Source organism: Thalassophryne amazonica, chromosome 19 (assembly GCF_902500255.1).
Source record: "Thalassophryne amazonica chromosome 19, fThaAma1.1, whole genome shotgun sequence".
Taxonomy (NCBI): domain Eukaryota; kingdom Metazoa; phylum Chordata; class Actinopteri; order Batrachoidiformes; family Batrachoididae; genus Thalassophryne; species Thalassophryne amazonica.
Window position 1 is genome coordinate 27253749 of NC_047121.1, and position 144179 is coordinate 27397927.

General features: G+C 42.0%; 1 protein-coding gene and 1 non-coding gene across 2 annotated transcripts; both read left to right on the forward strand.

Annotated features, from left to right (window-relative positions):
• The first annotated feature begins 3679 nt into the window (after window positions 1-3679).
• hhipl1 (HHIP-like 1) lies at window positions 3680-54490 on the forward strand. Its single transcript, XM_034159436.1, has 9 exons — window positions 3680-4314; window positions 13678-14324; window positions 14457-14600; window positions 23162-23490; window positions 28291-28417; window positions 44423-44568; window positions 47876-47957; window positions 51894-51976; window positions 53762-54490. Exons 1-9 carry the CDS (start codon window positions 3916-3918, stop codon window positions 54328-54330), a joined length of 2526 nt encoding a protein of 841 aa, XP_034015327.1. The 5' UTR covers window positions 3680-3915; the 3' UTR covers window positions 54331-54490.
• Window positions 54491-65927: 11437 nt separating this feature from the next.
• trnat-ugu lies at window positions 65928-66000 on the forward strand. Its single transcript has one exon. It is a non-coding gene; the product is annotated as a tRNA-Thr (tRNA).
• The last annotated feature ends 78179 nt before the right edge of the window (window positions 66001-144179 follow it).

Consider the following 144179-nt stretch of genomic DNA (forward strand, 5'->3'; position numbering starts at 1 on the left):
ACAGAACGATCCATTAAATCACTGTTACACTCACGGAAAAATATCAAAAATAAATATACAAAAAACACAGAAAGTCCATTAAATCACTGTGACACTTGACGGAAAAAAAAAATATCAAAAATAAATATGCAAAAAAAACACAGAAAGTCCATTAAATCACTGTGACACTGACGGAAAAATATCAAAAATAAATACACAAAAAAACACAGAAAGTCCATTAATCACTGTGACACTGACGGAAAATATCAAAAAATAAATACACAAAAAACACAGAAAGTACATTAAATCACTGTGACACTGATGGAAAAATATCAAAAAATAAATACACAAAAAAACACAGAAAGTCCATTAAATCACTGTAACACTGACAGAAAAATATCAAAAATAAATATACAAAAAACACAGAAAGTCCATTAAATCACCGTGACACTGACGGAAAAAAACAACAACAACAAAAAAAAAAAATCAAAAATAAATATACAAAAAAACACAGAAAGTCCATTAAATCACTGTGACACTGACGGAAAAATATCAAAAATAAATACACAAAAAACCCCACAGAAAGTCCATTAAATCGCTGTGACACTGACGGAAAAATATCAAAAAATAAATACACAAAAAACACAGAAAGTCCATTAAATCACTGTGACTCTGACAGAAAAATATCAAAAATAAATATACAAAAAACACAGAAAGTCCATTAAATCGCTGTGACACTGACGGAAAAATATCAACAAACAAATACACAAAAAACACAGAAAGTCCATTAAATCACTGTGACTCTGACAGAAAAATATCAAAAATAAATATACAAAAACGCAGAAAGTCCATTAAATCACTGTGACACTGACAGAAAAAAATATCAAAACAAATATACAAAAAAACACAGAAAGTCCATTAAATGACTGTGACACTGATGGAAAAATATCAAAAATAAATATACAAAAAAAAAAAAAAAAAAACAACAACACAGAAAGTCCATTAAATCACTGTCACACTGACAGAAAAATATCAAAAAATAAATATACAAAAAACACAGAAAGTCCATTAAATCGCTGTGACACTGACGGAAAAATATCAAAAAATAAATACACAAAAAACACAGAAAGTCCATTAAATCACTGTGACTCTGACAGAAAAATATCAAAAATAAATATACAAAAACGCAGAAAGTCCATTAAATCACTGTGACACTGACAGAAAAAATATCAAAACTAATATACAAAAAAACACAGAAAGTCCATTAAATCACTGTGACACTGATGGAAAAATATCAAAAATAAATATACAAAAAAAACAAAAAAACACAGAAAGTCCATTAAATCACTGTTACACTCACGGAAAAATATCAAAAATAAATATACAAAAACACAGAAAGTCCATTAAATCACTGTGACACTGACGGAAAAAAAAAATATCAAAAATAAATATGCAAAAAAAACACAGAAAGTCCATTAAATCACTGTGACACTGACGGAAAAATATCAAAAATAAATACACAAAAAAACACAGAAAGTCCATTAAATCACTGTGACACTGATGGAAAAATATCAAAAAATAAATACACAAAAAACACAGAAAGTCCATTAAATCACTGTCACACTGACAGAAAAATATCAAAAATAAATATGCAAAAAAACACAGAAAGTCCATTAAATCACTGTGACACTGACGGAAAAATATCAAAAAATAAATACACAAAAAACACAGAAAGTACATTAAATCACTGTGACACTGATGGAAAAATATCAAAAAATAAATACACAAAAAACACAGAAAGTCCATTAAATCACTGTCACACTGACAGAAAAATATCAAAAAATAAATATACAAAAAACACAGAAAGTCCATTAAATCGCTGTGACACTGATGGAAAAATATCAAAAATAAATACACAAAAAACACAGAAAGTCCATTAAATCACTGTGACTCTGACAGAAAAATATCAAAAATAAATATACAAAAACGCAGAAAGTCCATTAAATCACTGTGACACTGACAGAAAAAATATCAAAACTAATATACAAAAAACACAGAAAGTCCATTAAATCACTGTGACACTGATGGAAAAATATCAAAAATAAATATACAAAAAAAACAAAAAAAACACAGAAAGTCCATTAAATCACTGTTACACTCACGGAAAAATATCAAAAATAAATATACAAAAAACACAGAAAGTCCATTAAATCACTGTGACACTGACGGAAAAAAAAAAATATCAAAAATAAATATGCAAAAAAACACAGAAAGTCCATTAAATCACTGTGACACTGACGGAAAAATATCAAAAATAAATACACAAAAAACACAGAAAGTCCATTAAATCACTGTGACACTGACGGAAAAATATCAAAAAATAAATACACAAAAACACAGAAAGTACATTAAATCACTGTGACACTGATGGAAAAATATCAAAAAATAAATACACAAAAAACACAGAAAGTCCATTAAATCACTGTAACACTGACAGAAAAATATTAAAAAATAAAAATATACAAAAACTCAAGTGCATCCTGTTTCCATGGATCATCCTTGAGATGTTTCTACATGGGGTAAATTCAGTTGATTGGACATTATTTGGAAAGACACGCACCTGTCTACATACAAGGTCCCACAGTTGACAGTCAGAGCACAAACCAAGCATGAAGTCAAAGGAATTGTATGTAGACCTCAGAGACAGGTTTGTCTCGAGGCACAAATCTGGGGAAGGCTACAGAATCATTTCTGCTGCTTTAAAGTTCCCAATGAGCACAGTGGTCTCCATCATCCAAAAATGGAAGACTTTGGGATCCACCAGGACTCTTGCTAGAGCTGGCCGCCCATCTAAACTGAGCAATCAGATGAGAATGGCCTTAGTCAGGGAGGTGATCAAGAACCCGGTGGTCACTCTGTTAGAGCTCCAGCATTCCTCTGTGGAAAGAGGAGAACATTTCAGAAGGACACCCATCTCTGCAGAAATCCACCAATCAGGCCTGTATGATAGAGTGGCCAGATGGAAGCCACTCCTTAGTAAAAGGCACATGGCAGCCTGCCTGAAGTTTGCCAAAAGGCACCTGAAGGACTCTCAGACCATGAGAAACAAAATTCTCTGGTCTGATGATACAAAGATTGAACTCTTTGGTGTGAATGCTAGGCATCATGTTTGGAGGAAACCAGGCACCATCCCTAGAATGAAGCATGGTGGTGGCAGCATCATGCTGTGGGGATGTTTTTCAGCAACAGGAACTGGGAGCTTGGGTATAACAAATGTGTGGATTTTGCTACCTTCTGGACATATTTGGGATTGTTGCAGGAAATGATGAGATAGATTATGATGGAAATTAAGAGCAGGAGTGATTGACGTTACCTATAGCGTGTCATGATTTTTTATTTATTTTGTATTTTTTTGCAGGGTTTCTTCATTTCCAAAAACTTTTGAGATGAACAACCATAAGGTCTCAGGCCATCTTTGTTTTATCAAATATTTTAGTTTTCATCCATATATGTCTCGAAACACTTAATTATTGAACATTTAAAAAAATAAATAAATAGATAACCATCAAAATGTGTGTAGTTATTTTCCTTGTTCTCTGTGGGCTGTTTTGATTGAGGCAGGGATCAACTGATTCAATGTAAGGGCGCCATCTGCTGGCGAGACGGACAACTCCATTCATGATTATTCAATAACAGAGAGAGAGGGAGAGAGAGAGACTAATATCATACAAGAAACCACAATATGAGAACAACCCACAATGCATTGCGTGCTGTACTTTAAATACAAAAGTCCACAATGGAAATAAACAGCACAAACAGCTGTAACCGAGGCGCTGTGGCTGGAATCACGTAATAATAATAAAAATAATAATGCAGATATTGGAGTTGGATTAATCTGTTCTTTCCACTGTGCGCGCACATGCACGGGTGCAGCAGATGTCTTCAGGCTGCAGAGGACCACGTCAGAGGCGCAAACGGTGCAAAGTGCACACAGGAAGCGCAGTCTGCGCCTTCTGTCCCCCAGCAGCGCCCGCACAAGGCACGATGCGGCCCGGTTCCGGCGCTAAAGTTGTGGTCCAGCCGCGGTTCTGGCCAGTCTTGTGTGTTGTGTCTCTGTGGGTATCACCTGCTCTCTTCCACCCGCAGTGTTTGGACTTTAAGCCACCCTTCAGACCGCGCAGGGAGCTGGAGTTTTGCGTCATGTACAAGGAGTTTGGCTGCTGTGATTTCCACAAAGACCAGGAGCTGATGTCAAAGTTCTACAGGATCACGGACCATTTCGACTATTATGACTACGCAACGTGTGCCGGCTCCGTGCACGAGCTGCTGTGCCAGGTAAGCACGGCTAAAGGTCGATTTGAAACACGTCTCCATCGTGCGTCAACAGTTTGGCCAGTGTGCGCAAACAACAGCTGTCACGCGCAAACAAGTGGCACCGTTAAAAAACAACAGCAACGCAGTGTTAATCATGCACAAACATGATCTAACACAAAGTACAAGTGACAAAAAACAATTTGATACTGATTATCACTGCAACTTCAGTCATGTTTTAAAAATTGCGCATAATTTTGCGCATAGTTTTTTTTCACGCAGGACCCTCTGTTGTAAAACAATGTTAACACATTATTATTATTTTGTTGATAATATATTTTTAACAAAGGATTTGGTGCAGTTATCTTCAGCTAAACGTCTGAAAACATCAGACTTCATGACTATAGTCATGTTGAACTTAAAGGGTTCACATTATGGAGCTTTTCCACAACAGGTTACACAAAAACACAAATTAAATTTTGGATGCAAAAGTATACCATAAAATGCACTGCACTCAGAAAATGGAAACATTGACTTTAATTTTGTAACAAGTTCCATAAAATTGTATTAGGTTAGTTAAAAGCAAAAATATTAAGTTCATTTAACTCAATAAACTGGTGTTTACAGAACAATTTATTTCGACAAAAATGTATTTTAAGTAAATTGAAAACAAAAGCTAATATAAATTGTACAGCCTACCTTATTCATGTTTTTGAGTTTTTAAAATCTGGCGTTATTTCTCGTGGAGCAGATAACTGTAACAGTAGTTCATTTCTGGAAACAAGCACCAAAATTGACACACATACTCCTTAAACATTACTCTTTGGAAAAAAAACAAAAAAAAAAACTGAGTCTCCACTTGAATTTTCAGTAGGCAGCCAGGTAGGGGTCCATTGAAGAATTACGCAGGGCTCAAAATTTAAAAATCTTCCAGTCATATTGAACACTACACCACATTATTTGTCGGAACATAAATATTCCAAAAAGGTATAGTTTTGACTATCTATAATTGAATGTTATGGAGTTATTAGGTAAAAACAGCAAGAATGGTGACAAAGGTCAGTTTTAGTTTGTACAGGAGTCAGAAGTTAAATTTGCTCCAATTTTGGTAAACAGTGGTGCAAATTATTGGTTTAACTAATAGGATTAATAAATTGAATACTTTTGACTGTGCTGAATGTTTGGTCTGCAAGGTAAAGGTAAAAAAAATGTCGACGTCCATTGGATTCTTTGGCAAGAATTAGGTCGGATACTGGGCGCCATTTAGGAGTGGGAATTCCCACTCGTAAACGACCAGCGCTATCGCCACACCAAATTAAGGCTGACGTCAGCTCCTCGGCTGCCAACCAATCACAGGCTAGGAGAGAGCAGCCAGTATGCTGCCTAATTCAGGCCGGTTGTCGGGCTACAAATTGCTCCTATTCCCTAAAATTGAACAGGGTTAGTGTTGTTTAAAAAAATCTGGCTGTAAAATCAGTTGATCAAAACTGAAAAAAGCACAACGATTTCATGTGGAAACGAGCAATCAGAGATTTCTGACATCTGCCAATCCGGATCTGGATCACCTCCAAAATTCAGTGGAGTCTTCCATGTCCTAATATCTATCTGTGGTGCAAATTTGGTGAGAACCTGTGAAGTGGTTTTGAAGTAATCCTTCAAAGCCTATACAAAGGGAAATCATCCAGAATTCGGATCCGGATCCCAAACACCTCCAAAATTCAGTGGAGCCTTCCATGACCCAATTTCTATGTGTGGTGCAAATTTGGTGAGAATCCGTGAAGTAGTTTTGAAGTAATCCTTCAAAGCCTATATAAAGTGAAATCTTGATCCAGAATCCAGATTCGGATATGGATCACCTCCAGAATTCAGTGGAGTCTTCCATGCCCTAATATCTATTGGTGGTGCAAATTTGGTGAGAATCTGTGAAGTAGTTTTGAAGTAATCCTTCAAAGCCTATACAAAGGGAAATATTCATCCAGAATCCGGATCCGGATCCCAAACACCTCCAAAATTCAGTGGAGCCTTCCACGACCCAATATCTATGTGTGGTGCAAATTTGGTGAGAATCCGTAAAGTAGTTTTGAAGTAATCCTTCAAAGCCTATATAAAGTGAAATCTTGATCCAGAATCCAGATTCGCATCTGGATCACCTCCAGAATTTAGTGGAGTCTTCCGTGCCCTAATATCTATTGGTGGTGCAAATTTGGTGAGAATCCGTGAAGTAGTTTTGAACTAGTCCTTCCATATCTATATAAAAGCCAATCCTGATCCAGAATCCAGACCTGGATCACCTCCAAAATAAATGGAGTCTTCCATGGCCTAATATGTATCCGTGGTGAAAATTTGGTGACAATCCGTGAAGTAGTTTTGATGTAATCCTTCAAAGCCTATATAAAGTGAAACTCGATTCACAATTCGGATCCGGATCCTGATCACCTCCAAAATTTGTTGGAGTCTTCCCTGGCTTAATACGTATCTGTGTTGAAAATTTTGTCAAAAGCCATGCAGTAGTTTTGACGTAATCCTGCTCAAAGTAATCCTTCAAACCCTATATAAAGTGAAACTTGATCCAGAACCTGGATCCGGATTCGGATCACCTCCAAAATTTAATGGATTCTTCCATGACCTAATACGAGGTCTATTAGAAAAGTATCCGACCTTATTATTTTTTTCAAAAACCATATGGATTTGAATCACGTGTGATTGCGTCAGACAAGCTTGAACCCTCGTGCGCATGCGTGAGTTTTTCCACGCCTGTCGGTTGCATCATTCGCCTGTGAGCAGGCTTTGAGTGAGGAGTGGTCCAGCCCCCTCGTCGGATTTTCGTTGTCAGGAAATGGCGGAATGATTTGGGCTTTTTTCCATCAGAATTTTTTCAGAAATTGTTAGAGACTGGCAGCTGGAAACCATTAGAAAAATTTATCTGGCTTTCGGTGAAAATGTTACGGGCTTGGTAGAGAATAAGGAGTGTTACTGTCGCTTTAAGGATGGCCCCCAGAGGCTGTGGGGCGCGCCACGCTCCGAAGCCGCCATCGACAGGCTGAACGATCATTTCATTTCTAAACGGATGGCTGTCTGGATCAGTGACCATCGTGTGCCATTTCTCTGGTTATCACAAGAGCTGGACATCAACTATTTTCCGGCAGATTTCACTTTTAACAAGAGATTTTGTCATGGAAAGCCGAGCGTAGGCTTCGCGCATCATGATGGATTCGCTACTGGAGCGAGACAAAACCACCTCTGTTTTGGTCTCACAGGACTGCTTTGAGATGGCGTTCAGACAGCTGTCGGTGGTTTTTCCATCGAGTGATTATCCGAGAAATTGTGGATGTGCCTGGACATGTCAGAACATGTCCCGTGAGGCTTCATCACGGCGTTGCTGTGCGCCATGTGGCACCGCCGCGACGCGCGAAGCCTCCGCTCCTCTTTCCATGACAAAAACTCCTGTAACAGTGGAATGTGCCGTTCATTTCCAAACTGGACGCTGTGTTTTATCCGGGACGTCGTCTGACTAGCACAGGAATTGTGAAAAGACGTGGACATCAGCACTTTTTCTGCACATTGAGACAGACATGTGGAGGAATTCCGCACGTCACGGTGGTGCCGCATGGCGCACAGCAACACCGTGATGAAGCCTCACGGGACATGTTCTGGCATGTCCAGGCACATCCACAATTTCTCGGATAATCACTCGATGGAAAAACCACCGACAGCTGGATCCATCGTGATGCGCGAAGCCTCCACTCGGCTTTCCATGACAAAATCTCTTGTTAAAAGTGAAATCTGCCGGAAAATGGTTTATGTCCAGTTCTTGTGATAACCAGAGAAATGGCACACGATGGTCACGGATCCAGACAGCCATCCGTTTAGAAATGAAATGGTCGTTCAGCCTGTCGATGGCGGCTTTGGAGCGCGGCGCGCCCCACAGCCGCTGGGGGCCGTCCTTAAAGCGACAGTAACACTCCTTATTCTCTACCAAGCCCGTAACATTTTCACCGAAAGCCAGATAATTTTTCTAATTTCCTGACAATGAAAATCCGACGAGGGGGCTGGACCACTCCTCACTCAAAGCCTGCTCACAGGCGAATGACGCAACCGACAGGCGTGGAACAACTCAGGCATGCGCACGAGGGTTCAAGCTTGTCTGACGCAATCACACGTGATTCAAATCCATATGGTTTTTGAAGAAAATAATAAGGTCGGATACTTTTCTAATAGACCTCATATGTATCTGTGCTGAAAATTCTGTCAAAATCCATGCAGTGGTTTTGACGTATTCCTGCTAACAGTCAGACAGACAAATAAATAAATAATTATTTTATTATGTCCATGGTGGAGGTAATTATACATTTGTGTCTTTGTATTATTATTAAATTGAATTAAATATTTCAGGTGATCTGTAGGAATACCGTTGGGATATGCTCCAGCCTTCATGACCCAAAGTGGAATTAGCAGTTGTAGAAAATGAATAGATGGAGTTGCAGGAATGCTTGGACTTCAGGCTGCACGTTTTGATGATGTCACATTGCCATTTGGGATTGCGATATAGTAAAAGTAATGTCTTGTAATGATACATTCAGGTTCATACGTATTTGGACAGTGAACCGTTTTGTAATTTTGTGCCTGTACAACACAAAAATGGCAGTGAAATGAAACAGTCAAGATGCTCTTGTGCCGATTTTCTGCTTTAATTTAGGGTTTGTCTGGTTTTGTTTTTTGTTATTTTTTAAAGTAAGAAACTAACCAGGTAAAAGTAACTGAGAACCAGTTCACATGTTCAGTGACAGCTTGGCCAAGAAAAAAACACAGCCCATCGTTTTCAGTCTCCATAAATATATTATGACAAACTTATTATTCTTTACTTAAAAAAAAAAATCCTGTTGCAGCCAGTTTTCTTTAAACCAGTCAGGGGATGGATCCATGACATTTCCAAGTCAACGAATATGTCTTGGACTCTGTTTACATAAATCTTTAAGAAATACAACCCGTATGATACCCTACGGTAAATGTGTCTGGATTAGGGTGTTCTCAAAAACTGAATGACTGTGCAAGAAGCAAATTAATGAGGAAAGCCACCAAGACACTCACATCCAAAGGGTGAGGACCCAGAGAAATGAATGTCATTGCCAGACTGTCTCTACAAGTTCAAGACAAAGACTGGGATCCAGGCTTTTCATGACTGCCTGAATCCCAGTCTTGATCCAGGACAATCTCAAACGAAGACACTCAGATTCCTCAGTCAGCTTATCAAGTGCTGCAAAAATTAAAACCATCATCCATAAAGTCAATGTCAGTAAACTTTTTCTTGCCAACAAATGCACCAAGGTCACTGGCTTCCACAACCCTACCCCACACCCAGTCCATGCAAGTACTGAACAGTATCAGAGCCACAGGGGTCGAATTAGTACGTGCATGTGCTACTTTGTGCACATATTATTCGAGCGGTACACGTAATTTTATCCAAGTTTTATCAACTATAAGCACCAGTAGAATGAACCAATAAAGGAATAAATAAGGAAAAAAACAATTTCCAGTGTGTTGTCTTCGTCTTCCCTGCGTTTTATTTTTCTGTTTGTTGTGGAAAGCTGACAAACGTCACCAACGGCGCCGTCCCTGGGTTCACAACATCCTCATGAGACGTTCCCAATTCGGGAAGTGATTTGGACGTTCAAATTTTGAATAAGACGGACAATTAAAACAGTGGCCATCTTGTTCAAAGCCGTGTGTGTGTGTGTGTGTGTGTGTGTGTGTGTGTGTGTGTGTGTGTGTGTGTGTGTGTGTGTGTGTGTGTGTGTGTGTGTGTGTGTGTGTGTGTGTGTGTGTGTGCACGCGCACACGCGGAGTCAGCTGGCTGCAGACTGCGAGCGAGGGAGGGAGGGAGATTCCGGAGGCACGAGACGTACATTCTGCTGAGAACCATCACCGCACGTGAGACAGCGAGCGCGGAGCAGAGAGGATTTTAATCTGACATGTTAAAAAAAAAAACTAACTGTGGAGCTGCCTTTACTTCTCTTTCCACTTTCCTCTACCAGTGTGGTTCTGACACTGTCGTCCTGTTTCTCACCATGTGCTTGTCCTATACTGAATTATGAGATAATGAGATGAAATAAATGGTCAAATATCCTTAAAAAATCCTTAAAAAATGAGAATATATAAATGAACTGAGCAAAAATTACGCATACATGGGTTAAAAATAAAAAACCTGATGTGGAGAGGCTGTGCAGTGATGTTCAGAGGCACAGATCACAAAAAGCAGAACTTTAGGTGTTATTTTCCAAAGTTATGTATTTGTTCAGTCTTGAGCTTAATGTAGTGTTCAAGCACAAAACGTGACTGATGAGAAAAAAAGGATGACTTCATCACACTAAAATGAACTGGAGCCACAATAAAATACAAGCTGCTGATTTCTGTTATTTTTCAAAGTTATTAAACTGCCACTATATGTTTTATTCATTTCAAAGTGAGTTGCCTCTTATTGTATTCTGATTTACTTATACAAAAAATATGGGGAGTCAAATGATCATAATAAAGTGCATTTTATTCATCAGAACATATTTCATATACGAGGTCTATTAGAAAAGTATCCGACCTTATTATTTTTTTCAAAAACCATATGGATTTGAATCACGTGTGATTACATCAGACATGCGAGAGTTTTTTTCATGCCTGTCGGTTACGTCATTCGCCTGTGGACAGTCTTTGAGTGAGGAGTGGCCCCACCCTCTCGTCGATTTTTTCATTGTTTAGGAATGGCTCAGAGACTGCTGCTTTGTTTGATCAAAATTTTTTCAAAACTGTAAGGCACAACTGAGTGGACACCATTCGATAAATTCAGCTGGTTTTCAGTAAAAATTTTAATGGCTGATGAGAGATTTTGGTCTGTAGTGTCGCCGTAAGGACAGCCCACGGTGCCTGACGGCGATCTGCGCTTCGAGGTGGCAGCGTCTCGCCGTTTCAAGTTGAAAACTTCAACATTTCAGGCTCTGTTGACCCAGGAAGTCATCAGAGGAACAGAGAACTTTCAGAAGAAGTCGCAGAGGAGTTTATTCGGACATTTCATTGTTAACGGACATTTTGTAGTGAAAGAACTGTGCGGGCAGAGTCGCATGTCGGGGCGACCCAACCACGGGGGGTCGCGACAGGAAAAACACCTCCGTTGGAAACCTTAACGGGCAAGTTGGAACATGCCCAAGCTGTTAAACAATTTCTCAGTTACTCACTTGTTGAAGCCACCAAAAGCCGCCTGAATTTACAAATGGTTTCACATGGAGGTGTTTTTCTGTTGCGGCGCACACAGATTCGCCGAGTCGTCACGTAAACGGACTCAGCGAATTTGCCTGCGCACGTCTTTCATTACAAAATGTCCTTAAAACAGTGGAATGTCCGCATAAAGTCCTCATGCCGGCCTCTTTCTGAATCTTCTCTGTTCTCTCACGACGTCCTGGGTGAATTAAGCCTTAAATTAGGATGTTTTCAGGTCGAAACAGGCCGACGGCGCCTGGAAGTGCTGCGCGACGTCCCGCTCCGTGGGAAGTCCTTACACCGACAGAAACACCCCATAATCTCTCATCAGCCGTTAAACTTTTCACCGAAAACCATCTTAATTTCTTGAATAGTGTCCACTCGGATATTCCTCACAGGTCCAGAAAAAATTTTGATAAAGCAACGCGTGCCGTCTCGAGCAGCGTGTGAAACAAAGGAATTCAGCCGAGAGGGCGGGACCACATCTCACTCAAGGCCTGCCCACAGGGAAATGACGTCACCGACACGCGTGAAAAAACTCACGCATGCGCACGAGGGTTCAAGCATGATTGTTGTAATCGCACGTCATTCAAATCCATTATAGTTTTTTAAAAAAAATAAAAAGGTAGGATACTTTTCTGATAGACCTCGTATACTGTATCGAAAGAAACTTAGACAATACTCTTTTGAAAAAAACAACTGTTCACTTGAATTTTCAATAGGCAGCCAGGTAGGGGTCAACTGAAGATTTACACAGGAGTCCAAATATAAATGAGCCAATTATACTGAAAACTATTCCACATTATTTGCTAGATCACAAAGATTCCAAAAAGGTATGTTTTGGACTATCTCTGACTGAATGTTATGAAGTATGGGGTACAAACAGCAAGAATGGTGACAAATGTCAATTCCAGTTTATACAGGGGTTTAAAGTTAAAGTACTCCACTTTGCTTAAAAAAAAGTGGTGCAAATTTATGACTATGTGATCTCAGAAATACCAGCTTTTCTGCTCATAATTTACAATTTGTTTCATAACCTTATATAATATTTTTTTTAGTTATAGATTTATGAGTGGGAAGTTCTTTTACCCCTTTAATGATTCTGATTCTTTGAATATTTGAATGAACAAAAATTGCAGGTAGACAAAATTTCTCTGCTCTTCAATAATATTTAACTGACTTGTGCATTATTTGACAGGACACAGCTAGGCAAAACAGGACTGGATACAAGAACTAGGACGTGTACAAACGTCGAGAAACTGGCGGAGAAGTGCTGGCTGGGAGGTGGTTAAATAGGACAGGAGTTAACACGTGAGGAACAATCTAGCAAAGGGGGCGTGGCCAGTGAACAAAGATAATGCATGGTGCAAGAAGGTGAGGAGGGACAGCACAAGGTGGAGTGGGGTAAGACACAGAGATGTGTGAACAGGTGCCAAGAGTGTGAGTGAATGGAAATACTAAACAGACTGAATCAAAGTGAAGGACAAAGACATAATGACAGGTGCAGGACGTGGAGTGAACATAATAAGATGGACGTGAGGGCAAACTGAGAACAGAGCTAACACAGAATATAAAACTACTATAACAGGAACTGAAATCAAACATGAGCATGAAAACAAAAAGAAACTATATGAGAACTGATCAGAAAATAGGAAATCAACACTTGAGCAAAACTAAACAGGAACAGACTAAAAAACAGAAAGCAAAACCCGATATAAAAGTACAATGGAAAACAACTGAAATGAGAATGGAACTGGACAATGGCTAACATATAAAAAGTAACAAAGAAAAGTGACAATGTAAAACATAACAGAGAACAAACCATGATGAAAAATAAACAACTAATTTTGAACTGGTTGGTGGATTTCATAGAAACGTCACACAGTGGTAACACACTATGAATACGTGTATGAGGGCAAATAATTCTGGCTTGATGTCTTCAAAGGAGAGATAATTGGACTATTTTTTTTAATACACCATAATTGTCAATTACATGTTCAAATAAAACCTGTTAGGCTCTTCAATACACCACTTTGTTATTTTCAGTATTTTATCACTAAAGGTTTACTACTACCGACGGCAACTACCATAGCCCACTGGAGGTATCATTTTAAGAACTTCCAGTTTTCTTCTTCATTTTCCCAGGAATGTTCTCCCTATGCGGCCCATCTCTTTGATGCAGAGGACCCCAGTACGCCAGTCCGGACCATTCCTGGGCTTTGCCCGGACTATTGTTCCCAATTTTGGAAGAAGTGTGCCTCCACAATCCCTTTCCTCTCTGATGACCCGCACATCGCTCAGGTCAAAGGAGATGAAAAACGCCTCTGTGGATGCCTGGCGCTAAATGATGAAGACTACTGCTACCCACACCTCCTGAGCAACCAGCGGCTCACTCAAAACCTGGGCCGGGTTCAGTCAGACTCAGATGGATGCCTGCAGCTCTGCGTGGAAGAAGTTGCCAATGGGTTGCGGAACCCGCTAGCCATGGTGCATGCCAATGATGGCACACATCGCTTTTTTGTGGCGGAACAGGTGGGCTTGGTGTGGACCTACCTTCCTGACAGGTCTAAACTGGACAGACCATTTTTAAACATTACTAAGGCGGTGTTAACATCATCATGGGAGGGAGATGAGCGAGGCTTTCTGGGACTGACCTTTCATCCCAATTACAAGCACAATGGCAAGTTGTATGTGTATTACTCAGTGGAGGTGGGTTTTGATGAGAGGATCAGGATCAGTGAGTTCCATGTGTCAGTCCATGACATGAATACTGTGGATCACAGCTCTGAACGGTAGGTGTGGCCCATAGAACCAGGTTCCTGCTACCAAACACAAAATGCATTGATTAGCTCATGCTGTCATTTCAAATTTCACTGCTGATTTTGTTGTTATTATTTATTTTATAGTCACATTTGTTGTTACAGGATAATTCTGGAAATTGATGAACCGGCATCAAACCATAATGGAGGGCAGCTGCTGTTTGCAGATGATGGCTATTTATACATTTTCACTGGAGACGGTGGAATGGCCGGAGACCCATTTGGCAAATATGGTAACGCACAGAACAAGTAAGAAGGCTCCAAAAGATACTTTAAACACACTCCTTTAACCCTTTAGTGAAAACATTATTGTAAAACCATTATATAACGTTCTGAGTGGATCCTTGTCATTTTATTGGTGCTTTGTATGTCACATGACATGGATTATTCGTTCTATTTACTGTACAGTTTGGTTCCTTATGTTTTGTAGGATTAAACACTGTAAATCCCACCCACGGACACACTTGTGGAACTGGCATTTAGCTAAACATGGCAGGGTTTGTTTTACTGATGGACGACAATGTGAACAAGCTAACTGACTGTGCTAATTCTTCTAAACACACACACACAAGAAATCCACTACACCGTAAGCCGTCTGGAGGCATGAAGAGCTGTTAAGAGGATGAAGTTAGAATGAAAAGCTGGACAAATTTCTGACATGATTTTTCGCTGGAGTGAGAAAGTACACAAAGTCTTTTTTTTTTTTTTTGGAAGTACACAAAGTCAGTGCACAGCATCACGGACTACATCATCAGAATTATTTTTGGACTCCTATTTAAAGTTTGTGTTGGATTGTTGATGTCAAAGCAGCAGTGAAACACCAAAATGTAGGTCCCTTTTCTGTTGTTTATAAATTAATATTATAGCAAATGACAAGAATCTATTTTAGGCGTTATATAAAACAAATAATGAATGTCTTTACATTCTTTCAATGGAATGAATATTTAATTTGGTGAAAGCTGGAACATACCAGTCTTGTTTAAATACCTCAAAGTGATACTTGAGTGAAAGTACGAGTATCTTACCATAAAATTACTTTGGTAAAAGTTGAAGTCTCCTTTAAAAATATTACTTGAGTAAAAGTCTTTAAGTATCTGAAATTTAGCATCAAAAGTAAATTTCTCATATAAAATGTACTTTAAGTATTGAGTAAAAGTAAAATCCAAAACGAGTGGAGAGTGAAACGACATGAAAAGAAAGCCAGTGTGGTGTCTGGATAAACCATTAGGGGGCCTCAGCCCCTATAAAAGTCTGGATCCGCCTCTGCCGTTCTTTTTCCTGGAAGACCCACACACACTCTTCTGTTAAACACAACAGCCAGGCTCTTCTGAAACAGAACAGTCATTTATAGCTACACAGTTGTGCCAAATTTAAGGAAAAAAAATGCAAATGTCATCACCACCAACCACTGCAAAGCAACCAAACACGGTGCTCTTTGCGCTCTCAAATCCAAAATAATGTGGCACCACTTTTACGCACCGCATCTCCGTGGTAATTTCAAATAAATTAAGCGAAACAGCCACGTACGCCAACAGCCAGTTTTGTCGGCATTTAAGTGTGTGTTAATTCCAGCGGGATTCGATCCGTATATGTGTGTGCACATCAGCGTGTATGCATTTGGAGTCCAAAGCGCAGATGGCCCCCTTTTCACCCTCCAGTATCCTCTTCATCAGTGGGGGCGCAGATTCAACTTATTATTATTATTTTTTATTTTTTATTTTTTTTGTCTTTTAAACTTGTTTTATGTCTAACACGGCACTGATACTGCAGGGTGCGGACCCCTGCACTGCGGCTGAAGAGGACGTCTCTTCCCAGTACGGTGCACCGCTGTTTTCACTGATGCAAACAGGCATTGCCCAATCAAATTTCTTCTACTTTTATATTGTAGTAACGAGTAACAAAGTTGGTTCAGGGAAATGTATCAGAGTAAAAGTATACATTTTATTGAGGAAATGCAGTGAAGTAAAAGTGAAAGTCGCCAGAAATTTAAATAACAAAGTACAGATACATCAAAATTCAACTTAAGTACAGTAATGAAGTATTTCTACTTCATTACATTACAACATTAGAACATGAAAACTGTAACATTCGCCATAGAAGTAAAAACCTGGATTTCCAGAAAATTCCAGAAAAATTCTGTCACTGGGTCTTTCAAAAGTAAAGCCCCTTTCACACCGGGTCAGTGTAGAGTTGCACATTGCGGCATACTGACCACACCAAGTTAAGCAGCTCTACACAGAGTTTAAGCAACTCTACACTGGGTTTTTGCACCCTACGCAGCAGTATGCTGAGTGCTACGCGACATGGACGGAAGAAATTAAATGTTTTATTTTTTCGGCATAGAGCACTGGACGCAGAAAGTATGCAGTTTTTAAGCAAGTTTACACTACACACCGCAACTGTATGTAAATCTACACAACACTGCGCTACTGTACACCAAGCCTTTTACATGCCAGGGCGAAAAATCCTTATATCAGTACATACCTGGATTGATAGAGTTTATTCGTCCTGCTGGACTTTGCTGGCAGTGAAGCTTCAAAACCACAAAGAAGAAGAGGTGAGCCAAGCTTCCACATTCAGAGGTCATGTCCTCGCCCATTCCTTACAGACTGATGGCCAGCAAGAGGACATGTCCACTGTCCACTGTTCACTTTTCACAGCGGATCGCACTCGTGACCACCAGAAGCAGCTCCGCTTTGCTTCGCTTTGCTTTCACCTCCTGCAGTGTCTCACGATGTGGCACGTTAATAAAGTTCATTAACTCCTGCTCACGGACCAATCGCCAGCAAGAGGACATGTCCACCATCCACTTCTCACGGCGGATCGCATGCGTGACTGACTGCCAGAAGAGGCTCCTCTTTGCTTTGCTTTCTTTCACCTCCTCCAGTTCTCTCACGATTGTGGCACATTAATAAAGTCCATTAACTCCTGGAAATAATGTCTCCTGACTTTTTCCAATGTATCAAATCCATGTGCGTGTCAGTCTGTAGCATCTGAAGCTAACTTCTCTCCTCCATGTGCAAGGTTTCTCTCTGTCTCTCTGTCTCTCTCTCTCTCTCTCTCGCTCTCTGCGTGAAATGTGAATGCCGCTCTTGTACCGCTTTGAGAACGGAGCACATTTCCACACTATCAAAAAAGTAGGCAGGGGTGGACAGAAAAATAGCGACAAGGGCTACGTGGTAGTAAGCAACGGAAAGCAAGAATAGGAATGCAACCACACGCAATCACATAACAGCCTGCACAGAGACTACGCCAAAGTACGTTGTGATGCGCAATCCATATGCATCACAACACAACTGTATGCAAGCCCGATGTGAAAGGGGAATAAGGAACAAAGACACAATCCAAAAGGTAACAATGGTTGATACACAGAGAGACAAACCTGATAGTAAACGAATCCAGCAAGGTCACAGGCCACCCACGGGATTCGTACCTGCACTTTACTGATTGCCAGCTCAAAATGATACCGCTGAGCTACCATCACTGGCCTGTAAATGGTGCAGGGAAAATGCCTGAAATCAACAAATAGATGGATGTATTTAAAAAAAATAAAGCCATACACCATAAAAAACACAGCATTTTATATTGAATCCCTCTTATCAAGCGACCAGACGTATCATACAAATATGATGCATCTGTTCCTCTGTAGATGGCCCATGCTCACAGACATACAGTCATGAAATGACTTGAATGAGAAGCAGTTCGCTCTTCTCATGCCCATATCTGCTGGTGCGTGTCACAGATCCAGCCCGCGCCCATGTCCTGCATGATACGTGTGTCTTCTGGATGGCGCGCCAGAACTGACACCGCGTCATATGGAACAGAGCTCACGTGGGTGACATGAAAGTACAGGTCCCCGCTACGTGTTCTGATCTGATGGTCCGTTTCAGCCTGGGGGCAGCCTGTCAGTGGGCTGCATTGAGGGAGCGTGCACACGCTGCAGCCCACAACATATATCGCCACAATGATATATGTTTTTATTTATGTCCATGTGATGACAGCAAACAGACACACGTGCGTCACAGTGGGCAGTTGTTAGTTCATGTGTGTCCAAACACAGTATGTGTTGTTCAGCTTGGATGTCCAGAATAACAGATCTCCACAGCCGCTTCAGTGGGCCGACACACCTCCTATCAGTTCAGCGCACACACCAAAACCACACTCATGGGGAACGTCAACAAATTTCACTGCCAGCACGACAGTGATTATCTGCAGACTGTTGTTGTGCCAAGAGTGTGAATGGTCACATTTGGCTGACACCAGCCACGAGAGAGATCGATGGGTTCGCACAGCACACAGTTTGTCTTTCAGCCACTGGTGTTGCCAAATAGTTATAGCAACAGGTGTACGAGGCATTTGAGGCAGGGACGATTTTACACGTTTTGCACACGATTCCTGGTTCATGCGCACTTCAACCAAACTTCGCACTATGTCTGAAGAGGCCTTGAAGGATACCAGCAAATTAATGGTGGAAGCACATAGTTATGAGGAACACAACGGAATGGAAACAGGTGAACAGGGATTTAAGGATGGAGGAATACAGATGGTAAACACAGAGATCAAGAGAGGAACAAGTAATGTACCTGCAGGAGAATAGAAGACAGTTGAGGAAACATCCATCCATCATTTTCTATACTTGTTTACTCCAATTAAGGGTCACAGGGGGCTGGAACCTATCCCAGTGAGGCAAGGTAAACCCTGGACAGGACGCCAGTCTATCCCAGGGCCACAAATAGACAAGTACAATCACACCTGCTTTGAAATTAAAGATTTTAATTCATCTAACGTGCATGTCTTTGGATGTGGGAGGAAGCCGGAGCACCCGGAAAGAACCCACGCAAACACAGGTACAACATGCAAACTCCACACAGAAAGGCCCCAGGTGGGAATGAAACCCATGACCTTCTTGCTGTGAGGCAACAGTGCTAACCACTAAGCCACCATGCTGACCAATTGAGGAAACAATCACAGGCAAACCAATCAGGTAGGTAAGAGAACAGCAAGCACGTGATCATGCACATTAGATTTAAAAAATCTCACTGTTACAAAGTTATGTTGCACATTAACAAATTTTCTGGAGTACAAGGTCTATTAGAAAAGAAACCGACCGTTTTATTTTTTAAAAAAACTATATGGATTTGATTCATATGTTTTTACGTCAGCCAAGCTTGAACCTTCGTGCGCATGCGTGAGTTTTTCCACGCCTGTCGGTGATGTCATTTGCCTGTGAGCATGCCTTGTGGGAGGAGTGGTCCAGCCCCCTCGTCGGAATTCCTTTGTCTGAGAAGTTGCTGAGAGACTGGCGCTGTGCTTCATCAAAATTTTTTCCAAAACTGTGAAGCACATCCGAGTGGACACCATTCGACAAATTAAGCTGATTTTCGGTGAAAATTTTAACGGCTGATGAGAGATTTTGGATTGTTTCTATCTCTGTAAGGACTTCCCACTGAGCGGGACGTCGCGCAGCGCTCCGAGGCGACGTCGTCATCCTGTTTCAAGCTGAAAACCTCCAAATTTAAGCCTCTGTTGACCCAGGACGTCGTGAGAGAACACAGAACTTTCAGAAGAGGTCGGAATCAGCAGTTTATCTGGACATTCCACTGTTAAAGGAGATTTTTTTAATGAAAGACGTGCGGACTGATTGGCGCGTCGGCTCGCAGCCGGAAAAACACCTCCGTGTTGATAACCATTTGTAAAATCCAGGCGGCTTTTGGTGGCTTTCAGTTGAGTGAGTATCTGAGAAATTGTTTAACAGCAGGGCATGTTCCAACTTGTCCTTAAGGCTTCCAACAGAGGTGTTTTTCCTGTGGCGGGAGCGCAGCGCCGGCTGCGAGCCGATGCGCCAATCCGTCCGCACGTCTTTCATTAAAAAAATCTCCTTTAACAGTGGAATGTCCGGATAAACTGCTGATTCCGACCTCTTCTGAAAGTTCTCTGTTCTTTCACGATGTCCTGGGTCAACAGAGGCTTAAATTTGGAGGTTTTCAGCTTGAAACAGGATGACAACGTCGCCTCGGAGCGCTGCGCGACGTCCCGCTCTGTGGGAAGTCCTTATAGCGATAGAAACAATCCAAAATCTCTCATCAGCCATTAAAATTTTCACGGAAAACCAGCTTAATTTGTCGAATGGTGTCCACTCGGATGTGCCTCACAGTTTTGGAAAAAATTTTGATGAAGCACAGCGCCAGTCTCTCAGCAACTTCTCAGACAAAGGAATTCCAACAAGGGGGCTGGACCACTCCTCCCACAAGGCGTGCTCACAGGCGAATGATGTCACTGACAGGCGTGAAAAAACTCTCGCATGCCCACAAGGGTTCAAGCTTAGCTGACGTAATCACACTTGATTCAAATCCATATGGTTTTTAAAAAAAATAATAAGGTCGGATACTTTTCTAATAGACCTCGTATAAGTCACACTCGAGTATAAGTCTTTTTTTTTTTTTTTTGCTATATGGAACTCACTTTTTAGCACAGCATTTCCCTGGGTGTGAGTTTAACAACGAACAGGAAATCAGTAGCACACATGCACAAGAAGAACTTTTAAATTCCACAAATAGGCAAAATAAACAAATAATAAACAATAAACATTACACCCATTTTGGCATTTCTTCACTGGCTTACTGTCCCTGTGAGCATGAGAATTAAGGTTCTGTTACTAACCTATAAAATTGTTCATGGACTGGCACCTCCCTACCTAGTTGGCCTAATTAAACCCTACGTACCGCCCCGGCAGGACTACTTTGGTGAATAAAAAGTCTGCAGGTCACAGAGCTTTCTCTTATCATGCCCCTGTTCTGTGGAATGATCTCCCTGTGTCAATAACACAGTCAAATTCTGTAGAGACTCTCAAGTCCAGACTTAAGACACACTTTTTTCCCTTTCGTATGGCTAGCATACTGGCATAGTATGTTTCTATGCTTTTAACTCTTGTAAATTCATTTTATTAGGAAACGGAGCAGCCCGCAACCTCAACTTTATCTAAAGTCTGGGTCTTTTACTGAAGCTTCGGGCTAGTGGCCGGTGATCACCTTAGTGTTTCTTCTGTTTTTCTTGTTGCTTAATGCTGACAAATTATACTGTATTTGTCGTCTTTCCGATGCCTGATTCTGTTTTTTGTTCCCCCTCTGTTTGAGGTGCGGCTCCATCCAGAGATGGGTATGGTGACTGTTTCTGTAACCCTCCTGTCCTGCGCACTGGCAACATTTCCTGTATATTCATTTTGTGAATTGTTTTATAATTTGTATTGATAGCATGGCCCAAGCAGAGGGCCACCCCTTTGAGTCTGGTCTGCTTGAGGTTTCTTCCTCAAATCATCCGAGGGAGTTTTCTTACCACTGTCACCTGTGTGCTTGCTCTGGGGGTGTTATGTGTCGACGCGGGTTGAGGAGCGGACCTGCGTCTGACGGAACCCAGCGCTAAAATAACCAGAAAGCGGTTCCAATAACAAAACAATTTATTTCTTCCACCCTTTGGTGCATAACAACGTGTACAAACTAAAACAGCGTCAGTCTGGTGGAGTGAAGGCTGGCACGCTCTCCAGTGCCTAAAAGGATCGAAGCCCGGTGCTTCTGGACTCACTTTTACCGCCAAACACCCCCCAGGTGGACACGACAAACTGACTCTCTGCGAAGGATAGAAAAGGTGAGGTAAGTCAGCAGCTACAACCAATATCCTTCAAAAGGCACACACTATCAGCAACACATTCAGGTCTGTATTTAAGCTTTATGTAAATGAGCAGCTTCTCACAACAGGTGGAGGATCACCAGTCCGCACGCCACGGCAGTGAGAAGCGAGCTGCACAATTCTCATCACAATTCAAATATACTGCGTAACAAAATACCAAGTTACTATCAACAATTAGTCAAACAATTAATCACCTCTGATGTGTGCTGACAGCATGTGTCCCTCACCCTTCTTCCTTCACAGGCACGATGTGTCAAACCCAGGCGCGGTCCTCAGCGTCTCACAAACGAACATCACAAGGTCGAGTTCCCGGCAATTCTGCTTGAATCACACATGACTTAAATGCAGAACGCCATCTCATTATCTGCTTCAGCTGAAAGTCTTTAAGGCTGCACGTGAGCACCATCCACAGGTGCTGCACATAACGTTGATGAGGGTGAAGGACTCTTCTGCCAGCACCTTCTCCACAGACAATAAATCAGTTTGCATGCCACCTGGAGAGCAAAGAAAATAAAAGAACACCAACATATCCAGCCGCACCCCCCAACACACAACAGGGGGTTGGTAAGTTTAGACCTTACTTGTGTGAAGCACCTTGAGGCAACTTTGTTGTGATTTGGCGCTATATCTAAATGAAAATAAATTGAAATTGAAACAAATAAACCTGTGATGAATTTGGACACATTAGATATCGTTTGATGCAATTTTAGTGGGAAACATCACATGGACACAGATGGAAAAGGAAATAATGGATTTTTGCAGGAATCCCTCAGCCTGTGGAGTGTGGCATCAGGACTTGTAAATAAAAAAAAAAATCCAAATGGACACCACAGAATTGTAATGGTGTGTGGGTGTGTACATTGACAATTCTGTGATATCTTGGCTGGATGTCCAGGGTGCCTTCTTAAATCAGCAGGATCCTGTAGGACTGCAGCAGAAGCCTGTAACGCAGTGTGCCACAGACCTGATAACCTTAGTCAACATGCTGTGATCTTGAGATTCAGTTTGAGGGGATGATCACATAACATTTGGTTGGTAATGTGTTGCTGCCAGCTGATATTGAAGGCAAAAACAGATTAAAACAGTTACTAACAAACATACATATTATATTGTCACATGTACTACAGATCAGCTCTCCTGGGCAAAGTTCTCCGCATCGACGTTAACCACAACAAGAGAGGCCCACTGTACAGAATTCCTCCAGACAACCCCTTCGTCCATGAACACGGGGCGCGACCTGAGATTTATGCCTACGGTGTGCGCAACATGTGGAGGTGCTCAGTGGACCGCGGCGACCGCCACACTAAAGAGGGCAAAGGGCGTATCTTCTGCGGAGACGTGGGCCAAAATAAGTATGAAGAAATTGACATCATCGAGAAAGGTCGAAATTACGGCTGGAGAGCCAAAGAGGGTTTTTCCTGCTACGACAAGAAGTTGTGTGCCAACACTTCACTAGGTAGGAAACACATTGTAGCCACATGGCTATATTTGGGAAAAAATCCATGGTAACCCTTCTTCAAGTGCACTGATCTCTAGTCAAGTGGTCTGAGTGCCAGGACACTCAAGCAGCAGCTGTGATTCACTGCAGCTCAGGCTGTCTGAAAGTTGTCCCAGAGCCAGACAAAGATTTGCAGAGGAGTCTTGCAGTGCTCTGAGGGGGGCACTTTTTTAGGCCAGAAGTGTAAAGTCCTATTTAATCTGGGTTTCTCCCTGGGATATTAAACAAATTTTAACTGTTGAATATGCAATTCTAACATAGTTTGAGAAGGAAAGAGCAATCTTGTCTCAACTCATGTGAACAAAGCGCAGGGCTGTCGAGCATCGCAGGCTAAACGCATGTAAGCACAATTTAAATGCACCTCTTAATATTGGGCTGCTGAATAAGTATTTAAAAACTTCATGCACCAAATGTAAGTATAGGTTGAACATTCTCTAGAGACTGTTTATTATTGTTACCAGCAGGACACACAACTCATACCCAACGTGAGTTATCCGTAACGGTAAAATTTGGGGGAGGTGTGTGTGGATCGGGAGGTCTGGGCAGCTTTGCTTGAGCTGCTGCCCCCGCAACCTGACTGGATAAAGCAGAAGAAAATGGATGGATGGATGGATAATTATACACCTTATCTCATAATTATGAGAAAAGATCTCATAATAATGAGATCAGGAAAGGTGCCAGAGTGAACACTGCATCGCTCAGAACCACATACTGCACATCCACGAAGAAAAAGGCTGGGATGAAGCCATCTTTGTCCCTGATTATGATTATGATGGAGGGCCTCATGGCTGGGCACCTGGCTGGGTGCATGGATGGATGGATAATTATACATCTTATCTCATAATTATGAGAAAAGATCTCATAATAATGAGATCAGGAAAAGTGCCAGAGTGAACACTGCATCACTCAGAACCACATACTGCACATCCACGAAGAAAAAGGCTGGGATGAAGCCATCTTTGTCCCTGATTATGATTATGATGGAGGGCCTCATGGCTGGGCACCTGGCTGGGTGCATGGCTGGGCGCATGTCAGTCTGGGGGCCCCGTGCACCTCCCTCCCTGGAGGAATTTCATTCATCCAGGAACACCTTACAACACTTTGTGTCCAATCACAATGCACTTACAAATCGCCTGATTTTCGATTATGACTTGGGAATTGTTACGCTTGTCTTTACTGAGAGATTGGAAGCAGTGGAATTGCATGAAGACGTTTTCTTTGCGGATGTGCAGTATGCGGTTCTGAGTGAAGCAGTAGTCAATGTGGCACCTTTCCTGAGCTCATAGTTATTGAAATCTTTTGTAATAGGTGACTAATTTTTATTTTTATTTTTTTATCCAGTGAATGCAATGCTCTTCCGTAACTAGTCAACACCCTACACATATCATTTCTGTTTTACATTTCTGTTTAACCCAGATCATTTCATGAACCAGTTACATGATTCACAATTGTTTTAGTAAAAATCAGATAAAGCACAGTGTATTTATCAGTATTTTTATGAATCAACTATACTGGAGAGTTGTACAAATTGTAATCAAGGTAACCTGCACTTGTGTGTTTGTATGGTTGGCGGGTGACTGACAGACTCCTCCCTCCAGGGTGGGCCCATGACACCAGGACAGTCTGAAAGTACAACAGCAATTCCAATGAAGTTGGGACGTTGTGTAAAATGTAAATAAAAACAGAATACAATGATTTGCAAATACTCTTCAACCTATATTCAATTGAATACACCACAGAGACAAGATTTAATGTTTAAACTGAAAAACTTTATTGTTTTTGTGCAAATATTTGCTCAATCTGGATGATCTTTTTCCTCTTTTGTCCAGAGGACAGAATGTCCATGATTTCCAAAAACAATTTGATATGTGGACTCATTAGACCACAGCACACTTTTCCACTTTGCGTCTGTCCATTTCAAATGACCTCAGGCCCAGAGAAGGTGACGGCATTTCTGAATGTTGTTGATGTATGGCTTTTGCTTTGCATGGTAGAGTTTTAACTTGCACTTGTAGATGTAGCGACGAACTGTGTTAACTGACAATGGTTTTCTGAAGTGTTCCTGAGGCCACGCGGTAAGATCCTTTACACAATGATGTCGGTTTTTAATGCAGTGCCGCCTGAGGGATCGAAGGTTGCGGGCATTCAATGTTGGTTTTCGGCCTTGCCACTTACATGTAGAAAGTTCTCCAGCTTCTCTGAATCTTCTGATTATATTATGGACTGTAGAGGATGTAATCCCTAAATTCCTTGCAATTGAACGTTGAGAAACATTGTTCTTAAAGTGTTTTTTTTTTTTTCACGCAGTTCACAAAGTGGTGATCCTTGCCCCATCTGTGCTTGTGAACGGCTGAGACTTTTGGGTATGCTCCTTTTATACCCAATCATGACACTCACCTGTTTCCAATTAACCTGTTTACCTGTGGAATGTTCAAAACAAGTGTTCGTTGAGCATTCAATGCCCCTGTCCCACCTTTTTTGGAATGTGTTGCAGGCATCCATTTCAAAATGAGCAAATATTTGCACAAAACAAAAACGTCTATCAGTTTGAACATTAAATATCTTTGTGGTGTACTCAATTGAATATAGGTTGAAGAGGATTTGCAAATCATTGTATTCTGTTTTATTTACATTTCACACAACATCCCAACTTCATTGGAATTGGGGTTTTGTGTGTGTGTGTGTGTGTGTATATATATATATATATATATATATATATATATATATATACCTACATACATACACCAATTTAAAGTGGAACATTTTATTTTACAATAAATTCGAAAACATTTTTTTCTAAAAATGCTCAACAACTAGGTGAACTACGAGGTCTGTCAATAAAGCAACGGTCCTTTTTATTTTTTTCAAAAACTATATGGATTTCATTCATATGTTTTTACGTCAGACATGCTTGAACCCTCGTGCGCATGCGTGAGTTTTTCCACGCCTGTCGGTGATGTCATTCGCCTGTGAGAACTCCTTGTGGGAGGAGTCGTCCAGCCCCTCGTCGGAATTCCTTTGTCTGAGAAGTCGCTGAGAGACTGGCGCGTTGTTTGATCAAAATTTTTTCTAAACCTGTGAGACACATCGAAGTGGACACGGTTCGAAAAATTAAGCTGGTTTTCAGTGAAAATTTTAATGGCTGATGAGAGATTTTGAGGTGATTCTGTCGCTTTAAGGACTTCCCACGGTGCAAGACGTCACGCAGCGCTCTCAGCCGCCGTCGTCAGCCTGTTCAAGCTGAAAACCTCCACATTTCAGGCTCTATTGATCCAGGACGTCGTGAGAGAACAGAGAAGTTTCAGAAGAAGTCGGTTTCAGCATTTTATCCGGATATTCCACTGTTAAAGGAGATTTTTTTAATGAAAGACGTGCGGACGGGTCCGCGCGTCGGGACGCAGCCGACGCGGTGCGGCGGCACAGGAAAAACACCTCCGTGTTGATAACCATTTGTAAAATCCAGGCGGCTTTTGATGGCTTTCAGTGGAGTGAGTATATGAGAAATTGTTTAACAGCAGGACATGTTCCAACTTGTCCTTAAGGCTTTCAACAGAGGTGTTTTTCCTGTGGCGGAGCGTCGCGTGACGCGCGGACCCGTCCGCACGTCTTTCATTAAAAAAAAATCTCCTTTAACAGTGGAATATCCGGATAAAATGCTGAAACCGACTTCTTCTGAAACTTGTCTGTTCTCTCACGACGTCCTGGATCAATAGAGCCTGAAATGTGGAGGTTTTCAGCTTGAACAGGCTGACGACGGCGCCTGAGAGCGCTGCACGACGTCTCGCACCGTGGGAAGTCCTTAAAGCGACAGAATCACCTCAAAATCTCTCATCAGCCGTTAAAATTTTCACTGAAAACCAGCTTAATTTTTAGAACCGTGTCCACTTCGATGTGTCTTACAGGTTTAGAAAAAATTTTGATCAAACAACGCGCCAGTCTCTCAGCAACTTCTCAGACAAAGGAATTCCGACGAGGGGCTGGACGACTCCTCCCACAAGGAGTGCTCACAGGTGAATGACGTCACCGACAGGCGTGGAAAAACTCACGCATGCGCACGAGGGTTCAAGCATGTCTGACGTAAAAACATATGAATGAAATCCATATAGTTTTTGAAAAAAATAAAAAGGACCGTTACTTTATTGACAGCCCTCGTATATCAGAGATGAGGGTGAACCATATGTGCATTGTATCAGGCTGGATGGTCAGGAATTGCAGGACACAAATGCACAGCTCAAACAAACAGCTCTGATTTTTAAAAGGATTTACTGTTGTGAATAGCAGAGGTCGGTACACGAGTAAGCAGTCCAGAAAAAGCAGCAGTACAAAAATCATCTGGTAATCGGAGTGGTCAAGGCAACAGGCTGGAGGTCAGGAACACACAATGAGGCAGGCAGGACTATGAATGCAAGAACAGAGCTGGAATGAAGGCACAAGGCACGACAAACTGGCAAGGGACAAACACACCCAGTAAGCTTATATAACCCCAGGTGATAATCAGCAAATCAGAAACAGGTGTGCATGAAAAGCACCAGAACAAGGGTGTAGCCAGAGAGAGAGAGAGAAACACCCATTACCAAGAATCAAGAGAAAGACAAGAGAAGCAGAGACAGTCAGACCCAAGCAGGAAAACCCAGCAAGAGAATAAACAAACCAAAACCAATGAAATACAAAAATAACCAACAGATCGAAAGAACAAAATAAAACAGATAACCAAACAAAACTCAAACTCTGACACATTGTGATTTTGTTTTTTCACAGATGATGTCTTGCCTATTTATGCGTATCCTCATAAAATGGGTAAATCGGTTACTGGTGGCTATGTCTACAGAGGCTGCGAATACCCTAATCTCAATGGCATGTACATATTTGGAGACTTCATGAGTGGGTAAGCATTGGTGCGGGATGTACCATTTGTCATTTAAAGAATATCACTATGTGCTATGATAGGCCTTTACAGCTGAGATTTTTTTTCCCTTTCTTTTTTTACGTACACCTTTGAATGGATCTGAGATTTACTCTTTTTTTCACACAATGTTTCAAAGAGCAGCCAGCCATTCCCAATTACTAATAATGATGTGGGCCACATCTATTGCCCATCCAGAAATTTCTACTTTGACAAATTTAAAAATGTGTACTGTTTGATTTCAAGAGTCAGCACACTCACTGAAATGCATCATAACAACATCTTTGTAGAATGGTCAAAGCAGATGGCCACCCTACTGAGTTTGGTCTACCCAAAGTTTCTTCCTGTTAAAATAGTGTTTTCTTGCCATTTTCGCTAAGTGCTTATTCGTGGGCTGGAAAAAGTCTCAAGATTATTTTTTATGTGCATAGTGCTTCAAAATGATGGCTTTTATTAGCTCTCTCTAAAATTTTGCAGTGGATGGAGTCATGACCTACAGTGCATCCAGAAAGTTTTCACGGTGCTTCAGTGTACATTATGTTATGTTATGTGCCTTATTCCAAAGTAGAGTAAAATAATTTTCCCTCTCAAAATTCTGCTCACAACACCCCATAATGGCAACAAGAAACATGTTTATTTTTGTTTTTATTTTTGCAAATTAAAAAATCAACAACAAAAAACTAAGAAATCATATGTACATAAGTACTCAGACCATTTGTTCAATACTTTGTTGATGCACCTTTGGCAGCAATGACAGTCTTCTTGAATACAACCCCTGGCAATAATTATGGAATCACCGGCCTCGGAGGATGTTCATTCATTTGTTTAATTTTGTAGAAAAAAGCAGATCACAGACATTACACAAAACTAAAGTCATTTCAAATGGCAACTTTCTGGCTTTAAGAAACACTATAAGAAATCAGGAAAAATAATTGTGGCAGTCAGTAACGGTTACTGTTTTAGACCAAGCAGAGGGAAAAAAAATATGGACTCACTCAATTCTGAGGAATAAATTATGGAATCACCCTGTAAATTTTCATCCCCAAAACTAACACCTGCATCAAATCAGATCTGCTCATTAGTCTGCATCTAAAAAGGAGTGATCACACCTTGGAGAGCTGTTGCACCAAGTGGACTGACTTGAATCATGGCTCCAACACGAGAGATGTCAATTGAAACAAAGGAGAGGATTATCAAACTCTTAAAAGAGGGTAAATCATCACGCAGTGTTGCAAAAGATGTTGGTTGTTCACAGTCAGCTGTGTCTAAACTCTGGACCAAATGCAAACAACATGGGAAGGGTGTTAAAGGCAAACATACTGGTAGACCAAGGAAGACATCAAAGTGTCAAGACAGAAAGCTTAAAGCAATATGTCTCAAAAATCAAAAATGCACAACAAAACAAATGAGGAACGAATGGGAGGAAACTGGAGTCAACGTCTGTGACCGAACTGTAAGAAACCACCTAAAGGAAATGGGATTTACATACAGAAAAGCTAAAAGAAAGCCATCATTAACACCTAAACAGAAAAAAACAAGGGTACAATGGGCTAAGGAAAAGCAATCGTGGACTGTGGATGACTGGATGAAAGTCATATTCAGTGATGAATCTCGAATCTGCATTGGGCAAGGTGATGATGCTGGAACTTTTGTTTGGTGCCATTCCAATGAGATTTATAAAGATGAACATTTTGAGGCCGGTGATTCCATAATTTTTGCAAGGGGTTGTATGATGCTACAAGCTTGGTGCACTTATCTTTGGGCAGATTTGTCCATTCCTCCTTACAGCACCTCTCAAGCTCCATCAGTTTGGATGGGGAGCGTTGGTGCACAGCCATTTTCAGATCTCTCCAGAGATGTTCAATCAGATTCAGGTCTTGGCTCTGGCTGGGCCACTCAAGGACATTCACAGAGTTGTCCTGAAACCACTCTGATATCTTGGCTGTGTTTAGGGTTATCGTCCTGCTGAAAGATGAACTGTCGCCCCAGTCTGAGGCCAGGAGCGCTCTGGAGCAGGTTTTCATCCAGGATGTCTCTGTACATTGCTGCATTCATCTTTCCTTCAATCCTGACTAGCCTCCCAGTTCCTGCTGCTGAAAAACATCCCCACAGCATGATGCTGCCACCACCATGCTTCACTATAGGGATGGTGCCTGGTTTCCTCCAAACATGATGCCTGGTATTCACACCAAAGAGTTCAATCTTTGTCTCATCAGACCAGAGAATTTTGTTTCTCATGGTCCTTCAGGTGCTTTTTGGCAAACTGCAGTTGGCTGCCATGTACCCTTTACTAAGGAGTGGCTTCCGTCTGGCGATTCTACGGTACAGGCCTGTTTGGTGGATTGCTGCAGAGATGGTTGTCCTTCTGGATGGTCCTCCTCTCACCACAGAGGAATGCTGGAGCTGTGACAGAGTGACCATTGGGTTCTTGGTCACCTCCCTGACTAAGATCCTTCTTTTCCGATCGCTCAGTTTAGACGGACAGCCAGCTCGATGAAGAGTCCTGGTGGGTCTGAACTTCTTCCATTTACGAATGATGGAGGCCTTTGCATTCATCGGAACCTTCAAAGCAGCAGAAATGTTTCTGTACCCAATTATGTCCCCTTGAATATGCTGGACTGAAATTATTTTTCCCTCATGCACATCTTCACATGGTGTGAAGTTTCATAGAACGCGATTGCAGAGAAGGATATATCATATGATACATGACTTAAACACAAATTTCCTTTTATCTTCTCTTGATGATGTTGGTCTGGAATTATTTTCCTTCCTTCATGTCTTGACATGGTGTGCTGCCACTGTGTGAAGTTTAACTGAACTACACCTGCCGCCACCACCACCAGATTTTTGCTTAGAGGGAATAGGAGTAATAATCAGTGGCAGAATGGATGAATCAATAAAGAGCTGAAATAAAAATGTATAAGAGATGCATTCAAAAAGTATCCAACCTTATTTTATTGCACAAAATTAATGAACTGTGAAAGTTGTCAATCTTCTTGCACATGTATGAATTTTTTCCCGCCCACAGAGCACATCAAACACAAGCAGTCAGCCTTAGAGTGAACACAAGTACTGAGCACCTGTTGGATTCTTATTTGCTATAACATGATGGAACGCCTTGAGCAAAGCTGTTGCATGAATTTTTGCCAAAAGCTTGATGATACCCAATGGGAAACCATTTACAAGATTCAGCAGGTTTTTAGCAATGATGCCATGAGTATAATGCAAATAAAAGAGTGGTATAACCCCTTCAAAAATGGGCTCACATCAATGGAGAGTGGAGCATGTTCCATTTGGTCATCCACAAGCCAAAATGACCAAGTGATGAACACAATATGGACTTTGGTCATGTCACTATCCAAGAACTTGCAGATGAGGTGGGAATGAGCACTGTTATGTGTAGGATGCAGGTGGAGGAGCGGTCCAGCGTCTGACTGAACCCAGCGCTAAATAACCAGAAGCAGTTCCAAAAAGAAACAAATTTATTTTTCTTCCCACTGTGCTATACACAAATACAAAGTAAATGAGTCTGGTGGGGTGAAGAGGCGGCGGGCTCTCCCCGCGCCTCAACGGATCGGAGCCCGAACATTCTGGACTCAGGAGTTCCGCCGACACCCCCCAGGTGGCTTTTCCTGAGACTGTACTCTGCGAAGGAGGAACAGAGGTAAGGTTATTCAGTACTTTTATCAAGAAAAACTATTTAGAGGCACACTTATCAGCAACATGTTCAGGACTGATTTCAGGCTTAATTCAAAAGAACAGCTGCTCACAGCTTGTGGAGGATTATCAATCCGCACGCCACAGCCGCGAGGAGCAAACGAGACGATTCTCTTCAATACTTAATTTTAGCTGCGCAACAATGCCACGTTATATTCACAGATAAGCTTATAAGGATAATCACCTCTGACGTGTGCTGACAGCGCTTGCCTCTCACCCTCGTCCTCCTTCACAGACGCAATGTCAGATTCTGGAGCGGCCCTCAGCGTCCTCAAACGGTCGTCACACGGTCGTATTCTCCGGCAGTTAAGCCCAGATCACTGCTGGCTTAAATGCAGTTCTTCATCTCTTCATTGGTACCAGCTGAGAGTCCTCAGAACTGCACGTGAATGTCACAGGTGTCACAGATCGTCCTGATTAGAGAATCGCATGTGAGTGCAACAGGTGCAGCAGATCACCGTGACAGAGGTGAGAGACTCTTCTGCAGCACATTCTCCCCAGAGATCAGCCCCAAACCACCTGGGAAGGAAAACAAACACAAAACCACAAAACAGTGTCCAGCCAAGCCCCCCAACACACAACAGAGCACAGCTTAGGTCCATTCCATTTTGAAGGAGGAGTTGGGCATGTGGAGAGGGTCAGCAATGCACAAACAATGACCCTGACTTCTTGAACACCATTGTCACTGGTGATGAGACATGGATTTAAACCAAATTTTAGTCACCACAATGGAATCACCCAACATCACAGAGTCCAAAGAAAGCATGGCAGGTGTGCAGCAATGTCAAAGTCATGTTGACCATTTTCTTTGACACCTGCTGGGTGGTGTATCACGAATACACACCAGAAGGCCAAAATATTAATAGAGTGTTATCAAGAGGTCCTATGTTGCCTTCATGATGCTATGTGCTGCAAACGGACAGATCTGTGGGCGGCGAAAATTTGGCAGCTCCATCATGACAATGTATCTGTTTTGGAAACCGTCCTGTGCACCGGCAATATTTTCTGTATGTTCATTTTGTGAATTGTTTTGTAATTTGTGTGGCCCAAGCAGAGGGTCACCCCTTTGAGTCTGGTCTGCTTGAGGTTTCTTCCTCAGAGGGCGTTTTTCCTTATCACTGTTGCTCTGGGGGATGGTAAGGTTAGACCTTACTTGTGTGAAGCGCCTTGAGGCAACCTTGTTGTGATTTGGCGCAATATAAATGAAAATAATTTGAAATTGAATGACAATGCACCCGTCCATTCTGCTCAGCTGAATCAGACTTTCCTGGCCAAACCCAACACTCCTGTAATTTGTCAGGCTCTCTACTCTCCTGATATGGCTCCCTTTGATTTTTGGCTGTTCCCCAAGATCAAAATGGCACTAAAAGGGACTCAATTTGAGTCAGAAGAAGACATCATGAGGAGCGTGATGGCCCAGCTGGACACCATTCCAAAAGAGGTTTCCCAGAAATGCTCCCAACAATGGCAGAATGGCTGGGACAAGTGTGTGCAGTTCCAAAGAGAGTACTTTGAAGGGGATTAGGACCTCCAGATGAGTAATTGTATTTTTCACAGCCAAAGGATGGATTCTTTTTGAATGCCCCTTGTATATGTCAGGCTGCAACTATTGATTATTTTCAGAATCAAATAAGCAAGAAAATAATTAACTGATTAATTGATAAGTTGTTATGTCCATAAAATATCAGCAAAGAGCAAAACATGTACATCAATTTTCCAGAGCCAAAGACAATGCCTTCAAATTCTTTATTTTGTTGGCAGCCATTCAGTTTATTAGTCCATCAGCCAGTCACCAATTGTGACTTAATTGGTACCACTTAAGGGGACTAAACAACACTTATAATCCAGCCTCAGTGTACTATGGTGTACCCAAGAGTGTATGATGCCATCCCAGGGTGGTAGCTGTAGCCAGGTAGGTCTCAATGAAGGGTTACACAGAGGTCCAAATTTGAAAATGCTCCAATTATTGGTTGAAATAAAATGATTAATAAATGGAATAGTTTTAATCGTGCTGAATGTTTGGTCTCCAAAGTAAAGGTCAAATAAGATCGATGTACATTGGATTCTATGACATATTGCATATGTTACCATGTAACGTGATAACAAATGGTGAAAACTATTTCTTTTTAAAAGCCTATTAGCCTAACTCAACCAATAATTTGTATTACTTCTTACCAAAATTAGGGCAACTTTAACCTTCTGGGGCCGACAACGTCATATACGATGGCAAAGACCAAGCTTTACTAAATTATAAATAACTTTTGAATGATATGAGATAGAAACTTACTTTTTTGCTGAAAAGTTAACTCAGCGGACTTTCGAGCCAGCCATTGGCCATCTTTGTACTCCTCATAGAAGCTGTGGGATGACGTGCAATGTGAGTGTCCAATCGGAATTAGTTTACCATCACATAGTTTTCCAAAATCCAGTTGTAGGGCAGATTTACCTCATGTGAAAAGCCAAAGATCGTTTTCAGGAGTGATGTGTTACTAGTTGGCCCGTTTGAATAGCCCCCTGGGTGCTCCAATGAGTACTTACTATTAGTACATACTCAGTGCGCCCTGCGCCATTACGCACAGCGACCTTTGAAAGCAGGAGCACACGGAGAGCCTCTGATGACAATCTCACGTGCTCAAACAAAGAGTGTGTAACTATCAGGATTGCTCCACTAGTTTGCATGTGAATGTTACTGGATAATTCTGTTGTTTCTCTGCGTAAAGCACTGTTTACCATATCAATGGACAACAAAATACATAGACCATTTTGTATATATTGTTCAAAATGTGCATTTGTGTTTATTGTTTGAACCTTTTTGTTGTTCAGTCTTTCACACAAGACCTCAAATTACCTTTATAAAGTGTTGAAACAGTTGTTTATTATAGTTTGCTGTGTGTTTTGAATAAATGTGTGTGGAAAATAATTTTTCGCTTTATTTTTTCCTTGCCTATTTTTGATTGTAAGCCTTTATTACACTTATAAAACACAACAAAAAACATATATATTCTGAAAACACAGGTTGTCCTGAAAAAAAGAGAGATATAAAACTTGATTGTGGAATGCAGGGAGAGCTGTTAACAGCTAATAATAAAACATTTATGCCAGGCGAGTGAACAGTCCAAAAAATGCCCTCGGACCCCAGAGGGTTAACATTTGACCCCTGTACAAATTGAAACTGACGTTTGTCACCATTTTTGCTGTTTTTACCCCATAACTCTATAGAATTCATAGTTGGTCGAAACTATACCTTTTTGGAATTGTTATGATCAGACAAATACTGCTGTATATTATTATATGAATAATTTTTTCTCTAATAGTTAAAATTTTATTTGCAAAGAAAGTCATGAAGTCATTACTAGTTAAAGTTAAAGGAATACTTGGCTCAGTAGAGCTCTGACTTTTTGTCAGCCTGGGTACAGTGCTGAAAAGAAACCTGGGGTTGTTATTATTTTGACAAAGTGACAAAGTGACAAAGTTTTTTATTCGGCACACAAAATATTCAAATAGAAAAAAATGAACAATTCCACAAACAAACACAGACAAAACTAGTGAGTCCGAAAGGGTGTGGGCTGAAGCAAAGCTTATTAGCGCCCACCCCTGCTAGTACAAGTCCAACAATTCTAATCAGTCATATTTACATAAATATAAATTCACTACTACATGTCGACACACAGACATACACATCAATATACTATTCACTTATAATTATATTTATATAGTACCAGATTACAAGAAAGTCGAATCAAGGCACTTTACGCCAGTAAGGACTAACCTTACCAACCCCCAGAGCAAGCACTAGGCAACTGTGGTGAGGAAAAACTCCCTATAAGGAAGAAACCTCAAGCAGACCAGGCTCTTGGGGGTGACCCTCTGCTTGGGCTGTGCCATATATACCTATATACATACGTATATACTTTACAAACATAAATATATACATACATATACACAGTCACTTATATACATATACACCTACCCATATCTATATATCTACATACGCATATACATACCCACACATTCAAATATACAATAAGTCCCACTTATAAATTGAACATTCCATATAAATCAAATTATATTTGCTTCTTTATGATACTTAGACATGATGTCCTTTTTGAGTAGTTTCTTAAATCTTACTAAGGTACTACTCATTCTAACCTCTGTTGAACATTTGTTCCATTTCCTCACCCCAACCACAGACACACAAAAACCCTTTACATTTGTTCTTACTGGTGGTTTCATAAAAATTGCACAACCTCTTAAACTATATCTGGATTCCCTCAATCGGAACAGACTCTGGACATGTCTCGGTAAGGCTTGGTTTTTCGCTCGAAATAAAGTTTGAATTGTAATGTAATCGATCAAATCAATGAATTTTAATAAATTTAAAGACACAAATAGAGAATGAGTTGGTTCACGATATTGTTTATTGCAGATGATTCGTATGGCTTGTTTTTGCAAAAGGAATATTGGATTGGTATTTGATTTGTAAGTGTTTCCCCATGACTCAACACAATATGTCATATATGGTACCAACAGAGAATGATATAAAGTAAGTAACCCTTCTTGCGGCAGTAGGTCTTTGGCTTTATACAAAATGGCTATAGTTTTTGACAATTTTGATTTCACATAATTTATATGTGGTTTCCAGCTAAGTTTATTATCAATTATAACACCTAAAAATTTATTCTCTGTTACTAACTCAATTTCCTTATTGTTTATAGTTAAATTTTTACATTTGGGTGCCTGTTTATTTCCAAATATAATACATTTAGTTTTCCCAAGGTTGAGTGACAACTTATTAGCGTCAAACCAAACCTTAAATTTTTCCAGTTCTTTCTCCACTATGTCCAGAAGCTGTTCAAGATTTTCACCGCTACAGAACACAGTTGTATCATCCGCAAAAAGGACACATCTCAGTGAACTCGACACCCAACTTATATCATTTATATAGATTATAAACAACAAAGGACCCAGCACTGAGCCCTGCGGCACCCCACATGTGACATCCCTGAGTTCAGAATTTGTATTATTGAATTGAACATACTGAAATCTGCCTTGTAAATAACTAGCTATCCATTCATATGCCAGACCTCTGATTCCATATTTCTGCAGTTTACTTAATAGTACTCCATGGTTAATTGTGTCAAACACTTTCTGTAAATCAAAAAAAAAAAACACCTATTGTGTATTGTTTATTGTCAATTGCAGTTGCTATACTTTCCACAAAGTCCATCAAAGCATGTGATGTAGTTCGAGACCTTCTGAATCCATATTGTTCTTCACAAATGATGTTATGCTTCAGTAAATAATCATTTAATCTTTTAGCAAATATTTTGTCCAAAATTTTGGAAAATTGTGGCAGGAGTGATATAGGTCTATAATTAGAAAATGTGTGTTTGTCACCAGTTTTAAACAAAGGAATTACTTTGGCTATTTTCATTTGAGAAGGAAATTTACCAGTACTTAGTGACATATTGCAAATATAATTGAACGGTTTTACTATACAATCAATAACTTTTTTTAATAAAGCCATATCCAAATTATTAAAATCAGTCGATTTCTTACTTTTTGAACCATGAACCAGATCAAGTATTTCCCTTTCATGAGTACCACCAATGAACATTGAAACAGATTTGTTAAACGTTGAATTATTTACCCAGACGTTATTAGTTGATGAGTCAATTTTACTGGCAAGATTTTTACCCACATTAACGAAGTATTCATTAAAGTGTTCAGCAATAGACTCGTCGTTATCAATCGTGATGTAGTTGTTACTCTGAAAAAATGAAGGATAATCTCTAGTTACTCTATTCTTTTTTACTATTTCATTTAATATGTTCCATGTGTTTTTGATGTTATTTCTATTTTTGACAAGTAACTCATTATAATGTTTTTTTTACTGAGTCTCATGATATTGATTAACTTATTCTTATATGTTTTATACTTACTTTCAGCTTCCGTAGTTCGTAGTTTTATGAATTGTTTATATAGTACGTTTTTCTTTTTACATGCCCTCTGAAGTCCCTTAGTTATCCATGGTTTGTTGCTATATTGATTTCTATATATTTTGTCAACAAATGGACAGTGTTTATTATACAAACTGGAAAAAAATGGAAATGAAAGCATCATATGACCTGTCAACATCATCAACAAAAACATCTGACCAATTCTGACTTGATAAATCCTCCCTTAAATTATCAATTGTTTCAGGTGTTACTTTTCTACTCATGAATTTGATATTGCTTCGATACTTACAACAACCCTCCAATTCAAAGACTGAGAAAACTGGCAAGTGATCACTGATATCACTGACCAGTAGTCCCCCACTAAGATTACCGGATATAACGTTAGTTAAAATATTGTCAATGAGAGTTGTTGAGTCCATAGTTATTCTGCTAGGATGAATGATGGTTGGAAACAGTCCTAAACAGTACAAGGTGTTTATAAATGAGGTAATTTGTGGATGATTGTGAGGGTTTAAAAAATCTATATTGAAATCTCCACAGACAAATAAATGCTTATTTCTGTTGATTTTGTTGTACATTCCTAAGATAATGTCTTCAAAGGTGTCAATATTTGTCCCAGGAGCTCTGTAAATGCAACTAACAACTATGTTTTTGGAGTTTATAGATGTAATTTCTATGGTAACACATTCCATGATGTTGTCCACTGTAAATGACATGTTGTTAATGAGTTTACAGTTATAATCTGACCTTACAAACAATGCAACGCCTCCGCCCCTTCTCGTCTGCCTATTAACCAGGAACAATTCATAACCATCAAGATATACCAGCTCTTTATTATCCTCATTTAACCATGTTTCTGAAATTGCAATAACTGAAAAACGTTTTTTGGATGTTTTCAAACAATCATTAATAGTGGACAGATTACGAGAAAGACTTCTGCTGTTGAAATGTATAATTGAAAAATCTTCATCATTGATTTTATAATTTTTGAATTGTTCTTCTGTAAAATATTTGCACTGTCTCACAATATTCTCACTGAAAAAGGTATCAGGATCATTTTCAGATTCGAAGGGGTGGTTAGCAGAGTTATTATAATTAAATGTATCTAGACAGAGCTCCTGGGCAGAAATAAACGGATCATTATCCTTAGTCATTATGTCTCTCTTGTCTCTGGGTGTAGATGATGTGGATGAGTGGGTTGCTCCAGTCTGCATCATGGTGCTGTGATGTGTTTGAGTCCTCATACCTATTGTTCATATTTGTCCAGCTCCTCGATGTTCCTTATTGCCATAACCTTTGCTTGTTCTGGTGATCCGTTCAGTTTGATGAATATTTTACAGTTTGAAGTCCATGTGTGCTGGATTTTTCCCTGTTTCTTTAAGAAGCGTGCTTTCCTGGCGATGTCGGCATTCTGTTTGGTGAGATGTTCATTGATGAATACGTTTGTCCCTTTCAGTTTTCTTCCTTGTTTTAACAGTGCTGTTTTGTGTTTTCTGTTGATGAATCTCATGATGACGGTTCGTTTATCACCGTCATTTCTCCGGGGCAGAGGGTGGCACGCTTCAATGTTATTTAAATCCATTTCTATACCTTTAGATAGGAGGAAATCAGCAACCTGTTTTTCCACAGAGCTGACCTCCTGTTCACTGGGCTCCCCTCCGCTCTCATCTGTTACCGCCCGTGCGTAGGACCGTGGTTTGATGTGAAGACCTGTGATGATGACGTCGTTAATTCTGGTGTACTGCTCCAATTCAGCCACTCTATTTTCCAGCTGCACCAGATGCCGGTCTTTCTCGGCGTTCTGGAGCCGTAATGCCTTCACCTCCTCCACCAGATCCATGATTGATTTCTGTTGCTGCTTCACAACAGAAATCTCCTCTGATAGAAAGTCCAGAGATTTTTTAATATCGTCACCTTCCTCCGCTGTCAGAACCTTCTTAGGCCCCATGGTCGGCTTATGAGCAGCTTGTCGATCGCCGATGTTAACAGCCTGTGTTGTTTGTCACCGGGATGGATCTGCAGTGCGCTGGTGCCGCGCGGCCTCGGTGTTTCCGCGCTGATGGATCCGCGGTGGCTGCATGAGGCCTCGGGGAAGTGGCACTCGTGACGCGCGGCTTTAATGACGCAGCGCGCGGCCTCAGTGAATTCACCACGTTGAGCCTCGGACGTTGTTGCCGTCCAGTCGCGGGGCTAAGTTGCCGGTTGAGGTGGTATTTCCACTGTCCGGGTTGGCAAACACCGGCGTGGCAGATGGCAACTACAAACACCACCTCAGAAAACTCAGGTACAAACTTTGCAGCTCGCTGTGATGACACGCAGCTGAATCATGTCAACTGAACCATAAAGAATCTATATGAGTCAAGAAATTTTGTAGCCACCTTAATTTTAGGGCCCCATTCATTGGGTCAAAACCAATCACATTAAGCCCACTTTCCTCAAGAGATTTCACGTTTACAGCTGCACTCTCAGGCCGCACACATTTTCTTCAATTAGTGATGAATAGTAAGATGTCCTAGCTTTACGGAGGGCTTTTTTATAGAGCAACAGACTCTTTTTCCAGGCTAAATGAAGATCTTCTAAATTAGTGAGATGCCATTTCCTCTCCAGCTTACAGGTTATCTGCTTTAAGCTGCGAGTTTGTGGGTTATACCACGGAGTCAGGCACTTCTGATTTAAGGCTCTCTTTTTCAGAGGAGCTACAGCATCCAAAGTTGTGCTCAATGAGGATGTAAAGCTATTGACGAGATATTCTATCTCACTCACAGAGTTTAGGTAGCTACTCTGCACTGTGTTGGTATATGGCATTGAAGAACATAACAAAGAAGGAATCATATCCTTAAACCTACACTCAACAAAAATATAAATGCAACACTTTTGGTTTTGCTCCCATTTGGTATGAGATGAATTCAAAGATCTAAAACTTTTTCCACATACACATCACCATTTCCCTCAAATACTGTTCACAAACCAGTCTAAATCTGTGATAGTGAGCACTTCTCCTTTGCTGAGATAATCCATCCCACCTCACAGGTGTGCCATATCAAGATGCTGATTAGACACCATGATTAGTGCACAGGTGTACCTTAGACTGTCCACAATAAAAGGCCACTCTGAAAGGTGTAGTTTTGTTTTATTGGGGGGGATACCAGTCAGTATCTGGTGTGACCACCATTTGCCTCATGCAGTGCAACACATCTCCTTCGCATAGAGTTGATCAGGTTGTCAATTGTGGCCTGTGGAATGTTGGTCCATTCCTCTTCAATGGCTGTGCGAAGTTGCTGGTTATTGGCAGGAACTGGTACATGCTGTCGTATACGCCGGTCCAGAGCATCCCAAACATGCTCAATAGGTGACATGTCCAGTGAGTATGCCGGCCATGCAAGAACTGGGACATTTTCAGCTTCCAAGAATTGTGTACAGATCCTTGCAACATGGGGCCGTGCATTATCCTGCTGCAACATGAGGTGATGTTCTTGGATGTATGGCACAACAATGGCCCTCAGGATCTCGTCACGGTATCTCTGTGCATTCAAAATGCCATCAATAAAATGCACCTGTGTTCTTCGTCCATAACAGACGCCTGCCCATACCATAACCCCACCGCCACCATGGGCCACTCGATCCACAACATTGAAATCAGAAAACCGCTCACCCACACGATGCCACACACGCTGTCTGCCATCTGCCCTGAACAGTATGAACCGGGATTCATCCGTGAAGAGAACACCTCTCCAACGTGCCAAACGCCAGCGAATGTGAGCATTTGCCCACTCAAGTCGGTTACGATGACGAACTGGAGTCAGGTCAAGACTCCGATGAGGACGACGAGCATGCAGATGAGCTTCCCTGAGACGGTTTCTGACAGTTTGTGCAGAAATTCTGTGGTTATGCAAACCGATTGTTTCAGCAGCTGTCCGAGTGGCTGGTCTCAGACGATCTTAGAGGTGAACATGCTGGACGTGGAGGTCCTGGGCTGGTGTGGTTACACGTGGTCTGCGGTTGTGAGGCTGGTTGGATGTACTGCCAAATTCTCTGAAACGCCTTTGGAGACGGCTTATGGTAGAGAAATGAACATTCAATACACGAGCAACAGCTCTGGTTGACATTCCTGCTGTCAGCATGCCAATTGCACGCTCCCTCAAATCTTGCAACATCTATGGCATTGTTCTGTGTGATAAAACTGCACCTTTCAGAGTGGCCTTTTATTGTGGACAGTCTAAGGCACGCCTGTGCACTAATCATGGTGTCTAATCAGCATCTTGATATGGCACACCTGTGAGGTGGGATGGATTATCTCAGCAAAGGAGAAGTGCTCACTATCACAGATTTAGACTGGTTTGTGAACAATATTTGAGGGAAATAGTGATATTGTGTATGTGGAAAAAGTTTTAGATCTTTGAGTTCATCTCATACAAAATGGGAGCAAAACCAAAAGTGTTGCATTTATATTTTTGTTGAGTGTAGTTACAGCGCTTTCAGAAAGACTTCTCCTATAATGAAACTTATTCCCCACTGCTGGGTAGTCCATTAAAGTATATGTAAATGTTATTAAGAAGTGATCAGACAAAAAGGGGTTTTCAGGGAATACTGTTAATTCTTCAATTTCTATGCCATATGTCAGAACAAGATCTAAAGTGTGCTTAAAATGGTGGGTGGGCTCATTTACATTTTGAGCGAAGCCAACTGAGTCTAATAGTAGATTAAATGCAGTGTTGAGGCTGTCATTCTCAGCATCTATGTGGATGTTAAAATCACCCACTATAATTATCTCAGCTAAGCACTAAGTCAGACAAAAGGTCTGAAAACTCACAAAGAAACTCACAGTAACGACCAGGTGGACGATAGATAACAACAAATAAAACTGGTTTTTGGGACTTCCAATTTGGATGGACAAGACTAAGAGTCAAGCTTTCAAATGAATTAAAGCTCTGTCTGGGTCTTTGATTAATTAATAAGCTGGAGTGGAAGATTGCTGCTAATCCTCCTCCTCGGCCCATGCTTCAAGCATTCTGACAGTTAGTGTGATTCGGGGGTGTTGACTCATTTAAACTAACATATTCATCCTGCTGTAACCAGGTTTCTGTAAGGCAGAATAAATCAATATCTTGATCAATTATTATATCATTTACTAACAGGGACTTAGAAGAGAGAGACCTAATATTTAATAAACCACATTTAACTGTTTTAGTCTGTGGTGCAGTTGAAGGTGCTACATTATTATTTCTTTTTGAATTTTTATGCTTAAATAGATTTTTACTGGTTATTGGTGGTCTGGGAGCAGGCACCGTCTCTACGGGGATGGGGTAATGAGGGGATGGCAGGGGGAGAGAAGCTGCAGAGAGGTGTGTAAGACTACAACTCTGCTTCCTGGTCCCAACCCTGGATAGTCACGGTTTGGAGGGTTTAATAAAATTGGCCAGATTTCTAGAGATGAGAGCTGCTCCATCCAAAGTGGGATGGATGCCGTCTCTCCTAACAAGACCAGGTTTTCCCCAGAAGCTTTGCCAGTTATTTATGAAATCAAAATCAAAGCATCTGGATATCTGAAGTAGAGAAGCTTAAATCTTTGACTGGACTGGGTTGCTTGACGCGAGGACGTTTCGCTTCAAATCGCAGAAGCTTCCTCAGCTAAAATTCTTGCTCTGGTAGTCTGACTTCTGTCTTGACTCTTGTAGAGAAGAATAACAGAAGCCACAAAAGCTGGAGTTTTAAACCTAACCAGACCCCTCCTACTGAGAGGCAGACTGCTATTGGCTAGTAACTAAACAATTGTTCTAATTAGCACCTGTTGTGTTCTAGTTAGCACCCTCCTAATGACAGGGCAGCTGTCCCTCATAACGATGGGACTGACACCTCTCCTGCCGGCTCTACTGACGGCTCTCCTGACGATATCTGAAGAAAAAAATATCACTCAAAATAATTAATTGATTATCAAAATAGATTAATTTGATAGTTATTTAAAATGGATTAAGAAATAAATCATTGCAACACGTTATGCATACAGTACACACTACTCTTATAAAAACCACTTAAAAGTTTTACATATTACATTCATAAAGACAAAGTAAACTGTAACAACTACTGATTTGCAGAAGGAGAAGCAGATGGTAATTAGATTATTCATGGTTTCTTTGTTCCATTTTGAAGCAGTGACTCAGCCTGCAAATAATTTATTTATGTTATTAGTTCCACGTGTGTTTTCCTGCCGGGACATGCCAAACTTTGGAGTTTGAAAAATCCCAGTGCTGCATAATGAAATAAAACATGATGAGAAAAACCTGATTCATTGTGTGTTGTGTTCCTGCTGCAGGCGCCTGATGAGTCTGCGTGAGGACAGAAGTACAGGCCAGTGGGGTTACAGTGAGATCTGCATGGGGATGGGCCTGACGTGTGCGTTCCCTGGACTCATCAACAACTATTACCAGTACCTCATCTCCTTTGCTGAGGACGAAGCTGGTAATGCACAAACATGACCACAGCTCCAAAACCAGCCTCACAGTATGTGGGAACCTTGTGCTATCAAAATGGAATAAATTAGAGTTAGGTCAAGTGAAAACACTGAATCTGGCTTTGAACAGATGTTATACAGTGTTTGTGATGAATTTAGTGAAGAGACAAAGCTGGAAAATGTTTTTAAAATGATCACATTCTTGGCTTTAGAAGAGCTATGCAGTCTAAAGCAGGGGTTGCTAACCCTGCTCCTGGAGGTCACCTGACCTGCATGCTCTCCATGTCTACCTGCTGCAGCCACGGCTCATTAGTCAAGTCTGGTGTTTCGTCATTCTTGATTGGCTGAGCACAGCCGACTCGGTTAATTATCAGAGGGTGGAGCAAGTTTCAAAGTGCGCAGAATGTAGGATCTGCGGGAGCAAGGCTGGTGACCCCGGTCTAAATGACGCCACTTTAGGCCATTTTTTTTAGCTGCATTTCTAAATAAATAAAAATCAAGCAGTGGTGGCCTTGTTAGTCACCAGACCCAAGCTTTAGAAATTAAAGAAACCACACCTGCTGCTAATTTATATCATGGACTAGCTGGGGTACCCGGCACTGCCCAGGTTAACCTGTTTTAGACATAAACCAAATGCCAATCATTTTAATCAAATCAATTGCCCACATTTCTTTTTGTAATGCTGATGTCTTATAAATATAATAGTTAATGGGCTAAAGTCTGTCCAGCAGAACTATAAGAGGTGGACTCCCCAAACTAAGTGGAAATACTTGGTGAAAAGACAAAAAACACATTTGAAGTCCTTCATGCAGACTTTGTTTTGCAATCACATTTATAACAAAATTACACACAAAAGGTAGGTAACAGTAAATGTAAATATCAATGAATCAGAATTGAGGTAGTGGTGTATTTCAAACATAAAATGAATGTATTCAGACAGGAAGGCAAACTGGATTGTATAGGACAGTCAGGTGCTTAACAGTTGAGAACATAAAATACCTGAAGAAAGGGATTAAATAAACAGAGATGGCCAACACATATACAGGGCTGGAAATTTTAATCTGTCTGATCATACCCACAGCCTCAGCGTAAGCAAGTTTGTTGTTTTGCTGAGTGTGCTGTGCTGAGTGTGCTGTAGAAAGGGATTAAATGAACAGAGATGGCCAACACATATACAGGGCTGGAAATATGAATCTGCCTGGTCATAACCACAGCCAGATATTTTGAGGGTACTTTTCAGTTCAACTTTTTTAAAAATGGTACCAGTTTGTTCCCCATGTCATGAGGATTCAGAATATATATAGTTTTTAGGGCTATCCCAGACAGACAGAAAGACAGACAGAAGTGGCATCATGAAAAGCACATGGTACAACACTGTATGGTCTTACATAAATGGCTATTTTGGGGCTAATTTTCAGTTCAACTTAAAAAAAAAAATGGTACGTTTTTTCCCCATGTCATGATTCAGAATATATATAGTTTTTAGGGCTGCATATTATAGTTTGGGAGTTTATCGCACATGGTACAACACTGTATGGTCTTACATAAATGGCTATTTTGGGGGTAATTTTCAGGTCAACTTTTAAAAAACTGTACCATTTTTTCCCCATGTCATGATTCAGAATATATATAGTTTTTAGGGCTACATATTATAGTTTGGGAGTTTATCCCGGACAGACAGACAGATAGACAGATAGACGTAGCCCTTTATGTATATAGATTTGATGTAATGCTGATGCTGTACAGAGCGGAGGCAGAGGTGTTCATCCGGGGGGGTGTTCTGGCTCCTACACGGTTCAGTGTTTGCATGGACTGGGTGTTAGAGTGGGTTGGGGAAACCAATGAATTAGGTGCTTTTGTTGGTGAGAAAAGGTTTATTGACCTTGACTTTACAGATGATGCTGTGATCTTTGCTGATCCAATGGGTGCCCTGACTGCAACACTTGAGAGGCTGAGACAGAAATCAGAGTTTCTGGGTTTGCAATTGTTCTTGATCAAGACTGAGATCCATGCTTTTAGTAACTTCCTTGACCTGGTCGTCACAAGTGTATCTACGCGTATATGCGACTGAAGTGTTGAACTTGGTCATGGGGTGGGCAGGGAGAAGGTGAAGGGCGGAGAGGTCCCAGAACAGAGGCTTATCTCCAAATTATATCTTAATGCAATGGAAAATATCAAATATCATATTCACATATTGGAGTGCCCAGGGTACCTCTTCTGCCTGAAGAGGGGGTGGGCCGGTGCACGAGCTCGACCAGTATTACGTTTGTCAGAACACCTGTTTCAATAAAATGTCTGATTTCATCAAAAACAAGAGCAATCAGAGATTTTTGATCACCTCCAAAATTCAGCGGAGTCTTCCATGTCCTAATATCTATCTGTGGTGCAAATTTGGTGAGAATCCACGAAGTAGTTTTGACGTAATCCTTCAACGTGTATATAAAGTGAAATCTTGATCCAGAATCCGGATCCAGACCACCTCCAAAATTTCATGGAGTCTTCCATGGCATAATATCTATCTGTGGTGAAAACTTCGTCAAAATCCGTGCAGTAGTTTTGATGTACTCTTGTTAACAGTCAGACAGACAAACAAATAAATAAATAAATGCCGATGATTTCATTATGTCCGTGGCGGACGTAACAACAAAATGCTCAGAAAGGACAGACATGGTCAATCCACTGCTAGCAGTCTCTGCTAGTGAGGCTCTGAAGATCAAGTCTGTAATTATTCATAAGTATGTCTTAAAATGTTAATCTGATGAGTTATTAAAAAAAAATCCCCCCACGTGTACACACACACACACACACACACACACACACACACACACACACACACACACACACACACACACACACACACACACACACACACACACACATGGATGTGATGGAGGAGGAAACTAAATCTAAAGAGACCAAAGCAATTTTGTACCAGGCTGTAAGCACGTTTGTTTCTCCTTTAAAGTTGAGCATTTTAGCATGTACTTCTATGGAAAGTAACTCACTTTTGGAGCCAGCCTCAAGCAGCCATTCAAAGAATTACAAGATTTTCCACTTCCAGAGCTTGTAGTCTGAGTTGGATGCACTTTAGACCATCAAGATGGGGCCCAAGGTGGTTTGGAAGTTGGTGGTAAAATGCACTCCAGTCAGTGTTATCCTGCTTTGTTTGTTGGTTAGTGGAATCACTCAAAAATAATTAAAATGTTAACTTCTTGGAGACTGGGAATTAGCATCAAAAATTGGAAGTAGTGCTTTAAAATGTTGTTTTATGTGAGGTTATGTCCTCTAACTGTGTTTCATTTTGCTGTCTATCAGGAGAACTATACTTCATGTCAACTGGAACGCCGAGTGCTATGTCACCTTCAGGAGTTGTTTATAAAGTGGTTGATCCTTCAAGGTGAGCGAGAGTATAATCGGTGCTTTGTAACGTGGTCACGTTCACGGCAAAGTCAGGAGCGGCATGACAAATAATCCAGCCTCACTGAGCAATGGTGCAGTATTGTGAGGCAAAATTAACTGTGACACGATGGTGTCAGTGTGGTTCTCTGAGCTGAAAGCTTTGTTTCTGCTGTAAAATCATGGATATATAATGGATTTTGTCTGTTTTATACAAATAACAGATTTGGTCCATTTTATACATATAATGGATTTTGTCCGTTTTATACATCTAACAGATTTGGTCCATTCATTTTATACATATAACAGATTTTGTCCATTTTACACATATACAGTGAGGAAAATAAGTATTTGAACACCCTGCAATTTTGCAAGTTCTCCCACTTAGAAATCATGGAGGGGTCTGAAATTTTCATCTTAGGTGCATGTCCACTGTGAGAGACAATCTAAAAAAAAAAAAAAAATCCGGAAATCACAATGTATGATTTTTTTAATAATTTATTTGTATGTTACTGCTGCAAATACGTATTTGAACACCTACCAACTAGCAAGAATTCTGGCTCACACAGACCTGTTATTTTTTCTTTAAGAAGCCCTCCTATTCTGCACTCTTTACCTGTATTAACTGCAACTGTTTGAACTCATTACCTGTATAAAAGACACCTGTTCACACACTCAATCAATCAATCACACTCCAACCTGTCCACCATAGCCAAGACCAAAGAGCTGTCTAAGGACACCAGGGACAAAACTGTAGACCTGCACAAGGCTGGGATGGACTACAGGACAACAGGTAAGCAGCTTGGTAGAAGACAACAACTGTTATGATTATTTATTAGAAAGTGGAAGAAACACAAGATGACTGTCAATCTCCCTCGGTCTGGGATAACATGCAAGATCTCACTTTGTGGGGTAAGGATGATTCTGAGAAAGCTCAGAACTACACAGGAGGACCTGGTCAGTGACCTGAAGAGAGCTGGGACCACAGTCAATCACAATCAATCAATCAATTTTTTTTATATAGCGCCAAATCACAACAAACAGTTGCCCCAAGGCGCTTTATATTGTAAGGCAAGGCCATACAATAATTATGTAAAACCCCAACGGTCAATACGACCCCCTGTGAGCAAGCACTTGGCTACAGTGGGAAGGAAAAACTCCCTTTTAACAGGAAGAAACCTCCAGCAGAACCAGGCTCAGGGAGGGGCAGTCTTCTGCTGGGACTGGTTGGGGCTGAGGGAGAGAACCAGGAAAAAGACATGCTGTGGAGGGGAGCAGAGATTGATCACTAATGATTAAATGCAGAGTGGTGCATACAGAGCAAAAAGAGAAAGAAACAGTGCATCATGGGAACCCCCCAGCAGTCTACGTCTATAGCAGCATAACTAAGGGATGGTTCAGGGTCACCTGATCCAGCCCTAACTATAAGCTTTAGCAAAAAGGAAAGTTTTAAGCCTAATCTTAAAAGTAGAGAGGGTGTCTGTCTCCCTGATCTGAATTGGGAGCTGGTTCCACAGGAGAGGAGCCTGAAAGCTGAAGGCTCTGCCTCCCATTCTACTCTTACAAACCATAGGAACTACAAGTAAGCCTGCAGTCTGAGAGCGAAGCGCTCTATTGGGGTGATATGGTACTACGAGGTCCCTAAGATAAGATGGGACCTGATTATTCAAAACCTTATAAGTAAGAAGAAGAATTTTAAATTCTATTCTAGAATTAACAGGAAGCCAATGAAGAGAGGCCAATATGGGTGAGATATGCTCTCTCCTTCTAGTCCCCGTCAGTACTCTAGCTGCAGCATTTTGAATTAACTGAAGGCTTTTTAGGGAACTTTTAGGACAACCTGATAATAATGAATTACAATAGTCCAGCCTAGAGGAAATAAATGCATGAATTAGTTTTTCAGCATCACTCTGAGACAAGACCTTTCTGATTTTAGAGATATTGCGTAAATGCAAAAAAGCAGTCCTACATATTTGTTTAATATGCGCTTTGAATATTAAGATACAAAGATTACATTAGTAACACATGATGCTGTCATGGTTTAAAATCCTGCAGGGCAGCAAGGGCCCCCTGCTCAAGCCAGCACATGTCCAGGCCCATTTGAAGTTCACCAGTGACCATCTGGATGATCCAGAGGAGGCATGGGAGAAGGTCATGTGGTCAGATGAGACCAGAATAGAGCTTTTTGGAATCAACTCCACTTACCATGTTTAGAGGATGAGAACAACCCCAAGAAAACCATCCCAACCGTGAAGCATGAGGGTGGAAACATCATACTCTGGGGGTGCTCTTCTGCAAAGGGGACAGGACGACTGCACCGTATTGAAGGGAGGATGGATGGGGTCATGTATTGCGAGATTTTGGCAAACAACCTCCTTCCATCAGTAAGAGCATTGAAGATGGGTCATGGCTGGGTCTTCCAGCATGACAATGACCCCAAACACACAGCCAGAGCAACTAAGGAGGGGCTTCGTAAGAAGCATTTCAAGGTCCTGGAGTGGCCTGCCCAGTCTCCAGACCTGAACTCAATAGAAAATCTTTGGAGGGAGCTGAAAGTCCAAACCTGAAAGATCTAGAGAAGATCTGTATGGAGGAGTGGACCAAAATCCCTGCTGCAGTGTGTGCAAACCTGGAAACGTTTGACCTCTGTAATTGCAAACAAAGGCTACTGTACCAAATATTAACACTGATTTTCACAGGTGTTCAAATACTTATTTGCAGCAGTCACATACAAATAAATTATTAAAAAATCAGACATTGTGATTTCCGGATTTTTTTTTTTTTTTTAGATTATGTTTCTCACAGTGGACATGCACCTAAGATGAAAATTTCAGACCCCTCCATGATTTCTAAGTGGGAGAACTTGCAAAATCGCAGGGTGTTCAAATACTTATTTTCCTCACTGTATAATGGATTTTGTCTGTTTTATACATATAATGGATTTTGATTATAACGGACAAAATTCGCTGGTTCACCTGAATCCATTATATGCAAGTTTTACTGTAGTCTGTTCTGCAAATGGCCATATGTGAACTGCATGAGGACAAGTTGGAGGAGATGGAGGGATTTTCCCAGAGTGTCACTGTAGCGCTTGACGTTATGCACGTGATTGGAAGCTGTGAATCACATGACCTCACAGCTGAAACATGAACAGATGTATGGTTTACTCCACGTTTGAGCAGATAATAAACATGAATGAAGATGTTTGTGCAGGACTGGAGCAGCTGATGGTCAGCCACTAAAGCGTGACCTCAGTGCTCTGCCTGAACTGATGCACGTTTAATACCAGCAGGTAAATCAAGAAGCTGGCAGCAAAAATCCCATGTGAAGTCATCATGTTGTAAACACTGCCAGCATGTTAAGGTTTTGGCACTTCCTGTCTGTTTCTCCAGAAGGTTGCAGAATTTCTAGGTACAGTACGTGCACAGTGTGTTGTTGGGGCACTGTACGTGTACATTTCTTTTTGGAAGTTAATATTTAAGAGCCACATCTGTTCTCGATTACTCACACAGGCGGCGCATTCTTCTCAGAGATCCCAGTGTGATTCGCATGTGTGTGCACGCATGTGTGCATGTGTGTGGTTTTGAGCTTGAACTCTGTGTTTTCTCAGCGTTTTTTTTCCTCTCTGAATGTCACACTGCTTTGTGTGCGGTTTGGAAGAAAATCAAATAGAACAGTGTTGCAGAACCGTGCATGACGTGCCGTCTTAAATACACTCTCATGGATATCGCTTCCGGCACATTCTGGTCGTCTCTCAGCGGTAAATGGTTGTGTTGTCTAATTTATTTCCCAGACATCACATGAATCCAAAGCATTTCTCACCACGATTGTCACTTCAGCTGAAATTCTGAATGTTTTCCACAGATGTTTTGTGACTTTCAGTGTCATATGTTCTGTATTAGCTTCAACAACACTGTGTCATTTTGCTGTTTTTCAGACGAGCTCCACCGAGACAGTGTCACTACGACCCTCTTCCAGTGCGAGTGAAAAGCAATCTCATCAAGTTTGTTCCTCAGGAATGTGAGTGTGCTTACAGAAGAGCGAGAGAACTAATCTGACGTTCACCTGTAGTTGTACGTCAGGTGAACAGCTCTTCACCTGTATGTTTGTATGTATGCCCAAAACGCGGGGCTGCATGGATGCCCTGTGATGTGCCACCAAAGCTAAATTAATCCACTGAACCCCAGATATTATTTTTTGCTCCTGTCACATTTTTACTCCCTGTGAATTCATTTTTCAGGCCACCTGCAAATCATGCACCTCCATGAAAATTACAGTCACTGATAGTACAAATAGCTAATAAATAAATAAATAAAAAAATCAGTACAATACAGTTGTCATAAATCATAAAAAAAGAAAAAGTGTAGGTTGAATTCCTTTGAGAATTTATTTTTAAAAAATTTAAAAATGTTTGGCGTAATATATACTCAACATTTTTTAATGTGCCCACAAATGTAACTTTGTTCTTCTCCTTCTTTCGGCGGCTCCCGTTAGGGAATTCCAAGGCAAATCATCCATCACCATCTCACACTGTCCTCTGCATCTTCTGTCACACATATCCTCCCTCAACACATCCATAAACCTCTTCTTATCCTCCAGCCTGGTGGCTCCATTCTCAGCATCCTTCTCTCTACATACCCTGTGTTTCTCCTCTGCACTAGAAGTTTAACAGATCACAAAACTCAGTTCGGGTCAGGTTTTCAGTCATAAATGGGATAATTTTTTGGATTAGCAATAAATAAATAAATAAATAAACATATTTAAATAAAATACTTAATTGTTTTTGTTAAATTTGCAATATGAGCAGTATGAATGAATAGAAATACCCTTTATCAAAATCATAAAGTAATAAAAACAGAAAGAAACGAGCAATCAGAGATTTCTGACGTCCACTGGTCATGCAAATTTGGTTGGTTGTGAAGTAGTTTTGAAGTAATCCTTCAAAGCCTATATAAAGTGAAATCTTAATCCAGAATCCAGATCCGGATCACTTCCAAAAATTAATGGAGTCTTCCATGCCCTAATATCCATCTGTGGTGCAAATTTGGTAAGAATCTGTGAAGTAGTTTTGACATAATTCTTCAAAGTGTATAGAAAGTGAAATCTTGATCCAGAATCTGGATTTGAATCCGGTGTTGCAGACCGAACAGTCCCCCCTGAAAATTGGTCTGCCTGCCTTCACTGTGCATGCATCATTTGGGACCACAGCAGCTCGTCTGAGACAGAGTCTCTTAACCCAAAGCGATCAAATGGATTAATGGGATACAATACCACAACTCTTCTCTTGGGACCCTGTCATAAGCTTTCTCCAAATCTACAAACACACAAAGGATCTCGTTCTGGCCTTCTCTATACTTCTTCTTTAGCATGCTCTGAGCAAAAATTGTATTCGTAGTGCTCTTTCTTGGCATGAAACCATATTGCTCCCTGAAGATTTTTACCTCTTTGTTAAGCCTAACTTCTACTACTTTTCCCACAAATTAATATTATGGCTGATCAGTTTTGTGCCACTTTAGTTGTTGCAGCTCTGTACATCACCATTCTTCATAAAAATTGGTACTGTTGCATTTCTTCTCCGTTCCTCCAACATCTTCTCACTTTCCAAGATTTTTAAAACAGAATGTCTGGTGTTTGTCAGAAATGTCTTTTTTCATCATTTATGTCCAGTGGACAGTCACTCATAATGTCTGAGTTGGATAGCAAGACATCCCAAATTAAAATGCTTCAAAGGTGTAGGTCATGCCTCAAGAAACTGCCCTTTTAGGTATATTTGTTTTTGTAATTCAGTTTCCTTTCTTCCATCAGCATTGATTGGTGTTGAACCACCAACCAAAAGTACACCTAAGCTACAGCCTACAGAAACATATGACTGGCTTCAAGAGCTACTTGACCAGCTAAACCAACTAGCACCAGACCAAACTACTTCTTTGCCGTCGACAACTACAACCAGGCTGCCCACTCATTCAAGGCGGAAAGGCCGGCGCAGGAAAGGCAAATCCAGAGTGGATAGTGCACCTGAGCTCCAGAACGGACACGTGAGACTAGTTGGGGACAATCAAGGCCGCAATGACCGTGGACGTGTGGAGATCTTTGTTAATGGCCAGTGGGGCACAGTGTGCGATGATCTGTGGACCACCAAGAACGCTGCAGTGGTTTGCAGGCAGCTGGGTTTTCGGTACGCATTGAAGGCAGCCAAGAGTTTAGAATTTGGTGAGGGGAGGGACCTCCAGATTCTTCTAGATGATGTTGTGTGTGACGGGACCGAGTCCAACTTGCTGAACTGTAAACACTCTGGTGTGGGGAGACATAACTGTGCCCACTATGAAGATGCTGGAGTGATCTGTGGCAACTCAGACTATGTTATAGAAGTCTAAATGTTTCACAGCCACACAGTCAGTGCTAATTTTCATTGACTAAAACCTTCTTAAATTCCATTCCAGATTTAACACTGTCAAAAGGAGATGTTTTGCTGTCTATAGTTGCTGGTATATTTACACATTTATGTAAATGAAAACAGCTACAGTGCTGTAGGGACAGTGGTGGGCACAGCTAACCACAAAGTTAGCTTCAATAACCATTAATCTGATAACTGAAAAGTTATCTTTTATGACGTTTAAACTGATAAACTGCTAAAAAATGTATATTTATTATAGATAACCTATAACTTTTAGTATTGATTTGGACGCGGTCACATCAGATTACACTGTCGGCTTCTGATAAACCAGTTTCACTTTAAGCGCAGCAGGGGCTGCTGGGTAAATTCAAAGATCACAAACACAAAAAGGACGCACAAAAAATGAATAAATAAAAAAATAAAACCCAAATACTGTCATCATCTTTCAAAAACAGTAAAACACAGTATTAGAAGTCGCAGACTACGTTTACATTCAGGCAGTAACCCTTTCATAACCCTTTCATAACCGGAATATTTGTTGTATGGTTGGGGGTGCCTGGCTGCTTTTTGTTTGTGTCTTCTGTTTCTGTCATTTGTTTTTCCTTCCAGGTGGCACGCGTTTAGGACTGAGTGGCTGTGTGGCTGAGTTATCAGGACCTCACCCTGATCACCTGAGGCTGATCATGTGCAGCTCGTCAGGACTCACAGCTGTGGTGCATCTACACGAATTGGAGCATGGTGGCATTTAAGTCTGGAGTACACAGTGTGTATTTGCCAGAGACTCGACCTTGTGACCAGACGGGTGAGATCGTCGTCTTGAGAGCCATCTCATCATTATGGATGCAGAGAACGTCCAGGTTTGATGCCATGGTCTGTGAAAGAGGAGGGGGTGAGGTCTCACGCTTGTCAGCACACTTCCTGAGGTACGTCAGGTTTTGTGACTAACATTTGTACAGTCAGTAAATGTGGTGTCCCTCACACCTTATTATATTGAGCTGTTATGTTAGTCGTTTAATCAGCTTCCACTGCAGTGAGTAATGTGAACGGGGTGTTCCATGCCTGCAGGGTGGGAAGCTGATTAGTGCTTAAGCCAGGAAGTGTTTGCTGTTTGTGTACACCTTTGAGCGGTCTCTCTGTGTGTGGAGTGTGGACTCACATGATGGTTTCTTCTTTCACTGACTCGGTTTGTCGCGGCCACCTGGGGGGTGTCGGCGGGGTCCTTGGGTCCGAACTGTTTCTGGCTCCGGACCATTTGTGCAGCTGGGAGCACACCGTATATCCACCTCGCCAGTCCGCGCACTCATTTGTTATACTTTTGCACCGCACTGTTATGTCATTAAATTTTGTTATCCTTTGTACCGTGCTCTGCTTATTTCATACTGGGTCCTTCAAACGCTGGTCGGTTCTCCGTCCTGCGTCCGACACATAACAGTAGTCTCTGGCCAAACGTCATGGACCCAGCGGTAGCAGAGACGGTAACGCGCCGGGAAGGCGGCAGCAGACGTTCAGAAGTTATCCGGATCAGTTACGGGTGCTCTCCGCCCGGATGGTGCGTGTTTGAGACCCATTACTGAATACTGATTTGAGCGCTCTTGCAGCCGTGTTCCTGTGTTGTGCCTTATCCGAGGGTCGTGGTGGAGTGTGACTAGCGACGGCTTCGCGTCACACTTCGACCGGATAAGAGGTTTAAACGGGAGCTGCATGAGTGGATCTGTAATGGGTGAACGCGCTGTGCTTCCTGTGTTACAGTTGTAGCCCCGTCTCCCCGGGTGAAGATAACTACTACTGCTTTCCATGACAAAATCTCTTGTTAAAAGTGAAATCTGCCGGAAAATGGCTGATGTCCAGCTCTTGTGATAACCAGAGAAATTGCACACAAGGGTCCCGGCTCCACACAGCCATCTGTTTAGAAATGATGTGGTGGTTTCTGCCTCTCGATGGTGGCTCGGAGCGCGGCGCCGTGCGCCATTGTGGGGAGTCCTTAAAGCTGTAGTAACACTCTTTATTCTCTGTGAAGCCCGTAAAATTTTCACCGAAAGCCAGATACATTTTTCGAATGGTTTCCAGCTGCCTGTCTCTAACAGTTTCTGAAAAAATTCTGATGGAAAAAAGCCCAAATCATTGCGCCATTTCCTGACAATGAAACAACGACGAGAGGGGTGGAGCAGTGCTCACTCAAAGCCTGCCCACAGGCGAATGATGCAACCGACAGGTGTGGAAAAACTCACGCATGCGCACGAAGGTTCAAGCTTGGCTGACGTAAAAACATATGAATCAAATCCATATAGTTTTTGAAAAAATAAAAAGGTACAATACTTTTCTAACAGACCTCGTATACAGGAGTAACTCTGTCTGCTTAAGCATGTAAACGGGTTATTCCTAATGATTCAGAAACCGGAATATTGACCTTAACCCGAATATTAACGGCATGTAAACGTAGTCAGTGTTTATCTCAGTATTATATACACCGTCATTTATGAAGTAAAAGCTGCTGTTTTTTCACACGCTTTGAACCCTGCAGCTTAAACAACCGAAATATGTCCATTAATGCATTGATTGGCAAAGTAAAAGACATGTAGTGAGCATAGATTCTTACCTGTTAGTTTCAGTGGGAATCCTGTAGAAAATAACCACCACATAAAGTGTCCTGATTATCCAACACGGTGTCTAAAACAGTGAAAAAAAGTCCCTCTGTAACACAGCTGCACCGTGAGATCTCCTTTCTCCCACCAAGTCTTGGTGATTAAATTATCCAGTCAGCCACAAAGAAATAAAATAAAATAATGTTAAAATTACTCCAGTTTATTTGTGTCGGTAACAGTGTAACGTCCAAAGTGAACCTGAACTACACTACCCACAATGCTCCCTGCGTCAACCGGCCAATCATCTTGCGCTAAATGATGACATCATCAGCAAGTGACAGCCAGTCTGCCACAAATCAATGCTCTACACCCGACAGGGACTAAAATGTTTGATCTTAGGGTTTACAAACATTTTTGTCTGTTAAACTTTGCTCACTTTACCAGCAAAAAAAATGTTAGCGGACTAAAAATGATCTGAACTAAATTTATCGGAAGATAATTGGTCCGCTGATGGTTTTTAAACTTATCTGAAAAGTTAGTTCACTAACAAAAACATTAGCTTCAATAATTATCGGTTATCGGATTAGCTGAACAGTGTCCACCACTGTGTAGGGTCAATGCATAAAGCACTTTTTATAATTAGGTGATAATGTGAACAACAAAGTGGATTCATATCAAAGCATTCCAGATGTTATTGTATGATATAATGTACGGCTAGCTAAAAGACTGTACCATCCAAGACTGGGTTTTCCTTCAGTATTGTCTTCTAATCACCTGTGTTGTCGGTATAAGCTAATGTTTTCCTGTTTTTTTTTTTTAATTCCCTGCGGACATCAATGTTTAATTTGAACGCATGAAGCACTTTTGCATAAATCTTTAGCTTAACACTGATATGTTACAACAAAGGATGACACATTTATTTGTCTGAATGTTAACTAGCATTGTGAATGTCACATTTATCAAATGTCCAATGGCCAGCAAATGAATGTGTTTATTTTTCCACTTTTGTTAATGATTTTAATAAACAATTTTTTTCTGATGATTTTTCTCTACACAGACATTGTAAGTCTAGATTGCTAAATCAAACTTTTTGAAGGCTACGGAGAGTCACGATTGGACCTCACGATGCAGACAGCAGGACACAAGGGATTAGTTTTAAAAAAAAAACAGGGTGTTTTAATTCCCAAATGTTGCAGTGATTATAAAAAATAAAAGTGACTCAAACATCCGAAGTGACAAAATCCAAAAACACGACAAGAGTCTTGGTGAGAAACAAATGGTGAGTAAACAAAAGACAACTGTCAAAAAACCAACAGCGAGAGGTACACTTACAAACAGAGGGATAGACAACTTGTAAGGCTGGGAGGACGAGCTGAAGATACAGCATGACTGACTGACACAGGGAAAATGTAATCGACCAGCAACTGAACAAAGAGAAGGTGCGACTATATAAACAAAGTGATTAACAACAGGTGTGCAGATGACAATGAGACAGAACTACAAAGTGCACGTGAGACTGAACTGAACACAAAAAGATAATAAACTAAGCAGAAAATAACCAGAGAAACAATGGACATCAGGGGGTGAGCAGAAAACAAAACACAATAAACACCATCAATATTTAACCTGAGTGCAATCTGACTGAAAACAAACATGGACATCAACCCAAGCTAAGAAACAGACACATCATAAAAGTGACAACCCAACACCAGAACTGACATACAAAGAACACACAGGAACCAACACAAGCCGAGTACACAGCGAACAAACCGGATCACGGGGGGCACTCAGACACCGAGGAGCTGTCAACTGCCGCACACAGTTGTCAGGAGTACCTATGACAACTGCACATGGGCAATGAGGAGGAGGACGAGACCAGAAGACGCATTGAGGATCACACCCATAACCCACACACACATATGCACGCCATGGGAGACAGGGACACACTCAGGCGATAAAGGACAAAGACAGACATGGGAGACACCCACGGAAGAAGCACACCCACACATATACCCACAGACAAGAGGAGGAGCACACCAAGGACAAATGAGAAATGCGCACACACACTCACACACACCCAAGAATGCAGACACAGACTCAGACAGCCGAATAACAGGTGACAGGACATGCATGCTCACAGACTATGGGGAGACAGGACAGGACAAGTGACCAAGGACATAAAAGACAAAGGGACAACTAAAAAAAACCCAGCTACAGATCAAACCCCAACAGTACCCCTCCACCATGGGCTGGCCACAAACAGCCCAAAATAAACAACCCCGCTTCCCCCCAAACAACAAGACTAGAAAAAAACAAGGGACACGGGACAAACGTGGGAAGACCAAACACAAAAAAAAGGACACAAAAAAACCTGAGACCTCCCACAACGCCCATTGGGCGGGCGGTGGGGATCAGAAAGGCGGACATGCCCCTAAACAACGGTGTACCACCGTGGAGGCCAGATTGCACAGACAGGATAAAAAATACACAGTCCAATGGTCGACCTCCCCCAAAAGCGTTGGGCAGCTGGCAGAAGTCCCACCCAAGAGCCCGGCCGTGGGCCACCTCAGGGATGAGAATCACCTGCCGATTGGCGGTTTCCCAATTTTTGGGATTAATTTAGTCACATGTACAACCTCTGGTAAAAATTATGGAATCACCGGCCTCAGAGGATGTTCATTCAGTTGTTTAATTTTGTAGAAAAAAAGCAGATCACAGACATGACACAAAACTAAAGTCATTTCAAATGGCAACTTTCTGGCTTTAAGAAACACTATAAGAAATCAAGAAAAAAAGATTGTGACAGTCAGTAACGGTTACTTTTTTAGACCAAGCAGAGGAAAAAAATATGGAATCACTCAATTCTGAGGAATAAATTATAGAATCACCCTGTAAATTTCCACCCCCCAAACTAAAACCTGCATCAAATCAGATCTGCTCGTTGACATTGACCCTATGCCATGACATTGATCCTATGTGTCTTTTTGCAAGGAACGTTTTCACAGTTTTTGCTCTATGGCAAGATGCATTATCATCTTTAAAAATGATTTCATCATCCCCAAACATCATTTCAATTGTCCAAAATATCAATGTAAACTTGTGCATTTATTGATGATGTAATGACAGCCATCTCCCCAGTGCCTTTACCTGACATGCAGCCCCAATATCATCAATGACTGTGGAAATTTAGATGTTCTCTCAGGCAATCATCTTTATAAATCTCATTGGAACGGCACCAAACAAAAGTTCAGCATCATCACCTTGCCCAATGCAGATTGAGATTCATCACTGAATATCACTTTCATCCAGTCATCCACAGTCCACGATTGCTTTTCCTTAGCCCATTGTAACCTTGTTTATTCTGTTTAGGTGTTAATGATGGCTTTCGTTTAGCTTTTCTGTATGTAAATCCCATTTCCTTTAGGCGGTGTCTTACAGTTCAGTCATAGACGTTGACTCCAGTTTCCTCCCATTCGTTCCTCATTTGTTTTGTTGTGCATTTTTGGATTTTTGAGACATATTGCTTTAAGTTTTCTGTCTTGACGCTTTGATGTCTTCCTTGGTCTACCAGTATGTTTGCCTTTAACAACCTTCCCATGTTTTTTGTATTTGGTCCTGAGTTTAGACACAGCTGACTGTGAACAACCAACATCTTTTGCAACATTGCATGATGATTTACTCTCTTTTAAGAGTTTGATAATCCTCTCCTTTGTTTCAACTGACATCTCTCGTGTTGGAGCCATGATTCATGTCAGTCCACTTGGTGCAACAGCTCTCCAAGGTGTGATCACTCCTTTTTAGATGCAGACTAATGAGCAGATCTGATATGATGCAGGTGTTAGTTTTGGGAATGAAAATTTACAGGGTGATTCCATATTTTTTTCCTCTGCTTGGTCTAAAAAAGTAGCCGTTACTGACTGTCACAATCTTTTTTTCTTGATTTCTTATAGTGTTTCTTAAAGCCAGAAAGTTGCCATTTGAAATGACTTTAGTTTTGTGTCATGTCTGTGATCTGCTTTTTTCTACAAAATTAAACAACTGAATGAACATCCTCCGAGGCCGGTGATTCCATAATTTTTGCCAGGGGTTGTATATATCATTTAAAATCCTGTGAGAAAAAAAAATTGAGGTGTGATGTGTTGGTTATCACATTAGCCACCAGGTGTCACTGTTACTGAACAGTGTGGTGCACACAAGACTTGCCGGTATTAGGTAGAAGAAGAGCTGCTATACTGAAAAGCTAAGCACCACGTCCCACAGTTTGTATCTGTAAATGTAAAGACAGCTAATGAAACAAAGGCTGGATAGTTCATGACAGGACTTTCCATCTCCATTCTGTGGGTTCACCATCCACAGGGGAAACCGCTGATTGGTTAAACAGTTGCATTGTAATTCCTTCTTATGATTTAGATAATGTATCTGTAAAATTATGTTTATTGTGGATGTAACGTCTCATCATAATCATTCAGATGCGCTGCGGCAACGAGATGCATTGACGTGCAGTGACAGAGTGTTTTCCAATAGACTCTGCAATGTTCACGTCTAGTTCACAAAGTTAATGCGTGCCAGAGCTTTTTAATATTTCAAAATTTCTTTGCGCACTTGGACGCAAACCGCGCACAGCTCACGTACAGTTTCTAAACAGTTTACAATGAGTTTACTCTGGCGGATTGCGTGCCAGTGCAGGGATCAAATTCGTGCAAGTGTCAAGATGACGTCATCTTGCCTAAGACTCAGAATTATTTAGGGCTGACACTGCTGGGTTCTGAGCATTGCCCAACTGCCTGTTTTTATAGTTCTGCATATTCAAAAGTTAGTGCAACTTCATACAACTGTCGTTAACCAATAACATAGATTTTGTAAATAAATTATTTATAATCCTAAACAACACTCACCATGAAGTCACACAGATTATGCTGTTTTTGCTCAACATGGAGGGCTCAGATGTGAAAATCTGTTAATGCATAACTGTAGAACCCCCCCCCCCCCAAAAAAAGTGTTTTTCCTGATTTCCCTCCCATACGCAGTACACACGTAGCCATTTATAATCATTATCAAACTTGATTTTCTTTGATTCTGTAATTCAGTAAAGTATAACCTTTTAGTCAACACATCAGTCACTCAGTAATTAAGACGTTGCATTCCCACTGTATGCTTTCTGATCACTTCTACAGAATCTTCAAACCGGAATCTTCACTGGACAGAGTTAAAGGGGTACCTATGTAGCTGGGATCTAGGGCTGAAATGACGCATCGGTTACGTCAGCTTGCATGGAGTGTGTTGATGCATCACTGAGATTACATTAATTTCTAATGACAGTAGTTCCTGCTCCCAAGCATGCTGGAAGGGAGACTTTATCCCTAAAATCAGGGCCCAGATCATCCAGAGGGAACTCTTAAACAGAGACCAAATAAAATGGTGCTCTATGTATTTTTTTAAACCAGAAATGGTGTACCACAGCAATACACTGACTATGCACAAACGTATTAATAGAAAACATCCAAAGGATGTCCAACCTCAGTAGTATAAGTATTATTACAGTGAGTTTACTCTGTTTTTTTGGTTGTGATCAGTGTCTGGGGCTCGTCACTGCACTCTTATTACCTCCGCCCAACAATGTTTTTGCTCCTGTTTGTTAGTGAACAGCCTGGAGCCCACAATTTTTCATGTATAGTTATTACATTTTATTAAAGATTCATATCCTGATATGCAAGAACTGATTCAGTTTTCAAGGTCATAGGTCAAAGGTCAAACTCAGGAACAATCATTTTAACATAGAATGAATTTTCAAAAATTCAGAACTCTGTCAAAAAAAATATCAAACTTCTTTCATATTTGAGAGTGTTATGTAGGATGGTATCCTTTATTGACTGACAAAGTCTGATCTGGATATGATCCAGATTACATAGTTTGTGGCCATTTAAAATTAACATTGGAAACCCCATTTAATGGTGGCCAAATGGTTATTGTACTTGGTTTCAGTACAGAAGGTTCCCAGGTCAAACCCCACCCCTGCCACATTTCTCCATATAATGTGGATTCACGTCAGGAAGGGCATCCGGTGTGAAACTTGTGCGAATTAAACATGCTGATCCACCTCAGATTTGCTGTGGCGTCCCCGAGTGCAAGCAAGGGAGCAGTCGAAGGAACTTACTTTTACATTATATCTTCATCAAATGTGCCCCAATCACTCTCATATTTTAAAGTGAGGTGCAGGCTGGCACTCACTATTGCCTGGCAAAGTTTTATTCAGATCTGATTCGGATTGTGGATTTTTTAATTTAATACTGAAAGCCCATTTGGTGTACATTTTGCATTACAGTATATCTCAAAATATATTTGATATATATTATATATCAAAAGTGCCTCAATCACTCTCATTTTTCTGTTATGGGTTTGCCTACATCACCCAAATTGAATGGAGGTTCCAATTTTATGCCTATTTGTCAATCTTCCAGTTCAAAAACCAAGTGCTGAAAAGCAATGAGCAATTGTTCATTGCAAAGACAACCAGTGATCTGTGAAAATTATTTGAAAAAGAATTCAGAAACCAAAAAGGTTGAAGAAAAAATAAACCTGACAACACCACAAAAAAAACTTTGATATAAGTGCATGAATTAAATACACACTCCTGTCCTGACATTTGATCGCATCTAATTCAGTTCATGAAATGCCCATTCTGACAGGACTCTGCCCTTGAAAATTTATTCCTAGGCAAAATTTTGTGGAATTGGAAACTTGTGTTGGTGGAGGGTTGCACTCTATGATCACGGTGCCCTAGTTTATTGTGTTTCTGGATGTGAACTCCCCAGAGTAGCTGCTAACAGTGAGCACAGCAACATACTCGCTATTAGCAGTTAGCTATTACTTAGTTATTAGCTATTCCCAGTGCATTTTCTAGATTTTAGCAGGTATGTTACACGTGTACAGACAAGAAAGCAGTGTCTTGTCTTATTACAGTTACTGATCTGTGTTTTTGGTTTGTATATGCCCAGGAATCATCATTGCAGCCTTGTCTGTTGTTGTCAACATTAGCTCCACAGAGTAGCTGCTAATTATTAAAGCATTGGTGAAGTTTTTTTAATCATCAATGTTTTTTAGCCAAGGCCAAAATATGGCCATCGGGTATTGCGAAGGCCTTGCGTCCATCCGTCTGTCTGTGCGCAGTATAAGTCCAGTCCTATTACTGCCAGGGTCTTCAAATTCACAGGGAATATAAGACATCTCACACTCTCAGGTGATGCACTGCATTGTGGGAGAGGTGAGAGGTCATCTGACCCAAACACAGCCGACGCGGCACTATTTAAATCCAAGTCATTCCTCTCTGTTTATCAGAATTTTGTGTCTGTCTGTCTGTCGATTATGAACCTCCAAAGAAAATACAATCTGCATTCCATCATTTCCTCAGTGAGTCAGGTGGATTGTATCTGTTATAATGTGGTCTGAAGCATTTACTTTGAAAATCACAGTGTTTAAAGCAGGCCAACTTGATACCCCAACTAGGAATAATGGAATAGGATTGCAGTTCTATTTGTGGGTTTTCCTCACTGAACTGGGGCCATGAATAAGAGGAACGGCCGGGGGCTAGAGGTGAAATTATTGGACCAAGAATGTTTTCATTAATCAGGAACAAAAGTCAGAGGTTCGAAGACGATCAGATACCGTCATAGTTCCGACCATAAGCAATGACAACTAGCGATGCAGTGGCGTTATTCCCACGACCCGCCAGGCAGTGTCCGGTGTACCGGGAAGACGGGTGGAGATGGAAGGGCACCATCAGGACCCTGTGGATTAATTTGATTCAACACGGTAATCTCACCCGGCCCGGACACGGAAAGAATGAACAGACTTATTGCTCTTTTGCTCCCACCGGCTCCTGTCCGTATTTATTCTCACTGTTCTTAGTTGGTGGAGCGATTTATCTGGTTAATTCCGTTAACGAACGAGACTCCGGCATGCTAACTAGTTACGTGGTCCTGTGTGGTTGGTGTCATCTTCTTAGAGGGACAAGTTGCGTTCACCTACACGAGACTTAGCAAAAACATGGGTAATTGTAATAGTAATAAAGAAGAAAGCAGACATGCAAACTCCAGCCATATTGCTTACGCCTGCAGCAAGCCAGTGCTTGGGTCCCGTTACCGTTGACCCAGAAGTGCTATAGGCTCTCCCAGGTATGGACACTTGAAACTGTGAGATACCTTATTCTTGGGACACAGACCTTGGACAAGTTCAAAGATGGCTAAGTTAAAGCACACGTAAAGTAAAGAGTCAGCTTTGGTTTCAATAATAATAATAACAAAACGAAGTAGAAGAAATGGTTGTTTAAAAAGGGGATGTGGTAGAAAGACTACAATACCCAGATTACCAAGCCTGTTGACGTAATCGTCAACATGGCAATCAAGTCCACACGTGATAGGGGTGGGACTTCTGAGCTCACGGTGTATGTGAAGGTTTATACCCATTTAAACGTCAGCTTCCATTCTTTATATACAGTCTGTGGTTTGGCATCAGGCACAAGCTGACGTTTAGGCTAAAGATTATCACTAATTTTACACGTAATGTCCTTTTTTTTTGTTATTCTTGTCATATTTTCGGCAGGGGTGGTGGCCAAGTGATTAATGCGCTTGGTTTCAATTCTGGGTTCAAATCCCACCCCTGCCACATTTCTCCATGTAATGTGGAGTTGTGTCAGGAAGGGCATCCAAATCAACATGCAGATCCACCTTGGATTTGCTGTGGCGACCCCGAGTGCAAACAAGGGAGCAGCCGAAGGGACTTACTTAGTTGTCTTATTTTCGTGCACACGTCCGCTGTGACGCCTGCAGTCAGCTGATTGTGCCGTCTGATACATTGTAATAAAAAGAACAGTTTATTGTTGAGACGTCATCAAGGTAAGACGGTAAAGGAGCATTTCAAGAATAACCAAAAGGTTTTTGCCAATAAAATTTGTCCGAGATCCTTTAAAAACCTGGACATTGAATTTTTCTGAAACACGGGCTCCATAGCTCAGTGGTTAGAGCACTGGTCTTGTAAACCAGGGGTCGCGAGTTCGATCCTCGCTGGGGCCTTAAAATTTTCAACACCTTTGTTTTCATTTATTTGTTTATTGCGGAAAGCTCCATGTGCATAAAAAAAATGAAAAAACACCGATTCACACCAGATAACAAAGTTTAGCCCACAGACTGTATGCCCACGAGCACGGCGTATACAATAACATGCTTCAAACAAACAGCTCCATACTGCCATCATGAGGAATTGCATTATATCCCAGTCTAAAACTGACAGCAGCTGTCACGTTGTGTGAATACATTAGAATAGAACAGAGCCTGTATTGTTATTGCACATATATACACACAATGTAATTTGTCCACAGTCCGACACCCGGGGACCAACTCCAGATGTAGAGACGCTACCTTGGTCAGGGGAAGAGAAAGGAGCAGACTCTAAATAAGCATGTTTTTGATTGTGGGAGGAAATCCACACAGACACGGGGAGAACATGCAAACTCTACAAAGAAAGGCCAGGAATTGATCCCACGACCTTCTTGCTGTGAGGCACTAGTACCACTAAGCCACCGTGCTGCAGCTTTATAAACACAAATGTGTCCCAAAAGAAAAGAAACGTGAAAATGTTTGGTTTCAGATCTTAGATGAAAGTTTTATATATATATAAAAAAAATGAAGCTTGTTGAACACAGCTTCTTCACTGGCACGACTTGTCACTGTGTGCAGGCTCTTGTCTTTGTGTTGTGCAGGTTGTTGGTATGCTGAGCACCACATCTCAATTGTGAGAGCCGGTCGGCCCTGATCCTGAGCCACTTGCGGCACGCTGCTGTGTGGCCACTGACTCTGGTTCTGACTGTTCTGTAAAAGGCACAATGTAGATGTCAAGCTTTCATGCAGCAAAAGTGCTGTTCAGTAGCTCAAAGAAAGGAAAGGAAAACGAAAACTCATAAAAATTGCATGCTTTAATGTGAGCAAAGGTCATTAGATGCATCAAAAACAGGAAAAATATGAACACAAAAGCTGGCTGAAAGCATCCATCTAGGCTTTTTGGTTGTTGAGCTATAAAAAGGTGTTTTTGCAGAGCATGTTTTCATTGACCTTTGACCTCTGTCCAAACTACTCTAAAATCTAATCACCTCTAGATATCTATCTAAGTAATAGCTCCACTAAGTTTGAAGGAAATTCGGCCAGCTGTTTTTGAGTTATCTTGTCCACACACACACACACACACACACACACACACACACACACACACACACACACACACACACACACACACACACACACACACACACACACACACACACACACACACACACACAACAGTGAAAAAAGGTCCCTGCTTTAGTGTTTCACCTAATAGTGCAGTGATTAAGAGAATATTTAGAGGGGAATCCTACAAATGGTGATAAAAGCATCAAATTCAGCAGAAATACTCCTCAGACAATCCTCTTTTGAAAAAACCGATTGGCCAGTTGAATTTTCAATTGGTGGTCAAGTAGGGGTCTATTGAAGAATTACACAGAGGTCAAAATTAATAGATGCTCCAATCACATTGAAAAATATTCCACATTATTTTCCTGATCATAAAGATTCCAGAAAATGTATAGTTTGGACTATCTGTGACTGAATTCTATGGAGTTACGGGATAAAAACAGCAAGAATGGTGACAAAGGTCAGTTTAATTTTGTGCAGGGGTCAAAAGTTAAAGTTGCTCCAATTTTGGTAAAAAGTGATGCAAATTACTAGTTAACACGGTTCTAAAAAGGAATAGTTTGGACCATGTATCATCCTTACTTATCACGTTACGGGGTAACATATGTCACATGTCATAGAATCCAATAGATGTAGACCTTGTTTGACCTTTACTTTGGAGACCAAGCATTCATCACTGTCAAAACTATTCCATTTATTAATCCTGTTAGCTCAACCAATAAGTTGCATCACTTTTTACCAAAATTGAGCAACTTTAACTTTTGACCCCTGTACAAAATGACACTGACCTTTGTCACCATTCTTCCTGTTTTTATCCCGTAACTCCATAGAATTCAGTCACAGATAGTCAAAACTATACCTTTTTGGAATCTTTATGATCAGGCAAATAGTGTGGAATATTTTTCAATATGATTGGAGCATCTTTTAATTTTGACCTCTGTGTAATTCTTCAATTGACCCCTACCTGACCATGATTAAAAAGTCAAGTGGCCAATCATTTTTTTTCAAAAGAGGCGTGTCTAAGGAGTATTTCTGCCAAATTTGATGCTTTTATCACCATTTGCATGATTGTTTCACTTATCTGCTGCACTATAATAACAGGTGAGTTTAAAACAAACAACCTACATGTTGGTGCATGTGCAGCCTTTAGAGATTAAATTCATGGTTTGTTATGGATGGATGCTCCTGGACTGTGCAGCAGGTGCAGCAGGCAACTCTGAACCAACTCTTTGAAACACAGGTGGTTAGGAGGTTTTGGAACTTTATTTTGAGTTTGCTGTTAGGAATGTGCAGAATTAATGAAAAGTTTTGCTGTCATTCCCTGTTACAGGTTCTACACATTTATTAAGTCCAGTTTTACATTCCTGTCCTGTTGTATGTTTTGTTCCATATGTGGTGTTGCAGCAGACGTCACTTTTCTCCTGGTGGTTTTCAGCACAAATTGGTAGTTATTCATATGAAGGCAGACACCACAACCAGCAGGTGGCAGTCAAATACATGGACATTACACAGCCTAAACAAAGTTCATTTTACAGTTGATCTTGTGCGTTAAAGTTCACCAGATTTCGAAAACAAAAGCTTGCACTGTGCAAAATGTCTCCAATCAAAGCCACAGAAACCTATCATCTCTTCAAGGTTGTCTTGATGGCTTCCCTCATTTGTATCCTTCTTGCACAATAGATTAGATAGGTAGGTAGATTAGATAGATAGGTAGGTAGATTAGATAGATAGATAGATAGATAGATAGATAGATAGATAGATAGATAGATAGATAGATAGATAGATAGATAGATAGATAGATAGATAGATAGATAGATAGATAGATAGATAGATAGATAGATAGATAGATAGATAGATAGATAGATAGATAGATAGATAGATAGATAGATAGATAGATAGATAGATAGATAGATAGATAGATAGATAGATAGATAGATAGATAGATAGATAGATAGATAGATAGATAGATAGATAGATAGATAGATAGATAGATAGATAGATAGATAGATAGATAGATAGATAGATAGATAGATAGATAGATAGATAGATAGATAGATAGATAGATAGATAGATAGATAGATAGATAGATAGATAGATAGATAGATAGATAGATAGATAGATAGATAGATAGATAGATAGATAGATGCTTCGAGAACTGCCTACTCCAGACAGATTTAGTGTTTGTATTTCTGAAAGATAGATGTAAATGAAGACTGACAAATACTAACTGACGTGGAAATGTTTATGTATCCATCCCCTGGTTTGTCTAAAGTAAGCTACCTGTAGAAGTGACAACAATCTTTGTATTTTGTTTGTCCATTTACATGTGGAAATGGAGGGACTGTTTATAAAAACAGCTTGTCATTGGAAGTTTGCACGACAATCACGTGATGACTGTTTCATTTCAACTCCATTGTGATGTTGTACAGAACTAGATTGCACCACTGTCCAAATACTTATGGACCACGGCTGTAGTTTCGCACTGTTAAAGTGTTTCCACCACTAGATGGTAGAGTTGTTTCATTGTAGTTTGTATTGGTGCTGCTTCAACTCAGAGGTTTTTGGTTCATTTTGGGACTCGAGCTAATTGAAGGTAGACCGTTAGATGTGTACTTTGTCTTTCTCTTACCACATCAGAAAAAAATCTGTTGCATTGAAAGATTTTTTTTTTTTCTGTATTAAATGAATGTTTGCTGCACAGCGTCTGTCAACCAAATGGTCCACTTAAACACATTCCTCCCAAAAGGTAAAAACGGTGATACTTCTGGTGTTTGAAGGCTCATCTGAAGCTACGTGTGTCACAGTTCCTTGGAATTGTTGTTTTTTTATTTGCTAAGAAAAAAAAAATTTTTTTTCCTTTTTTATAACATGCGCTTTTTCAGTTCAGCCATTGGGTTTTGAAACAGTTTTGGGCTCGTTTCAGCTCATCTGAAGACCATGTTATCCTTTAATTGGAGTGAAAACATCTAACTCACCCAAAGTGGATTTTAGAGGTTTTCACTTCACAACATGTAACAAACCGTGAGGGTCTGTGGCTTGTGGTGCGGAACCTCAGCGCCGCCTCTCTCTGCACATGGCCTTCACTCAGCGCACCACCATCCTGGTGCATCTGAGACCAGGACATGCGCACAGAATCTTCTAAGATTCAGGTCAATTTAAAGGTGCGTTTACACATAGGCAAGACGCGTTACGAATGTCATATTTGCATCATTCTAGGCACATTCCCGACATTCTTAATGTGACTTAACACATCTGAAAAGGTTAATAATGCGTGTTGGTGTGTGATATTCGTGATTTTCATGGAGCATGTTTTTGGCTGTCAAAAAATCTTCCACAAATGTCACGCACCACCCACATTTCGTCTCATGCCGTGGAGGTCGCAACTGAGCGTGTTGATTCATCTTGATTAGTGATGATCCTTAATACAGTGTGACAGTGTTCTTCTCCGATGTGCGCACAATTAAACCCTGCTGCATTGCATTCAGTTTCACTGCTGCAGTATGCTGAAGGAGGACAGTGATGCCAAGTCAGCTAAAAGTCTTGTTCCAATGCTCCTCAGTGTGCTCCTGCAGGTGTTCCACCTGCTGCATGTGCCTGATGTTTGGGAAAATGAGCGAGACGAGAGCCGCGTGAAGCCACACATGTGGCTCTCTCCATCTCCTCCTCTCTGTGCCACTCCATGGTACAGAGCCCAAAGAAGCATGCAGTCACAAAGTTCTTCTGCTGTGGATTTTGAGGAGCAAACTGGAGTGATCTGAATTATTCAGCAACTGACAGTTGCATGAATATGGGTGTGTGTGTGGAGACAATTCGCCTCATTCACAACGTGACAGAACTTAACGATGCACTGTTACGTGCGATAGTGCGCAACAGCAGGCAACAACGCAGAACATTATTCTTGACCGTGCGTAATGGTTCCTGATAATTCTCCAGCATCATGTGCCATTAATTGTAATGCATGGTAACAGGTTGCAGCAGTTCCTGAGGACAGCTGACGCCTCTGCCCTGAATCATCACATTCGTGATCAGCGGCCAAGAATGTATACTTCGTGGCATTCATGACGTGCCGTTGTTATGTGTAAACGCAGCATATTAAGGGTGATAAAAATGATCACTTGGGATTCCAACCCAATTTTTTTAATGGTGGTAGTGTCTGAGAGTGTGTGTTGCATGCCCTGCTGTCCATTTGATAAAACAACATCTAGTTTGTCCTCATTTCTCCAGTAAACAGCAAATGTTTTAAATTTAACCATCATGGTGCGCAGCTGCTGCAGTCACAACCAAAGGTGTGTGTCTTGTCTTGAATGAAGATAAATGAAGTACGACAGCTGGATTATTAAACTGCAGAGAGTCGCCTGGCTTTAAACAGGTAAATAAATTATGTGTGTGATATTTCAGAAAGGATGGCAGCACGATGGCTTTGTGGTTAGTACTGTTGTCTCACAGCAAGAAGATCATGGGATCTATTCTCACCTGTGGCCTTTCTGTGTGGAGTTTGCATGTTCACCCTGTGTTTGTGTGAGTTCCTTCCAGATTCGCTGGCTTTCTCCCACTTCCAAAGACATACAGGTTAGGTGGATTGGAAACTTTGAAAAAATTGTCTGTAGGTGTGATTGCAACAGACTGGCATCCTGTCCAGGATGTACCCTGCCTCACGCCCTATGACTGCTAGGATAATGCCAGCCCCCTGTGACTCTTAATTGAAGTAGATGGGTACAGGACATGGATGCATTTCTGTTTTAATATTTGGCAGCACAGTGACTTAGTGGTTAGCACTGTTGCTTAACAGCAAGAAGGTCATGGGGTCATTTCCACCTGCAGCCTTTCTGTATGGAGTTTGCATGTTCTCCCTGTGTTTGCGTGGGTTTCCTCCGGGTTCTCTGCATACTCCAGTGCAGGTTAGGTGGATTGGAAAATTTATAATCCAGAGAGTGCATTCTCAATGAGTTACACCCATATCAAAACAGACCAATCAAATCTTTCCTGCAATTATCCATTTTCCAGCATAAATCACACAAAGAAAGCTAAAGATGCTTTTACTTCTGAGCCACTGTGACGAATTTAGAAAAGGAAATCTCTGTTGAAACAGAATCTAAATCTAGAAATCTGCTTTAGAAATTTGCGTGCATGTTTTGGGTTTTGCACGCTTTTATTCAGTTCTCTATCTTGCACCTGACCTGACCACAGATCCCCCTGCACGTCTTGTCCTTCTTTCCCTTTCCAAATATTAACTTTTGTGCCCCACCTCTTCCCCTGCGCAATCCAGCTGGAGTGGCATCTCGGCTCCTCTGGGAACGCTGGGAATTTTGCCTCCTCCTGTCACGACCCATTATCAGTGCGGCCGTCAAAGTTTGTGCACGAGTATTTGAACACAGCATGTGTTCTCTGCAAAAGCTGCTTGCACATATGCCATTAAAATATAGAATAGCAAGAAGAGAAGCTACATACAACACCTTCCCCCCGACCCCGTGCAAACTCACAAGTTTCACAAATTACAGATGGCGTTGTCCTCATTTTATTGTGTGTGATGAATGTGATCTGCATGTCAGCACACCAACGTGCATGGATAAATGCACAGCGCGTGTGTCACGGATCTCTGTGGAAATCCTATGAACCTGAAGGCAGACTCACAGCGGAAATCTCGCCGGAATGTTACGCCATTTGCAGGGAAAGTCATGTTACCACTGGGTTATCTGAATAAATCACCTCACCATGGGAACAGCAGACCTCCCTAAGCCCCACCAATACATTCAAGTAAAATATATATTATAATAGGACACTGATGCAATGTTTTATAATGTTACCTCTGCACACCATGACAATGGAGCCACAACCAGGTTAGTCCCACTGAGATTGAGACCTCTTTTCCAAGAGAGACCTGAACAATTCTAAAGTTTCCAGTTCATCTAACCTGTATGTCTTTAAATGTGCGAGGAAACCAGAGCACCTGGAGGAAACCCATGCAAACATAGAGAGAACATGCAAATTCCACACAGAAAGACCACAGGTGGGAATCGAACCCATCATCTTCTTGTTGTGAGGGAACAGCGCTAACCACTAAGCAACTGTGCTGCCTTTAAGTAGTGCTAACTTTCATCTTTATTTCAAGGGGTTTAACAAAAATATCACATAAACCATTTAGGAGTTATAGCCATTTGTATACATAGTAACTGCATTTTCAAAGCCCATAAGTCATTGGACAAGCTATGTATGAGGATTGCTTTCAATACAAATGGTCACTTTTGCAATGAGTTGTCTAACAAAAATATCACATAAACCATTTAGGAGTTATAGCCATTTGTATACATAGTAACTGCATTTTCAAAGCCCATAAGTCATTGGACAAGCTATGTATGAGGATTGCTTTCAATACAAATGGTCACTTTTGCAATGAGTTGTCTAAGACAAGTTAGAAGATGGATACATGAACATTTCCAAGTCACTGAAGATGTCTTTGTCTTTATTTATATCAGTCATAAAGAAATACAAATGGTATGGTATCCATGGCAAATCTGTCAGGGGTAGGCAGTTCTCAAAAATGGAGTAATACTGTGCAAGACGAGGTATGTCAGCGATGCCACCAAGACACACAGATAACTGACAGATGTCTAGATGACTAGATGTCTGTGACTGTGATTGGAGAAACAACATGGTGCAAACTTGTCTGTTGCATCAGTATTCACAGCTTGACCGTGTGGCACAGATAAGGAATTCGTGAAAGAAAACATTGAAATATAGGCTTGCATGTGCACGGTGCGCAATGCATGGCACGCAATGGATGTATGGCGTGCAATGGATATAGGGCATGCAATGGATGTACGGTGTGCAATGGATGTACAGCATGCAATGGATGTATGGTGTACAATGGATGTATGGCGTGCAATGGATGTATGGCGTGTAATGGATGTATGGTGTGCAATGGATGTACGGCATGCAATGGATGTACGGCATGCAATGGATGTACGGCATGCAATGGATGTATGGCGTGCAATGGATGTATGGTGTGCAATGGATGTATGGCGTGCAATGGATGTATGGCGTGCATTGGATGTATGGTGTGCAATGGATGTATGGCGTGCAATGGATGTATAGCGTGCAATGGATGTATGGCGTGCAATGGATGTATGGCATGCAATGGATGTATGGCGTGCAATGGATGTATGGCGTGCAATGGATGTATGGCGTGCAATGGATGTATAGTGTGCAATGGATGTATGGCGTGCATTGGATGTATGGTGTGCAATGGATGTATGGCGTGCAATGGATGTATAGCGTGCAATGGATGTATGGCGTGCAATGGATGTATGGCATGCAATGGATGTATGGCATGCAATGGATGTATGGCGTGCAATGGATGTATGGTGTGCAATGGATGTACGGCATGCAATGGATGTATGGTGTGCAATGGATGTACGGCGTGCAATGGATGTATGGCGTGCAATGGATGTATGGTGTGCAATGGATGTATGGCGTGCAATGGATGTATGGCGTGCATTGGATGTATGGCATGCATTGGATGTATGGTGTGCAATGGATGTATGGCGTGCAATGGATGTATGGTCTGCATCATAAATTAGATTAGATTAGATAAGATAGAACTTTATTGATCCCTTGGAAAGACTCCCTCAGGAAAATTGAGGTTCCAGCAGCATTGTGTAGCAGCACACAGGGTAAAAAAGCACACAGAGTATCAAAGTGAAAGTAAAAAAGAAAAACAGTTTGCAAATATAAATATAAATACACAGGATAAATACCAGACATACTGATCAATACTGGTTTACTGGCTACTAATGTTCCTCTCCTTCCCGTCCCCTGTCTTCCTGTTAAGCCCCATTTACACACAGACGGTAAGAGCTCCCGGAAGCATCCCGGAAGAGTTTTTGGTCGTCTTAAGGATCACACGCCGTTGTTAACGCCGGCACTAGGGGGCGTGGCTTAGTTCTGGCTTTACTGGGAATCGTCGAAAAAATTATTCAACATGTCGAATAATTCCGGGAGCGCTCCCGGAGACCTCCTGTGACGACAGCAACAACGCGAACAATGGCGTTTGATACTTTTTAATCGCTGTTTCATCCTGCCGCTTCCTGTAGTGCCACAGTTCTCATCGCGCTGCGATGACCAATCAGGGACTGAATATGTAGTGACGTGGAGATGTCTGGAGTTTGAAGATGTGAACATGTCCTGTATCTGGTAGCAGCCTGTGAGCAGGACTTATGTCTCTTTTGTCCTTTATTTTACAATCATGACAAAGTTTTTGGAGCGGGCAGCAGCACCACAGCAGCAAAAAGAAAGAAATAAAGAAATTTCTTTCTTTCTTTTTTTTTTATGTGCGCGCGAGCAAATCGTCTGTAGAGAATATTTTATTAATTAACTACACAATTAACTATAATAAAACAAATGGTGACTGGTTTCTAAACACAATTATGACAGAGTTTTTTGGGGGAAAGAGCGAGGAGGAGCCCTGCTGCGCTCGCTCCGCCCCTTTCCACCGCGAAAACAGCCGGAACTACCGCGAACTTCGGTCTACGTACTACTCGCCGACAAAACCGTCTATGTGTAACCAAGCCTTTACTCCTCCTCCCACTGAGTGAGAAGTTATACAGTCTGATGGCCTGAGGGACAAAGGAGTTTTTCAGTCTGTTGGTCCTGCACTTGGGAAGGAGCAGTCTGTGGCTGAAGAGGTTCCTCTGGTTGCTGGTGAATCATAAGAATCAGTACCAGTTTACAAGTGATGCAGTTGCCATTTTCATGCCCAGTGGCCACATTGTTTATTTTATCTTATTATTTTTCCTGAATTTTTGGTTCAGTTACATCAGCTGATTGTTTTCTTTTCTAAATACAGGATCAGACCACACAAAAAAAAAAAACTCACTTCAGTGAAGATCTCCTAATTTATCTAATTTGTGAACACCCCCTTTTTTACTTTTTATCTAATTGATCTTGACGACATTCAGCCAGTCGAGGGATACTTGGTGTGCTTGTGTGCATTCCTGTTTTTTGACCTCCAGTTATCAGAAACCGACCTCCCCTTTGCTCCATCACTGTGAATGATTCCTCCATTGTGTTACATTCTCACACCAGGAGGTTAACAGCTGTCCACTGAAGGCCACCTCTTTGTTTCGTAGACCATTTAGCACATGAAGGCTTGTTTTGTTAAGACCTTATCAGTGAGGCTACACGTTCAGTCAGGTTTTCAGCTCACTCACACAGGCTCACCTGGTGGCACACAGACACTATCCACCTAGTCAAGGGTCAGTGGGTTGGCTTTAGCTGCTTTATTTGACTTGTTCTGGGAAAAATAAGCCAGATGTTGTCAAAGCACACAGAGAAATATACTTAAGTGTGATTATGGTTCTGAGAACCCAGAGACACTCTGAATACTTTGCTGTCTGTCCTCGTTATCGTCAAGTTCCTGTGATTGTCATGATTTTACGGAGGTCAGTGGTCAGAACGTGCCTCAGTGGAAAGAGAAATGCGGAGTCCTTCCTGCTAAAACACTCAAATCATTCCTGCGGTGCATAACCCATTATATCAGGTGAACCCCCCAGAAGATTTTTATCCCTCACTACGTAGGGGAAGTTGGAGCTAATGGAATGGCTTCTGTGTATTTGTCTGTCTATCCATTCTGTCCTTTAGTCCATTCTGTCTGTGCCTTCATCCAGATCATATAGGACAAGCTACAAATTAAAGTACTGAACATCCATCCATCCATTTTCTATACCCGCTTACTCCAATTAAGGGTCACGGGGGGCTTGGTGCCTGTTCCAGCAGTCATAGGGCGTGATGCAGGGTACAACAACACAGATGCTGCTTTGTGTTTTATTTTTAAAAGTAACTGAATGATTAATGAAAATAAAGAACTTTCTGAATGAACTCAAGGTGTTCAGTGTTTTACATAACATTTTAAAATAATATATTTAAATGTTGTATTACATCGCAATATGAATATTATCAGTAAATAAAAGCAGCCTTTGTCAAAATCATCAAAAAGTACAAAAATAGAAGAAGAAAGAAAAGGAGTAAACTGGGTTTACTGAGTTCAGAACTTCAAATTATAATGAGGTGAGGATGTCTGTATGTATGTGAGAATACATTCACGCTACCCACTGACCCTGGCAAACAGAGACACAGAAACTGATGAATACTTGTTATTTTCTGGAGCTGTGGACTTTCAGCCACCTCGGCTGTGCACTCATGTCAAGTCCTATGCTTGGTTCAGTGGGCTCATGGCTGCAGAGAGAAGAGACGATGGACACTTTGTCTTTAAACCCTCTAATGTGAGCAGAATTTTTTTTTTTTTTTTTTGTAGTTGGATCCAGAAGTCAGCTTGTTGACTGTAGGAAAGCACTAGGCTGTAAAAAATGACATTTGATGTTCCAGATGTATAGATTCAGTATTTATATTTATCAGATTAATGCAATTCAGTTCATTTTTATGGCACAAAATCACAACACGCAGCCACCTCAAGGTGCTACTCAAGAACAACATCCAATAATAGTGGACCCAGCTCCGTTGAGTGACCACCCATTCTGGCAACCATAACAGACAGTCAGCATAACCAATACAAGGTACAGTTCAAGAAATACACATCTAGTGGTCAAAACTATGTTTCACTGGGATCTAGATTGAACATTTTGGAGAAGTTGATGTAACAAGAGCCCTTGGAAGTGACAGCCAATGGAGGAAGCACAAAAAAACATAGTCCACCTTGTCATACTATGTGAAACACAAGACTTCTTCCTCCAGAACATTGTTTCAAAACACAGATTTCCTCAGGTTTTGCAGCATTCAAGAACACTGTTCTGATTCTGCTTAATCTCCCCACTATGACCTCCTCAATTTCAGTTCTGTGCATGCACTGCCAGAATAGTCTTGGAAAGTAGCCACAGCCCTTAAATAAACCAGCATACGCTCCCTCTCAACACTGCATTAGTGTACCAGAAACATTAACTTGTGCGTTACATATTATTTAATTCATAAAGACAAACCGATCAAATTAAATGGTCACAAACAACTTGTATACATTTATACAACCATCAAAATGGTTCACCATGTAATGTGCCTGGAATTGTGGGTAGGTGATGCTAATGTAGGTAGGGCAATTAAAGGTATGTTAGTTATTAATTGTTGTTTTTTTAACTTTGTAGTTGTATATATATGGCAAATCATGATGACCAAGTAACAGGAAGACAGAGGACGGGAATAAGAAGTAGCTTACTACTTACTAGTAGTAGCTAGTAAACCAGTATTGATCAGTATGCCTGGTATTTGTATTTGTGTATTTATATTTGCAAACTTTTTTTTTAGCTTTCACTTTTGATACTCTGTTTGCTTCTTACCCTGTGCGCTGCTATACAATACTGCTGGAACCTCAATTTTCCTGAGGGAGTCTTCCCAAGGGATCAATAAAGTTCAATCTAATCTAATCTAATCTAATCTAATCTAGTTTTGTTTGCTCTGAGCTCACTTTGTTAGCAGCTAGCTTGCTCAGATTTAACAGTGTGACAAAGTGAGTTAAATGAATACATTTCACTATGAACAAAATAGGGCAGCGCAGTCTCTTTTGAACCCTGCATGATATCGCGGAATTTGATCACTGATGTGGACAGCCGCACCCGTTGTGCAATATATATATATATATATATACACACAGCATAACTTCACACAGGTGAAGTTCCTAGTTCCTCAGTTCCTAGTGGAGAAGGGAAGACAAGGCAAATGGTAAGTGTTAGCTTACACAGCTAACCAGAGTAGCTGCGTTCTCTCGCCTGCACAACTGCCTTTTTTTTGCATGTTTACTTTGTTTGCATGTAATTTGCCCAAAAACCCAGAGAAAGTGTAATGTTTCTGTCTCCGGAAGTAGAGAAATTATGTCATATGTGTCATATTTTACCCCTTTAGTGCCTGCCCTCAAACAAGACCCCGCTGCCCAATTAGCATCAGTCACCACTGGTTTGCCATTCGCTATACTAGGGGAGCTACGACCACTACCTTTGCACCCCCCCGGGACTAAACTAAACCAACTATTTAGGTTCCTTCGATGACCCCAAAACACAATCAGGATGTTCCCAAAGATAAAAACTGGCCTCAAGCCAGTTATCCAAGATGGCGTCCAAGATGGCTGCCAAAATAAGGTTTTTCACTAAAACATCTTTAAACAACATATAAACAACTTAAATATAACAGAGATTCAATGGGAAGACCATTGCAGGTCACAGCAAACTCATTTGTGCCTAAACTAAATTCATTCATGGGTATAAGATTCAAAATGGTGTCCAAAATGGCCACCAATAGAACCTCATCATTGAATCTCTGTGATATTTAAGTTGTTTATATGATGTTTAAAGGTGTTCTATTGAAAAACCCTATACTGGCCGCCATCTTGGATAACTGGCTTGAGGCCAGTTTTTATTTGTGGGAATATCCTGATTGTGTTTTGGGGACATCTAAGGAACCTAAAACAGTTGATTTGGTTTAGTCCTTGGGGGATGCAAAGGTACTGGTTGTAGCTCCCCTAGTACTAGTCAATTTATTATTATTTTTTAAATTCATTAATCGTTTTACACATGCAGGCAATGTTTGTTTGTTTTTTGGCAGTAGTTGGATGACAGTGAAGACAGTTTGAGAGTTTGCAGTATGAGAGTTGCACGCAACCCATCTACGCAGATGGGTCGACAGATCTGTTCCTTTCTACCCATCTAGGAACAGATCTGGCATTAAATGGGTGAGTTATTTGTGATGAAATCAGACATTTTACTGAAATATATCGAAGGGTGGGTGCGCCGAAAAATGTTATATTTGTGCAGATAAGGTGATATGAACCATCACTGAAGAAAAACTATACCTTACATGGACTTTGACATGATTTTATTGTTCGCCTATGCCCCTCTGCATGGGCAAACTGGCCAGTTTGCAAGTGACATTACAACAATTCCTGGTTCTGAATCAAGGCTTCATTTTAGCCTCGCTGTTCAGTTGACCACCATATGATCCAGAACAGTGGCAGCTACAAATATTACCTTTCCATGTGACATCATACAGTTTTATTAAATTACTTCATACCCATCTAGGAACAGTTTCAAATGAAACTGCAGAGTATTTTTTTAACCCAGTTCTAAGACAAATTCTTAGTACAAACACATATCTGTCAAGTGATTGAGGCAACTAGCTAGCTTGTGACAGTTAATGCAGTGATTTTTTTCAACCCTCAAAATTATACACACAATACCCCATAATGACAATGTGAAAAAGGTTTTGTTTTAGATTTTTGCAAAATCATGAAAAATTAAAAAAAACTAAGAAATCACATGTACATAAGTATTCACAGCTTGTATTCACACTTTGCCATGAAGCTCAAACTTGAGCTCAGGTGCATCCTGTTTCCATGGATCATCCTTGAGATGTTTCTACAGATTAATTGGAGTCCACCTGAGGTAAATTCAGTTGATTGGACATGATTTAGAAAAACACACACCTGTCTACATATAAGGTTCCACAGTTGACAGTGTATGTCAGAGCACAAACCAAACATGAAGTCAAAGGAATTGTATGTAGACCTCTGAGACAGGATTGTCTTGAGGCACAAATCTGCAGAAGAGTACAGATCCATTTCTGCTGCTTTGAAGGTCCCACTGAGCACAGTGGCCTCAATGATCCATAAATGGAAGAAGTTTGGATCCACCAGGACTTTTCTTAGAGCTGGCTGCCCATCTAAACTGAACGATTGGGGAGAAGCCTTAGTCAGGGAGGTGACCAGGAACCTGATGGTGACTCTGTCAGAGCTCCAGCATTCCGCCGTGGAGAGAGCAGAACCTTCCAGAAGGACAACCATGTCAGCAGCAATCCACCAATCAGGCCTGTATGGTAGAGTGACCAGATGGAAGCCACTCCTTGGTAAAAGGCACATGGCAGCCCACCTGGAGTTTGCCAAAAGGCACTTGAAGGACTCTCAGACCATGAGAATCAAAATTCTCTGGTCTGATGAGACAAAGATTGAACTCTTTGGTGTGAAGGCCAGGCGTCATGTTTGTAGGAAACCAGGCACCATCCCTACAGTGAAGCGTGGTGGTGGCAACATCATGCTGTGGGGATGTTTTTCAGCAGTAGGAACTGGGAGACTAGTCAGGATTGAGGGAAAGATGAATGCAAGGATGTATTACTATAGTCCATTTTGGAATAAGGCTGTAAAATAACAAAATGTGGAAAAAGTGAAGTGCTGTGAATTCTTTCTGGATGCACTGTATTTTGTCCTTAAAGCTGTGATTTTTTTATTTATTTATTATTATTATGATGTAAACAGCAAAATGTACATTTCACTCATCAGGTTCTGTTTATTTTTTTAATTTTGTGATTCTTTCCCAAGTGTTCCCCAAAATGGTTTACTATTCAGTCCTAATAATAGTAATCAGCTGAGAAAGGCCTGATTTAGCCCCCGTACACTGATGGCTTAAAATTATGCTGTGGTCATTCCACCGTTTACAGAGAGAGCTCCTGAGGGGGGCGAAGGCTATTTGGTTGGAGTAACTGTATCTGGTCAGGAGCATTACGTGGCTTCCCTGAGCATTCACACAGGAAATTGTGAGTCCAATTTTAGGACTGCACATCTGAAGCAGAGGGATCATGTTTGAGGTGTTACCAAAATGGCACTGAAGGCACTCTCTTCAAACATTTTAACTGCTCTGCAATACAGAATCAATCATATCAGTGGTGATACTAAAGAGAGGAATTCTTTGAATTTGACATGTGTGTGTTTTACTCTTTGAGAGACGAATGTGTGTGTGTAGGGGTGAGTGTGGTGGGGGAAACAGGGGGGATGCTGGCGCGGGTTGGAGACCTCAAGCTGTGAGAAGATGTGGGAGGGAAGATAAGACGAAGGCGCTAAGGTTCAATGCTCTCTATCTTCATACCGCCTCCTTTAAATAGCCCGCTCTGCTCCACACGGACAGAACTGTGAATGGAAAACGCCACAGTGAAAACGTGCACAGGTCAGAGGCACACTGTAAATGAAAAATGATGCTGAAATACCCTCCTGATTCAGCTCCGCTCGAGTCGCCCTGCTGGGTGCTGTAATTTCACTCGGTCAACGGAAGCAGGTGATTCACAAGCGATACCGTCTCAACAATGTGCAATGAAGCAGCGGCAGAACAGCGCACAGGAAACTACACATAACTGCTGAAATATCCACAGCTAAGAACAAAAACAAGGACCTGACAAGTTGATGCTTTTGTGAAACTGATGCCTTATCAATATGAAACCTGTCCAACCAGACAGGATAAAATTATTAATCTTTGTTATGGGTCCATCAAGGAAGCATATAAATCTCTCCCAATGCCCCCACCCCCGGGTTTGGGGGATCACAACTGAGTCCATCTCCTTCCTACATATGGAACTGTGTTACAAAGGGAAAATGTCTATATGCGAGACATTAAGGACTGGACAGAGGAGGCTGTGCTTTGCCTGCAGGACTGCTACGACTGCGCTGATTGGGACATGTTCAAAGAAGCTTGCAGTGACAATCTTGATGAACTTGCTGATGTAGTTTCTTCGTATGCCACTTTTTGCAAGGATATGATCATTCCCTGTAGGAGTGTAAAAATGTTTCCCAATAATAAGCCGTGGGTCACGAGGACAGTTAAGGCTTGTATACAGGCCAAGAGACTTGCTTTTAAACATGGATCAGCCTCTGAGCGGCATACAGCCACTAAGGAGCTGAAAATTGGGATTTTAAAAGCAAAACAGGACTATAAAATGAAGCTGGAGAATAAGATGATGATGAATAATCTTGGATCTGCTTGGTCAAGCATGAAAGCCATTGCAGGCCTCCAACACTCTAAAGCCAGCAGGACCATCTCTTTTGATGGCTTCCACTCTAATTACCTCCGCCAAGGAGGTTATGTTTTTGGTCGCATTTGTTTATCTGTTTGTCAGCAGGATAACTCAAAAAGTTTTGAACAGATTTTGATGAAATTTTGTGGAGTGGTTGGAAATGACAAGAGGAACAAGTCATTAAATTTTAGTGGTGATCCGGATCATGATCCAGATCCTGATGCTAACGCGTTAGCATGTCTACGGCATTTTCAATGTTAAAAGTTAGCATTAAGCAGTTGCAGCTGTCATCACGTTTGGGTGCATTTGTTTTCAAATTGTAATATTTCTTAAATTTATTTTTGTTGAAATTTTGTGGAGTGGTTGGAAATGACAAGAAGAACAAGTGATTAAATTTTAGTGGTGATCCAGATCACGATCCGGATCCCGATGCTAATGCGTTAGCATGTCTACGGCATTTTCAATGTTAAAAGTTAGCATTAAGCAGTTGCAGCTGTCATCACGTTTGGGTGCATTTGTTTTCAAATTGTAATATTTCTTAAATTTATTTTTGTTGAAATTTTGTGAAGTGGTTGGAAATGACAAGAAGAACAAGTGATTACATTTTAGTGGTGATCGGGACCATGATCCGGATCCCGATGCTAATGCGTTAGCATGTCTACGGCATTTTCAATGTTAAAAGTTAGCATTAAGCAGTTGCAGCTGTCATCACGTTTGGGTGCATTTGTTTTCAAATTGTAATATTTCTTAAATTTATTTTTGTTGAAATTTTGTGGAGTGGTTGGAAATGACAAGAGGAACAAGTGATTAAATTTTAGTGGTGATCCGGATCACGATCCAGATCCCGATGCTAATGCGTTAGCATGTCTACGGCATTTTCAATGTTAAAAGTTAGCATTAAGCAGTTGCAGCTGTCATCACGTTCGGGTGCATTTGTTTTCAAATTGTAATATTTCTTAAATTTATTTTTGTTGAAATTTTGTGGAGTGGTTGGAAATGACAAGAGGAACAAGTGATTAAATTTTAGTGGTGATCCGGATCACGATCTGGATCCAGATGCTAACGCGTTAGCATGTCTACGGCATTTTCAATGTTAAAACTTAGCATTAAGCAGTTGCAGCTGTCATCACGTTCGGGTGCATTTGTTTTCAAATTGTAATATTTTCTTAAATTTATTTTTGTTTATATATTAATAATCTAATGATTATTATATACAATTTTAGAGAAAGAGACAAAAAGAAATAGATCACTGTGCCAAGGAGGAATCTCTTTAGGGTCAGTGACCCTATGGCCTTGTTTAGAGAAGTGTTTCATAAATGTTAAAAAATTCATATATTTGCAGTTTAGTTGAATAATAAATTGAATTTTGTCTCATTTGTTTTTGTCTATAAGCACATGCAATATCAATATCAGTGCTCAGATGACAGTAGCTTCTGGGAAAGGTGCAAGTTGCAATAAACTGTGATGCCAAGCGCTAAGGATACATGCTATCCAGTCACAGCAGATGAAACTTTTTTTTACTACTGAGCAAACATCATTGTTAGACTTTTTTAGGTTCAATGATTCCACGGCGTGTAGATGTTATGGCGTCAGTGACCCCATGGCCTTGGCGGAGGTTTGCACTCTCTGAGTGCTTCTAGTTTTGAATTTGCAAATGCTCTTAACTGTTTTTATACACGTTTTTATGTTTTTGATTTTAGTCAGGAAATACAGGAAGTGAGTCATAAAGTGCGTGACAATCAGGACTTTTTTTTTCCCAGAAGGATGTTGAAAAATTCTTCTGTTCCCTCAGTACATTTTTAATCAGTCTTTAAAGATGCAGAACGTACCAAGAGTCTGGACGGATGCTCTTGTTATCCCTATGCCAAAAATCAGTTCTCCCAAGACCCTCAATGATTTTAGACCAATTGCACTAACATCGATTGTCATGAAATGTTTTGAGAAACTTGTTAGATCTGAAATCTTTAAGACAACGGAGCATGACCTTGATCCCATGCAATTCACTTATAGGCCCAATAGAGGAGTAGAAGATGCTACAGTCACTTTATTAAATTTGCTTTTTAAACATCTGGAGGGGAAAGAAACACATGCAAGACTTTTATTTACTGATTTTTCACCTGCTTTTAATACAACCCACCCCCACGTGTTAGCCTTGAGGCTTTTAGAACATTTTAAAGTAAGTAACAATCTTGTGGGCTGGATTTTGAATTTTTTAACTGACAGGACACAGAGAGTGAGAGTGAACGAGACTGTTTCCGATCAGGTTATATCCTCTACTGGTTCCCCACAAGGATGTGTGCTCTCTCCACTTTTGTTCATCCTGTATACAAACATGCCATAGCAGCAGAGAGGATAGAATGATTTTAAAGTTATTAAAAGTTATTAAAAGACACAGTTATTGTCAGCCTGCTGAAAGACAATGACAGGAGTCACGGCCCAGTTGTTACTGAGTTTCTTTACTGGTGCAGTAAGTCTTTTCTTCAGATGAACATTTCTAAAAAAAAGACATGATTATTGACTTTCGTAAAAAATAGTGCTCCCAGTCAAAAGGCAAGTTTTAAAAGGTCAGATGGTGGCGTGTGTAAGCACATATAAATATCTTGGAACTGTAATTGATGACAAACTGAACTTTGAGACAAACTGTGACGCTGTGTATAAAAAGGGACATCAGCGCCTCTATTGTCTGAGAAAACTGTCTACTTTTAACATTGACAGAACCATGCTGGCCTTGTTTATTGTGCTTTTATAGAATCAGTTTTGTCCTTCTGTCTTGTTTCATGGTTTGGAAGCATGTCCCTCAAAAACAAAAATTGTTTAAACCAAATTGTGAAATGGTCGAGCAAGCTGATTGGAGAGTCTCAGCTTCAGCCAAAATCCCTGTATACCAGGGGTAGGCAATTAATTTTTACAAGGGGCCACATAGGGAACCTGAATTATGTCCAAGGGCCACACCATTGATAACTCAGCTGTCTCCCATTACAAATTTTACAACAAATTACCTATTTAATAGCTTTTGTAGGTCATTTTTATTATTGTAATAATATGTAAATATACCTAAATAAACCTCTCTAATGATTTGCGACACACAAGCTTGACATTTTTACTATATGTAATAATAATCACAGACCTCATGAGGGCCAGACAGAGACATGCAAAGGGCCGCATGTGGCCCCCGGGCCGCAGTTTGCCCAGGTCTGCTGTATACTAAACAGGTACAGAGGATCGCTGGTTCCATTCTCAGAGACGACTCCCACCCTCTTCATGGTGAGTTTCAGCTGCTCCCCTCAGGTCGGAGGTTCAGGGTAACAGCTTGTAAAACTAAACATTACAAAAACAGTTTCATACCAGCAGCCATCAGTGCTGTTAACAAGTAACAGAAACTTAAATATAACTTATGTATTTATTTTTTGTATAGTCTCTTTTACCTTGTTTTTATGAACAGCACATTTTTATTTTTATTTATTTATTTAGTCTTTATCCTTTTGGCTTGGTATGATATGTTTTTAGACTTTTTATTTATTAATGTTTTAACTCATCTTGCTTTTATTCTACTTTGGGGCCATCCTTGTGGTTCTTTTAGCTTTTTAGCACTGTTGTCGCTTTGTCTTGTTCTGTGTTTTGCTGTGTGTTTACCAAACAAGATGACTCAATCACTGTAAACTAATTTTACCCAAGGGTATAATAATAAATTGAATCTGAATCTGAAATGTCCAGATCTGGCACGATACAGAAAGTTTAATTCAATTTGTTCATAATGATGAAAACCACAAAACTGGGGGAACAGCAGACTGTACATTAACTCTTTAAGATATGTGGGTGTTTTTGAGTTATTCATACCGAACCCTCTGGGGTCCGAGGGCATTTTTTGGACAGTTCACTCACCTGACACAAATGTTTTATTATTGCTGTTAAAAGCTCACCCTGCATCCCACAATCAAGTGGTATGTCTCTTTTTTTTCAGGACAACCTGTACTTTCAGAATATATATGCTATAGTGGTGTTTTATAAGTGTAATAAAGGTTTACAATCAGAAATAAGAAAGGAAAAAATAAAGCGGAAAATAATTTTCACACATTTATTCAAAACACACAGCAAGCTATAATAAACAACTATTTTGACACTTTGTAAAGATAGTTTGCGATCTTGTACAAAAGAATGTACAAAACAAAGGTTCTAACAATAAACACAAATGCACATTTTGAACAATATATACAAAATGGCCGATGTGCTTTGTTTGTCTTTATGCCACATCTCAAAGCAATTTCTGTCTGCTATTACACAAAGGCTTACAACACAAACTTTTTACTTCCATGTAGTTTGACTCCCTCTTGGAATTTATTTGGAATCAAGTTTAAGCATCACAGAAGTAAATGAATGAATGAATGTCAGACATTTTCAGCTTAAAAACAATAAAAAAGTTTGTGAGAGGGGGCATTCATAAATCTTCTATACCCGCTTACTCCAATTAAGGGTCATGGGGCGGCTGGAGTCAATCATAGCAGTCATAGGGCATGAGGTCTATCGCAGGGCCACAAATAGACAGATGTGTAAGTTGCCCATGGCAACTTACACATCTGTGATGGTATGTTAGTGTGTTAGTGCCCATGGGCACTAACACACTAACATACCATCACAGATGCTGGCTTTTGAACTTTGCGCTGGTAATAATCTGGAGGGTCTTTTTCCTCTTTGGTCCAGAGGACACAATGTCCATGATTTCCAAAAACAATTTGAAATGTGGGCTCATCAGACTACAGCACACTTTTCCACTTTGCATCTGTCCATTTCAAATAAGCTTGGGCCCAGAGAAGGCGGCGGCGTTTTTTGATGTTGTTGATGTATGGTTTTCGCTTTGCATGGTAGAGTTTTAACTTGGACTTGTAGATGTAGCGACGAAGTGTGTTAACTGTAAATGGTTTTCTGAAGTGTTCCTGAACCCACGTGGTAAGATCATTCACACAATGATGTCAGTTTTTAATGCAGTGCCACCTGAGGGGTGGTCGGCTGACCACCTGATCAGCCGACACAGCACATAGGTGTCCCTTATTTTCATTTAAGAGAGTTGGCAACCCTACACCTGCTACCACCAACAAGCTCTTTTACTGGGAAGAGGAGCTATGTGCTACCGCTAACAGAGGCTATTTGACCATGTCCGGAAAGCCATGAAAACTTAGTATGCCGTTAAATTTAGATGAAACTGAACAAAATAGGACACAGCAATGCTCAGAGTATTTCTTCTCCCATGTTCTGTTTTAAATATTTTCCTGCTGAAATGGCATAAACACAATTATAGAGAGTGACACTCCAAATGACCAAGTAATATTTTTGGAAAGTAGAAGTCCGTTAGAAGTGCATGCAACCTATTACAGAGTCCAACTTCCATAATCTCAAAGAGTGATGAGGGTCTGTCAACTTCTGCAACTGTGAAGATGCTATATAAGATAGAAGGGCCCGAACGTTCCTCTTCACAAGATCAAATCAGAGAGAGTCGTTGAATACACAGTAATTGGTTAATTCCATGTGACAGCAAGCAGGACAAAAGGAAACAAAGTCTGAGACAAGACGATGGGAAAGAACAGCAACAGCTGCTATCTCAGGAAACAGTTCTGGAAAGTGAGGATGATGATGAACTTGTGTGAGGTTTTCACACCAACACAACTAGAAAGGCAAGGTTATGGCTCCAACCCCGGAGACCGATGGCTGTGACAGGTGAGCAAACTCAAAGGAAGTGACAGTCAATCTAATCCACAGGATGTGGGAGGGGAACAGGGACTTGAACTGCAAACAACACAGGATGATCACGGCTGACAGAGACATCCAAAGAGGAAGAACTGCATCACAACGGACACACACAGAGCCTGTGACAGAGAACAGGGGTCATCACCTCTGACACTCAAGAGAACAACAGTGACCATATAAGAGTTACTGAGGTTCATAAACCAGCAGCCTTGACATTGGAGACCTTTGGTACATGAATACAAACAGAAAATGTACTACACACTGTGTGCATAATTAAGCAATTTGTGTTCCTGAGGATTTTTCTGTTTGTTTTTGTTGAACAAATACTGTGCTTTCAGTCCATTCAAAGCTTTAATGAACCTCATACCTGAATATTTAACAAAGAAAAGAAGTTTATGGTCAAAAGTTTACTTTGTATATATATATATATATGCCAAATGCCAATTCTTTTAATAAAAACAATTGCCCAACATTTGTTTTTGTAATGCTGATGTCTTATAAATATAATAGTTAATGGGCTAAAGTTTGTTCAGCAGAACTAAGAGGTGGACTAAGTGTAATACTTGGTTAAAAGACACATTTGAAGTCCTTCATGCAGACTTTGTTTTGCAATCAAATTTATAACAAAATTACACACAAAAGGTAGGTAACAGTAAATGTAAATATCAATGAATCTAAATTTAGGTAGTGGTGTATTTCACTGTTTTTACACTGCAATTTTACAAACATAAAATGAATGTATTCAGACAGGAAGGCAAATTGGGTTGTACAGGACAGTCAGGTGCTTAACAGTTGAGAACATAAAGTAGCTGAAGGAAGGGATTAAATAAACAGAGATGGTCAACACATATACAGGGCTGGAAATTTGAATCTGCCTGAACATGCCCAGCTGTTAAACAATTTCTCGGATACTCACTCGACTGAAAGCCATCGAAAACCGCCTGAATCTTACGAATGGTTATCAACACGGAGGTGTTTTGCTGTGGCGCCGCGCCATGAGCGGCTGGGTGCCGACGCGCGAATCCATCTGCACGTCTTTCATTACAAAATCTCCTTTAACAGTGGAATGTCCGGATAAACTGTTGATCCCGACCTCTTCTGAAACTTCTCTGTTCTCTCACGATGTCCTGGGTCAACAGAGGCTTAAATTTGGAAGTTTTCAGCTCAAAACAGGCTGACGACGGCGGCTCGGGGCGCGACGCGCCGTCCGGCGCCGTGGGCTGTCCTTAAAGCGATAGTAACACTCTAATCTCTCATCAGCCGTTAAAATTTTCACAGAAAACCGTCTGAATTTCTCGAATGGTGTCCACTTGGATGTGCCTTACAGTTTCTGAAAAAATTTTGATCAAGCAAAGCGCCAGTCTCTCAGGAAGAAGTCAGACAAAGGAATTCCGACGAGGGGGATGGACCAGTGCTCACTCAAAGCCTGCCCACAGGCGAATGATGCAACCGACAGGCGTGAAAAAACTCACGCATGCACACAAGGGTTCAAGCTTGTCTGACGCAATCACACGTGATTCAAATCCATATAGTTTTTGAAAAAAATAAAAAGGTCGGTTTCTTTTCTAATAGACCTCATATAATATATTTTGGAAGTTTATCACACATGGTACAACACTGTATGGTCTTACATAAATGTCTATTTTGGTGGTAATTTTCAGTTCACCTTTAAAAAAATTGTACCAGTTTGTTTCTCATGTCATGAGGATTCATAAGATATATAGTTTTTAGGGCTACATATTATAGTTTGGGAGTTTTCCCAGACAGACAGACGTAGCTCTTCATATATATATATATATATATATATATGTGTGTGTGTGTGTGTGTGTGTGTGTGTGTGTGTGTGTGTGTGTGTGTACTACCCAACCAACCTGATAGAGCTTGAGAGATGCTACAATGAGGAATGGGCAAAACTGCCCAAAGATCGTTGCACCAAGCTTGCGGCATTATATTCAAGACAACATGTGACTGTAATTACTGCCAAAGGTGCATCAACAAAGTATTGAGCAAAGGGTGTGAATTCTTACGTACGTGATTTGTTAGTTTTTTATTTTTTGTAAATTTTGAAAAAAAAAACTTTTTTCATGTCATTATGGGTTGTTGTGAGTAGAATTTTGAGGGGGAAAAATGAATTTATCCCATTTTGGAATAAGGATGTAATATAACAAAATGTGGAAAAAGTGAAGCGCTGTGAATACTTTCCGGATGCACCGTATATACATATACAAACTAAAATTTTCCCATTTCCCTTTTTATTTCCATTTACTGGCATAAGTATAACAAATAAACAACTCAAAAATAACAAGTAAGCACTTTGCACATTTTAAAAATATTCTGACTGAAATAGCTACTCTTCTTTACAGTAACTGATGAGTATTCCATCCATGGAGTCAATTACTTGATCTGTCGATGATCAACGTCTCATGCAGCAGCAGCCACAGCTTCCCAACTGTAGTTCAAAGAGCTGTATTGATTTCCCTCACTGTAAAGCTCACATTGAAGAAGGGCCAACAAGTTCTCAATAGGGTTTAAGTCAAATGAGAAGGCAGGCCGTGTCATTATTCGGTCATCTTTGAGGCATTTGTTGGCTCGCCAAGCAGTAGAGTACCTTGAATATGATATATGTGATGGAACACTGTCTTCATAAAATCAGGGCCTTCTTGAACAATGCAGACTTTTTCCCATCCCACTGCTTAAAGAAACTATGAGGGGTGACTGAGAAGTTTTGAGCCTGACCCAAGAAAAGTAGGGCATGGTTCTCCATCCACTGGGTTCAATGTAGAGAATTGCTGGTTTCTCAAAATGCAAAAGATGGAGAACGGTGCCCTATTTTTGCTGGGTCAGGCTCAAACAACTCAATCTCCACTCATATCTTCTATAACTGGTAATTGGTTTGGCAGTTGATTTTAAGTCCATCTTCAACCCAAAAATGTCCAAATCCCTCATCTTTAATAATAGCAGTACCAGTATCCCTCCTCCACAAAGTTTCAACAGAGTTGAGCTTGGGGCTTTGCGAAGGCCTTTCTAGAAGCTTAATGCCTGCTTTATCTAACCCACAACCAGTTTTGGTGTGTGCTTGGGATCATTGTCCTGTTGGAAAGACCAGTTGTGGCCAAGTGTCAACCATTTAGTTGTTGATGTGAGGCGATGTCGAAGAATCTGAAGGTAGAACTCTTTCATTATTCCATCTACTTTTTGCAAAGCACCGGTACCACTGGCCGCAAAACAGCCCCAGAGTGTGATGCTACCGCCACCATGCTTAACAGTGTTCTTAGGTTTAAAAGCCTCACCTTTATGCCTCCAAACATACCTCTTAGCTCAATCTTTGTCTTGTCTGACTATCAAACCTTTCTCCAGTAGGCATTTGGCTTGTCCATGTGGGCAGCTGAAAATTTCTGTCCGACTTGAAGGTGTTGATTTAAAGCAGGGGTTTCTTTCTTGGTCGGCACCCTCCCAGTCCAGGGTGATGTAAAACTCACTTCATTTTGGACAGTGACACTGGTGTTCCAGCACTTTGCAGTTCATGGCAGGTCTGAGCCTCGGCGGATCCCGGGTTGTTCCTGAACATCCTAACTAATTGGACAGTCTCGTTTGAGGGTCAGCGGTAAAGTGGTTAAATGAAAAAGCATATGATGCAAAAATTGTACTTCCGGGGACAGCCCTATTATCATTATTCACATTAAATCTCGCTAAAGCTTACTGACACTTCCTCTACCGTTTGCATTGTCTTCCCTTCTCAACTGGGAACTGAAAAAACTCCACTTTTCATGACTACTCTGGTGACTGGAGCCGAATACAAAACAGTACACCATTCTGTGTTAAGTGATGCTGTGTTTGTGTTGCACACTGGCAGGCTGTCCCCAGAAGTGGTCAAATCCCACAATGTCACACAGGGGTTCAAATGAGACTGCGCTGCCCCATTTCCCCTCATCTCTGGGTGACAGTTTGGATCCTCTTCCAGACCTTAGCAAAGTTGTGACACATGCTACTAACTTTATTTACCTACAATTGTTTGAACTGATGATCCTGGAATCTGCAATTGCTTAGAAATGGCTCCAAGAGACCTTCCCAACTTGTGTAAATCTACAGTTCTCCTTCTTAGATCTCCACTGAGTTCCTTGGATCTTTCCATTGTTTGGCGTATCTGTCAGTCCAATAGTGCTGTCAAACACCCTCATAATGCCAGCAAAGAGAATCTACCAGGTGTAGTCAATCGTGATCACTAATGAGGACTTAATAAGCCTTAATCATGTTAAAAGACATTTTAGAACCTTCAGTACCACTTATCAAAACAAGTGCTTGTATGTATATATTTGAACATGTATGTATAATTTGACCCTGTGTGGATTAAAGAAGATTCCAAATAAATTCAAAGTTGTGCACCCAGTTCTTGGTTTTAGCAAAACTTTGGCAAAAGAACAGTTGAAGGACATCACTAAAAGTCCAAAGTTACCATGACATTCATGCCCATGATGAGTGTATGTAAACGTATGACCACAACTGTATTTACGTTGATACAATTTTATTCATATGTTACACTACTTTTGTGACTGAGGTGACCCCCATTTCTACCACCAAAACAGTTCATGTACATGAACAAAAGTACTTTCAAAAAAGATTTGGAGAATTTTCTAAAAATGCATTTCATCCTTTCAGATTTAAAGCTAAAATATTTCTACATGCAACATTTCAGGTAAATATTTTACACATATTCTGAAATTTGAGAATGTTGTGAACATTTTGATATGAAACACATGGGCATTATACTACTAGAGTACCTCAATAAAGATTTGAAGGCTTTTCTAAAAATGCATTTCATCCTTTCAGATTTAAAGCTAAAATATTTCCTCATGCAATATTACAGGTAAATAATTTACACATATTCTGAAATTTGAGAAAGTTGTTAACATTTTGATATGGAACACATGGGAATTATACTACTACTACTACTACTACCTTAAAATGGGATTTACTGAAAGTATGGTAAAATCTTCAACGTAAGCACCTGTGTTGAACAACTTATTCTTCTTTACAATGCAACTGATTTCTGTTTGATTGATTTGAATCCAGACTTTCAGAACTTGCTCTTATTTGCAACATCTGGCAAATTTGATGAATTGTTTCTCAAGAGAGAGAAAAAGAGAGAAATGGCGATGTTGTGTGTGTCACTGAAGAAGATCACTCCATGTTTTCTGCTGCTCTCCAAATCCCTGATTAATGGCACACCTCTCAATATTACCCTCTTAGGACATTTAAGCGTTTTCTCTTCTGTGGCTGATACATCACTGCTGGTATAGTGTGAGCTCCAATCAGTCCAATCCTAAAGCTGAAATCCACAACAGAACAAGACTGGAGTAGACGGGCTGATAGTTTGGCATGGTCTGGCTGAGGTCTTTGATCATTACAAACAAACGGGAAACTTTGATGGTCTCAGATGAAGCCCTACCAGAAGAAGAAAAAGCTGTAATTCCTTGAAGATTCTCCTTTTTTTTAACGCTCCTGTTTGTTTGTTTGCTTGTGAACAGCCTGGGGCCCACAATTTTTCATATATCATTATAAATTTTTTACTGAAGATTCATATCCTGATAAGCAAGAAGTGAATTAATTTTCAAGGTCATAGGTCAAAGTCAGGGAAAATCTTAGAAAATTAGAAAAATCCCTCTCTTTAATTTTGAATTAATTTTCTACAATTCATAACTCTGTCAAAAAAAAGATCAAATTTCTCTCATATTTGACAGAATTATGTAGGATGCATCCTTTATCGACTGACAATGTTTGATCCAGATCTGATCCAGTTGACAGATTTTGTGGCCATTTAAATGTAAGGGCCCTGTCCCACTAAGGAGAGGATTAATTGCGCATGAATTGAGTATACAAATTGCGGGCGTTCGTTGTCGTCCGCAACAAAAATGGCCAAAAATGACAAATGTCCCAGTATGAATTACGGATATATTAATAATATATAGCGAATATATGATAAACAATCACGGTTATATAATGCATGTAGTGAGGAAACTGATCCGACACATTGAGATTATCACGGCAGCAGTGTTGGTAATAACAGCGTTAGAGTATAATGGCGTTACTAATGGCGTTATTTTTTGCGGTAACGAGTAATCTAATTAATTACTTTTCCCATTCCAGCAACGCCGTTGCCGTTACTGGGAATGTGAAGGGGCGCGTTACTACAGTTTGGTTGAATCAGAGAAGTGAAGCGCAAGGTGTCAGGTTTTGGCCACACATCCTGCTGCCTGGAGAAAGCAGGCATGGAGATGATGATGCCATTGCAAATGCGATGATGATTGGCTGGGTGGGCGGATCATGCCCTGCTCACGCCGTCTCACTGCACGGTCTGAGTCTGACTGCCAAATACAGCGAGGCAGCGGCAATGGCAATGATCCAGGGAAATTCAAAGGTCGCATTTTTGAAATGGAAGTACCGACACTACTTCTCGCTCATTGAAATTAAAGGCAAGAATGTTTATGTAACATGCACGCTATGCCCAGGGAAAAAGACTTTATCCACGTCTGCCTTAAGCAACTCGAATCTCATGAAGCACCTCACATGACATGACACTTGTTTCTGCTGCTGCTGACCCAACCCCAAGCCCGAATGCAGCCAGCGGCGGCGAGGGAGACGGAGCCACTCTATTAAAACAAGCAACGCTCGATTTTTCGGGTCAGCAACAGGTGACTAAGGCTGAGCTGAACACATTGATTGCCAGGTATGTTGTTGAAGACATGCTAGTCTGGGTGTGGGACAAGCACAAAACGGCAATATTTGCATATAATGATGCTGAAAAAAGGTGAAAAAGTCATCATAGACTACTAGAACAAATTTCTTAACACACTTTCATTGTAAAGATAACTATAAAAGTGTGAAATTTCCCCTTTTTTCTGTTTTTCATACAATATGATCAAAGGACATAAGTGCCCGTAGTCTAAGAATCACCCTCCTACAATCCATCATTGCTTTCCTTTTATGATGCACTTCCCTTGTGTTTTCTGCTGCGTGTCATTTACTTTTAGCATGCACACGCACTAAAGAGTTATGAGCATGTGTGTGTGTATATATATATATATATATACACACACACACACACACACATGTGTATATATATATATATATATATATATAGATAGATAGATAGATAGACATACGAGGTCTGTCCGTAAAGTATAGGTCCTTTTTATTTTTTTCAAAAACTATATGGATTTCATTCATATGTTTTTACGTCAGACATGCTTGAACCCTCGTGCGCATGCGTGAGTTTTTCCACGCCTGTCGGTGACGTCATTCGCCTGTGAGCACTCCTTGTGGGAGGAGTCGTCCAGCCCCTCGTCGGAATTCCTTTGTCTGAGAAGTTGCTGAGAGACTGGCGCTTTGTTTGATCAAAATTTTTTCTAAACCTGTGAGACACATCGAAGTGGACATGGTTCGAAAAATTAAGCTGGTTTTCAGTGAAAATTTTAACGGCTGATGAGAGATTTTGAGGTGATACTGTCGCTTTAAGGACTTTTCACGGTGTGAGACGTCGCGCAGCGCTCTCAGGCGCCGTCATCAGCCTGTTTCAAGCTTAAAACCTCCACATTTCAGGCTCTATTGATCCAGGACATCGTGAGAGAACAGAGACGTTTCAGAAGAAGTCGGTTTCAGCATTTTATCCGGATATTCCACTGTTAAAGGAGATTTTTTTAATGAAAGACATGCGGACGGGTCCGCGCGTCGGGACGCAGCCGATGCGGCACGGCGGCACAGGAAAAACACCTCCGTGTTGATAACCATTTGTTAAAATCCAGTTGGCTTTTGATGGCTTTCAGTGGAGTGAGTATATGAGAAATTGTTTATCAGCTGGAGATGTTCCAACTTGTCCTTAAGGCTTCCAGCAGAGGTGTTTTTCCTGTGACAGAGCGTCGCGCCGGCTGCGAGCCGACGCTGCAATCCGCCCGCACGTCTTTCATTAAAAAAATCTCCTTTAACAGTGGAATATCCGGATAAAATGCTGAAACCGACTTCTTCTGAAACTTCTCTGTTCTCTCACGATGTCCTGGATCAACAGAGCCTGAAATGTGGAGGTTTTAAGCTTGAAACAGGCTGACGACGCCGCCTGAGAGCGCTGCGCGACGTCTCGCACCGTGAAAAGTCCTTAAAGCGACAGAATCACCTCAAAATCTCTCATCAGCTGTTAAAATTTTCACTGAAAACCAGCTTAATTTTTCGAACCATGTCCACTTCGATGTGTCTCACAGGTTTAGAAAACATTTTGATCAAACAAAGCGCCAGTCTCTCAGCAACTTCTCAGACAAAGGAATTCCGACGAGGGGCTGGACGACTCCTCCCACAAGGAGTGCTCACAGGCGAATGACGTCACCGACAGGCGTGGAAAAACTCACGCATGCGCACGAGGGTTCAAGCATGTCTGACGTAAAAACATATGAATGAAATCCATATAGTTTTTGAAAAAAATAAAAAGGACCTATACTTTACGGACAGCCCTCGTATATATATATATATATATATATATATATATATATATATATATATATATATATATATATATTATATATATTATTATATATTATATATAATATTATATATTATATTATATATATATATATATTATATATATATATATAATCGTATATATATATAAAACACTCCGCGAAGTGCATTCAAACATAATAATGAATAAACATATAAACATATTCAAACATAATAATAAATATAAAAAATATAATAAATATATAAATATATAATGCACGGCTTCGAGTTGTTTAATCCGCTTATACCATTGTCACACACAGTGAGCTAACATTTAAGTTAACAGAACTTGATAAAAATGTGTGAGTATTTGGGACTATTTTATGTGTTGTCTCCGATGCACTTACCGTGTTTGCGGGCTCGCGCCACAGCGGGCCACTCACACCCCCCCCCCCCCCCTGCTGTGTCGAGCTGTGGCAAACTGGCAACAGGTCCAGAAACTATGCTCGCTGTTTTGATGCGGAGCGCTCAGCAGCCTGCAAGGATAGAACCGTTCTCTTCTTCTTTCCCATCTTCAATCTTGCCCAGTTCGTCTGATGTTAAATCTTTACGCCGTTACTTTTGCTGTTCTTCTCGTCTGCTCTCCTCCTCTTTCCATTCCTCAAATGTTTTATTTTGGCCAAAAATATTAAAATTCACTTGGAAATCCATGTTTTATCATGTTTCTGTCATTCACTTGTCAAAACACAGCTGATCTGCGCCAACTGATTTGCGAGTTGCTATGATGACAACCAGAGCGGAGTGATTATTACAGTGACTTAACTCGCTGAACTACGTGTCCGTATACACGAAAATAATGCACGACAGTTAGACATGGAATTCTCACTGACCATGGTATAAATAAATAAATAAATATATATATATATAATAACAAAAAAGTGCATGTGTCTAAGTGATGGGCGACTCTGGCTGTGATTTAAAGTTTTTAAAGCTCACAGGTGCCCCCTTTTGGCCTGGGGCCCCAAGCAGTTATCTGGCAAACAGCACCTGTGAGCGTAGCTAAACAGGATGCCGGTTTGTAGGATGACTTTGGAGGTGAAGAAGAAGAGAGAACTGAACCAAGGATGTGTGGATGTATGTGGGCACTGACGGTTACAATGCATGGACAGTTTAACGCACGCAACCAGGGCATTAATTAACAAATTAGCCTTCACATGAGACAGTATCTGAAACTGTGATATCAGCATCAGTGGATCCCTGCAGGAGAAAAGGATGAGGAAATTATTAACTAAAAAACAGGGGGTTAGCCCTCCTTCTTTCAGTTTGCAAAGAAAACACATTTATTTTCCTTCGTCTTTAATGCTTCGCACTGCAGTTATTATTTTTGCAGTGAGCATGTTTAAAGTGTCTGTTCTTGATTTCTGTGAAGTTCTGACATGCACTTAAAACACTGTTCAGGATATTAAGACTCACTTAAGAGCCTCGATATTAAAGTCCAACACCTGAGATTCTTTAACTTCAGGTCATAGTTCAGTATATTCTCCTTGAACCGGGCTTCCTTCCTTTGCTCAGCATCCACAGGGGAGAGAGGTGAGGCCCCGAAGCCAGCTGTTTGAAGTAATCCACTGGAAATGAAAACATGATGGTACAGCCATTTTCCAATGACTACAGAGACCAGTTGGATATGACTTCATCATCACGGCCTCTTGTGCTTTTCTGTTCTCTAAACCCACCATCCTGTCTCCCTCTCATACACATGATTAAATCTGTAATTCACAGCAATCGTGTGACAAAGAGCCACAGCTTGAAACAAGTCTGGACCCTGTGAGTTGACTTCAGCATCCAGGTGTTCTCACGGGTGAGGAAAGAAAAGGTCGCTGGTTTTTATTCTGTAACACAAACGTTAGTTGTTTTTCAGATTTTAAATTACAACGAGCAATCGGAGATTTCTGACGTCCACCAATCTAGATCCGGATCACCTCCAAAATGCAGTGGAATCTTACATGCTTATATAAAGTGAAATCTTGATCCAGAATCTGGATCTGGATCCAGATCACCTCCAAAATTTAATGGAGTCTTCCTTAGTCCAATATCTATATGTGGTGAAAATTTCATAAAAATCCGTGCAGTAGCTGGTGATTTTATTATGTCCTTGGCGGTGGAGGCACAACTTTTCAAATATAGTATCATCTATTTGAACAAAGTTCACCTTATCTGGAAACCATTTATGATTTTGATTGATGCAGGGTAAAATAGAGCAACGAGATGCTGTGACAAACGGGGAAATTCAGTTTTCCAGCGTGGTGTTCGATGGTCAGATGGCACCGCTGTGCTGTTAGCTAAGGCAAGGCATAGTTCTAAGTGTGATGTGTTAGCATCATGGAGCCGAAGACATGGCTGGGAGACCATCAGCTGTGACTGAAAGCGCCAAAAAAGCAACAAAAAAATGGAACCAGACAGCAACAGGCCCAGCAAATAAACACAGACGAACAGAGAGCTCATTGGGAAGAATCCAACCATCCATTGATTTTCTATACATGCTTACTTCACTTAAGGATCACGGGGGGCCGGAGTCTATCCCAGCAGTCATAGGGTGTGAGGCGAGGCACACCTCAGACAGTTTGTCACAGCGCCACATATAGATGGACAAACACACACTCAGACACACACCTTCAGTCAATTTGGAGTCACCAATCCACCTAACCTGCATGTCTTTAGAAGTGGGAAGAAGCAGGAACACCAGGAGGGAACCCACGCAAACACGGGGAGAGGGACTATACAAACTCCACACAGAAAGGCCCCAAGTGGGAAACAATCCCACAACCTTCTTGCTGTGAGGCAGCAGTGCAAACACCAGTGCAACACACCACTGCCAATAATTATTTAAACAAAATTAGGCAGGTGCATAAATTTGGGCACCCTTGTCATTTTATTGACTTGAATACATTTAGCACTAATTATTGGAACACAAAATTTGTTTGGTAAGCTCATTGACCCTTGACCTCCTTACACAGGTGAATCCCATCATAAGAAAGGGTATTTAAGGTGGCCATTTGCAAATGTTTCTCCTCTTTGCATCTCTTCTAATGAGTGGCAACATGGGAGCCTCTAAACAACTCTCAAATGACCTGAAAACAAAGATTGTTCAACATCATGGTTTAAAGAATTATTGCATACTTTCTGTAAATCCTATAAACTTCATTTCACTTCTCAAATATCAGTGTGTTCCTCTGCTATATGATATATTTAACTGAAATTGCTGATCCAAACAACCAAGGATTTATGAAGGAAAATCATGGAAATCATCATGCCCAAGCAGGGGTGGTGGCCATGTAGTTAATGCGCTTGGTTTCAGTGCAGAAGGTTCCGGGTTCAAATCCCACCCCTGCCACATTTCTCCATGTAATGTGGAGTTGCGTCAGGAAGGGCATCTGGGGTAAAACCTGTGCCAATTAAACATGCAGATCCACCTTGGATTTGCTGTGGCGACCCCGAGTGCAAACAAGGGAGCAGCTGAAGGGACTTACTTATTATCAGGGGTGCCCAAACCTTTACATACAGCTGTATAAATATAAATACCAGACATACTGATTGCTACTTTACTGGCTACTACTGTTCCTCTCATTCTCATTCCTGTCCTGTGTCTTCCTGTTACTCATCCTCCCCCCAAGTGAGGAGTTGTACAGTCTGATGGCTTTAGGGACAAAGGCGTTTTTCAGTCTGTTGGTCCTGCACTTGGGAAGGAGCAGTCTATGGCTGAAGAGGCTGCCAGACATAAATGAATACAGAATAGATTTAAAAAAATCTAAATTCTGAAACCTGACATTGGTGCTGGCCAATGAATAAGCAGAGGTACGCACTCTCTGAGTGCCCCTCTACGTGATACTACAGTAAGTCGTGTATCCATGAGGGAAACATCAACAAACTTTCTCCCCATTTCTGTCACTCAGCTTCACAGGCCACCAGAGTGTGTCTGGTGAATGAGACAGACAGCAGTGTGTGTGTGTGTGTGTGTGTGTGTGTGTGTGTGTGTGTGTGTGTGTGTGTGTGTGTGTGTGTGTGTGTGTGTGTGTGTGTGTGTGTGTGTTGTGTGTGTGTGTGTGTGTGTGTGTGTGTGTGTGTGTACAGTGATGGATCTGTTGAGGTAGTTTTGTCTCTTCTAAATAGAGCAGTTTGAACTGGCAAAGAAAAAATAAAACATCTTTTCACTGCAAGTAACTAAATGAAGACAGTTTACTGTGATGTATAGTTTGTGTGTATGTAATGGGATGACATGGAAAATGCAAAAAACAAACAAACAAACCCTGCAGTAATCCTGATATATAGTTTGACTTCGATTTCATTGTCTTGTTGGTTTCCCTCACTAGTCTCCTTCCAGCATGATCACTCAATTTTTGAGAACTGCCAACTTGACACAGATGGAAATCTTTATGGAATGAAGTCCAAGGGACTTGAAAATGTTCATGCATCCATTACGTGACTTGTCTCAAGAAACCTGGCTGTAAAAGTGATAATTTAATCCCTATATTTAGAATAAATTCACTCTGTCCCAACTTTTTTTGGAATGTGTTGCAGACCTTAAATGCAGGAAAATCTGATGAAAAATAATTGGGACTGGTGAAGAGATGAAGAAAGCAGACAGGACTACAGGGATATGTAGCATAAAGTGAAGAAAGAGGTGGCAAAGGCTAAGGATGATAAATACTATGTTCTTGAAGTTGAAAATTAATGGAGAAAATGATTGGCCAAGCAGAGGTACTGAGCTGGAAAAGGCTGTGCAGCAGGTTAGGTTATATGGATGCAGATGGAAATGTGCTGGCAAGTGTGTTGAGTATTTTGAGGGAGCTGGAGAGAGTATTTTGAGGAGCTGTTGAATGAAGAAAATGAGAGAAGGTTTAATGACATGGAGAGAGTGAATAAAGTGTGACAGATTAGTGAAGATGAAGTGAGGACAGCTATGAAGAGGGTGAAGAGTGGAAGGTCAGATCATCCAGATGACATACCAGTGTAGGATTGGAAATGGCAGTGGTGTTTTTAACCAGAATGTCTAATAAAAGCTTGGAAAATGAGAGGATTCCTGAGGAGTGGAGAAGACATGCTGGTACTGATTTTTAAGAATGAGGGTGATGTATAAAGTTGCAATAACTCAAAAGGCATAAAACTGATCAGCCGCAGCATGAGGTTATGGGAAAGAGTATTGGAGACACACTGACGCACAGCGCCTGTGTTCGCGGTATAACGTCCAGAATGAGCATGTGATCACAGATCCATTGTCAGTCCACCTCATGTGTCAGAGGACTTATCTGTATTTTAATGTTATCATGGCTGTTAGACCTCGCCCAGACAGCCGCACTGCGCATCAGCATGTCACGGAGATGCGCTGACTCGCTGTGACACACAGTGTGTTTGATGTGATTGCGCAATGTTCACGTCTGGTGCATATGATGATTGCGTGCCACAGACTTTGCACATAAGAATATTTCCTTTGCACATAAAAAGGGGACAGCATAAGTAGGATAGTTTAAAGACAAAATGAGAGAGGTGAGATCATAATGGTTTGGACATGTGCGGAGGAGATCAGGTCAGGTCTGGGAGCATGCTGTGGTGTCACACGTGACCACATCCAGTGTTGGGCACAAGTCAGCTAATCCGACAGCAGATAATTATCGAAGCTAATGTTTTTGCTATTGGATTAGTTTTTCAGATTTTAAAAACATCATCAGACCAATTATCTTCCAATTAATTTAGTTCCGATAACTTTCAGTCCGATAACATTTTTTTGCTATTAAAATGAGCAAAGTTTAATGGTCAAAAGCATTTGTAAACCCTAAAATCAAACATTTTAGTCCATCTGTTGTGTGTTTGTAGCAGATTGGCTGCCTGTCGCTTGCTGATGACATCATCATTAAGCACAAAACATGATTGGCCGGTCGACGCAGGGAGCATTGTGGGTACTGTAGTTCAGGTTCACTTTGGATGTTACACTCGACACAAAAACAAATCAGACTAATTTTAACATTAACATTTCTTTGTGGCTGTAATTTAATCACCAAGACTCGGTGGGGGAGAGGAGCTCTCACGGCACAGCTGTGTGTACAGAGGGACTTTTCTTCACATTTAGACACTGTTTTGGATAAAAAAGGATGCTTTATGTGGATTATTTATTCAGATGAATCCCACTGAAACTAACAGGTAAAAATTTATATTTACTATTGTACTATTGTACTTTACTCTGGCAATCAATGCATTAATGGACGTATTTCAGTTGTTTAAGCCACAGGGTTGAAAGCGTGTGAAAAAAGCGGCAGCTTTTAGCTCGTAAATGATGGTGTATCTAATACCGAGATAAACTGTAACTTCTAATACTGTGTTTTACTGCTTTTGAAAGATGATGACAGTGTTTGGTGTTTTATTTTAATGTTTATTCATTTTTCATGTGTTCTTTGTGTTTGTGATCCTTGAATTTACCTAGCAGCCCCTGCGGCGCTTAAAGTGAAACTGGTTTATCAGAAGCCGACAGTGTAATCTGATGTGGCCACGTCCAAATCAATACCAATAGTTATCGGTTATCTGTAATAAAGATACATTCAGCAGTTTATCGGTTTATCATCATAAAAGATAACTTTATCTGATTAATGGTTATCGAAGCTAATTTTTTGGTTAGCTGTGCCCACCACTGACCACATCCATGATGGGCCCTGCATGGCAACCACCCAATCAGTCACCCCCAGAGGAGGGAAATCACCATATCAGGAGAAGGAAGCTGAGGACAGAGATGCCTGGAGGAGGAAGACCAAACTAGAAGTTTATGGATGTGGTGAGCAAGAACCAGCAGGTGTTTGGCTTGGCAGAGAAATATGCAGAGGACAGGTTGAGATGGAGAGTGGTGACCCTTCACAGGAGCAGCTGGAAGAAAATGAAAAAGTAATTTGGAAAATACCTTTTTGGTCTTGGCTTGAAAAGTGCTATATTAACTATGTAAAGATGTTATGTCTCCCTGCTGATGTGCTTGCAGCTGCACATTTGGCGAGCAAAGTGCAGTCAGTGATGGGGCAGTAAATCCCAAAGCAAACAGTGATCACCAGTCAGCGATCATCATAAGACACACAGCCCCCAACAGAAACACAAATCACAAACAGCTCCAGGAAAGAAGAAATTTATGACTTTTTCCTTTTCAAGACCTTATCCTCTCATGCTTTCATCAGTTCCCAGCACTCACAGTGATATACAATATGGATTATAATTTATTGTGGGACACAAAGTAACATGAGCATTTCATGAAACCGGCATTATCTTTGAAGTAACTGTACACTCCATATCAATTACTCATATCTGTAACAGATTATGTTTGTTCACAGGTATCCCACAAGCACATTTAGTCCTGCAAAGCTGAATTTGTTCCTCATGTACAGTGACATTGGGTTTTTCTTCAGAAAACTAGTTTCAAAATTAACTTTGAGTTATGCAAGCAAGACTTTTACCATTGTTACTACTTTAGAGATAAGGAATATCAAAAAAGATCATCCCAAATCAATTAGTTATGCATATTGCATGTATGTTATCAAGGCTTTGAACAATAAACAAAAAAATAATAGAAAGTAGTGCCTTAATGAAAGCAACAACACATACATAAAAAAAGCAAACAAAACAGTAACCTCACAAAGGATTACATTAATCAAACATGAATTGAAATATAACGCAATGCTAAAATACCCTCTGCCGTATAAGCTTGTAATCAATGAAAAAGTGTGAAGAAAGAATGTGACCTTTTGACCCCTTAGAATAGGACCAGGTTAGCCATCTTTGAACTTGTCCGAGGTCTGTGTTCCAAGAAAGTTCCCTGTGAATTTGAAGACTCTGGCAGTAATACAAGGACTGCACTTATGCTGAGCACAGACAGACAGGTGGACGCAAAGTCTTCCAGTACTCGATGGCAATATGTTGGCCTCGGGTAAAAACAAACAAACAAACAAAAAGAAAGAAAGAATAAAAAGAACTGGCAAATAAAAGACTGGCTGTTGTGTGTTGGGGGGGGGGTTTGGCTGGACATTTTGGTGTTCTTTTCTTTTCTTTGCTCTCCAGGTGGTATGCAAACTGATTTATTGTCTGTGGAGAAGGTGCTGGCAGAGGAGTCCTTCACCCTCATCAACGTGATATGCAGCACCTGTGGATGATGCTCACGTGTAACCTTAAAGACTTTCAGCTGAAGCAGATAATGAGATGGCGTTCTGCATTTAAGCCATGTGTGATTCAAGCAGAATTGCCGGGAACTTGACCTTGTGATGTTCGTTTGTGAGACGCTGAGGACCGCGCCTGGGTTTGACACATCATGCCTGTGAAGGAGGACGGGTGAGGGACACATGCTGTCAGCACACATCAGAGGTGATTTGATTGTCTGAATGATTGTTAACAGTAATTTGGTATTTTGTTACGCAGTATATGTGAATATTGATGAGAGTTGTGCAGCTTGCTTCTCACGGCCGTGGCGTGCGGACAGATGATCCTCCACCTGTTGTGAGAAGCTGCTCATTTACATAAAGCTTAAATTCAGACCTGAATGTGTTGCTGATAGTGTGTGCTTTTGAAGGATATTAGTTGTAGCTTGGGTCACTGCATTGTGGAGTAATAACTCGCCATTGTTAGGATCCTTTAAGGATTTCTCCCGGGAGTTCCGATTGGTTTTTGACCATCCGGTGAAAACAAATACCATTGCCCAACGGTTGCTGAATCTCAGGCAGGGGAGGCGGAGTGCGGCGGAGTATTCCGTGGATTTCCGAATTTTTTCTGCTCAGTCCGGTTGGAATGCCGCAGCTTTATGAGGAGTGTTTGTGGATGGTTTAAATGATTCATTAAAAGACGAGCTAGCAGTCCGTGACGAACCAAACGATTTAGATGAGCTAATATCTTTGGTGATTCGTCTAGATGATCAGATAAAGGAGCGTGGACGCGAGAGAGGGCGGCCATCAGAACGGGTTTTTTCGTCTCGGGGCTTTCCCCGACACAGATCTGGGCTGCCTCTTCTTCGCCCCACTGAGACTCCTCCGACGGGACCTCTGGCTCCTCTTGCGGATGAGCCCATGCAGCTCGGACGAGCTGAAGCCGCTATATTGCCCCGTCATATAAGCGTCAAGAAAAATAGTGGTGACGTATCTCCAGGTGTTCTGGGACAGGCAAAATAATACACACAAAAAAAAAAAAAAAAAAAGAATTATTTGGGTTGTTTTGTTTTTTTTTTGAAAGGGGTTATAAATTGTTTGGGGATTCAGAGGCGGTTCTGGTGGAGTGAACGACAGGCGGTTCGGAGCTCGGCTGGACTCAGTTGATCGTTGGTTTTTATTATTTGTACTTAGGTATTTTCTGTTTGGGTCTGGGGTCGTTTTGTTTTGTTGTTTTTTATTTCCCTGCTTCCCTAACCCCAACCTCACTCGCCCCAAGACCGTTTGTCTTGTGGGTTGTGGGGTGGTGCAGGTTGGTCACGCTGAGCGTTCTCAGAAGACCTCTGCACCTGGGGGGGGTTGTCAGGGGCGTTTTTTTTGGTTTGGTTAGGGCCCGGTTCCACTCCAGCCTCGGTGGGCCTTTGTACCATTCGTCATTGGTGTTGCCGGGGTGTGGTGAAGCGGGAACATACCTCTGTTGGAGGGGTGGGCCGATCTGTTGCCGTTCGCCATTTCGGTAGTTCCACCCCTCCCGATAGGCTGGGGTATGGTCGGGTTGGGGCACCGGACGTATTTCCGGTTTTCCGCTGCGCCTTGGGGTTGGGGCCGGGTTAGTTTTTCCTGTTCCCTTCCCCGGCTTGGTAATTTTGTTGCCGTTCGACAAAATTGAGCCGACGGAGGGCTCTGGGAGTGATCTGGGGTCTTTTGGGGTGCTGGGGAAGGTAACAGGGTTTATCGGTTGTTTTATTTGCCCCCGGGGTTGTTTAATGTAGTCCACCGGGGGTTGGAATTTTGTGTTTCTTCTGTTTCCTTCCAGGTTCCACCTCCAGGGTTGATGGGACGGTCCTCTGGGGGGGAATTGGCTTGTGGGGTTCCTGGGTTGTGGGGAGGGTGCGGTGTCTGCGGTGGACCTTGGGAGCGTTATGCTGTCTGCTTCCTGACGAGGACCCCGGAGGGAGGTGCTGTTCTCGGACCTGGTCTGTTCGGTCACCGGGAGGCTTCCCGTTAAAGGGGGGGGTACTGTTGTGTGTTGGGGGGGTTTGGCTGGACATTTTGGTGTTCTTTTCTTTTCTTTGCTGTCCAGGTGGTATGCAAACTGATTTATTGTCTGTGGAGAAGGTGCTGGCAGAGGAGTCCTTCACCCTCATCAACGTGATATGCAGCACCTGTGGATGATGCTCACGTGTAACCTTAAAGACTTTCAGCTGAAGCAGATAATGAGATGGCGTTCTGCATTTAAGCCATGTGTGATTCAAGCAGAATTGCCGGGAACTTGACCTTGTGATGTTCGTTTGTGAGACGCTGAGGACCGCGCCTGGGTTTGACACATCGTGCCTGTGAAGGAGGACGGGTGAGGGACACATGCTGTCAGCACACATCAGAGGTGAATTGATTGTCGGAATGATTGTTAACAGTAATTTGGTATTTTGTTACGCAGTATATGTGAATATTGATGAGAGTTGTGCAGCTTGCTTCTCACGGCCGTGGCGTGCGGACAGATGATCCTCCACCTGTTGTGAGAAGATGCTCATTTACATAAAGCTTAAATTCAGACCTGAATGGGTTGCTGATAGTGTGTGCCTTTGAAGGATATTAGTTGTAGCTGCTGACTTACCTCACCTTTTCTATCCTTCACAGAGTCGGTTTGTCGTGTCCACCTGGGGGGTGTTTGGCGGTGAACGTGGGTCCAGAGGCGCCGGGCTTCGATCCCTTTGGGCGCTGGAGAGCGTGCCGTCCTTCACTCCGCCAGACAGACGCGTTTTTATGTTTGTACACCGAGTATTGCACAAAAGGGGGAAAATAAATTGTTTTGTTATTGGAACCGCTTTCTGGTTATTTTAGCGCTGGGTTCAGTCAGACGCAGGTCCGCTCCTCAACTCGCGTCGACACATAACACTGGCATTTCAAAAGCAAAATTTTAACATCGGTGCAAGAGTCCGAGCTCAGTGGAGGTCTTTCTTGTAGCTTTTTTGAAAAATTCTGAGCTAATGGAATGAGCTCCGACTTTTAAGCTTTACAATAATCCCACACACAGTAGAAACAACAGACAAACTGTGATGAAACACTGAGGGTTTTCTGTGAGACGGGTTTGAAACTTAAGTAGATTGGCTTTTGATGTCACCATTAGAGGTGGGCGGATCGATCCTAATATCGATACCAACGCTGGTATTAATATTGAACGATCCTCGTGTAAAAAGATCGATACTCCAGCTTTTTTTCTCTCTTGCACGCACTGACTGCTGTGCACGCAGATTCATCAAAGTCTACTCTCTGTCTGTAAGAGCAGCACTGCACTGTGTCACACAACACAGAGCACTGCACCCTCCCCCCTCTGGTCTTTTGTTGTTGCGCCGTCATGTGGTTCAGCGGCACCAGCCAATTTTGTTGTGGTGTGTTAATTTTGTTGTATTGTGGTTTATCAGCCCTCTACCTCAGGAGATTTTGTTTTAAGTTGTGTTCAGTGCTAATTTTTTTTAAACAAAAATGTTGATTGTGATAATAAAGTATTTTGGTGTCATGTAAAATGTTTGGTGAAATTCTATCCTAGGTATTTTGGATCCTTTGGATCTATGAAGCTTAAATATGAAAAAGTATCAGTATCGTATCGATATCTGCGATACTGGGCCTGTATTTACTTGGTATCGGATCAATACCAAAATTCGCAGTATCGCCCACCTCTAGTCACCATCTTGACAGTTTCTGTCTCTGTCTAACTACCGGAAAAGGGCCAGCCCATAAATGAGAAAAGGGTGGAGCTTGGGCAAGATGGGCATGAACTGTACCATGTGACTCACCGGAACAGTCCCTTGAGGCTGCAACTGTCAGGTACCCATTTAAGACCATCTCTTTTGACATCATTGTCTCTATGCTCTGACTCTTGGTTACCCTTGATTCACTAAACATCCCCACCTGTGAACTAGATGTCTGGTAGATTTTAGGATGCCTCTCCTTCTGAGTCACCAAGTGTCCCAATAACTGCTTCAGTCCTTCCAGATCTCTCAGAGATGTCAGCTGACTATATGCATCAGATTTGGTGAACAGAGACGTCTGGACACAAATGCTGGACTCGACAACACAGTAGCTCTGGTTTTTAAAACTGTTTACTGAAAGATTCAGTGGGGTCCAGTACACAGAAAAGCAGTCAAAAATCAGCAAACAAATCCAAAACATCAGGCATAAGGCATGTTCAGTATAAACAGGCAGATGGTTGAAAAACAACATCGAAGCAGGACAGAAAACACAGAAAACAGAGCTGGAAACGAAGGCGCAACAATCTGGCAGGAACTAGTGCAACCAGTGGAGCTTAAATACACCCAGGTGATGAGCTACAGATTACAAACAGGTGTGTGGAAAGTTCCAGAACAGTGTGTGGTCCAGCCAGAGTGTAACACCCCCCTACCAAGCAACAAGAGAGACGGACAAGAGAGATAGGGACAGACAAAGCCCAAGTAGGAAAAACCCAGCAAGAGTAGTCACACACACAAAAACAAACTCAAACCTAAGCAGAACTACACAAACAGAGCATAATACACAAGTTCAGATCAACACAATATGGACCTTAAGGAGGTGTTCATTAAGACCCACACCACTTCTCTGACTCCTCACCATCAGACCGACTGTGCTATTAACCTGTTCCCTGTTGCTTCCTCATCGAGGACAAGACTTTACTGCCTGTTGCATCATCTAAGTGGGTTTAGTAGATGGTCTCATCCACCAAACCACCCTGATCCACCCTGTAGGAGTGGGGTTTTCTTTGTGGACAAGAAGGGCAAGATGATTCCTCAGTGCATTGATTATTGTGGTCTAAATGACTATCAAAACAGATAAAATGGGAAATAGACTGCATTTATATAATGCTTTTCCATCTGTATCAGAAGCTCAAAGTGCTGTACAATTATGCTTCACATTCACCCATTCACACAGACACACTCACACCCCGATGTCAGGGTGCTGCCATGCAAGGTGCTCACTACACGCCGCAAGCAACTTGGGGATTAAGGACCTTGCCCAACTATTAATGCTCACGATACTACTTAGTGAGTTTCCGGTCTGTCTGGGTTTTGAACGGAGGATCTTCTGTTCTGAAGCCCAGCGCTTAACCACTACACCATCACCTCCCCATTCCTCCCCAGGTAACCCATCCCTCTCATCTCCTCATCTTTTAAACTGCTTCAGAGGTGGTACTAAATTAGACCTAAGGAATACATTTCATCTTACATACATCAGGAAGGGGTATGGAAGATGACACCAAGTCATGAATGTGTTGTGTGTCTCAATCACATCCTGGTCTTTTCTGAGAGTGAGAGTGAGCACGGCCAGCATGTCTGTCAGGTATTTCAGTACCTGCTGGAGAATCAACCATTCATAATGGCAGAGAAGTTTGACTTTCACTGCTCTTTAGTCTTCTTCCTGGGGTTTGTTATCAATGATTGTAATATCGGTATGGACCCTGTGAAAGATAGTTCAGAAATGGTTGGTTCTATAAGAGTGTTCCATGATGCATAACACAACATGGCCGATGCACATCCAAAATGTCCTTGTAACTATCTGATCTTAACCTAACTGCTTTTCAAAATGGCTGATGCAGAAAATGTCCATGTACGAGGTATCTTATAAAACTAACCGGCAGTTTTATAAAAAAAAACTATATGGATTTGAATGACATGCAATTACACCAATCATGCTTGAACCCTTGTGCGCATGTGTCAGTTTTTTCACGCGTGTCGGTGACGTCATTTCCCTGTGAGCAGGCTTTGAGTGAGCACTGGTCCAGCCCTCTCGGCTAAATTCCTTTGTTTGAGACGCTGCTCGAGATGGCGCGCGTTGCTTTATCAAACTTTTTTCAGGACCTGTGAGGGATATCCGAGTGGACACTATTCGAGAAATTCAGCTGGTTTTCGGTGAAAAGTTTAACGGCTGATGAGAGATTATGGGGTGTTTCTGTCGCTTTAAGGACTTCCCACGGAGCGGGACGTCGCGCAGCGCTCCCAGGCGACGTTGTCTGGCTGTTTCGAGCTGAAATCATCCTAATTTAAGGCTCTGTTGACCCAGGACGTCGTGAGAGAACAGAGAAGATTCAGAAGAGGCCGGCATGAGGAGTTTATGCGGACATTCCACTGTTAAAGGTCATTTTGTAATGAAAGAACGTGCTCGCAAATTCGCCGAGTCGTTTTCGTGACGACGACGCAAATCTGTGTGCGCCGCGACAGAAAAAACACCTCCGTGTTGAAAACCATTTGTAAAATTCAGGCGGCTTTTGATGGCTTTCAACAAGTGAGTAACTGAGAAATTGTTTAACAGTTGGGCATGTTCCAACTTGCCCGTTAAGGTTTCCAACGGAGGTGTTTTTCCTGTCGCGACCCCCCGCGGTCAGGTGCGGCCCAACATGCGACTCTGCCCACACGTTCTTTCATTACAAAATGACCTTTAACAGTGGAATGTCCGCATAAACTCCTCATGCCGACTTCTTCTGAAAGTTCTCTGTTCTCTGACGACTTACTGGGTGAACAGAGCCTGAAATGTGAAAGTTTTCAACTTGAAACAGCGAGATGACACTGCCTCAGAGCGCAGAGCGCCGTCAGGCACCATGGGCCGTCCTTAAAGCGACACTACCAGACCAAAATCTCTCATCAGCCATTAAAATTTTCAACGAAAACCAGCTGAATTTATCGAATGGTGTCCACTCAGTTGTACCTTACAGTTTTGAAAAAAATTTTATCAAACAAAGTAGCAGTCTCTGAGCTATTCCTAAACAATGAAAAAAATTGACGAGAGGGTGGGCGACTCCTCAAAGACTGCCCACAGGCGAATGACGTAACCGACAGGCGTGAAAAAACTCTCGCATGCCCACGAGGGTTTAAGCATGTCTGATGTAACCACACGTGATTCAAATCCATATGGTTTTTGAAAAAAATAATAAGGTCGGATACTTTTCTAATAGACCTCATATTTGGTAAAACTATCTGATCTTTTTATAGATGTTTAATTGATAAAACCAAAGTATTCTGATCTTTTTATAGATGTTTAATTGATAAAACCAAAGTATTCACGACCATTTGGAAAAGAATCAGCATGATGGAACGCTCTGTTTTTATTGTGTGACACTACACTATATTGTAGACATACACAAACACTATAAGACTTATACATTTCAACCTTGAACACAACGCGAGCAGACATCCAATTATACCCACCTACTTCACTTTGCAGCCAATCACATAGCCGCTGATACACAACAGGCTAAGGACCGTCCACCCACATGGGGCTGGCCTTGACTCAGGAATAAAAGTTAGTGGAGGAGAAAAATCTAGATTCTTTGTTCCAGGTGTTTGCGTGACCTGTATCATTGTTTGAACTTTTCAGTACAACATCTAAACTTTGGAGTCCATTTCCTGTCTAATTCTTTTGGAGATCACTCACCGTAATAAAAGAACCTTACAGTTCCTTTCAGACTGAAATAGCTACAGGTTTCTTGGGTTTGCCAATTTCTATCAATGCTTTTTTAGTAATTACAGTGTTGTTGTGTTGTTGCTTCCCCCCTGCTTATGCTAACCTGTTCAGTCTAGAATTTCTTTGGAACTAACATGCAGGCCATGCTTTTCAGGCTCTTAAAAAGATCTTTTTTCCACCATCCCTCTCCTCACCATGCCCGACTTTTACCTTCAGTTCCTCATCAAAGTTGACACCTCTGATGTGGTGATAGGGGCAGTCCTCTATCAGTGGTTGTCCAAAAAAATAAGATGCACCCTTGCACTTTCTTTTCTTGGAAGCTCTTGCCCCACTGAGCCAAATTAAGATACCAGCAATTGGGAACTGGTAGTCATTTAGATGGCTCTGGAAGAATGGAGGCAGTGGCTGAAGGGGGTGGAACAGCTATTCTTTGTGTGGACCAATCACAAAAACTTAGAATACATTAAGACAGCCCAAAGATTGAATTCCAGACAGGCCAGGTGAGTCCTATTCTTTACTCATTTTAATTTCTCCAATTTCAATTTCAATTTATTTTCATTTATATAGCGCCAAATCACAACAGAGTTGCCTCAGAGTGCTTCACACAGGTAAGGTCTAACCTTACCAACCCCTAGAGCAACAGTGGTAAGGAAAAACTCCCTCTGAGGAAGAAACCTCAAGCAGACCACACTGAAAGGGGTGACCCTCTGCTTGGGCCATGCTACAGACACAAACTACAGAACAATTCACAGAACAATTCACAGACGAATATACAAGAAATGCTGTTGGCGCACAGGACAGGAGGATCGCCAACACAAATACTACTCCCATCTCTGGATGGAGCTGCACCTTAAACAGAGAGAATAAAACAGAATCAGGCATCAGAAAGACAAAAAATACTGTATAATTTGCCAGCATTAAACAACAAGAAAAACAGAGAAATACTAAGGTGATCGCCAGCCACTATCCCTAAACTTCACTAAAGACCCAGAATTTAGGTAAAGTTGAGGCCGCGGACCGCTCCAATTACTAATAAATGAATTAAAAGAGTAAAAAGCATAAAACAAAACTGTACGAGTATGCTAGCCATATGAAAAGGGAAAAGAAGTGCGTCTTAAGTCTGGACTTGAAAGTCTCCACAGAATCTGATTGTTTTATTGATGCAGGGAGATCATTCCACAGAACAGGGGCACGATAAGAGAAAGCTCTGTGACCAACAGACTTCTTATTCACCTTAGGGACACAAAGTAGTCCTGCACCCTGAGAACGTAAAGCCCGGGCCGGTACGTAAGGTTTAATTCTCCTTGTCATAGTGACCTGCTACTTGGGAGATTGAGGACCAGGTAAGGCGGGCTCTCAAGGGAGCCCAGATTCATGATGGTTGCCCACCATTCTGTGACTTTGTTCCAGCACAGCTCCATCTCAGGCCTTGCAATGGGGACACAGTTCCATAATCAGCTGTCCTACCATGGTGAGTCATTTGGTTACTGTGCCTCACCCATTTTTTTTTTTTTTTAACCTTATGAATGAGTTCATGTCAGCCTACCACTGAGCTCAAAATAAGCCCTCCAGGTCTCCTCCAACCGGTGTCTTGCAGCCGAGTATCCTTGGTCATACATTTGTGCCACAGGAGTGCCTCCTTCAGAGGGGAATGGTGTATTTTAATAATTGTTGGAACAAAACATGGGCACCAAATGGTTCATGTTGTGCCCTTGTCTAAACTCACCCCTGCTAAGCAAATGGCAAAAGCAGTTTTTGGTTACAATTTCTCATGTGGGTTGAATATACACATAATGTCTTACCTGTCTCAGCTTGTGGCATGTCAACCTTATGTGCTTACCAGCACCATGTGGTTTCCTGATCTGTGTGAAGAGGTGATTATTCCTTCTGCTCAGGCTCTGGTACATCACTACCACCTCACTTGGAGGAAAGCACATGCTGCTCTTCTGAAATTGTCCAGCCATTATCAGCGGGTAGCCAATAAATGCCAGGTCCCTGCCCTGTATGGGGCAGAGGGGTTTGGATTTGGTCTCCCTGTCAGTGTGGAGAGCAAGAAACTCACTCCCAGATTTGGTGACCTTCCCACATCCAAAATCATTAATTCTGTTGTGGTCTGACTGTCTCACCACAACAGTACACCAGTACACTTGGCGTTCCATGTTAATTAGAATTAAACATGTGCTTCCTAGTCCTCTGTTTCCCTCCTTCAGACGTTCTCTGCCCACACGGATCCTTGATGGTATTCCAGTGTTTATAGTGAAATGGTTGTTACCTTTTTGCGTTGAGGGTTACAGTTTGGAGGAGAGGTCCTTTGTTTTCTTTGGAGAGATCCTCGATCTTTCAATGATTAGGGACTTTCATAGATCTCATCCTAACATTCCTGTTGGGAAAGTGTAGGTACACGGAGCCACAACAGGGGGCGCAAATGAACGGACAATGGAGGAAGTCAAATACAACACTTTACTGTTGTGAAAGGGCACAACAAACACAACAGATTACAACAATAGACAAAAGGTGAAATCACAAAAGGTGTCGTGTGGGCAGGCTCGAAGATAGAAGACGTCTGTCCAAAGTAGAACCGGAACCACACGATTTCCTCCGCCACCAGACCCCGGGAATACTGGAGCCGCCAAGTCCCGAACTCCCAGGTGGCCACTGCCTCCGCGTGTCGGACCTGGTACTGCTGGCGAGGAACAAAAAACAATTAAATGTGGGCGCGTATGCACCCAGCAATTCACACGGCAGGAAAACCAACTCCACCTCTTGTTGGAAAAAGAGTCTGTTATACGATACACAAAAAGTCACAAAAGGTTACTGTCGAATAAATCTCACAGCCAGCTGAGAACGTTACCTTCCTGGTAAAGCAATATCTCGGCAAAGAGGTGGAGATGACGTCTTGCTGATATACTGATGCTGATCAGATGAGTGGTGACAGCTGTCATAGGTGATGAGTGTCAGCTGTCACCCCGGCTACTCCTGTTAGGCGGCAGCGCCCTCTGGTGCCTGGAGCCCGCACTCCAGGCAGGGTGCCCTCTGGTGGTGGTGGGCCAGCAGTACCTCCTCTTCAGAGGCCCACACAACAGGACCCCCCCCCTCAACGGGCGCCTCCTGGCGCCCGACCAGGCTTGTCCGGGTGGCGGCGGTAGAAATCGGCCAGGAGGGCCGGGTCCAGGATGAAGCTCCTCTTCACGCAGGAGCATTCTTCAGGTCTGTACCCCTCCCAGTCCACCAAATACTGGAAGCCCCGGCCCATCCTACGGACGTCTAAGAGCCGGCGCACAGTCCAAGCCGGCTCGCCATCGATGATCCGGGCAGGAGGTGGTGCCGGACCCGGAGTACAGAGGGGTGAGGTGTGATGGGGCTTGATCCGGGACACGTGGAAAACGGGATGGATCCGCAGTGAGGCCGGAAGCTGAAGCCTCACTGCGGCTGGACTGAGTACCTTGATGATTTTAAACGGACCGATATACCGGTCCTGCAGCTTAGGGGAGTCCACTTGAAGGGGTATGTCCTTAGTAGACAACCACACTGCCTGCCCTGGCCGGGGTCCGCCGACGGTCTGCATGGGCCTTCGTCCTCATCCGGGCCCTCAGCAAGGCAGAACGGGCGGCACGCCACACCCGACGGCACTTCCGTAGGTGGGCCTGGACCAAGGGCACACCGACCTCTCCCTCAACCACCGGAAACAGAGGAGGTTGGTACCCCAGACATACCTCGAAAGGGGAGAGGCCGGTGGCTGACGACACCTGGCTGTTATGGGCATACTCGATCCAGGCCAGATGGGTACTCCAGGCCGCCGGGTGCGCGGCTGTCACGCAACGCAGGGCCTGCTCCATCTCCTGATTGGCCCGTTCTGCTTGCCCGTTGGTCTGGGGATGATACCCGGATGAGAGGCTCACCGTGGCCCCCAGTTCCCGGCAGAAGCTCCTCCAGACGTGCGAGGAGAACTGGGGACCGCGATCGGAGACGATGTCTGTTGGGATCCCATGCAGCCGGACGACGTGGTGGACCAGGAGGTCCGCTGTCTCCTGGGCCGTCGGGAGCTTCGGGAGGGCCACGAAGTGGGCCGCCTTGGAGAATCGGTCCACTATCGTGAGGATGGTGGTGTTGCCCTGGGACGGCGGAAGGCCCGTGACAAAATCCAGGCCGATGTGGGACCAGGGGCGATGGGGCACGGGCAGCGGCTGGAGCAGTCCCGAAGCCCTGCGATGGTCAGCCTTGCCCCTGGCGCAGGTGGTGCAGGCCTTTATATAATCCCAGACGTCGGCCTCTAGGGACGCCCACCAGAAGCGCTGCCAGACAACTGCCACGGTTCTTCGCACCCCTGGATGACAGGAGAGCTTAGAGCCGTGACAGAAGTCCAGGACTGCAGCCCTAGCTTCTGGTGGGATGTAGAGTCTGTTCTTCGGCCCAGTTCCGGGGTCCGGGCTTCGTGCCAGGGCCTCCCGGACGGTTCTCTCTATGTCCCAGGTGAGGGTGGCCACGATAGTGGACTCCGGGATGATGGGTTCCGGTAGATCCGACAACTCCGTTTTGACTTCATCTTCATGTACCCGGGACAAGGCATCTGATCTCTGGTTTTTGGTCCCGGGACGGTAGGTGATCCGGAAGTCAAAACGGCCGAAGAACAGTGACCAGCGGGCTTGCCTGGGGTTCAGCCGCTTGGCGGTCCTGATATACTCCAGGTTCCGGTGGTCAGTGAAAACCGTGAATGGCACGGACGTTCCCTCCAACAGATGTCTCCACTCTTCAAGAGCCTCTTTCACCGCAAGGAGTTCTCGATTGCCGACGTCATAGTTCCGTTTGGCCGGGTCAACCTGCAGGAAAAATAGGCACACGGGTGAAGGACCTTATCGGTCTTCCAGCTCTGGGAAAGCACAGCTCCTATCCCTGAGTCCGAGGCGTCCACTTCAACCACTAACTGGCGACTAGGATCGGGCTGCACCAGAACGGGTGCAGACGAGAAGCGCCGTTTTCAACTCCTTGAACGCGGCATCGCAACGATCCGACCAGGTGAAGGGGACTTTTGGTGAGGTCAGGGCTGTCAGGGGGCTAACTACCTGACTGTAGCCCTTAATGAACCTCCTGTAGAAATTAGCAAAGCCGAGGAACTGTTGCAGCTTCCTACGGCTAGTGGGTTGGGGCCAGTCTCTCACCGCCGCAACCTTGGCCGGATCAGGAGCGACGGAGTTGGGGGAGATGATAAACCCCAGGAAGGACAAAGATGTGCGGTGGAACTCACACTTCTCGCCCTTCACAAACAGCCGGTTCTCCAACAACCGCTGCAGGACCTGACGTACATGCCAGACATGAGTCTCAGGATCCGGAGAAAAGATGAGTATATCGTCTAGATATATGAAGACGAATCGGTGCAGGAAATCCCGCAAGACATCATTAACCAAAGCTTGGAACGTCGCGGGGGCGTTTGTGAGGCCGAACGGCATGACCAGGTACTCAAAGTGACCTAAGGGGGTGTTAAATGCTGTCTTCCACTCGTCTCCCTTCCGGATCCGAACCAGGTGATACGCATTTCTAAGATCTAGCTTAGTGAATATTCGGGCTCCATGCAGGGGCGTGAACACTGAATCCAACAGGGGCAACGGGTATCGATTACGAACCGTGATTTCGTTCAGTCCCCTATAATCAATGCATGGACAAAGTCCGCCGTCTTTTTTACCCACAAAAAAGAAACCTGCACCCATCGGGGAGGTGGAATTCCGGATCAACCCGGCGGCTAAAGAGTCCCGGATGTAGGTCTCCATTGATTCGCGCTCAGGTCGTGAGAGGTTGTACAGCCTGCTGGACGGGAACTCACCGCCTGGAACCAAATCAATGGCACAATCGTACGGATGGTGGGGGGGAAGGGTGAGCGCCAGATCCTTACTGAACACATCTACAAGGTCGTGGTACTCCACCGGCACCGTCCCTAGATTGGGCGGGACTCTGACCTCCTCCTTAGCCTGGGAACCGGGAGGAACCGAGGAACCTAAACATACCCGATGGCAGGTCTCGCTCCACTGAACCACTACCCCAGACGGCCAATCGATCTGGGGATTGTGTTTTAACATCCAGGGGAACCCTAAAATCACACGGGAGGTAGCAGGAGTCACAAAAAACTCGATAACCTCCCGGTGATTTCCTGACACCACCAGAGTTACAGGTGGTGTCTTATGTGTGACTGGAGGGAGTAGGGAGCCATCTAGTGCCCGCACCTGCACAGGCGAGGTAAGCGCCACCAGAGGGAGCCCTATCTCCCTGGCCCATCTGCTGTCTAACAGATTCCCTTCAGAGCCCGTGTCCACCAGTGCTGGGCCTTCAGGGTTAAATCCTCATAAAGGATTGTAACTGGGAGTCGTGTGGCAATGTGGGTGTGTCCCACGTGAATGTCTCGGCCCACCCCTAGCCCAGTTTCTAGGGGCGGGCGTTGGTGTTTAACCGCTCGGGGCAGTCTCTTACCCGATGCTCTATCGAGCCACAAACAAAACACGCTCCGCGGGCCAGCCTCCTCTGTCTATCTGGTGCCCTAAATGTGGCCCTGCTCGTGTCCATAGCTTCGTCAGCAGGGGGAGCTGTAACCACACGGAGCGCAGGGGCCGTGGAGCGTGGGGAGGGCGGAACGCGGTCGGAACCGGAAGGGAGAGGGACGGCGCGTGCCCGGCCACGCCCTTCGTCTCGTTCCCGACGGCGTTCTTCTAACCGATTGTCTAATCGTATGACGAGATCAATAAGCCCATCTAAATCCCGCGGTTCGTCCTTAGCCACCAGGTGCTCCTTTAGAACCAATGACAGTCCGTTTACAAAGGCGACGCGGAGGGCAGTGCTATTCCAGCCGGACCTCGCAGCCGCGATGCGGAAGTCGACTGCATAGGCAGCTGCGCTCCGGCGCCCCTGTCTCATTGACAGCAGCACGGCTGAAGCGGTCTCTCCTCTATTTGGGTGATCGAACACTGTTCTGAACTCCCTCACAAACCCATCATATGTCTGAAGGAGCCGTGAATTCTGCTCCCAGAGCGCTGTAGCCCAAGCGCGTGCCTCACCGCGAAGCAGGTTTATTACATAAGCTATCTTGCTGGCATCAGTTGCGTACATGACAGGACGTTGTGCGAAGACGAGCGAACACTGCATAAGGAAGTCCGCGCACGTCTCCACACAACCTCCATACGACTCTGGAGGGCTTATGTATGCTTCCGGGGAAGGTGGGAGGGGTCGTTGAACGACCTGTGGAACGTCACTGTTACGCACAGGGTCGACAGGAGGGAGAGCCGCAGCAGCGCCCTGAGGGCGCGCTTCCACCTGCGCGGCGAGAGCCTCCACCCTGCGGTTAAGGAAGACGTTCTGCTCGGTCATTAAATCCAACCGAGCCGTGAAAGCGGTGAGGATCCGCTGCAACTCACCGATCATTCCTCCTGCGGACGCCTGTGCGCCCTGTTCTTCCATTGGCCGTTCAACAGCCGGTTGACGGCCCTCGGGATCCATGACGTTGGCCGAGATATCCTGTTGGGAAAGTGTAGGTACACGGACCCACAACAGGGGGCGCAAATGAACGGACAATGGAGGGAGTCAAATACAACACTTTACTGTTGTGAAAGGGCACAACAAACACAACAGATTACAACAATAGACAAAAGGTCAAATAAAAAAAAAGGTGTCGTGTGGGCAGGCTCGAAGATAGAAGACGTCTGTCCAAAGTAGAACCGGAACCACACGATTTCCTCCGCCACCAGACCCCGGGAATACTGGAGCCGCCAAGTCCCGAACTCCCAGGTGGCCACTGCCTCCGCGTGTCGGACCTGGTACTGCTGGCGAGGAACAAAAAAACAATTAAATGTGGGCGCGTATGCACCCAGCAATTCACACGGCAGGAAAACCAACTCCACCTCTTGTTGGAAAAAGAGTCTGTTATACGATACACAAAAAGTCACAAAAGGTTACTGTCGAATAAATCTCACAGCCAGCTGAGAACGTTACCTTCCTGGTAAAGCGATATCTCGGCAAAGAGGTGGAGATGACGTCTTGCTGATATACTGATGCTGATCAGATGAGTGGTGACAGCTGTCATAGGTGATGAGTGTCAGCTGTCACCCCGGCTACTCCTGTTAGGCGGCAGCGCCCTCTGGTGCCTGGAGCCCGCACTCCAGGCAGGGTGCCCTCTGGTGGTGGTGGGCCAGCAGTACCTCCTCTTCAGCGGCCCACACAACAATTCCAGGGACATCACTTGGGGGATGAGGAGGTGGGCACTCTCAGGGCTTCAGCCGGTGACTTTGTGCTTTTTGTGCACTTTTCTCTTTTACTTTGATAGTTGTCTTTGTGTCTTTTTTCCACTTTACATTTACTGTTTCCGTCCCACTCCTGTTCCTAACTTGGTTGATTGTATCTGCCTTTGCCCTGGTGTCTCCCTGTGTATTTAAACCGTCTCCTTTTGTCTCCCTCTGCCATGTCATTGATTGCTTCTGGTGCATTGTCTTCTCACATATTTCTTTCTTGTGGTTTCCTTGTATAGAATAGAATAGAATAGAATAGAATAGAATAGAATAGAATAGAATAGAGTTCAGATTAGAGGTGGGCGGATCAATCCTAATATCGATAATATCGATACCAACGCTGGCATTGATATTGAACGATCCTCGTGTAAAAAGATCGATACTCAAGCTTTTTTCTCTCCCACACGCACTGACTGCTGTGCACGCAGATTCATCAAAGTCTACTCTCTCTCTGTAAGAGCAGCACTGCGCTGTGTCACACAACATGGAGCAGCGCACCCTCTCCCCTCTGATCTTTTGTTGTTGCGCCATCACGTGGCTCAGTGGCACCAGTCAACAGCCATGCAGGTAGGCTCAGTCTGGCCCGCCCACTCAGCGCTCTCCTCGAGTCAGCCCTCTACCTCAGGAGATTTTGTTTTAAGTTGTGTTGAGTGATATTTTTTAAACAAAAATGTTGATTGTGATAAATAAAGCATTTTGTTGTCACATACAATGTTTGGCGAAATTCTATCCTAGGTCTTTTGGATCCTTTGGATTTATGAAGCTTAAATATGAAAAAATATCAGTATCGATATCGGCGATACTGGGCCCGTATTTACTTGGTATCAGATCAATACCAAAATTCCCGGTATCACCCACCTCTAGTTCAGATGCAAAACTCAGTAAGCATTTTTTTTTTATGGAGAAAAATGCGGTTGAACATGGAGATTTAAAGGAAACCATATTTGGAAATGCACAGACTTTCATCAATCAAATGAAAGCAGTTTGTTCAAATTCTTTCATATTTTGCACACTGATGGTCCCATTGACAGCCAAGTACATGTTGGCCTCAACTAAAAATATGGTTTTGGAGATACTGGGTTTTGCATTTGAACTCTTCATGTTGTGAAAGTGTAGGAACACGGACCCACAACAGGGGGCGCAAATGAACGGACAATGGAGGAATCAAATAACACTGTTTTTACTGTTGTGAAAAAGGCACAACAAATACAACCGATTACAATATGGAGATTGAGTCTAATTACAACGGTGTCGTGTGGGCAGGCTCGACGATAGGAGATGTCTGTCCAAGTCGAACCGGAACCAACCCGATTTCCTCTGCCACAGAACCCCGGGAATACTGGAGCCGCCAAGTCCCGAATTCCCAGGTGGCCACTGCCTCCGCTCGTCGGATCCGGTACTGCTGGCAGGAAACAGAAACAGTCAGGTGTGGATGCGGCTGCACCCAGCAACACGGAGGGTGGAGAGTCCACCTCCACCTCTCGTCAACAACAATCAAGAAATGTAGGAAGGTGAGTACTTATCCAAACGCTGTCTGGTAGTCAGCTGTCCTACAGATAATCACAAGAACACAAGTAAAGTCACACGTATGTGTAGGCTGAGTTTGTTACCTCTTTGGTAAGGCGATATCTCGGCAAATGAGGTGGAGATGCCGTCCTGCTGATATACCTCCTTATTGATTGGGATCAGCTGTCTCCAGTGATGGGTGACAGCTGTCACCCTGGCTGCTCCCGTAAGGCGGCAGCGCCCTCCGGTGCCTGGGGCCCGCACTCCAGGCAGGGCGCCCTCTAGTGGTGGTGGGCCAGCAGTACCTCCTCTTCAGCGGCCCACACAACACTTCAATTGTCTTTACTGCCATTGTATGGGGGGGGGGGAAACAAAATTGGAGGTGCTACCACTGAGCTACTGTACACCACAACAGAAACAAGACATCTTACACACCACAAAAATTGTTAAAACATGAAATATGTACTGTACACTTATTTCATCATAAAAGATGGCAGACCGATCAGAACACACAGCAGCTGAGGATCAGCAACAACTTGCCAATTATCTCCTCGTTTTCTGCTTAAATCTGACTTTAGAATGATTTAAGAGGTTCTATCTTGTTATCTGATGGTTAATAATCACATTAATCCATTTGATCGCTTTGGATGTAGGCGAGCTGTGGTCTCAAATGGCGCATGCGTAGTGAAGGCAGGGCAGACCAATTTTTAGGGGGGACCACTCGGTCTGCGACACTGGTATTGACCAGTTTTTGCTCTCTCTCTAGGTTTGCTGAATTTTTGATGCACTCTAGGAGTTTTTGTCAAATTGAACTGATTCCTGGTGTGTAACCTTTTGCTTGTTACTTATTGTTCCCCCCTATGGACACTACTGCCATACTTTTTTGCCTACTCCTCTGTCCATTGGTGATATCTCTGCAGCTGAGTCCCAGTTTGCGCTCAGGTCATTTCAGTGACTGCATAGTGATGTCATGTCACATGCAGATCAGCAGGTGGTGTTTTGTTTGCTGATTCATATAGATTTGAAATGGTAAAGGGACTGCATTCAAATAGTGCTTTCCATCTGAATCAGAAGCTCAAAGTGCTTTATAATGATGGCTCACATTCACCCATACATCGATGCTCACTACACACCAGGAGCAACTTGGGGATTAAAGACCTTGCCCAAGGGGTTTAAACCAAGGATCCTCAGTGGTCTCCACCTCACTGCTTACCCACTCAACCATCACCTCTCCCTCTCAAATCATTCTTCTCTCGCTGTATTGACAGTTTCCAAAATGTTATTTTCAGTGTTCAATGACCTTGATTGACCTTGATATTTGACTTTTGGCCATCATATTAGAGTCATGCCAAGATGATACCAACAGCATTTCACATGTGCAATACGAATGAAATTGACAAAGAAGTTCCAGGAATATTCATCTGCATTGACACACACACACACACACACACACACACACACACACACACACACACACACACACACACACACACACACACACACACACACACACACACACAAAGTGATTGCAGTAGGCTTGCAAACCCTTCCAAGACCTTAACTAAAAACATAAATAAATAAATAAAAATGTGGTAGTTATTAGAATGGACCTAGAACAGATCCTTGAGAGACACCACAGTTCTATGCTTTTAATCTTTTAAACCCATGCCAAGTTAAAGATTATAAATTATTGACATTATTTTGTATCTACCCCTAAAAGTGGTGATATGTTTCAGTGGCTTACCTTTCACAATTTTCTCAGTAAAAAGTTGTGATGGTGCCATTACTGGTGTTTACTTTGGTAACACACTGCTGCACAACGGTCACCGGGGATACTTGGCATTGTCTGTAAAAAGGAGGTTGAAGACTTTACCGGACAAAAAGCACAGGAGAGAGGTATGGTTGTTAGTGTTGGCCTGTTCATCCCATTCACTGTTAACACTTAGTTAATCACAGACATGAGGAATTCTTGGCAGCATCTGCAAACTCTATTGGCTGCAACACCCAGAGTTAGTCCACACTCGCCGAAAGGATAACTGGAGTTGGGAGAGCTTGGTGTGCAGATAAGGCCCGAGTAGGAATACACACATGCACGCACGCACACATGCACACACACTTGCAGCATTAAAACATCTTACAAAACAACATTTTTCTTTGAAATAGGGGAACGTCTCGACCATCTGCTAGTGTTTTCCTGTGCTGCCTTCTAGCCTCTGCTTTGATCCAGGTTCCAAATCTCCTTTATTATGTTGAGCAAAAGTAAATGAATTCCTCAAGGTTCCAAGGTGGTTCCCATAAATGATCAACAAACAGCATTCATTTTTCTGTGATTTTGTCATACAAAAACAGAAGGAAAGAACCTGCTACCTTGATTTGCATAATTTCTTAATCAGGATCAAATAAATTGTCATCTGGTTTTATCTTTTGTGTGGCTCACAGGTTTCAGTCCTCATTTAAAGAACCGCCTACTAGAAAATTTGAAGGAAAACAAATTTCCTTTGTGACAAGTGTGAATTTTTCACATTGATGTGATTGGACTGAATCGATTAGTGTATTACTGTGGTTACACCACTTTGGTCCTCAAAGATCATTTAACACCTCGTAGCAAACACAAAGGAACAATCTCGTTTTGAGAATTAAAAGCACATATGGAAAATCAACTGCCAAATATCTATTTGTGTTTTTTTGGTAGAAGATTTTGATTATTGTGATTCATTAAAAACACTTTGTGAGTTGGTGTCAAAAAATTTTTTGGAAATTTACATGGATTCCATAGTATGTACCCAGATTTGGGCAAAATTGGATTGATAATCTAATTCCTTGATGTCAACCTCATTCTTTATCCACATACCAAGTTTCCTTAAAAAAATTGGCCACAGGACCAGGAAAGATTAGGCCAGCAGACAGACAAACAGGACCTCGACCCCAGTGATTGATCTTTGGCAATGATGTCATCTGTGCAAATCTACAACCCACCTATGCCAAGTTTGGTACAAATTGGAGTAAAAATTAAAATTTTGACTTTTGACCCAATGGACTTGGTCTTTGCCAAAACATCTTTCATGACAATTCCAGGGTAAAGTTTGGTGCCAACGGATGTGAAGATGGACAAGAAGAAAAAGACAGAGAAATGTTGCTCAAATGATCATATCTCATCTGTCCACATTAGATGTCTTGTTTTCTTCTTTTACGATAAAAACCGACCTCTTGATCTCTCACAGTGCTGTATTAAACTCCAGTAGATGGGGACTGCCAAACAATAGCTATTAGCATGTACACTAATGCCTGGTTCACACGGCATGATAATTAGGCCGATATCGGACCCGATCTTCCTCTTCCAACAATCTTAAGGACGCCCTCACTATTATGATGATGCTAAAGATAATCTTATCAAATATTCCTGCCGTGTGTGGTGTGTTAAGTGCACTCTAGTCTGCTTGGAAGGATGTCAGGTAGAGGTGGGCAATTCCGGGAATTTTGGTATTGATCCGATACCAAGTAAATACAGGCCCAGTATTGCCGATATCGATACTGATACTTTTTCATATTTAAGCTTCATAGATCCAAAGGATCCAAAAGACCGAGGATAGAATTTCATCAAACATCGTAAGTGACAATAAAATACTTTATTATCACAATCAACATTTTTGTTTAAAAAAATATCACTCAACACAACTTAAAACAAAGGAGAGCGCTGAGTGGACGGGCCAGGTTGAGCCTACCTGCATGGCTGTTGGCTGGCGCCGCTGAGCCACATGACGGCGCAACAACAAAAGACCAGAGGGGGGAGGGTGCGCTGCTCCATGTTGTGTGGCACAGTGCAGCGCTGCTCTTACAGACAGAGAGTAGACTTTGATGAAAATGTGCGAGCAGCAGTCAATGCGTGCAGGAGAGAAAAAAGCTTGAGTATCGGTCTTTTTACACGAGGATCCTTCAATATCAATATCAGCGTTGGCATCGATATTATCGATATTAGGATCGATCCGCCCACCTCTAATGTCGGGAAAGCTCAGACCGCAAATCAGGGATATTCATCATGTTGGATTGTCTTGGCCAGAGCGTGTGTGATGTCTCCCGACCACAAACGAACACGCAGCCTGTTGAATGTGGCGTGTAGCCAATCAGAAAGCAAGGTGACGGACGCACGGAGCGAAAACCAAAATCAAAACGGCTGTTATGGCGCGCCAGAAAGTCCGGTGGTCGCGCTGTCTCCACAACTTTAATGAACACCTTTTCATTTTCTTTTGTATCTTTTTTTCTCTGTTAGAAATAGTCCACAAACTTATCTCCGTTGCATCTTCCTTGTCCACCATGTTTGTTTACTCTGAAGTCAAGTTTAATCTCAAGAGGTTTTGCGAGATTTTCCGTCTGACCTGGGAATGTTCGTGTGTGAAATCTGTTCATGTGTGGTGTGTTGTCTTTACCGTGTGGCTGCACACCACATACTGTACGACCAAAACTGTTAGATCTATGATTTTTTTATCTCCACGTGTGTGGTCTCTCAGGTTTTGGAAACCTACAGACAATTTGAAAATCTTGCCGTGTGAACTAGACTTAATGTGTCTTCTGTTTTCATTTGTCCCATGCACCTTTTCAAAACTTTCTGTTTTTAAGAAAAGATGAGTTTCAGAATCTGTATTTTAGCTTCCCCGCAATTTCAGTTTTAAAGTTCCACAAGTGTCTTTACAATGCTTTTAATGTTATGGTGCGTTTACACATAAACAAGATGCATTACGAATGTCATTTTTCTGTCATTCATGACACATTCCTGACATTCTTAACGTGACTTAACGCATCTGAATAGGTTTCTTAACAGCGCGTGTTGGTGCGTGATATTCTTGATATCAGTTCTTTGTCATTTGCGCGCAGTGTGATGCAGTATGCTGAAGAGGAACTGTGACTCAAAGTCAGCCAAGTGTCGTTCCACAGTTCCTGCTGTAGCTCCTCCTGCAGTTGTGACCGATGAGCCAGATGAACCAGAGGAATGAGAGGAGACTCACGTGCAGCCAGATATCTCTGCACCTCCACCAGTCCGGCGGAGGAAGAAGCGTGCGCACAATAAGCGAAGTGCGCAACGCATCTGAGCATGCGTGGGTCAAACGGGGGCAAAAATCCCAGCTCCCAAACTCACACCGCTCCCACTGAATTTCATATACAGTAGCATTAGCGGACTGTAAACGTTAAGGCTTACAGGGATTGTTTCAAAGGCTATAAGCCTTAAGCGTCACATACAATAATGACAGGGGCGCATTGTGCTGTTTTCAAATGCTCGAACAGAATTTATAGGCTTGAAAGTTGGCTGAAAACACACGACTGCAAAGCTCCGCCAAGTCCACACAAAGATGGAAAGAAGAAGAAATGTGGTCGTAAACCTTCGTTCATTCTACACAATTTCGCCACAGAAAAGAAAGATTCAGACGGACATAAAAGACAGACTAAAATAAATAAATAAATAAGTAAAGGTTTCTTGCACACATTTATTTTGTCAGTATCCTGCAACTGGGCCGCCGTTTTTCGTGCATCGGCTTATGACTGTAATGTCGCGCCATGAATGACGTGGCGCGTAATATTGTAAAATTGACATGTTCTATAAACAAACTGCATGCATGCACATATCATTGTATGTCTGTCAACTTATCAAAACAAACGTGACACCAAAGAGGTTATATGTGAGACTCACCGTCATTGTCATCATTATGAAGCTGGCAGAGTAGCGATTTCTCATCCCTGCTTAGCAAATATTCTACAGTATCCACCGTTTCAGTCTCTGGACTTCATCTAACCATCTGTCAGTTGCCTTCAAGGGGTCAGAAATTCGTTTGCTCCAACTATCAACAAGGACTGGTCATTTTCAACAGCAGCGCGCTCTTCCTCCTTTGTCGTCACTAACAGTACTTTCTGTACAGATGCAGCACACGGAAGCACAGCCAGCTCTTCCTTCCGCTTCTGTCCACTGCCGTACGTAGTCCTGGTTGTAACAGTCAATCCGCGAAGCTCACAAAAACACTTTAAATCGTCAACTTTCCAGCGGTTGAAATGATCCAAATCACAGCACTCCTCACTGCTTTCTGCCGCCATAGCTTGTGGGTTGGTAGTCGAAAAATTTAGCCTACCCATAATGCACCGCGCGGCCTGAGATGCGCACTTCGCTTATTAAACCCTGCTGCACCGCATTCAGTTTCATTGCTGCAGTATGCTGAAGGAGGACAGTGACGCCAAGTCGGCTAAAAGTCTCATTTCAGTGCTCCTCAGCGCGCTCCTGCAGGTGTTCCACCTGCTGCATGTGCCTGATGTTTGGGAAAACGCACGAGACAAGAGCCGCATGAAGCCACACATCTGGCTCTCAGTCTCCTCCTCCTCTCTGCGCCACTCCATGGCACAGAACCCAACTAAGCACGCAATCACAAAGTTCTGATGTAGATTAATATGGATTTTGAGGAGAAAACTTTGTTCAGCGACTGATGGTTGGATGAATATGGGAGTGTGTGTGGAGATAATTCGCCTCATTCACAACGCAACAGCGCGCAACAACGCGGAACATTATTCTTGACCATGCGTAATGGTTCCTGATAATTCTCCAGCAACACGTGCCATTAATCGTAACGTGTGGTAACAGGTTGCAGCAGTTCCTGAGGACACTTGATGCCTCTGCCCCGAATCATCACATTCGTGATCAGAGGCCAAGAATGTATACTTCGTGGCATTCGTGACGTGCCATCGTTATGTGTAAACACAGCATTATGCAGATTCAGGAAGTGTAACACCCCATTCCACAGGGCGTCATTGTATTCTGATCACCCATGACCCAAAAAAAAGTGCAAAAACGGGATGAAACGCCTTAATTCAGCTTTCCTCCGAACAGGATGTTTTATAAAGTGCAGACCTGGCAACCCACCCGAAAACAAAAATAAGAAGCTGTGCCCTCGGCCAGAACTGCTACAAACACTGCTTTGGCCTCCAATTTTTATCACAATCAAACAAGTTTCAAGCTCACTCACTAGCAATACCCCCTTTGAGCACCCGTATCTCATTCCGATTTGCAAAATCGTAGCAAGTATGTAATTTTTTTAATACTTCAAAAATTTGGCTCCGATTTTAAAACTGGTGCCAATGATGGCTATAACTAGTGTATGACTTATAGGAAGTTTGTTCAAAACTGACAAAGATCGATCAAGAAGTTAACATGACCCTTCAAAACTTGCCCCGATTTGCCATTCAGGATCAAATAGGAAAGAATAGCTCTTTATGGAATAGCCCCAAAGGAGTTTTTAGCACAGCTTTTCCTTCTCATTGCATTGCTCAAAGTAGGGAGAGGTGTTATTTCAAAAAATGTGGAAATCTATAAATGTTTGCATGGAATATGGAAATATACACGGAATAAACCATAGCAGGATACATTTTGGGTCATTTGGTTTCAAAAACCCATATGGACGGAACGTTTGAAAATTTCAAGTAACGCATGTGTCGTATATGTGCTGTTGACGTAGAAAACCACTCTGTTGTTTATAATTAGTTCATTGTGGCCGTGTCATTCTTTACATGTGATGATTATACTCAACTGATGTTCCTGAAATAAAAACTACATAGATTTTGTTTGTTACAGTTGATCGTAACATATGTACTGAAATGAGATTTTTTGTCAATTACTCAAAACACCAGATAGGCTTATTGTTGCTATAGAAGGTGAATATAAACTTGGGGTCAAGCAACATTTGGAGCCAAATTTCAAGTCTGTAGGTGCAGCGGTTTTCAAGATATGACATTTTCGTCGATATCTTTGGCGATTTTTGAACCCGATATCTTCACTGGTTCCGTCCATATGGGTTTTTGGAACCAAATGACCCAAAATTTATCCTGCTGTGGTTTATTACATGTATATTTCCATATTCCATGCAAACATTTCTAGATATCCAAATTTTTTGAAATAACACCCCTCCCTACTCAAAGGCTGTGAGCAGTAATAGATGCATTGGTGACCTCTAATGGACAATATAGGTTGGTTGGTTGTCCATTCGGCTGCTCCCGTTTTGTGTTCGGGGTCACCACAGTGGATACAACCAGATCCGCATTGATATTTGGCACAGGTTTACGCCGGGTGCCCTTTCTGACGCAACACCTCAAACAGAGAGAAAAGTAAGAAAGAAAGACAACAAATACAGTATAATTTGTCAGCATTAAGCAACAAGAAAAACAGAAAAACTACTAAGGTGATCGCCGGTCACTAGCCCTAAGCTTCACTATCGACACCCCCCCATTTTGGCTGAATCATTTATCAATTAATAATGGCTTCACCACGCCTGGCCATCAGGGCCGTCAGCTTTACTTTCTGAGAGCTGATACTCGGCTGTCCCTATGTACATCGGTCATAAATTAGTGATGAAGTTATCATCCAGAGACAGGTTAAGATGATGCTACATATTATAAAATCAACAGGACTCACAGCATTTTTACATTACAGGTCACTTCTGGGCTTAGTTAACATATTTAAGTAAATTCAGAATTAATGCTGCTATTGAAACTGCTATCAGTCGACAAAGAAATCCACGATTCAGACAGACAGTCGGATGGACATTGCCGTCCGCGTACGTGTTGAAGTCTGATGTTAAACCGGCGTAGACAATACGTTGGATTTTAAAACTGGAAATTCTAATGTTGGCTCAATTTAGATATTTACTGTTGATAACATAATATTCATCTTATTATAATAAGTGTGAAAATCAACATTTAACACGTTTGCTGCTTTGAGGGAATGTAAGAATACCCTTCCATGGGTTTCTGGCAGAAATCACAGTAAAACCAGATTTTAAAAAAACAGTTTAGGAACCTAACCACATTTTGACATCGCATCAGTCAGAAAGATTGATGTTGGAGCAACATCCATATGGTATTAATAGATATTGCAATGTAATACAACCGAAAAAAACAAACAAACAAACGGTGATATAGTATAACGTTACCATGCCAACTTGGATCCAACATGTGCAACAAAGTGTAATTTCAGTCTTTAAACTTTATTATTGTCTTTGATTTTCTAAAAAACAAACAAAAAACTATTTCATTTGACTGCTTTGGATGAAAAAAATCTTGACTTTAACTACTACATGGATATGAAATGACCATTGATATGTTTTGTGTTTATATGAAGTACAGCATGGTTCTGTTCTTGGAATTCTTTTAATTATACAATGTTTAGATCATAATATTTGTATTGTGAAGTACCTTTACGGGTGATTCTTAGACTACGGGCACTTATTATGTCCTTTGATCATATTGTATGAAAAACAGAAAAAAGGGGAAATTTCACACTTTTATAGTTATCTTTACAATGAAAGTGTGTTAAGAAATTTGTTGTAGTAGTCTATGATGACTTTTTCACCTTTTTTCAGCATCATTATATGCAAATATTGCCATTTTGTGCTTGTCCCACACCCAGACTTTTGATCTTCAATGATAAAATGAATGGTAAAGAAACGTTTTTTCTAATGTTTTAAAATATCTCTGAATAAAATATCAGTAAAATAATCAAAACATAATTGGGGTATTCAATGTCATACAACTGTTGTGATTTTTTAAAGAAAATGTAGTTGTCCCACACTATTGCCGTAATTTCCACCACAACACTGTAATGTCACTTTAAACAGTTTGTATGAAAGATTGTTTGGGTAGTTTCTATGGAGATAAACAGTGACATCAGAGCACATGTATATAGCGCCAAATCACAACAAACAGTTGCCCCAAGGCGCTTTATATTGTAAGGCAATGGTGTGGTGGAAATTACATTTACAAGGCCAATAGTGCCCGTACTTAAAGAATCACCCTTACACTGTTAGCAGCTGTATTTATAATTGGAGTTGATGAGAAAATTGGATTTTTTTTTTTTTTTTTTTTTTTTTAGCTTCCAAAGGCACACTCGGAAATATGACTGACTCATGGAGGCCCATAACTCAGCCACTGGGGGTACACAAGCCAGTACATTCTGAGTGCCAGTCCCAAGCCTTGGTTAATGAGTAAGGTTGCATCAGGAAAGGCATCTAACATAAAATTTGTCAAATCAGACATATGAATCACAAACTGAATTTCCATACGAGATCAGTCAAGGCTAAGGTTAACCACAACCGCCATTAGTGTTGTTGTCCTGTAGAGTGCAGGTGGAAACTGTGGTGGATCCTAGATCTCGGGACATAAATAAAAATAAACAAAAACTCATTTGTGTTTCTTGATTTAAAATGGCAATAAATTTATCTTTGACTCGACAGAGAGCTGTGCAGTTAGTCCCACAACACAGAGGAATGGAACGGAGGACGAGTTTCATTTCTTGCCTGCAACAAGACAAGAGTCCCAGTTAGTGACTTTAATCAGCACAGAGGTGACTCACGATTGACATCTTGGGGGGTTAATGAAGAAATTGCAGACACAGTGCTTCACTGCAGCAGTAATGCGCACTTCGCAGCGCTTCACAGCACTTCGCTGCCTTGCATCTTGCGCTATGACCCACTGCTTTGCTTCACAGCTTCTCAGAAACAGCGGGTTTGCAATCAACTTAGAGAAATGATTATTTTCCCGATACACACCCTGAAAAACAATGGCCACTCCAGCATAATGTGAACTTAAGAACCAATAAGGGAATTGTTAAGCAAAAAAGCTATTAATGTCGGTGGATAAAATCATTTCTTATCTATTATTAACAGGAACCGGTTTTAGATACCCATCCCCACACCCCAGACAGGTTGAAACCTTACCTGCCCCAATCAGCAAAGCACATGTGCGACAATGATAACGAAACACTCTTTCAGGTGTTGTTTGATTATACAAATAAACGTTTAGCAGCCCAGACTCTGTGGGGTGGCCATACTTACAAAAAAGAACATCACAATAAGGAATTGCCATAACATGCATGAACAGAATTATTGCAGCTAAGCAGCAGTGTAGTACAGTGTTCACACCAATAGTTGACCTGAAACTTGAATGGAAACACCAGACTCCTGAACAAACCAGTAATAGGCACTTTCACTGATGACCAATCAATTACCTAAATTAAGACACTCACCAATTCCAACCCCAACCCAAATGTTGTCCTTTGACCTCCACATTAGAAATATTACTAGGACTACTTTCTTCCATAGCGAAGATTCGTCCCATCCTGTCTATGGCTGATGCTGAGACCCTGATCCATGTATTTATCTCTTCTAGATTGGACTACTGCAATGTTCTGTTTTCTGGTTTACCGCAGTCCAGCATTAGGGCTCTCCAATTGGTTCAGAATGCTGCAGCCAGACTTTTGACACGAAGCAGAAAGTTCAACCACATTACACCCATTTTGGCATCCCTTCACTGGCTTCCTGTCCCAGTGAGATCAGATTTTAAGGTTCTGCCACTAGTCTATAAAATTGTTCACGGACTGGCACCTTGCTACTTAGCTGACCTAATTAAACCTTATGTACCGGCCCAAGCTTTGCGTTCTCAGGGTGCAGAACTACTTTGTGTCCCTACGGTGAATAACAAGTCTGCAGGTCATAGAGCTTTCTCTTATCGTGTCCCTGTTCTGTAGAATGATCTCCCTGCATCAATAAAACAGTCAGATTCTGTGGAGACTTTCAAGTCCAGACTTAAGACGCACTTATTTTCCCTTTCGTATGGCTAGCATACTGGCATAGTATAGTTCTGTGCTTTTTACTCTTTTAATTCATTTTATTAGGAAACGGAGCATGCCGCGGCCTCAACTTTACCTAAATTTTGGGTCTTTTAGTGAAGTTTAGGGATAGTGACCGGCGATCACCTTAGTATTTCCTGTTTTTCTTGTTGTTTAATGCTGGCAAATTATACTGTATTTCTTGTCTTTCTGATCCCTGATGCTGTTTTTTCTCTCTGTTTAAGGTGCAGCTCCATCCAGAGATGGGTGTGGTATTTGTCCTGGAGACCCTCCTGTCCTGTGCACCAACTGCATTTCCTGTATATTTGTTTTGTGAATTGTTCTGTAATTTATGTCTGTATCATGGCCCAAGCAGAGGTCACCCCTTTGAGTCTGGTCTGCTTGAGGTTTCTTCTTCAGAGGTAGCTTTTCCTTACCACTGCTGCTCTGGGGGTTAGTAAGGTTCGACCTTACTTGTGTGAAGCGCCTTGAGGCAACTCTGTTGTGATTTGGCGCTATATAAATGAAAATAAATTGAAATTGAAATTGTTCCCAACCCTCCACAAAATGGTACATATCCCACAATTACATTCGGGAGTTCCAAAGCTCTGATGTAGTCCATAAACATCTCGTATCCCCAGGCCACATGCAAACACGATGCAGAGTGCTCTTCCCTTATCCACCAATTCCTTACGCTCTTTGCTGGACTTTCCCAGTGTGACTGGTAATCTGTCACCATCCATTACTTTGAGTTGATGCTGCTGGATCCTTGTCAGGTAACTTTATGGATGTCCACACAGGTTGTGAAGGTAGTAGCTCATACAGAGCTAAAATAAGAATCAGTCAGTCATGACTAGGCCGCTGTAACATCAGCTTTAACATTAAATTAACAAATAATTTTATCGCCATTAGTGTTCAATATGGGTTGCATGGTGGTTTAGTGGTTAGCACTGTTGCCTCACAGCAAGATCATGGGTTCAATTCCTGCCTGCGGCCTTTCCGTGCGGAGATTGCATGTTCTCACTGTGTTTGTGTGGGTTCCCTCCGAGTGCCTCGGCTTCCTCCCACAAAGATATGTAGGTTTAAACGAGACCGGGTTTCTAATTGTTGCCAGTTCAGACAGCTTATCTATGCTGTATTGTTCAAGGCTTCTAAGTGTATCGACTAAGACTTTGTATTCCCTGTTTTTGGATCAGACTCTCCTTGTTTTTTCTCCGTGTGTGCACTTTCGCCTGTTTTTTGAACTGTCCGATTTTTTGGATTCTCTGTCGGACTCATTTTCTACCTTAGACTTTCTGGTATGAATAATCATTTATTGCATTATAAAGGTATTTATAAAGGGAAAAGGGTATTTTGTAAGCTGAGATATTGCATGTCTACATTTGAAAAGATCTGTTAATGTGCAGTTAATCCTGCAATGCTTTTGCACCTCTACAAAGACTGTAGATATCAGCTATGGAACACTGAACATTTGGCAGTTTCAAATTGCTTTTAATCCTGGTCTGAACATGGAATCTGTTTTTACAGGCCCTCTGACTGCTATCAACTGACATTTACTGGTAACACGCAGTTATCCTGTTGTAGCAGGAAACAGTTAGCGGCTGAGGATGAGTGCAGCACAGTGAAGCTATTGAAACATTCACACAGGACTACTCGGGTCACCCTAAGCCGCTCCTCTATTAAAACCTTTCAACCCCTCTAAAATATTTGCTTATAGAAACTTTGACATCTGTCAAGACGCTCGTTTGGGTGCCAGAGACACAGACGTGCTCTTGTTCAAAGGTCTGGGTTCACGCCCTGCCTCCATTCATATGACTTTGCTCTGCATGGAGAATTTGGCAGCGTGCAAAATGAATTCAAAAAATTCTGGGAAGAGGCTTTGGAGTAAACATACCTCGGCCTCTCTGATGGTATAGTTCACGCCCAGATTCACTGCACTGAAATCACAGGGAACTGTGTTGAGGATGAGGTGCATTTACTGCACATGAACACACAAACATTTGCGGACACCTGCAGAAGGGTGCAGGGCCCACATTTACTATTTAAGGATCCGGATTATGCAAGGTTGCCTATTTTGCTTTTGTCAGCTCCTGCTGGACACAAACCCAACTTTCAAGCTTTATCCTATTTAATGGAAGAGATATATTTTCTTGGAGTGTACTTGCTTTGCAGTGGGTATACCTGCTAGTAATATTATAGTATAGAACATTATACAGGGAGGTGATGGTCTAGTGGTTAAGCGTTGGGCTTCAGACCAGATGATCCTCGGTTCAAAACCCAGCCAGACCGGAAAATCACTAAGGGCCCTTGGGCCACGTCCTTAATCCCCTAGTTGCTCCTTTGTGTAGGGAGCGCTTTGCATGGCAATAAGTAAAGTTTATTTACAAGTATATAGCACATTTCAAGATAAAATCACAAAGTGCTTCACATAAGAACAAAGAAATTAAAAAACAGCAGAAACATAAAACTAGGTAAAAGCCATCTTATACAAATGTGTCTTGAGTTTCACTTTAAACATTTCGATTGATTCCACAGAACGTAGGCCCAAAGGCAGTGCATTCCATATTTTAGGAGCCACCACATTGAAAGCACAGTCTCCTCTCATCTTCAGTCTTGTCCTAGGCACAACCAACAGGCCCAGATCCGAAGATCTCAGTGGCCTTCTTATCACATATGGATGTAATTGCTCGGAGAAATAAGGTGGCATTTGACCGTACAGCACTCTAAAAGTCAGGACCAAAATTTTAAATTGAAGTCTAAAATGGATGGGAAGCCAGTGCAAATCAGAATCAGAATCAAATTGATTGCCAAGTAAGTTCTTACATACGAGACATTTGATCTGGTGTCATTGCTGCATAAACAATAATAAGAAAAGGAAAAATACTGCTGTAAGAATTAATTGCTACATAAACAACAACAATAAAAGGAAAAGGAAAAAATATTCTGCAAGTAAAAATTCTGAAAAAAGTAAAGGAGTCAAAAAGACAAATATGGCAGATTGCAGTCAATCACCTCCTCTGCTGTGTAGATAATACGCTGCAGTCTGCTCCTGTCCTTACTGGTGGCAGCAGCATGCCAGACTGTGATGGAGGACGAGATGATGGACTCGATGCCAGTGAAGTTCACTATCATTGTTTTTAGCAGGTTGAACTTCCTCAGCTGCCGCAGAAAGTACATCCTCTGTTGTGCTCTCTTGATGAGAGAGCTGATGTTCAGCTCCCACTTGAAGTCCTGGCTGATGGTGATCCTCAGGTAATGGAAGGACTCCACAATGGCGATTGGGGAGTCACACAGGGTGATGGGGTTGGCCAGGGGGAGGAAGTGCTGGTGGGTTGGAGCTGGTGGTTGTCATTGGGGATCGTAGTAAAAATGTCCCATTGCCTTTCAAATCTGCAGTAAAACTCATTCAATTGATTTCAAAGTGGAAAGAATCTTTGGTTAACCCGTAGCCTTGCGGCCGCATTCTGAACCATTTGTAAGCGGTCCAGAGAAAACTTGCTAAGGCTAAAAAACAGTGAGTTCTAATAATCCAGATGTGATGAGACAAACGCATGAATGATCAGCTCTATCTCAGCCCTAGACACAATCTTGCATAGATGGGCAATAATACGCAAATGAAAAAACAACACTGTGCCAGGCAGGTAACATATGCATCAAAATTGAAGGATTGATCGAACACAACACCTAAATTCCTGACTGATGAGCTAACAAAAGGGGCCAGAGAAGCAAGGTTCCCAACCACAGTGGGACAAACTCATCATGGGCACAAACAAGGACCTCAATTTTTGCCGTGTTAAGGGACAAGTAGCTGCCATCTAGCCACCAATAGCCTCAGCACAGCACTGAAGAGCAGATACTCTAGAAATTGTTTGAGGAGTGAATGAAATATATAGCTGATGACATCCAGCTAACATAACAGTGGTAAGAAACCTCTTTAAAAGAGCTCAGGACATGACCAAGTGGGAGCAAATATAGAGCAAATATAATATAGGTCCCAGAACAGAGCCTTGAGGCACACCACAGGATAACATGGCAGAGAAACACATAAATTTATCAGTGGTAACAACGAAAGTCCTGTACGAGAAATAAGATAAAAAATAAAAGTCCAGGGCAGACCCAGAAATGCCCATCTAAGTCTTTAATCTCTCAATTAAAACCCCATGATCAACCATATGAAAAGCTGCAGAGAGATCCAAAAGGACAACTACGGAATATTCACCTGCAACTCTGCACATTAAAATGTCATTTGCAACTCTAAGAAGGGCAGCTTGAAGGCAAGTCATGGAACCCAGATTGGAATTCATTTAACTGTTTGGCCAACACTTTTTCTAAAATTTTGAAATAAAAGGTCATTTTGAAATCGGTCTAAAATTTTGAAGGACCAAAGGGGCAGCATTAGTGTTTTTTTTTTTAAAGAGGGTGAATAACTGCTTGTTTGAAATATTGACACAGCTGGAAAGCAGTGACCTGTTCATTATCGCTAAAAGAGCCACACTGATCAAATGGAAGACCTTTTTAACAGGGAGGTAGGGATGTCAGCACCTGGACATCGGTGTGTGAGTGTTGTGTGGACTGCTAAAGAGGAGGTACTGCTGGCCCACCACCACAAGATGGCACCCTGCTTGAAGTGCGGGCTTCAAGCACGAGACGGCGTCGGAGCGACCAGGAGTGACAGCTGTCACTCATCATCCGTACCAGCTGTCACTCATCCATTACTCATCACCACCACCATAAAGGCCGGACTGCAACTCCACCTCCCCGCCGAGAAATCAACTACCAATCAGGTAATTTTCTCTGCTGACTCAAAACGTTGAGTAATAATCTGAACTTCTTTTGCAGCCGTTATCCTGTGGTGTTTGCCTTATCTGTGGGATTGGCGTTTGGTGTGATCAGCGACGGCTTCGCTTCACACTCCAATCAGATAAGTGGTTAGACAGGAGCTGCACGAGTGTGTGATTGGGGGTGGAGGTTCTCCCTCCTTACTGAATACAGACTGTGGGATTACTGAGTGTGCGACCTCACACTCATCTGGGCTGTCTCTGTTCTCTGCCAGCAGTACCGGGTCTGACTGCTGAAGACAGCGGCCACCTGGGGCGCAGGGCTTGGCGGCTCCGGTGTTCTTCAGCTCCGTTGGCGGTGGAAGCTGTGTGGATCCGGCTTTTCTCTCGCCAGGCGTCTTCTATCGTCGAGCCTGCCCACACGTCACCTGGTGTATGATTGACAGTCACTGTATTGTTATTGTCTGTACGTCATTGTGGGATTCACAACATTAAATTGTTACTTTTTGGCTTATCCATTGTCCGTTCATTAACGCCCCCTGTTGTGAGTCCGTGTCACGACACTTTCACAACAGTGAGTACGTTTGTGTGAATGTGAGGCATAATTGTAAAGTGCTCTGAGCTTCTGATGTAGTTGGAAAAGCACTATATAAATGCAGTCCATTTACCATTATATGGATGCTTATTCCTGAAACATCCAGCAGGTGTCAGTGTTTAGCAGGTGGCAGCACAGCACGTGATGTGTTCTTTCTCATTCTGCCTCTGGAACAGTGATCGCAACACAAGTGTTTCGAAGGTTTCCAAACATTATGCAGTAGTGTTTCAAGTTTGCTATCTCTAATTTAGAGTGCTGAGAGCAATTTTTGGAAACACCCCCAGCCACACATTCTATCTACAGTATGCTTTAATTTTAGCTTTACTTTCTCATTCAGCTGAGTATCTCGTCCTGTATTTGTCCACATGCTGAGCATCATGTTGCTCCTTGCAGCTCCAAGTTGAACTTGCCCAAAAAGCTACCTGGTTTTGTGATTGATCTGGTCCAAAACAATAGTGAATTGTCACATTGATCACATTTTGGTGTTTGGTTCTCACCTCTGGGTTTTCTAGTGCTGGTATTTATCCTCCATGTATTGTTATAGATCTCTGTTTTCTCTGGTTATTTCTCATCTGTGTAAGATTGTCTGTAGTGCATTTGGCTCCTCAGTTTTTGGCACCAGCAATGCCCTAGGGAGCAGCAGCCACAAGAGAATCAACGTCCCACACTGAGTCTCCCAAACTACCAGCATTATGACAGAGATCTGGAGATCAGCTTGTCCTTCTTATCCCTGTGTCAGATGACCTACAGCTCAGCTCTTATCTGACAAATGCCTTCCACATAGCTTTTATAGTCATGCACCTGATAGACTAAGCCAGACTAAGCTGGGACAGAGTGAGAGTGGAGATCTGGCATTTGCCGTTCAGATCAAACCTTATCCGATGCAATGAGGTGGATTTTCAAGTTCGGCGCACCCTGCCGAAAGGCAGTTTGCAGCCTGCTGCTGCTATGCCAAGGTTCTGAACAAGATACTGTAGTTATCTCATGCAAGTGCTTGATAATATCAAGGAAGTAATGGAGCAAGAATGGTTTCCACAATAAATAGGCTAAATATTTCTCTGACTGGAATTATGGTAGGTCTGGGATGACTATCTGTAATAGTCAACTTTGCCTAGCTAGTATCTGAGTAGTCGACTAATTTTGTTTTAGGGCCGGGGTTGGTGTAGTGGCCAAGTGGTTAGTGCGCTTGGTTTCAGTGTGCACAGTTCAAACCCTACCCCTGCCATGTTTCTTCTTGTAGTGTGGAGTTGCGTCAGGTAGGTCATCTGGCATAAAATTTGTGCCAAATCGACATGTGGCGACCCCAAGTGAAAAATCCATGGAGCAGCCAAAGGGACTTATACTCCATCACACATACGCCGATTGAGGCCAAATTGCGCCAGAAAGAATGACACATCTGGCCACGATCTGGAAATATTGAGGTGCGGTCTGAAGACCAACAGACGCCAGCCTGTGAGCATCTACATATTTGGTCCCATTTGCTCAGCTGTCCCGAGTGTGTTGCACATGTTCAAAACACTCTTGGCGCCATCGAGATACCAAGCACATCTGACGGCGGTCTATATGCAAAACATCCTAACCTATTTCCTCTCATCTGAGGTTGACAGTTTGGGTCTTCTCCCAGACCTTGGCAAAGTGGTGACACAGACGACTAACTTCTACATACATAGAGTTGATTGAACTGGTGATCTTCAGCAGATGTGATCGATGTAGCAATCCCAGCTGACAGCAACATCAGAAAGAAGGAGCATAAGAAATCTGAGAAGTACCAAGGGCTGAAGGAACAACTGGACCAGATGTGGAAGGTAGAGTCCAAAGTGGTCCCAGTGGTAATAGGAGCACTTGGAGCTGTAACCCCAAACTGGAAGAGTGGCTCCAGCAGATTCCAGGCACAACATCAGAGGACTCTGTCCAGAAGAGTGCAGTCCCAGGAACAGCTAAGATACTGTGCAGAATCCTCAAACTTGCAGGCCTCTGGTGGAGGACCACAGTGGTTTAGCACTTACGGTTTCAGGGAGCAGCGCAGATTATCCAGTTGAACCACAGCAGGAAGGAATGACCTGTGATCCTGCTCCTCCAGACACTTTGGGTGAAGACTGAAGGTGTCCTGGAATGTGAGAGATTGATTCGTCCGTAAAGATGGGAGATCAAAATGTCACAAACGCTTCTTTGAGCCGAGGCCGACCCTTCCTCCTCAATTTATTGAAATCTGTTTATGTCCTTTTGAGACATTCGGCTGACAATCAGACAGCAACAAAAACCTCCTTGATCATTACCTCCTTGATGGAGGTAATGATTCAAGCTTTTCATGAACAGAATAAGCAGTGGGTCATCAGATGAAATCCTCGTGTCTGCTCATATTACAGAGTCGGACTGAGACCTGCTTCATCTCTTTGAACAAACCTATGATGGAGAAGTCATTCATCAAATCAAATCAAATCAATTTTATTTATATAGCGCCAAATCACAACAAACAGTTGCCCCAAGGCGCTTTATATTGTAAGGCAAGGCCATACAATAATTACGGAAAAACCCCAATGGTCAAAACGACCCCCTGTGAGCAAGCACTTGGCAACAGTGGGAAGGAAAAACTCCCTTTTAACAGGAAGAAACCTCCAGCAGAACCAGGCTCAGGGAGGGGCAATCTTCTGCTGGGACTGGTTGGGGCTGAGGGAGAGAACCAGGAAAAAGACATGCTGTGGAGCAGAGATCAATCACTAATGATTAAATGCAGAGTGGTGCATACAGAGCAAAAAGAGAAAGAAACACTCAGTGCATCATGGGAACCCCCCAGCAGTCTAAGTCTATAGCAGCATAACTAAGGGATGGTTCAGGGTCACCTGATCCAGCCCTAACTAAAAGCTTCAGCAAAAAGGAAAGTTTTAAGCCTAATCTTAAAAGTAGAGAGGGTGTCTGTCTCCCTGATCTGAATTGGGAGCTGGTTCCACAGGAGAGGAGACTGAAAGCTGAAGGCTCTGCCTCCCATTCTACTCTTACAAACCCTAGGAACTACAAGTAAGCCTGTAGTCTGAGAGCGAAGCGCTCTATTGGGGTGATATGGTACTATGAGGTCCCTAAGATAAGACGGGACCTGATTATTCAAAACCTTATAAGTAAGAAGAAGAATTTTAAATTCTATTCTAGAATTAACAGGAAGCCAATGAAGAGAGGCCAATATGGGTGAGATATGCTCTCTCCTTCTAGTCCCTGTTAGCACTCTAGCTGCAGCATTTTGAATTAACTGAAGGCTTTTCAGGGAACTTTTAGGACAACCTGATAATAATGAATTACAATAGTCCAGCTTAGAGGAAATAAATGCATGAATTAGTTTTTCAGTATCACTCTGAGACAAGACCTTTCTAATTTTAGAGATATTGCGCAAATGCAAAAAAGCAGTCCTACATATTTGTTTAATATGCGCAATGAAGGACATATCCTGATCAAAAATGACTCCAAGATTTCTCACAGTATTACTAGAGGTCAGGGTAATGCCATCCAGAGTAAGGATCTGGTTAGACACCATGTTTGTAAGATTTGTGGGGCCAAGTACAGTAACTTCAGTTTTATCTGAGTTTAAAAGCAGGAAATTAGAGGTCATCCATGTCTTTATGTCTGTAAGACAATCCTGCAGTTTAGCTAATTGGTGTGTGTTCTCTGGCTTCATGGATAGATAAAGCTGGGTATCATCTGCGTAACAATGAAAATTTAAGCAATGCCATCTAATAATATTGCCTAAGGGAAACATGTATAAAGTGAATAAAATTGGTCCTAGCACAGAACCTTGTGGAACTCCATAATTAACCTTAGTCTGTGAAGAAGATTCCCCATTTACATGAACAAATTGTAATCTATTAGATAAATATGATTCAAACCACCGCAGCGCAGTGCCTTTAATACCTATGGCATGCTCTAATCTCTGTAATAAAATTTTATGGTCAACAGTATCAAAAGCAGCACTGAGGTCTAACAGGACAAGCACAGAGATGAGTCCACTGTCTGAGGCCATAAGAAGATCATTTGTAACCTTCACTAATGCTGTTTCTGTACTATGATGAATTCTAAAACCTGACTGAAACTCTTCAAATAGACCATTCCTCTGCAGATGATCAGTTAGCTGTTTTACAACTACCCTTTCAAGAATTTTGAGAGAAAAGGAAGGTTGGAGATTGGCCTATAATTAGCTAAGATAGCTGGGTCAGGTGATGGCTTTTTAAGTAATGGTTTAATTACTGCCACCTTAAAAGCCTGTGGTACATAGCCAACTAATAAAGATAGATTGATCATATTTAAGATCGAAGCATTAATTAATGGTAGGGCTTCCTTGAGCAGCCTGGTAGGAATGGGGTCTAATAGACATGTTGATGGTTTGGAGGAAGTGACTAATGAAAATAACTCAGACAGAACAATCGGAGAGAAAGAGTCTAACCAAATACCGGCATCACTGAAAGCAGCCAAAGATAACGATACGTCTTTGGGATGGTTATGAGTAATTTTTTCTCTAATAGTTAAAATTTTATTAGCAAAGAAAGTCAGGAAATCATTACTAGTTAAAGTTAAAGGAATACTCGGCTCAATAGATTCATGCGAGTTTGCTGCTGTAAGTTGTGA

Excerpts from the sequence above, each read along its gene's own strand:
- hhipl1 (XM_034159436.1), top strand. The coding sequence starts at position 3,916 with ATGTCTTCAGGCTGCAGAGGACCACGTCAGAGGCGCAAACGGTGCAAA. Across the intron at positions 14,325-14,456 it reads GTGGATCACAGCTCTGAACG|GATAATTCTGGAAATTGATG; the intron begins GTAGGTGTGGCC and ends TTGTTGTTACAG. Across the intron at positions 51,977-53,761 it reads CAAGTTTGTTCCTCAGGAAT|CATTGATTGGTGTTGAACCA; the intron begins GTGAGTGTGCTT and ends TTCTTCCATCAG.